This window comes from Sceloporus occidentalis, unplaced genomic scaffold, assembly GCF_023333645.1.
Source record: "Sceloporus occidentalis isolate IW3139 unplaced genomic scaffold, rSceOcc1.0.p SCAF_4, whole genome shotgun sequence".
Taxonomy (NCBI): Eukaryota; Metazoa; Chordata; class Lepidosauria; order Squamata; family Phrynosomatidae; genus Sceloporus; species Sceloporus occidentalis.
Genome location: NW_028316984.1, coordinates 89,033,754 through 89,155,649, shown reverse-complemented (window position 1 = coordinate 89,155,649; position 121,896 = coordinate 89,033,754). Strand labels below are relative to the sequence as shown.

The 121,896-nt window shown below is 41.6% G+C and overlaps 1 protein-coding gene across 4 annotated transcripts; it reads right to left on the bottom strand.

The window, feature by feature from the left end:
- Positions 1–779: 779 nt before the first annotated feature.
- LOC149314299 (synaptotagmin-12-like) lies at positions 780–107,144 on the bottom strand. Of its 4 annotated transcripts, none has more exons than XR_016280908.1 (9): positions 106,510–107,144; positions 82,006–82,067; positions 74,008–74,201; positions 59,394–59,783; positions 18,068–18,283; positions 17,215–17,335; positions 14,759–14,892; positions 6,718–9,908; positions 780–1,880 (listed from the first exon to the last, which is right to left on the bottom strand). XR_016280908.1 is itself a non-coding variant. In XM_089520821.1 (9 exons), the coding sequence occupies exons 3-9, from the start codon at positions 82,037–82,039 to the stop codon at positions 9,735–9,737; spliced, it is 1,263 nt and encodes a 420-aa protein (XP_089376947.1). In that variant the 5' UTR covers positions 82,040–82,067; positions 92,302–92,371; positions 106,510–107,144; the 3' UTR covers positions 5,795–9,734. The 4 variants fall into 4 exon arrangements, 2 of the variants coding, with proteins under 2 accessions (XP_089376947.1, XP_089376945.1); XR_016280909.1 differs by having other exon boundaries at positions 9,521–9,908; XM_089520821.1 differs by lacking the exon at positions 780–1,880 and adding an exon at positions 92,302–92,371 and having other exon boundaries at positions 5,795–9,908.
- Between the last annotated feature and the right edge of the window lie 14,752 nt (positions 107,145–121,896).

The window sequence follows — 121,896 nt, the reverse complement described above, 5'->3', positions numbered from 1 at the left end:
TGTTTTGACTGAAATAAACAATTTATTCAGTGGTCTGCACTAGCTGGGATTAACCAATAGGATTCAGGTCATAGTTTTGTAACTATTGTGCAGAATTTAAAAGTAATTAAAAATAAAAAGAGATTATTGGGCACAAATACATCAAATGTAGCATTTTCACCATTTATATGTTTTTGGGCAGGCTTTCATAAGGTGTTTGAATCAGCATGTCTGCCACTCCCAGCTAGCATATGAAGAGCCTATGCTGTGTGGATGGGGGCAGGAGTTGTAGGAGAACATATTTGGAAGGCTTCAGGTTGGGGAAGGCTGTCCTGGGGTGTCTGTTGAGAATATATGAGGCTGTGACAACTTAGGCAGGCACTGACTACAGTCTAAATTCTGTTGGTTACTTTCACCTAGAGTAGGGGTGCTGAATCAATGGAACTTACATATATACTTGACTATAAGTTAACCTCATGTATAAGTCAAGAGCAGGTTTTGGGACCAAAATTATGGATTTTGATATGACCCATGGATAAGTTGAGGATAAAACTTCAGGACATGTAACAAAGGATGATGCAAAGGAAAAGTGATGCCAAAGAACTTAGAAAATTCTGGCAGTCAAAGTTTGTGCTCATCCTAAAGACTGGATGAATGGGAGACTAGAAGGGATCCATGTTTCTTTTTGGTGCTCCCAGGATGGACTAAGCTCTTGCTTTTTACCACTCTATTCAGAGAAAGGGGATTGTTCCATACACACATATATATATATATATATAGAGAGAGAGAGAGAGAGAGAGAGGGAGAGAGAGAGAGTTAAACTACAGTACTTACATTGACCTGTGGATAAGTTGACCCTGTTTTTTGGGTCATTTTTGACTAAAATTTCTAGACTTATACATGAGTATATACAGTACTTAGGTGTTGACTCACCATCAATTGATTCAGTCTGTCTGCTCTAGTTTGAACTACCCAACAGAATACCAACCTAGGCCTATTTTTCACCAGTTGTTTACATACATGGATTTTCTAGACACTGTCCTCCTTGTTCTTTTCAGAGTCTGCACATCCTCAAACTATTCCCTCTCAGTACATCTGTGCTTTAAGAATAGGAAATAAAAATTCTCAATCCTGAATGCAAAGTAGAGACCAAGTTATACCTATTATAAACAAGTTGCAAATGAGCAAGACATCACAAAAAGTGGCCACATACAGTAGAAAAAATACAGTGCACCAAACCTTAAGAAAGATCAGGCTGCTGTTATGCCAAAACAAAACACAGAATAGAGAGAAAGTGTGGTAGTACATCCATTTTACATTACAAAGTCACTCTACCCCACCTTCTACAATTCTCCTGGAATACAACAATGAAAAGGTCAGAAGGTTGTTACATATTAGAATATGAAACATTTTAAATATAAATGTAATTACAGTAACGATATCCTTTTCTTCTGTCCTGCAGTATAAACAGCTTTTCAAGTGTAGTCAATTCATCCCAAAAGTTAATAAACAACAGGAGAGAATTTTTTACGGCCAGAATAATATTTAGTCTGCTGATGGTAGGTACACCATTATACTTTTATCTTAACACATCCTGGAAAGCGCTCACAAAGTTTTGCAGGGGACTGGATACGGCAGAGTCAAAGGCAGCAAAGACTGCAATTACCACAAGCAGCAAGTAATGCAAAGTGAACACGCGGATGATTAGGGACATCGATCCCTTGTAGGCCAGGTAATGCTCACAGATTTGGTGTGATCTTCTTCAGTTGCTTCACTTAGAAACCTAGATTGGGATTGGTGGTGGATTTGAGTGCTTTTGACTGCTTCACCATACAAGGTTGTAATCTTCTGTATATACGTCGCATTCATTTATTGGTGATCCTTGTTACAATCTTTGTCACCTTGAGGTTGGACAAGGAAAAGGTGAGATTCATTAAAGCCCCCTTTAATGACTACTCAGCACCTCTGGCTGAAATAGAATGAGCATTTCACTTCCTGATAATTGAGAGCAGCCAGGAGCACAACACTCCAACCCTCCAGCATCTGCATTTCACAGGCACAACTGTGTAAGCTGCCAAGAAATTTCTAAAATCGATAAACACACACATACATTTCAAAATGCTGGTTTTGACTTAAAAGACCTGACATGGTTTAGGGGTCTATGTGCCGCCTCCTTGAAAATCTCAGATTGGCATCCTGTCGGTGACTTGCACTCATATAATTGTGTTTTACACATGTCCCACTTTGGAGGGGGTGCAGATTATCTTGCCTTCATGCTCCAACCTAAATCTTCCCACCATGTGGCAGTTGTTAAGCCCTGGGAGGAGTTCCTACTGCTCCCTTACTGGACAGAAGGGGCAGGAGTGGGAAGCAATTGACACAATGAAGATCCAGCTGCTCTAGGTTCCTGAGAGAAAGAAAAGGTGGGTGTAGTCCTTTTGAAATTTCTCCATCTGTGACTGAGCTGAGACTAGCTTCTTCTCCATGGTCTGAGTCATTTCCCCCTCCCTCCCCTTTTCCTGATATGCAACATCAGTAGGGGCCTTGACAGCCACTGGGAATGTGCAGAAGATGTGGAACTGTATCTGTGGAGCTACATGCAAGTTGAAAATTGTTGGTTAGTAGTGCCCTGCCCTGAGTTGGAACTCAGTTTGAAATGAGCCAAATATAAACACCTCCCACCCACATGCACTGTAGTTGTTTCCTTCTTTTTGTTTCCTGCTGGTTCCTTCTTGTTCTCCATCCAATGCATTTTGGGTACCTTCTCCATCATAGTCTTTAATCCCATAAACAAATCCCATCCTAATCTTTAAGGCAAGGGTGGAGAATGGCATTCTGATCCCACAGTTGTGCAACTTCCTTTACTAGGAGACTCAGCCAAATCTAAGCCTTGGACAGTCACTGCAACAAAAATGTGTTTTGTATTGGGCTGTCTTTTAATGGTTATGGTTAACTGATTGAAAAGAAATTTTAATTACGATGTGTACATTGAATCTTTTTTATGGGTAATTTATTTGTTTTATTGAATTTTGATTTGAATGTTGATGCTAACTCTCCACACATCCCTGAGGTGTTGTGGCTTACAAATGTAATTAAATTAATTCTAGAACTCCCTTCCCAGGGAAGCCAGAATGGCCCCTTCCTTGTTGTCTGTTGGTTGGCAGGCTAAGACCGTGATGGTGAATCTATGGCACAGGTGGCATGTGATGCCATTTCACCTGGCATGGGCCAGGGAGAAGGAGGAACAGGTGCACATGTGCCCATTCCTTCTCCCTGCTGTTCCCAGGTCTGCAGCTCTGAGACAGCTGGAAGCTGAAAAATGGTGCTGGGTAGAAGGAGCCACGGGTGCATGCCTCTAGCTCTTCTCCAAGCCTTCAGCTGCCTCTGCCAGCCTTCAGCTGCCTCTCCAAGAGGGCGGGGTGAAGAGCGACCAGCACGCACCAGTTGCTCCTCCCCAGAAATCTTTCCTGGCCTCCAGCTACTCTGGATGGACAACTGGGGGCAGGGAAAGATCCATGAGGGGAGTAGGACTGGCATGTGCCCACTCCTCCTCCTCCCCATGGACCTTTCCTGACTTCCAGCTGCCTCCAGAGGGACAACTGGGGGTCAAGAAAGGTCCAGGAAGAGGAGGACCAGGCGCGTGCCCACTCCTCCTCCTCCTCCTCCTGGACCTTTCCTGACCTCCAGCTGTCTCCAGAGGGCCAACTGGAGGTCAGAAAAGGTCCAGGAAGAGGAGGACCACGTGCATGCCCACTCTTCCTCCTCCCCACGGACCTCTCAGAGACAACTGGAGGCCAGGGGAAGGGCAGGAGAAGGAGAAGCAACTGGTGCACGCCCATCGTCCCCCTCCCGGACCTTCTCCAGCTTCTAGCTGTCTCTCAGAGACAAGTGGAGGGCGGGGAAAGGGCAGGACGAGAAGTCCTGCCCCAGAAGCATCGCCTCTGGAGGGTAGAAACCCTGTCCCTGGCACACCACCCCAAAAAGGTTTACCATCACTGGGCTAAGACATTCTTATTCAGACAAACTTTTAAAACAGAAAGAACAGGCTGGCAATATTATGCTGTTTTAATTGTACTGTTTTTAAGTGCTTTTATCTTTTTAAAATGCATTTTATTCTTTTAATGAGCAATGTGTTTTAATACTGTAATAGTTTAATTCTATTAAAATGCTTGCTTTTGTATGTTTTCAAATGTATTCCCTTGAATTGTAAGCCACCATGAGCCCCAGTTTGGGGGGGGGGGGGAAGCAGGAAACTATTACTACTGCTACTACTACTAACAATAATATCATAATCGTCATTGTCATCATCATCATCATCCCATTGAGATCTATGAGGCTTTCTTCCAAAACAATGTGAGTAGGCCTGTAGCCTTAAATAGGGTCCCTGTCTATCAGTCACAGACTTGTAAGTGATGGTGAAGAATGGCTTAGTAATGCCAACTGGAATCCTGTATGGCAGATACAAATACACAACCTAGAGTTACACACTCATGACTGTGATGTATTCACAACCCCTATAAAGCCCCTAGTTTAGGGGCTACATAGGGACTGTGAAAGTCTCCCCATCCGGGCAGCAGCCTCTGTGATTGATGGGGGGGGGGGGGGAGTTCTGTTCCCCTGTTGCTCAGAAAAAGCTGGCTGCTTTTCCCACCTTCTTTGCTTGAGCGATCTCTGCCATGAAGGGGGAGTTGTGACAGGGACCCTGTTTCTGCCTGCTATAATGGGGACCTCTCATGGGAAAGGGTGAAAACAACATCCAGCTGCTTCCCAAGTGACAGGAGAACAGACCCCCATTGACTGCAGCGGCTGCTTCCCAGTATATGGGGATTGGAAGGTCAAGCTGGAGTTCACTGCATAGGATCGAAACTACAGTGCTTTTGCATATGCAAAGACCATATAGGATTCAGGCCACTGTCTTTTAAAAAAAGTTTTATTTTTACAGAAGAAAGAGCAGTTTACTTCAGGAGACACTAAGAAAGGAATGAAGGGAAGGGATCAATCAAGTCACGTTATACAAGTGTGTGAACATACACAAAACGGGGCTGTCTAAGCTGTAGCTTTAAATATGAGAGAAGAACTAAGGGACAATTAGGACATGTCAGTTAACTCAGAGAAAAAATCTCTGTAATTGGCTCCATGGACCTGAATCCTACTGAAAATCCAAACTAGAGTAGACTCATTGATTCAGCAAGATTTGTTAAAGTGTGTATTCAATAGCTGATTTAGTGGGAGTGATTTAGCTGAGACTACCAACAGGATTTAGACCTTAAGACTTGGTATTGGAAAAAGGCAGAATTTGAAAGTAATATCACAAATAAATTATTACATGTAACTTAAGACCGAATAAATTTTATTACCTATTACCTAACTATACATATAACAGCAGACATCCTATTGACTAGTCCCAACTAGAATAGACCCGTTAAATGAATTATTGAATGGCAATTCAAAACATAAATCCCATTTATTCTATAGGTTTACTTTAGCTAAGACTAGCAACGGAATCCAAGCCATTTTACTTATGCGTGTATATGTGCCTTCAAGTCATCTGCTGACTTATGGCCAGGAATAAACAGAAGTGGTTTTGCCAGTTCCATCCTCTGAAATATAGCCTACAGTGCTTGGTATTCATTGACAGTCCCTCATCCAAGTATTCACCACTTCTGACCTTGTTTAGCTTCAAAGATCAGATGGGATTTGTACGTTTATATGTTTCAATTCCCAATGTTTCCTTTCCGCATTTGTTTTTCTGTTTTGTATGTTGCTATATTAAAACAATATATATATATGAATGATCAGATGGCCCTATATAAATTATTAGTTCTTTATAATTTAATATAATCAATTATTTTTAAATGACTTGTGTTTGTAACTTAACACTCCTCTTAAAGTGGATAGTTTCACTCATTTTGTTATGCAATTAATGTTTGTCACATGTACTGCCACACCATGTTTTGCTGTGGATGTTGAGGCAACAGTGAGATTTTTGGAAATAATAATTGTGCAAGCTGTTCAAGTTCACTAGTGAGAATACACTAGTAATAGAGTAATACATAATGAGGATCCACATGTTCGCAGTTGCACATACTCTATTTTGATATGTCAACTTTAGGCAGACTATAAGAAAGCTCATGAAATTATGAGAATTAGTTTATGAGCATAAGGTTCAGACCTCTTTGGTCACGATGTGATATTTTCTCAACCCTTATTACCATTTCAGTAAAGCAGAAGGGGAAACTGCAAACAGGGCAAGGGCCATTTTTTCCCTTCATGCACATTTTAGTATTCCTAAAGTGGTGTGATGTCACTTCTGGCTGCCATTTTAGCCAATTTTCCATTGATTCTCCCTCCATTTTTGTCTGTTTTGGGGAGGTTTGGGGGGCTGGGACATTTAGTGGAGCAACCTGTTGCTTTTTTAGGCAGCTTTGGGAGATTCCAGGCAGTTTGGGGATAAAACACCCCAAAATCAACTCATTTTTTAAATGGGGGAGGTTATGAGGTCTTTGAACAGCTTCTGGGAGGCCCTGCAGGCCACACCTAGGGGTCCCAAGGGCTGCATGCAGCCCCTGGCCCACACTTTACTCATCCTTGAAGCAAGAATTGTGTTAAGGATATCAGCTGTTAAAAAGAAGGGAATTGAACAGCATAGCTTTTAAATTGTTACAAATATTTATTATTAATCCCATAAAATGCAACATGTCAATATTGATGACATAACTGAGATGTTGATCACATTACCTCATTTTAAAAACCCAGAGGTCCAATTTACTCATTTGGATAAGCCAAGACACTACCTCCCTCCAGTGCTGTGCTCATTCCTTGACTGGAAATAATTAGTTCCTTCTTTCCAAGGGAGGGAGCAGAGCTGTCCCATGATGAGTTGTGCAGGGTCTCTTCCTTATGGTGCTATGCCAGCAGCTTCTGTTGACTTTAATGGGCCAGGAGAGGTCCTCACTCTGGTGGCAGAGAGTGGGAAAGTACATTTGAGTTAGAAACTACTGAGTGAAAGTATATGTGATGGGAATAGAAGAGGGCCACAGTTATGTGCTAAGTTATGGTGATACTAATTCAACCAATTTCTGGGGAAATGAGACCTTTAAATTCAGGCACAACTGGCCTTACCTGCTAGTGAGAGAGCGGCTTCAGGTAGGCCGTAACAAGTAATCTATTTGAATATTGCAATAGTTTAATTTTGTTTTAATGGTCACTTTTGTATGTTCTTAATTGTATTGTTCTTTTAAATTGTAAGCTGCTCTGAGTCCCCATTTTGGGAAATATATTTGGATATAAATACTATTGTTGTTGTTTTTGCTGCTGCTGCTGCTACTACTACTAATAATAATAATAATATCCCCAATGTCAAATGGGTTTACATTCAATAGTTGCCATTTATAACAGCAAAATTTGAAGCTGATTGTGTCTGACACCTATAAAGGATGAAGTTTTCTTTTCTTTTCTTTTTTTAACAGTGGTCAGTAATGCTTTTCTGATTAGGGCTTGGTTTTGTGAAATTTTTAAACAGTGTATGGCCAGTTCTGCATTTGCACTAGGGCTGTAGACGTCAAGTCATCTTCTAGCTCCTATTCAGAAGTTGGAAAAATACTTGTGGAGATGGCAGCTCCCAGAACCCGCTAGCCAGCACACCAGTGGACATGCCAGGTAAAGGATTTTGGAAGTTGTAGCCTGCAGAAGTGAATTTTCTAAGTGAACTTCTATCAATCGCAGAACTGGTTGAGAACTTCATTAGCATTCCCCCATTGCACTCTATAGAAAACATTTATTCACATTATTTCTACCACCTCATTGACTAGTTAACAGAATGTATCACAATGCTTTTTTAATAAAAACCAACCAGTTTCCATTTTTTAAAAAGGTAGGTTCTCCCCTCTGAAAATTATACAGACAATAAACAACAAAAACTAAAAGACAAACTAATTATAAACAAACTCTATAAAGGTCCTATCTAGATGAGGAAGTCTCTTTGAGTTTTTTGTTTGCTTTTCAAGTTGCTGCTCATTCATTAAGTGTCCTATAGCTTACCACTCTGAGAATTTTTTCATGTGCTGACACCAACAGCCATACAGCCATGAAAGAGCTCCTCTGTCCAGCATAAGTGAAAGTCAAGTTCAAAATGCCCTCCCTCCATACAAGTTGGATCTCTATGAGAAATGTTTTATCTTATAAGAGGTCATGGCAAAGTAAGGGACTCTAGTGATGGAGTAATTTTGCACATGTTTGAGCGCCCAGATAAAACTAAAACAGGGATGTAGCCAAAGGCCACAAACCCATCCACAGGAGAAAAGTCCCACTGAATTCAAATTTATTTATTTATTTCATATACTGCCTTTCTCTCAGAGTGGGACCCAAGGTAGTTTACAGAAGAAACAAGAAAAGATAAAGAGATTTATCTCTAAGTAGACATGTATAGTATTGCAGTCTCAAGGACAGTGGAACATTAGATTTAAATGGGAATACACTGTAATCTAATTAGCTCTTGGATGGATGGATGGGTGGGTAGCTGGGTGTGTGTGTGGATGTGGAGTTTGAGATCATGCTGCACACTCTGTGGTTCACTGCTACTGTGGCATATAAATTAAGACAACAGATTAGATATAATTTTTGTTGTATGAGATTTTGAAGCAAGAGGCTGCTTCATCATGGCAAAAAGCAGACCCACTTTGTGACTAACACAGAAGAATCTTGCCTGTAAAAACTTTCATCCTAGAATATATTAGTACACAAGGTAGCCTCTTAGATGGGAATCCTGTTGCAATTTTATGCTGGTATTATGCAAGTTGTACTTTTTCAGAGGTTGCACAAGGGTGAGGTATCATATTCAGGGTTGCACAAGCCCTGTGATGTTGACATAAACTCTTGCACCTATGGTTGCACTATCTAAGGTTCTTCCAGTGTAGACCTTATAAGCAGGTAGGGAGTTGTACTAACAGATGCACAACAAGAACAGTGAAGGCCATGCCATCTGTTGATGTGATCAGTTACACAACAGTGCAATTCAGTTAGTCTAGTGCAGCTACACTGGTGCATTGTTACAATATAGTATGGTGCAAACAGTGTACAGATTCTTGGCCTTGCTCTTCACTGCAACAGGCTACCCTTCTGGATTCTGGCCCATAATGAAGATGCCTGTGACTCTGGTTACAGGCCACTGTGAAACAATTTTCCTTAATACCATGTTCCTCTGAAGTGACACTTGCTTCCATGACAAACATGACAAGGCCTAAGATACAGAATTATGATTCCAAGTACGCCTAATTCAAAGTAAGACAAATTCAGTGGATTAGACTTCAAAGTAGATGTGTTTAGGGGTGGGTGTAACCAAGCAGATGATAGACCACAAGTTTTCCCCTCCAACTCTGTTGGCTAGAATGAAAAAAAACATACACAGGAGTGCCAAACACACTTTCATGTTCGGAAAGGACTGGTTCTCCAAGCTGGTGATATCAGAATAATGGTGTCAAGAGAGGCCATTTGTCTCCAAGCTCCTACAGGGCACATTTGTATTAATATGGCTTCCACTCACATGTTTTTAGTTCTGAAGCTTTCCCAAGGCTTTATGGTCTCATTTGGCAACTGACTTTTGTTTGTTTGTGTCTTTTCTGTTGCTGCTACTCATTTTGTGAAGAATATTAGGGCAAACAGTTTTTGCTCTTAGGTTTCCTAAATTTCATCAGCCAATATTATCCACCTACAGGAAGAATTTAGGCACTGTGATGAATTATTAAATAACTGTGCCCTTAGCTTTGTCGAAGTGGGTGCCACATGGACACGGGCTTCCTCAAGGTGGCCAACATCTGGTTCCAATGTGTGATGCCCATGCCCCCCGCAGCTGGGCCTATGACGACATGGCCAATGTTTTCAGCTCTCCCATCTTCACAACATTCTGCAACCGTCACCCGAAGAGACAGTTCCTGTAAAGACATGAATAGATATCTGCAACACACTGCTGTATGCAACCTTGCTACTTTAAATTGTGAAAACCCTGGTTTTACAAAACTAAGTTAATATACAGTGGTGTGAGCTTGAAATGTCATTCAGGCTTATGTTTGGAAAGCAAGATGGATCCCAGTGTTTCTACTCTACTACACCTAACCTGTTTGAAATCACTGGAGACATCTAACTCATCAGGGTGTAGTTCTGTATGAGACATTCCTGCTTCTTTACTGAAGGAATGGGGAACTTCTGGTTCTCCAGATGTTCTAGGCTATAGTCCCACTTTATCTTTGGCATAGTGCACCAAAAAATGTGGAGGCCAAAGGTCCCCACTCTTTTGTAACTACATTTGCAATCAATCTCAAGCAAGTGTGACTATTTTCCACCTATCTCTGATCTAGGTTTATACTTGATGTTCCTCTGGGCATAGATATGCAATCATGTACTCTGTAAACATTTCAGGGAACTATATAAACATGGAATAAGAATGAAACACACTGGAACACTACAGAGCACAATACGATTCCACTCACAAAAAATTGAGGCACACAGGTCCAAAGAAGAGACAAGTCATGATTTTAGGAGAAATTCTTCCTAATTAACCAGAGGCATTCCGCGCACCCATGCAAACATGACAGGAGCTGTTTGCCTATTGGATTAAGTGGAAGAATCTCTACCTGCCAGACACAGAAATAATCTGCCCCTTCCTTTAGTTAATTACTAAAGTTAGCTATTACCTGCACCCGGATCCAAAGGTTGAGGATTATCTGATCATGCAATAATTAACGATCCTGTATTTTTCCCTACCTGCTTTTTTGCCTTTAAAAGTAAGAGATTTATATGGTTCAAGCAATCAATTGATTTGACCACACTGTGAGTTATATTGGCCACAATGTCAATAAACTGTCCATACCAGATGGCAGATGGCTCTGTCTAATTTCTCTACACATGATCAATGGTAAAGGACACATGGCCATTTTTATATTTCCACTGGGTAGATAAGATTGTGGACCATCAAGTTCAGACTTTCAGGTTATACTGCAACCTAGGATGAGATTTATGTCGCTATTGACAGAAGTTAGCATTTGCAAGCAATAACTCAAGTGTCAGCTCTGTTACATCCTAGAGATGGAAAGGCTGCAGTGAGCAATGTGTTGCAACTGTATATACAATGCGACTATTTCAGAACACTTACAGGGCTGGGTCCTGATTTCCATTTTGTTCTAAATTATTTTGAGAAGGAAGCAAGTTACAATGTGAATTGCAATGGCAATCACACAGTGTGTGTTCTTGCCTCACAGAACTTTTTCAAGAACAGAGCAAAAGAGCAATACTTGGCATGTTACCAGAATACTAAAACACAGCAGAGATAGGCCTGTCATGTCACAGAATTCTGGATGTGCCAGATGGAAGAGGCTACTTGCAAAAACTGAAGGGGTGTGTGTGTTAATCTAGGATCTCCTATTGACATGTTCTGTTATGCCTATAAATATATCCACTACTTAACACTCCTTCTAAAACTTTAGCTGACAACTGCTACTGATCCCAAAAATGGCCCAGCAGAGCTTGTGATGATTTTTTTTTTTTTAATGTGAAAAATGAATGCAGGAATCAGCTACAGCAAACTACTTTGTCTTGTCTTTTGAAAAGAGCCATGTTTCTTTTTTTAAAATGTAACTTTGTATGCTCTCATCAGGATCAAACAAACTGTGCCAGTTGCAGGACCCAATGTGGATTGTGCCAATTCAATGTACTGGTGAATTGCCCTGGTTGCACAGTGGTTAAATGCTTGTACTGCAGCCACTCACTCACAAACCACAAGACTGTGAGTTCAATACCAGCCCAGGGGTTCAGAGTCAACTCAGCCTGGCATCCTTCTAAGGTTGCTAAAATGAGTACCCAGCTTATTGGGGGCAATTAGCTTACACATTGTAAACCGCTTAGAGAGTGCTTAAGTGCACTGATAAGTGGAATAGAAACATACTTGCTATTGTGCTTCCTATTGATATGGCATTTTAATAAGAGGGACAATGCAATTCATCTCACCATCACCTACCATTAATTTGCTGTTCACATGATTGCTATACCCTGACCTTGACTAGATTTGCTATTACAGATAGGTCTGCCACCATCACACATATTTTGAAGAGATTCTAAGTGCCATTAACAGTCACTCTAAGGCAATAGTTCACAAACTTTGGTCCTCCAAATGTTCTGGACTTCAGCTTCCAGAATTCCTTACCATTAGCCAAACTGGCTGGGGCTTCTGGGAACAGAAGTCTAAAACACCCAGAGGACTAAAATTTGAGAAACAAAGCAGGTAAGATGGATCATATGCTATTGTAGTGTAAATGAAAATTCTCCTGGGGCTCTATGCCTCCAAGTTCTTGCTGATTTATGGTAACCCTAAGACACACCTATCATAGGATTTATTTAGAGGATGTGAAAAGCTTGTGGGATTTTCTGTTGGGTGTACAAGATAATTTGATTTGTTTGGATACTATGCATTTTGACCTTGGTGGATCAGGGGTGATGTTGCTGCTCCATCTGAAGGCAGCACTTCTGGTTCAAGCATTTACAATTGATGTACAAGAAAAACTGAGGTACCACATAAATTTTCCTCTTATTTCCTCATTTTCATGACTACAATGTCTGGGAATTCATTTCTCATCTCAAAGTGATAAGCCACAGCGGTTGGTCTCCACCAGGTCGTTATGGTAACCCATTCTTTTTCTTGTTTCCCTGCCCCTGCTGAACAAAACTTCTTCCTTATTATCTCTCTTTTGAAGATGATTCTTTTAGAAATGTTGTATTAGCTTCCAGCACAGAAGCTTTTGAATGGTGATGCAGTGATTCTGTTTACATCTTGCTTGCTGAGTTTCCTTTCCCAGGGTTTAATTTTAAAGTTTCTGCCTTGCATGCCAGAAACCTTGTAGGCAGAATCTATTGCCCATCAAGAAAAAAAAATGTGTGAACTCAGAAATAGTCACAAGAAGAAAGAAAGTGCTGTCAGCAGGAGCAAGAAGACAAGAATGGTGATATCTCCATGTCTATTCAGATGGATGCTGCTGGTTATTAATGCTTTTGTCTAGATGCATCTAAAGGTCACAGTCTCATAATTTCTGACACATGTTATACATGGCAGCTGAAGTTAACATGGGCTTGCTTGGGATGGGGAAATATTGGCCCTCCAGATGTCCACTCCCGGCCCAATATTTTTTATTACAATTCTTCACAACAATAAAAATTGAATAAAGCACACAAAGAAACACAAATTTAAATGCAATACATTAGAACACAGGAAAAAACAGAAAGAAAGAAAGAAAGAAAGAAAGAAAGAAAGAAAGAAAGAAAGGCCCTCCAGAAGTTTTGGACTACAACTCACACTATCTTCTAACACTGGATGGAATATCTGGGAACTGAAAACCAAGCATGTGGAGGACCAAAAATCGCTGTGTACAAAAATGGCCATGTGAACTGACTTTAATATAAAAGTGTCTTTGAACAAATTCCTAAAGACAGACCCCTAAAGTAAAATAGAGGGATAAAACCATGAAATTGTTGAAACAGAATCATATGAATCTCTCAGTGTTTCTGCAACATCTCTTAGGTAGGCAGTCTGATCTTATGAACTAGCTTCACTGTTGCAAAAAAACACAAAAACCCAATACAATTTGCACCATGAAAGCTTCAACTGTATCTTAACCCTGACCACTGGGGCAGAGATGTCCTGTTTCACATTTCTTTGCCCTTGAAAACCATAAAGCAACTTCAGGCTGTGCCACTGCTCCTACCGCTGCCAGTGAAAAGGGTACAGCACAAATTAAAAGCACTGGAAGAGGGGAAAGTACTTGCTTTTCATATACAATGGGCCCTTGGTATCCGCTGGGGGTGTGATTCCAAGACCCTCCATGGATACCAAGGTCTGTAGATGCTCAATTCCCATTCAGTACAATGGCATAGTGAAATTATAATATATATAATATAAAATATTAAAATCAAGGTTTGCTTTTGGGCATTTATATCTTTTTGTAATATTTTCAACCCATGGATGGTTGAATCCATGGATAAGGAATTTGTTGATATGGAGGTCTGACTGTACAAGGTCCCAGTGTTTGTTTGTTTTTTAAGGTGGGCACATAGGAGAGCATTTCAAAGAACAGTATACTGGTGAAGACCTCTGTCTGAGACTCCTGACCTGCTGCTCACCATAGCAGAAAGTATTAGTCTAGAACAGTGGTCCCCAAACTATGCCCTTTAAGAGATTTTGGACCTCAGCTCCCAGAATCCCAGACTACTGGCCAACATGGCTGAGGCTTCTGGGAGCTGAAGTCCAAAATCTCTTAAAGGGCACAGTTTGGGGACCACTTGGTCTAGAAGGTAGTTGTGAGTCAGTGTATGGTTGTTTATTCATTCAAATGAGAAAAAGTAATCTGTATTAACATTGTTGTTTTGATCAGGAATGGGAAATGGATGGCCATTCATATGTTGGGTGACAACTTCTACTACCTAACCAGCTCCAGTGTTGGCTGGGGCTGATGAGGCCTGGAGTCTAGAAATATCTAAAAGATCACAAGTTTACAGTCATTATGGTGGACAAGCTAGTGATGTTGTGGATAAGGGCAAGGATGCAACCAACAGAACCATATCTATGTCCTGGAAAAAAAACACCTCAAGTGGCAAATCTTGAAGAAGTATTCACAAGCAGTCTCAACACACTAACAGTGCTTAACCATGGATTGAATACCCACACTAACACTGCTGCCACATGTAGTACAACAGCTCAATGGATAACACTGTATTTTCACTTTGACCAGGGTGCTCTTACCTGTAAGACAATTGCTGGTACTGAGAAAATCATGGCCTCATTAAACACCGGGTTTGTGTCATCTCTTTTCACTGCAGTCTTTTTCTTGCTGATCTTCCTCCCATCCTGCAGCAAATACACTTTGACAAAAGGATCTGAATGGATGGTAAGAAGCAGATAATCTTACTTGGATACCAAAACAAACAAACACAACTCAAAACAAAACTGTTTTCTTTTTGCAGATTTTACTTGTGATATTCTGCAATATTTTATTTGGTATCTATTTTCACTAAAATGTTCCAATGCATTTTTAACAAGATGTGGACATTACCAGTTTAGACACTGTACACGTATAAACGTGTCTAACGTTAGTCTAGTGAAAAGCACCCTTTGACTATTTTTTTAGAAGTGAGGAAGAAGGTATTAAAGTGTTATAATCTGTACTCAGTCACCTTTGCTATGATTGGTATAATATGTTAATCAAAGTATCTAAATTATCTGTATTTTGATGCAGATTATTTGTCTGTGAGCTCACTTACATCAACCAAGAAAAATCCAGTTAATTAAAACTGAAAATTGCTAAAACACTACTGAGACCCTTCAAGGACAATCAACTCCTACAGATTTTCAATTTCTGTTGATGGTTATTTAAGTAGCCTCAGCATGAAGCCAAAGCAAGTGAGATTCCAAAATATTTTTATGACTGCTCTGCTGTGAGAATTCATTGGAAATGACCAAAAAAGCTTCAAAATAGGAGGTGAATCTCTCCCCACCCACACTTTCCTCAGTGCCTCTAAGGTGGATCTTTCATCAGAAGAAGAACCATTTACTCTATAATGTCACTAACACTGACAGCTAAGGTAATTAACATTTTTATTTTCAGATGTATTTCTCATTATTACACCTTTTAGTTAATCATCTTGTTCAAAAATTTAAGATGAATTCCCATTAAGAATTTGGAAGCTGGATCAAAGCAGCTCCCTAATGGCACATTTATGCTCAGGAGAGGCCCCTCACACTGTGACTGACAGAAGCAGGGACAGCCTCTTAATTGCTGTAAATAAGGAACAACAACAAACAACAACATGTGACAAGAAATACTGGATAGGAATAAAGGCCAATTTAGCCCAACATTCTATTTACAGTGTGGCCAGTCAGTTACCTGTATAAAGCCTACCAGGAGAACATGAAAGTGACTGCTTGTTATATGTTCTGTAGTACTAGAAGTAAAGAACAATGAGCTAAGGCCTAAGAGCTAGCTGTCTCAAGTGAACAATGCCTCTGGTTCAGAAGTCTTGTGTTCATGGATGCCATGATGGAATTTTACAACCATACACAGCAGTGAAGAGGGACAACCAGGGACAGATGGGTTTTCTTTGCCAGACAGTTTGTGCTTAATTTGCTATTCAGATCTGGCCTGTTTAAAACATTTGCTGCAACCATGTAAGAATCCTTAACTTTCTACAGGAGTGGTATACATGACTTTGTTTTTTAACTGGAAATTTAAAATGCTTCTGTTTGCTAAATAAACCATTGTGGATGTTGGATCTAGCTAGGATTTAATGTTTGAACTTTGTTCAAAAAAACTTTATACTCTAGTTACTATCTATCTTTGATTACTATTGCCTTGATTATTTTTTCACTGATTGTTTCATCACAGCATTTTGTGCTCGTTACATTGTAGCTGTATTTATTATGTTTGATGCTATCTTTAGTAGTTGTGTCTTAGCTACTGAACTTTTCTAGCCATGTTAAGTTGTTATGATGGAACTTTATCATTACTACTCCATATTTTATATTACTCACTGTTTTATAGTGATGTATTGCTTTTTATTATCTTGTCTGTCATTTCAATAAATTTTAAATTTGTTTTACTTATCAGTGTGCTGTTCATTCAGAAATGATTCTCCTTGCTCATTGGAGCTACATAACAAGAGAGGTATAAAAAAAGAAACCAGACTTTTCAATTGTCAGTTCTTTTCAAGATGGAGGGGGGGGAAAACAGAATCTTCTCATTTCAGTGATAATTAATTCATTATCAGTCAATTCAAAATCTCTTCCCCCAGTATTTATTTACATCACAATGGCAGTGCAAATTCTAAGAATATTCTAATGATTTATAGAGAAATAAATAATATTTACTCACAAGATATTACACAGTGCTCATAAGATATTACATGGCTTTTTGAATTCCAAATGATTCAATCATTCTAAAACCATTACTGGTACTAATGAGAGAAAAGACTGTGTATGTGTTTTTTAAATAAAAATGAACAGATCTATAGCTTGAAAACTAAAAGACAAGGATATTTTTTATAGATTTGCTGATCGCCAAGTAAAGGACTTATGTGTAACACTGTAAGTAGATTATACCACAGCCATTACTCATTTACCCACTGAGCTTTAAGAAAGAATATTCACAATCTGCCGGACTGTATGAGGAGGGGATATGCAATACGTCAAGACTCTTTACTGACCTGCGGTCATTTTGCCATTGGTCCATACAAGATTCTTGGCTTTAACCACAACTACAGTCAATCTCTCTGCTGTTGGCAAATAGCTAAGAGAAAGCAGGATTTCCCCCACTGAATCAGTAGCCTGCAAGGGGAAATGGTGAAGGCCATTAATGGCTCATTACTCTATTTCATTAGTTGTACAAAAGAAACAATGGCAGAAATTGCTTCTTGGTCTCTTGGCAGTGGAGAATGTAAGAAAGTAATTGAGATAGATTTCATAATCTCTGAAAAACAGCAACCAACATTTAGATGATCTAGAAAGCTGCCAAGATCCCTACCATGTCTTTCTGGTACCTCTGTCCCACCCCTTCTCAAGAACTGCAATCTCCACAGAACTGCCTAAAACAAAGCCACAGTCTTGCCTTGGGGCCAGTTCAGAGGACTTGGAGGTAGTTTAAAAAAACAAAACCAACAACCCCACAATGACACCCAACGGTTGACTAACAGCATCTTTCTCCATGACACTTCTGGCTCACAAACTCTTTCTCAGGGCAGGGTTGGCACTAGTCATACTGCTGCTTCAGGTAGGGCAGTAAATGGTGCTCCACTTACATCCCACTCAACAGCTAAGATATAGTATTCTTAGGGGAAACCAAGTTATTTTAGTACCTGAGGCAGAAAAGTCCACAAGTGCCTCTCTCTTTTCATGGCACTAAGAAGCCAAAATAAATTAAATAAGAATAATTTTAAAATAATAATTAGTGCACTAAATAAATAACTGGTTGGCCTTATATGACAGCCAAAATCAGGTGCCTCAGGCAATGATCTCACCTCATCTCATGGGGGAAAGGAAGCACTAAGACAGCTAGCCTACCTTGTTCATGTCTTGTAGATACAGCCACGCATTGAAAGGACGGATAGAGAGATCCAGATCTGACAGCTTCAGCTCAGCTACCCCAGTACTGATGTTTCTCTCATCCTCATCAATGCCAAAGACAGAAAACCTTAAACTGTTTTCCTCCAAGGCAGAAGGATCCAAGGGGATTGAAAATCTCTCATCGAAGAAGACAGAGTAGGCACTCCTCTGGATCTGCAGAGAAACAGCAAGGAGAAAGTGAGAAACCCACCCAAATCCTAGGACTCTGCTGTCAATGCTTCAGCTTTGGAGTGATGTCTATGTTGTCCTCAAACACATCAGGAAGCATTCATGTTACCAATGTAGCAAGTTGGCTGACCCAAAGAGAGAAAGCAGCCTCCCTTAATATGAAGTCCTTCTGATGTGTTTGGACTACAACTCCTATCATCCTCCACTCAAATGTCCAATGCCAAGGTGACCTCAGGAACAGTGAGAGTCTAGTTCAGGGGTAGGCAACCTTTTGGAGCCGGGGGCCGGGTTGCTGTCCCTCAGACAAGTTGGGGGGCCGAAGCCGAGGGGTGGAGCTTCCACCATCCGGGGGCGGGGCTGCATGCTGGGGGCGGAGCTTCCACCCTCCAGGGGTGGAGCCACCCTCCAGGGGCGGAGCCTCCACTGAAGCCCCGCAAGGAGGAGGAGGCGTGTGCCCGCCCTCTCCTCCTCGGTCCCTTTCTGGACAAACACCCCCAACCTGCATTCCAAAACACACACAACAGCACATTTGTGCATTTCACACTTTGGAAGGTGACACTCTCTCGGCTTCAGAAACAGTAGTTGCCTGCCTCTCAAGCTCACTCATCATCATCACCATCATCACACTATCATTGTCAAAGCAAGGGAGACTTGTTAGCATTAAAAGCACACAAAACACACTTTGGAAGGTGACACTTTCTCAGCTTCAGAAACAGTAGTTGCATGAATCTCAAGCTCACTCATCATCATCACCATCATCACACTATCATTGTCAAAGCAAGGGAGACTTGTTAGCATTAAAAGCACACAAAACACACTTTGGAAGGTGACACTTTCTCAGCTTCAGAAAGAGTAGTTGCATGGCTCTCAAGCTCACTCATCATCATCACCATCATCACACTATCATTGTCAAAGCAAGGGAGACTTGTTAGCATTAAAAGCACACAAAACACACTTTGGAAGGTGACACTTTCTCAGCTTCAGAAACAGTAGTTGCATGGCTCTCAAGCTCACTCATCATCATCACCATCATCACACTATCATTGTCAAAGCAAGGGAGACTTGTTAGCATTAAAAGCACACAAAACACGCTTTGGAAGGTGACACTTTCTCAGCTTCAGAAACAGTAGTTGCATGGCTCTCAAGCTCACTCATCATCATCACCATCACCACGACCACCACTATCACTGTTACAGCAGACCTTTTAGCATTAAATGCACTGAAACTACACAGAAATGCACTGCTCCTCCTTCCTTCCTCCCCTTTCTTCCTCCTTCCTCCTCTTCTTTCTCCCTCCTCTTCTTCTTCTTTCTCCCTCCTCCTCTTCTTCCTCCCTGCTTCTCTTCCTCCTACTTCTTTCCTTCCTCCTCCTCCCTCCTCTTCCTCTTTCCTTCCTTCCTCCCTCCTCCTCCTCCTCCCCCCCCCCCCCCGCGCCTTCCTTCCCTGCCTGGAGAGAGCCGGCCAGGGCCAAGGGAGACCTTGCTGCAGAGGGGCTCCTTGGCTCTCGCAGCCTTTCCGCCGGCGGGGAGAGCCGGCCAGAGCCAAGAAGGCCTCGCTACAGCGAAGCCTCCTTGGCTCTGGCAGCCCTTCCGCCGGCGGGGAGAGCCGGCCAGAGCCAAGGAGTCCTCGCTACAGCGAAGCCTCCTTGGCTCTGGAAGCCCTTCCGCCGGCGGGGAGAGCCGGCCAGGGCCAAGGAGGCCTCGCTACAGCGAAGCCTCCTTGGCTCTGGCAGCCCTTCTGCCGGCGGGGAGAGCCGGCCAGAGCCAAGGAGGCCTCGCTACAGTGAAGCCTCCTTGGCTCTGGCAGCCCGCCCGCCGGCGCCAGTGACGGCCCCAGCCTCACAGAGGCCCGCTGCCGCCGTCTGAGCCCAATTTGAGAGCTCCGGCGGCTGCAGCGGGCCTCCTGGAGGCCGAAGTCTCGCGCAACCTCTTCTGTGGTCACGCGAGACTTCGCCCCTGGGCGCCGCCATTTTTTCGTCCAAAATGGCGGCGAAGTCTCGCGCGACCTCAGAGAAGGTCACGCGAACTTCGCCGCCATTTTGGACGAAAAAATGGCGGCATCCAGAGCGGCAAAAAGCCGCGACTGCTGCCAGTGGCGGCGGCGGCAGCCGCAGTCGGGGGCCGCTCCAACGGCCTCCGCGGGCCGCATCCGGCCCACGGGCCGGAGGTTGCCGACCCCTGGTCTAGTTTAACAGCCTAGAAGATACATCACACTGACAAACAAATGCCAGAACCACACCTTAACATTCCTAAGGAATAGATCACCTCACTAAGCTTCCTCTTTAACTGGAGATTCCCCTAAACAAGTCCTTGATAAACAAGAGCCACAACCCTAGACAGAAATATATATATATGCAGGAGAGAAGCACATCTCCTCAGATTTTTCAGGGCCTTTGCTCTTTATCCCCAGACTTGGCATGCTTAACCTAACAATAATGTAACCATTAATATGAGATAATAAGCCCTTTGAAAAACAGTGTTATTCTCTTCTTTTGAAGTCCTTTGGACTTGCAGCAAAGGGTGGTGTGTTAGCAAACCCCTCTGCGTGACTCCTAAAGTCTTGTTCAAATGATGAGGTTCCACACTCACACCAGTATGTATCTGCTATACTAGAAAATTGGGAAGAGAGAAGGAGAAATCACAATTGTATTTCACAGGAATAACAGAACTTGCATTACTGCTGATGTTTCTCAAGGAATACTCTCTGGAGAGTTCTCAAAATGATGGAGAGGAGAGAAGGGCAGAAGATGCTAAGCAGCTGGCTCTCATGCAGTGAGGTAAAAAAGCCCGAAACAGCTCTGAATACAAGTTTGGTGCCAAGACTGCTGCAGTATGTTCACATCTATGAGTACTACAGGCAGCCTTTGTTGAAAGAACATATTCTTACGAAACATCTTGGGAAACCTTGGGACACATCAATAAGTAAGAGACCTCGGGGGAGGTGGGATTCACTGTTTCAAGGCCCACCAAATTGTGCTTACCATGCAAGAACCAACTGGATATTTGCTGCAGGATTAGGAATCCAATAGTATTCAATTTTCTTTACTTTAAAAATAAATAAAATAGGCTACAATGTTGCTATGAAATCTCAGAACTCAGGACATCCATTGCACAGATAGGTCACAGAATAAGATGTCTGCTACACAGATAGGAAAAGCACCAAAGTAAGCAAACTTGTATTATTATCCCACAGTTCCTTCAAAGGATATCACATCACTCTGTCCTCATCCCCTATTTTATCCCTACAGCAACTCTGTGATGAGGTAGGCTACAATAAGTGAAACCTGGTTGTATCACTCAGTGAGCTTCATTGCTGAGTTCAGATTTGAGCCCTGGTTTCCCTGAACTGCTCTAGTCAGCATCCCGCACTGGCTTTTTAATACACACACACACACACACACACACACACACTCACACACACACATGCTTTATTTGTTCAGGCTCTCAGTATTTGGATCTTCTCTGTAGAATCACTAAATTCTCTCTAGAATCACTATATTTGCTCCAGGGAATGTATCCTGAATGAAAATAAGCAAGGAGTGTCATTTTCTGGAAGCCACAGATCTGCTTGCCCCCTTCCACTATTCATCTCAGATGTCAAGGGCACTTCCTGCATTTCTCTCTCAAGACTTCCTATACACTGTCAATTGTGCTAATTACTTTCCAATTGCTTATTGATTCCCTCATTTCTGGTGCCAAACAGAAAGGTCTCGTTTTATACTTGCTGCCTGCCATTCTGTTTACTCAGCAACCATGCTTCTGATTCCACCCCCTCAGGCAGCAGAGCAAGAGGGATTTCCCAAGATCTAGCTTACTCTGGCCTGTGCAAAATCGATAATATGCTGGCTTCTTTCTGTGAATCATCTCTGACTAAAGCGCTCAGCATGCTTTGCTGATTAGAGCATTTTTTTCTTGTGCTTGCCCTACAAAGCAGTTGCATTGAGTGGTTCATGATTTCATTATTTGAGCAATAATAGCTTCTAAAATCAGGGGATGTTGTGCCTGTGACTGGCTGCCTGAGGCACAGCCAATCCTTTTCTTTAGGCAGTTAAGGATGGCCCATTGCATTTTACTGCCTGAGGCACAGAACAAGATGGTGCGCTTTTTTTTTCTTTCAATGTATAAATGCTGACCAGATTGGCTGCTGAATCTTGTTTCATAGCAATAGAATGGCTTATTCAACCTCATCACAGAGTGGCAGACTAGCTTGATCAGGGGTAGGCAACCTGCGGCCCGCGGGCCGGATGCAGCCCGGCAAGGCCTTGGGACCGGCCCCAGCCCAGTCCTGCCACCGATTGCCGCCGGAGCCTTTGGTGTCTTGCGTGAGGGTGTGGGGCCTTTGGCCTATCAGGAGGAGGCGGGCAAGGGGGTCAAGCGGCGGGCAAGGGGGGCAATTGTCTATAGAAGCCTCCGAAACATCCATTTATATTAACATTTTTTAAAAATCAGCAATTTTTTTAGCGTGTCCTCCATTAAAAAAAAAAAAAAAATGCCCTCCATTTGAAATTTTTGTCCTACATTTGTCCCGAGTTATTTATTTATTTAATCTTTTTTAAAAATTATTTAATTATTTATTTTTTGGCTTCGGCCCCCCAGTTGTCTGAGGGGCAGCAACCCGGCCCCCGGTTCAAAAAGGTTGCCTACCCCTGGGCTTGATGAAGTGGATTTGGTTGCCAGCAGCAGATGTTTGGGAAGGGAACTGTTTCCAATTAGGAAAAATCAAAAATCATAGAATCATAGAATCATGGAGTTGGAAGAGACCACACGGGCCATCCAGGACCCCCTGCCATGCAGGAAATCCAAATCAAAGCATTCCCAACAGATGGCCATCTAACCTCTGCTTAAAGACCTCCAAGGAAGGAGACTCCACTACACTCCGAGGGAGTGTGTTCCACTGTCAAACAGCCCTTACTGTCAGGAAGTTCTTCCTAATGTTGAGGTGGAATCTCTTTTCCTGTAGCTTGCATCCATTGTTCCAGATCCTGTTCTCTGGAGCAGCAGAGAACAAGCTTGCTCCCTCATCAATATGACATCCTTTCAAATATTTAAACAGGGCTATCATATCACCTCTTAACCTTCTCAATGAATGGGATGTGATTAAACAGCACTGACTGGTTTAGGAGCAATGAAGAGGATATAGTTGACATGCAACCTGATGCCCAGTCTGCAAAAAAGGACCATTCCCCTGCCCCCAGTTCTGACATTGGCCCCATTCCCACTGGCTTATAATGTGGATCAGGATGCAAATCATGGGTGCATCATTCCCATTTGAGTGTGCATTCGATCCGCATTGCTCCGATATCATTCCCACTGGAATTCGAATCTGACTCCCATGTGATCGAATTATCCTGAAAAAACCCAAATCAGTGGTTGATAAACCGGTTTAACAGTGCATTTTCAGCGAGTTTTCCTGTGCCTCCCGAGTCTGATTTGCGGCATATGAATGGAAATGACAAGGGTGTCCAATTCGGGAACTTGGGGATGGGAGGTGCAGTGCTCAAGGAGCTGGCTTAGGGGTGTCACCTGCTTGTTCTCTTTCCTGCATTACCGGCGCCATTTTCTCCTGTTTGCATAGCCTTTCCCCGGGTGGCATGGGAAGCAGGATAAGGCGATCGTGCTACATTGACCTCCAAATGCAGTAAACACATTACGCCCCCTGCAACCTCCCCCCTGATCCACATTCATAGACTGATGTGTAAGGAGACCCATTGAACACCATTTTTAAACTATTCTTTTTTCCTTTTTTTGTCTCTGCCTGAGCAGCAGATCGGCTTTGCATAATATGCCTGCTTGATCGCCCTCCAGACAGTCCAGGGAGCAATGGGGGAAGAGATTTGGGGTAAATAGAGGCTCCTTCTCTCTTTCCCAGAGGGACTATGGGAAGACACAGAAGAGCCTCGGATGCAAAGGGCTTGGGGTGAATAGAGGCTCCTTCTCTCTTCCAGAGGAACTATGGGCAGACACAGAAGAGCCTGGGATGCAAAGAGATTTGGGGGGAATAGAGGCTCCTTCTCTCTTCCAGAGGAACTATGGGAAGACAAAGAAGTGCCTGGGACGGAAAGGGATTTGGGGGGAATGGAGGCTCCTTCTCTCTTTCCCAGAGAAACTGTGGGAAGACACAGAAGAGCCTGGGATGCAAAGGGATTTGGGGGGAATAGAGGCTCCTTCTCTCTTCTAGAGGAACTATGGGAAGACACAGAAGAGCCTGGGATGCAAAGAGATTTGGGGCGAATAGAGGCTCCTTCTCTCTTCCAGAGGAACTATGGGAAGACAAAGAAGAGCCTGGGACGCAAAGGGATTTTGGGGGAATGGAGGCTCCTTCTCTCTTCCAGAGAATAGATTTGAGGGGAATAGAGGCTTCCTTTTCCCTTTCCCAGAGGGGAAAAGTGCATAAGCGACTGATTGGCTGTGACATCAAGTGCTTAGGCGCTTGATTGACAGCTGCTTTTTAAAAAAACAGGTCCCGGAAGGGCAATGGGAACAGGGAGCAAAATAACCCGCTTCAAATTACCACAGGGAAAATATCAATGGGAACGAAAACGGGTAAAAAAAAAAGGGGTCTGTTTGCACCCATTTTTAATGGGAATGATGGGTCACATTCGATTACGACTCGGGGAAAAAAATCCGAGTCAGAATCACAGTGATATACGTCGCGTTATGCCCAGTGGGAATGGCCCCATTGTTTGATCCCAAACCCTGGTTTCAATACCAGCCAAAGGCTCTGGGCTGACTCAGCCTGGCATCTTTCCATAGGTCATTAAAATGAGTACCCAGCTTGTTGGGGACAATTAGCTTACATTTTGTAAACTGCTTAGAATATCAGTAAATGGTATAGAAATGTACTTGCTATTGCTATTGTTCTGATGCAAGCAGAACCTGTGGCACATTCCACACCAGAACTGTGGTATAGCAGTCTTAAAATGGATTAAAATAACACACCTCTTGCTCTGAATCTTCTGAATCTTCAGCCCTCCGTTCCTGCATTGTGGCTGCTGTCTACACTGGCATTCTGCTCAGCCTCCCCATGTGTCTGTCACCATCACAGGTTACTCATTCTGAGGTTAGAACAAGGAGTCCAGCCACGTGATCGAAGCTAGGTATCTTGTTCTGACCTCAGAAGCAAGTGACTTATGGTGCCGGGTAGCTCAGTGGGACACCTGTGCAGCCAGCTGCCTTAAAAAGCACTACAAAATTCATGGGGCCACCATAAATCAACAGGCAACATGAAGAAACATATACAGGGACCTATTATGTGGTGCCAATAATGCCTTGCCTAGGCTGCACCCCATATTACTCTTAAGAGGTATTAAAGAAACATGAAATGAAGTGTGAAAAGGTCATCCAGGTGGGGTGGAGAAGACATGCAAGCTCTGACTTCTGCTACAAATAACTCTTAACAACTTCCTGTGAAAATTTTCATATGCTGTAACACCATAGCTTGGAAAAATTATCTTTCTGCACTGGCTCCACTGAGCATGCTGGCTGGGGTCTTTGAAGAAATGTAATCCAAAAGGTAACTTTTCTAAACTCTGTGCAGGTCAGGAAAAGATACTTGAAGTCTTCTGGAAAAAATGCTAAGAAACAATTCTTTCTGTGTCCAAGTTGGCCAAAATATATTAAACAGATAATTGCCATTTGTTTTCCACTAACATCAACATAAAACAGGTTTTAATTTTTGAGGGAAAAAAGGGAAAGAAGCATTGTGGCACAAAGCCATCTGGGAGTCAGTTCCTTGTCATTTGGAATATCTCCTCCCTCTTCTCATGTCTGGCTACTCTGGTAAGGGCACCCATCTTTATCACTTTGTCTGTTCAAGCACTGAAACCTTGGCCCTTAGGCAGTATGCATAGTGGTTACTGTCAGATAAAGATTAGCAACCCAGGAGTTTATCAGACAAGGGGAATTGGAAATATAATCCGATGGCAATCTGAATGCAATCATGGGGTTTAACGTTATTGCATGATAACCCACTACACATAAATTCAGGTAATGGGAAGTCAGTCCGAACGCAATCATGGGGTTTCACCTTATTGCGTGATAGACTGCCACATGCAAATTCAGGCAATGGCATGCTATTTTCAGGCAATGGGGAGCCAGTTCGAATGCAATGCGTATTCACATAATTGTGCGAAACTAGCAACTTTAAGTGAATGCGTTCTGGCCCCACTTTCTTTTCATTCGAATTTAAGAGAAATTCCTCCCGTTTGATAAACTCCCCAGGTTTAAATCCCTGTTTATATAGGCAGTGCTCTATGTGAGAGACGGCCCTTTCTTACCTCTGTCTTTTATAATGCAGCATGAAAGTCATCTTTTTCATTAGAATCAGGATCAAACATTGAACCTTCTATAAACAAATTACACTAACACCTCACTCCTTTCAGGCTTGCAAGGTGATCACAAGCAGGAAAATAAGAATATTATTCTTTATCTCTCTCTACAGACATGGCAATAAAAATAAGGACTGTATTACACTGAGTGAAGAATTTAAATACAAATTAGATGTTTTTTCTTGGTCTTCCTCTGAGAATGTAAGTGTATATCATGTACCATCTCGGTTCTGCTCCACTCAGCTAATTCCCTCTCCCTCTCTGTCTCCCATTCCCAGGGCGCGTGGGAGGTTTGCTAAATAAATGATCAAGCCTGCAGTGCAAAGTCAAAGAGACTCTGTCACTCTGGCATCTGAAAGGAAATACTGTAAACAATGTCCACTAACAATACAAATTCTCTCCTTTATCCTGCTCCCCCATAGCCTGCTCCTTATTCTCCCTTTCTCACTGAAGGTTTCTAGTCATATTAGATTCTACTTCAGTGAAATTAAAAAAAAAAAAAAACCCAGAAGAAACAATGGTTATTCATGGTGTAGTGGTTTGAGCATTGGACTTGGGACTTTGGGAGACCCAGGGTGTGAACTTCCACCCAGCCATGGAAATCCACTGAGTGACCTTGGGCAAGTTACACTCTCTCAGCTTCAGAGGAAGGCAATGGTAACACCCATCACCACATGAATCCTGCCAAGAAAATCCTATGATAAAGTCACAGTAAGTAAGAGCTGATTTGAAGGCACCTAATAATAATAGTCGCTATGCTATAGCAAGGACATGAAGGTGTGTTAAAAACAGGGCTACCTTGGAACTGTGAGTTTTGTACTACCCTACTCCCAGCCTCGTGAGTGGGAGAAATCTAAGACAAAATCCTCTTTTAATCTACACTGTCAAGCTACCATTATCACTCCAAATCAACCTATGTGCTTCTAGAAGATGAAAGGCTCACAGAACTACTCATCAGAAGGCATTCTGCTGCCATTCTGCATTTCTCTCCTTAATGGATTTTCTGTAGTAAGAAAAAAAGTGGAAGAAGAGATGGAAAATCACAGGAAGGTTGCAGATGGAAAACACTTAGATGATGTCTGAACTCAGCAGCAATCCCATCCTCCTCTCTGGAAATCTGGAATAGGGAAGTGAAAAGAGAATGGCTCAAATTTAAAAGTTAGTGGCTCAGGAGAAGGGAGAGTAAGTCTGCTGGGCTAGCAAAGGAGGAGGAAATGGGGGTGCTCAGGTGCAAAGAGTTCCACAGACAAAGAGGGGAGGAGGTAGAAAATAGAAGGAAACCAATCTTTAGACAAGCATCAGCACAAAGGAAATAACAAGAACACCAAAAAGACAAGAGAAAGAGACCAAACATTTAGGCATGGGTAGCCCATGGGTAGGGATGCCATAACCCAGCTGCAGGCAGGGCAATCCCGCTTTTGGTGGTGCTGGCACGGTTCCGGTCCGGTTTCCTGCCAAAAGCAGGACTGCCCCACCTGCGGCCACCTCTGCCCCCGCACGTGCCTTTTTTATGGCCGCGGCTGCTCATGCAGCCGGCTGGCCACCCACTTCCGTGTCTGCCTCCTCCTCCTCTGCCTCCTCCTTCTCCTCCGCCCCCTGCGCGCTCCCTCTGGCCGGCCAGCCACCCACCTCCGCCTCCTTCTCCCCCCGCGCGTCCCCCTGGTCTTTCAGGGCCACGCATGGCTGGCTGGCCACTCACCTCCTCCTCTGCCTCCTCCTCCACGACCCTGGCCCTGGCCGTGCGCTGGCCTAAAATGGGAGCTGGCCCCTTAAGGAGGCAGAGCCTCAGAAGAGGAGGAGGAGGAGGAGGAGGAGGTGGAGCGGAGGAGGACTCTGGACCAGAGGGAGGGCAAAGGGCTCTTGTTGCCAATCTGGTGATTTTCACACCAAAATGGGTGCTTTTCAGAGCCTTTGGTGTGATTTTGGTGGTTGGTTTTAATGGTAATTTTGAGAGTTGAAATAAGTTCCAATTATTTTTATTCAATTAGGGCTACGTTTTATTGCCATATTAACATTACAGGGACTTTTCAGGGATTTTGACTGAATATTTGGTGAGATATGGGGGGATTTGGTGAGTTTTGGCCAAACGTTTGGGGAATTATCTTTGAGGCTTGTTGGCAACACTCTTTGTCTTTGGCGCGAATTACAAAGCTTCCTCTTTGTAATTCGCAGGAGCAGCAGGAGAAGGGGAGGGTGAGTGGCCATTTCAGGTCTCCCTTAGTTTTCATTTCTTTTTTCAGGGCAGGCCTATTTAAGAGAGTCAGTGTGGTGGAGTGGTTTGAATGTATTTTTATTATTATTATTATTGGTTAATTTTTATTATTTAAAATATCCAAGTCTCCCTTCTTTTTATTTTATTTTTTGTTATTTTTAGCCTTAATAATATCCAAGTTTCCTTTATTTTTTATTTTATTTTTTGTTATTTTTAGCCTTAATTATATCCAAGTTTCCTTTATTTTTTATTTTATTTTTTGTTATTTTTAGTCTTAATAATAGCCAAGATTCCCTTATTTTTTGTTTTGTTTTTAACAATGTTTTAACAATGATAGTGATGATGATGAGGATGGTGATATTGATATCAATCAGCTTCTGAGGCATGCACTCACTCTTTCTGAAGCTGAGATGGTGTGACTTTCCAAAGTGCATTTGGGTGCTTTGAAGGCTAACAAGCCTGGCTTGCTTGGGCAATGATAGTGATGATGATGAGGATGGTGATATTGATATCAATCAGCTTCTGAAGCATGTGCATGCTCTTTCTGAAGGTGAGACAGTGTCACCTTCCATAGTGTGTTTTTGATGTATTTTTTGGGCTTTCCCTTGACCAAGTACACACTTCTGAGAAGTACACTTGGCACAAGAAACCTGAAACAGCAAATCCACTTCTTGTGAAACCACCTTGACATGTTCAGTATGCATAGCCATGTTAAACCATGCTAAGTGTTAAACCCAAGGGGTTTGGTTATGGAATAAGCCTCTGAAGTATGCAAGTGGCCATGTTAAGTAAACCATGTTCAATGCTCAAATGTGCTGTTGTGCGTGTTTTGGAATGGGAGGAGGGGTGTTTGGCCAGAAAGGGAAGTACATTTCTGCCATCTGTCTAGGAATAATGCCAAAATATCCTCCATTTTGATCATGCCTAAGAAACATGCATTTATATTAACATTTTTAAAAAATCATCAAATTTTTTCCCGTGTCCTCCATTTTAAAAAAATGTGTCTTACTGAAAATGAACTGGAAGATAATAGATGACTTCTTGAAAAAATATTGGCATTTAAACGATTAAGCAATAATATGACGACAACATTACATAAGTGAAAAAATATTACTTGAAGAGTGATAACGTAAACAAATAAGATAAAAAGTTTTGGTGGATTAAGTAAATAATAGGTAAGTATGCAAGGATGAGTTTTTCTGTTGATTTATGTATGATTGTAATTGTTTGGAACACAGATAATAAGATGTAAAAGAACACAACAGATTTGTTGGAATTACAATGTATGTTGTTTCTTTTAACCAATTAAAAAAATGTGTCTTACATTTGAAAATGTTGTCCTACATTTGTCCTGGTTTGGAGGTCCTGACTTATGGCAACCCTAGCAATGGGCCAACTGGAGTCCTCCTTCATTATTTCAGGGTGAGCCATCCCCCACCACTTCCATAGTCCACTAGATTCAGGAATAAAAGGCAATAAAGGACCCAGGAATTGGGGAAATTAATGTAAAAAGCAGGAACAAAACAAAGAACACAGAAACCACTTACCACTATTAGAAGCACTGAGGATACAACAGATAGAGTAAAAAGGAGAGAGGCTGACTCGAAAGAATCACACCAATCAAACTCTGAATAATAATAACAGTTATTATTATTATTATTATTATTATTATTATTTCTTGCCTGTCTTTCCCCATGGATTGAGGTGGCAAACAACAGCAAATGAACATACAACACACAACATCAGTTAAAAGCACACATCAGTTTAAAAGAACAAATAAAACCAGTACACATTAGAACAATCAATCCATATTTAAAACCCACAATTTAAAATTCACAATTTAAGAATCATTGGCATAGGCCTGCTGGAAAAGACTAATCTTTAATGCTATTTTAAATTCAGACAGTATATTCAGCCGCTTAATCTCTTCTGACAGGTTATTCCACTGTCTAGGGGCAGCTGAAGAAAAAATCGTTTGGATGACAGCTGCCAACTTAGTCATGGCTGACTGGCATAAATGTTCACCAGAGGACTTGAGTATACAGGATGGGCTATATGGGAGGAGGCAATCCCATACTTAATCTGGACCCAACCATGCAAGGCTTTAAAGGTAATAACCAATACTTTGTATCTTGCCCAAAAATATTTAGCAGTCAGTGGAGTAATTTTAATATTGGCATGATATGATTATTTCTGGATGTTTCAGTAACCAATCTGGCTGCTGTGCTTTGCACTTCTTTGCACTAACTGAAGTTTCTGAACTTGATACAGAGGTAGCTCAATGTACAATGCATTGCAAATGTCCAGTCTTGAGGTTATCAGCACATGCACTACCCTCTTTAGATCCCCCAGCAATACGTAGATACACAGCTGGCTAGTAAGCACTCTTGGCTGTCACATCTATCTGAGCTGTCATTTGTAGCAATAGATCCAGAAGCACTCCCAGGCTGTGAAGACAGTCTTTGAGGGGGAGTGTAACTCCAGCTCCCCACTTGGGTTGCACTGACACCACAGTTACATTAGATCCCATACACCACCTGTCAACTTTTGTTGGCAATTAGAAAAATAGGACTCATTTGACTTTTTGGCCATCCATGATATCCTCAGCACTCTTCTCCAGCACCACATCTCAAAAGAGGTGATTTTCTATCTATCAACTTTCATCTTCAGCTCCAGAAAATACAGTAGCTTGGATGATCCTAACTTTAGTGTTCAGTGTTATATCTTTGCACTTTAGGAACCTATCTGGTTCCTTCATAGCTGCCTTTCCCATTCCTAGTGATTTTATGATTTTGTGACTGCAGTCTCCATTCTAATCAATGTTTGATCCAAGGTAGGGTATTTTTTTAAAAACTATTTCTAGTTTCCAATCATCTAGGATGAATTCATGTAGATCCTCCATGTTTTTTGTTCTCTTAATTTGTTCTCTTAATTTTCAACATTAAGCCTACCTTAGCACTTTCTTCTTTAACTGTCTTTAGCAATTATTCCAAGTCTTTGTTGTTTTCTGCCAGTAGAAGGTTGTCTGTATATATTAAACAAAACAAACAAACAAACAAACAAACAAACAAAAACTAGAGGAAGCACTAAGTCTCCTGCTCTGGTGTGCTTTCTCTTTTCCCTCTTTGTTTTCTCTTCCTCCTCCACTTTTTTCTTTCTCATTGGTCTATCTTTACATCCATTCTGTCCCTTCCTTCCTTTATCTGGCAACAACATCCCCACCATCACAACTCTTTAAAGAGTCTGGGAGCCCTGCAGAGGGAAGCAGCAAACAGAGCTGCCTATAAGCCTTCCAGAGAAATGAATATCCCATATCTGCCTGCAGCTTCATCTCTACATAAGGTCAGCATTCCTCCTCCTCCACCACCTCCTCCTCTCTCTCTCTTCTTAGTAACTCATGATAGTACTGCAGGAAACAGACAGATTTTAATTAATTGTATAAACCATTATAAAAATGCAAAATAAACCCAGGCGTACACTTCTAGTATTCTAGTATATTTGTATCAACACCAAATTTCACATGCCCTAGTTTCACTGTTCTTGAACTATGACAGTGTAAGATACAAGGACAAGTATTCCTTTATTATTGCTATAGAAAGCAAACAATTAATATTACATGTAGGCAGAAAGGCTAGTAATGTTTTTACTTGCTAATCCTTTGAGCTATGCATTTATTCTCACAATTCTATCCATTTCCTAGATGTGGAAGCAAATCGTGGCCTCTGTCACTCTGGCAACAACCCCTGCCCTTTTTGGTATTCTCTCTGTGTGTGTCCCCCTCACTTATATTTTGCGTTGACACTCTGTGATGGAGAAACAACCTTCCTGTTAGGTTTCCAGGCCCAATTTCTCAAGTAGAACACCTCTCTAATGAAGGCTCCAGGGCTCAAACTGTCATTTGATGAGCCAATGAGTATTTTCCATTCTCCTTCCTCTAGCATCTCTAAGTGCCTGACATAAACCCCTCTGGAGCTTGGAAAAGACAGAATTAGCCCAGAGAACTAGCAAGTGCTAGCAATGAAGTGAGCATTAAACTTTCATCATTTCTCAACAGCAGGACATATTGCAGAGGGAGAATGTTAGCTGTGTGTGCTGGCCTCAGCTGTCACAAAGCAACAGTGCAGGCTGATCAAACCCATCTCCAGCTCCCTGCAAGATGATCTGGAAGATTTTCAAAGAGAACAAAATATCTAACACACCCTGATCTTGTAACTGTAAGGACTGAAGAGGACAGGATGGAACCTACTCCACCTGCTGCACTGATAAACTATAGTAGAGATATCTAGAATTCCTAATGAATTAGCCCCTCTTGTAAATACTATAATTAGTAACTCCCTCAATAGACTCCTTAGATGGGGAATCTTGTTTTATGGATTTAAAATGACAGGCACCAAATTGAACCAATGTGTTTGAAGAGAACTGCAATAGTGCCTCTTTAGGTTGACATTCAATAGTCACAGCTAACATCAGGTGTGGTATGGTGGTGTGTGTGTGTGCACGCTTTTTCAAAGATATGTGTGTTTGGGGGGTTTTCAACATGGTGCCTCCCCTGCTCTGAGCAACTTGGCAGGGGCGAGGAAGATGAGAAAATTAATCCTAAATAGAAAAACAAGGTATGAAGAAGTGTGAAATCCTGCGGCAGAGTTGCTTGGTTTGCTTCCACATCCACTCATTCCATTTTTTTTGCAGTGCTGTTTGTCACAATTTCTTGGATGTGCACTAGGGCTTTTCCAAATGTTTTTCTAAATGGTAGTGTGGTTTACTAATGTGGTCCTATGGTTTGAAGAGCAACTTTTTTCCTTTCTGAATTACAAAAAAGCCTTAGAGTTAAAATCCTATAGTGCAAAAGTGCTACTTCACTGCTGCGTTGCTGTATGAAAACTCAAAAAATTAAAAGAAGGAAAGAATGAGAAGAAAATGATAATTTTCTTCTGAACTGTCTCAGAATTAAAATGAAATGTACTCCAGAGTGGGAAAAATGTTTCTGAAATTGCGAGACAATAGTCTGGAAACACAGAAATGTCATCTGCATATTTTGCTTTAAAACAACAACCAAGAGCTACAGCAACAAATGCTGCACTCTTCCAATAAATTTGTCTTGTTTGGAGGACCCCCATATTCATCAAGAAACTCCTCACAAGTAAATATTTTCTGGATTAAGACAAGAGAAAATCGACCAACCATGCTCAAATAAGTTGCTCAGGAATCCTTGAATTCAAACGGAAAACATGTCCATTAAGCCTCTTCAAAGTCCACCATGTCCCCAAATTCTTAGAATGTACACCCCATCAGATACTCCATTTCTTCAGAAAGAAAGAAAGAAAAATCCCCCAAACTCTCAAAAGCTCTTCCATTGGCTCATGAAGCTAGATGGTACTGATGAACAGTAGAATGTTTGGTAAAATACAAATCTATAACCACTCTTGTACAGAACTATAAAGATTCTTTATAGTTAGGTTGGGAAAAGGGCAACCCCCCAGATGTTGTTGGACTAGCGTTCCCAACATTCTTCATCATTATCTATGTTGCCTAGAGCTGCTGGGATTTACACTCCTAAGATGTAGGACAGGATGCACTAGGCCCACCCTTGTTACAAACGCTCTGTAACATGTCTAGATTCTCAGTAGTGGGGCCTCTGGTTTCACCTTTGATTGATTTTTAGATTGTACTCTGGCCTGACTATATATCATCTATTATAGCAGTATTTCTTAAACTGTGAGCGAGGACCTCATGCAAGGAGGGTGCGAGGCTTGGAGGCCTTGATCCCTCCTACTACTTCCCAAACTTTTTTTCTCGTGAAGAGGAAGAGAATGGTGCTTGGAGCATCTCCCTGAGGGAGGAGGAAAAGGAGGACAAGAAGAGATATTTTCTTATAAAATGTTATAATATGAATATACACAAATGTGGGAATGAAAATACACTAAACAAATAAAATATTTTTATTCATATATCGAGCTGGGGAGGCCTGTGACATCTGCATGTAGATGCAAAGAGGGTTACAAGGGTAAAAAGTTTGAGAACCACTTCATTATAGTAAATGCACTTCTCTTCTCTTATCTTCTTTTCTAGGATTGGAAAGTAAAATTCATCCCTACCTTGATCTTTTCTATAGTCATCACATCAGGGAAAAAATTGTTTAGATATGGGGTAGGCAAAGCATAGCCCTCCAGATGTTGTTAGACTGTAAGCCCCATCAGCCATAGCCAGCCAAGGTGAGGAATGCTGTAAGTTGCAGTCCAGCAACATCTGGAGGGCCAAATTTTGCCCACATTTGGTTTTGATATTCTCCAGCCACAATTTTGATGTTCAGTGCTAACATTCTTATTCTGTTCTAATTTTGCTGGAAGCAATACTTTGTTCTCATCTTCACCCCACTTTCTCCCATTCCTAATAAACGAAACCTGCTTCTCTTCCACAGCATTGTTTAATTTCCTCCATTATGACACTTCACACTCAAGGAACTCTCTCAGCAGCATCTTAATGCTGGAGCTTTTAGGCAGAATTTCTTGCAGCCCAGGGCGGTTAATTACCTGAATAATGTAAAATAGCTTCTATAACAAGAATATCCTCAAGCAGGAAAATGGTAACTAGAATGTAGCTAATACAACTTCATGTTTTCCGAACTTTTGTTAAGTTACACATCCCCCTTCCAAACTGGAGACACACTCCTTTTATACCCCTCCATCAGGTTCAAGACACTTTTTTTCTCAGTCAGCTCCTACCATAATGATGGGACAATTTACCTGTAACTATGGGATTAAACAGTTAACAGTGTCTGTTGGTTACTCTCTCTTTTGCCCAGTCAAAAGGAAGGACTGAGACTTTGTTTTCTGGTGAACAGTGACACATCTAAGATTTTCCTTGTGCCAGGTAACTGGTTCTATCAAGGAATGCCATGCTGCCTTTACTATTTGATTCAGGAAGGCAGTGACACCAATGTATTAGAAGAGGAGAGAAACTGCTGTGGTACAGAACCTTCAGCTCTATCAGAAATGCCACTTAGGGATCCATCTGTCACAGTAGCTTAACTTTTTTTTAATATAATTTTTATTGGGGTTTCAATACTTAAAAACAAATAAAGAAAACTATTTACATCCAATGCTTATAACATTTAACAGGTCACATCAAACAAACCTTATCGTCTAGTACTTCCTAACCATCAGTCCATTTCTGCTTACTTAAACATAAAACCATCCTTGCTTAATATTATTTCAAATGCAACTCAAAGTTATTATTGTGTACATGTTTATCACCCTCTAATATCCTGCCCAGCCATAATCTTTGGCTGCATCACAGAAGGAAGCTCCGCCATAAAGGTAAGTTATGATGGCCTTAGGTCTTGCATGTCAATTTGTCCCTTAATTTCACTTTCTGAATCATCAAATTAGTATCAACGAAAATAGTAGGGAAAGGGCATATATTCATCTACAAGCTTAACTTTTCAAGGCACCCTTCAAGTAAGCCAGTCCAGATTTGTTAGTACCATTGAGGAATCACTGGTCCAACCTTGCTAGCTGCTTGATTGGTATGATTCCTCATTCGAGTATCTTCACTTTGACTTTTGGAAGAAGAGCTTCCAATCCAATTACTAAAATATCTCTCTGGCTTTGCTTCGTGAACGAAGATTCAGGAAGGACTCATCCCGCGCTTTGTACAAGCGCGTTGGTGACTAAAATGGCCAATTTGGGATAAGCAGGTCCGGTTGCAGAAAGCACAGCAGAAAGTCTCCTTGGGTGATGTTTCCAGGTTGCGGTTCTTTCTGCGTTGTCGTTTCTCTTTGAGGATCGTTCAGCATGAGCTTTCGAAGGAGGCTGCAGCGTCATGGATAGTGCGTCTCCATGCCTCCCAATGCGAGGCCAGGGAGGACCATTGTTGGTGATCTATCTGGCCAAGCCTGAGATGTTGTTTTAGGGAGTCCTTATATCTCTTCTTTGGGGCGCCCCTCTTACGCTGACCCATGGCGAGTTCACCGTAGAATACTATTTTGGGGAGGCGATGGTCCTTCATCCTAGAAACATGTCCTGCCCAGCGCAGCTGCGTCCTCAATAGCATGGCCTCAACGCTGGTGATCCCTGCTTGCTCGAGGACAGCAACATTTGTCACATAGTCAGTCCAGTGTATATTTAGAATTGTGCGTAAACAGTGCTGATGAAAGCGTTCAAGGAGTCGTAGGTGTTGGCAATAGGTGACCCATGTTTCAGACCCATAGAGGAGAATAGACAGTACAATGGCTCTATACATACTGATTTTTGTGCTTCGCCTCAAGTGTTTGTTACTCCAGACTCTTTTGTGAAGCCTTCTGAATGCGCTATACTTTATACTAAAATATAAGTACATAACAAAATCAGTAGCATCCACCAACATCAGGACTCAAAAGTTGCCTGTGCACTGTCTCCTTCTCATCTTTTTATAATTAAATTAGATGCTATGACAAACAACCCTGGTCTTTGCCCGTGTTCCCTCAATCTTTGGGATTACTTCTATCGTCATAAATTACCACTGGTGAAAGAACCATCACATGCAGCAGGAATGGGGAAAGTATGGCACTTCAGATATTGCTGGAGCACAATTCCCATCACCTCTCATCACTGAGATTGGAGTTATGGCTGATGGGAGTTGCAGTCATTGCAGTGATTCAGTCCCCAGCCCTAATATATACCCTGAAGTACATGATGGCTTTAATTGATAAGCTACTCCTTTTGAAAGTGATACCATTATGATGGCCCCCTTATTATTTAATAATGATGGAAATATTGATAATTTTTCCATTGAAACTAAGCAAAAGACTTCAAAAGCCTGGTCAGGAAAGAAGCCATCAATAACAGAGGAACTACTAACTGTACATTGCTAAATGGATTCTAATACTAATGGTGAGATAAAGCGAACAGTAGAAAATGACTAATGCTTGACCTCAGAAGCTTAGCCCTGAAATATTTATTGTTTTCCTAAAGCCATCAACCCTTGAAATCATGCTATACATATATACTATGTTATTTTTTCAATGTGGGTGGTATTTCTGTTACTTAGCTTTTTTATGAACATTCAGGACTGAAACCTGGTTTAAACCAACAAACAAAACTACAATCCTTTCTTTGAAAATGTACATCAGAATTATCACAAGAAAGCAAAGGGAGCAATTAGGAGTGCCAGGACTGAGCTGTGCAATCTATGCTTGCTGAAAGGAGAGACTTTTACTAGTTGCCATTTTGCTCTAAACCTTGTAGCAGTGGTGGGAAAAGATGCCCTTGTCAGAATGCTTTTTTTGTGTGTGCAGTGTACTTAACAATCCCCTATAGCATGAAACCCTCCCAATGTTCAATTTCTTATGATCATTTCCTTATTAACATCTCCTAATTAACATTGACTTCACAAACGGTCATGATTGGATATGCAAAGATTAACTAGAATATCTGCAATGAAGGCATATAAGAAACACCAGAGATTTAAAAGCCAGGAATACTGATTTTACAGTTTTGTATTAATATTTAAAAAAAAACAGGGGGAGGGAATGTGTGGATTCAGAAGAAACAGTTTCCACCTTTATGGAGTATCTTTTAGATGGGCTCATGTACTTTGAAAAGGTTTCTAATGTATATTCTAGGAATTATTTTTGACTATCTAAAGCATATGAAACTGTCTTATACTGAGCTTATACTAAGTACATTATTTTTAATATTACCTTAATATATATGCAGTGATGCAGGTTTCACTAGAAGATAGATACACACTAAACAATTGCTCTGAACCGGTTTGAGATTAATTTTCAGTTAATAAAGAAATGGAATCCCTTACATTTCCATCTAGATGCTTCCTCCTTTTTCAGAAGCTTCAGCTTCCCAAATCTCTGTTTATTGACCTTCTCTATCTTTTTACTCAGGAAGAGGCAGGCAAGACAGAGAGAGAAGGAGAAACTGTGCACATCAGATTTGCCACTTGCAGAATATGACTGAACAAACTATTTCCTATCTCTATAAACTGCTGTTAACATATTTACTGAATATAATTAGAAACTGTACAATTAGTATTAATAATGATGGCTAGCAATCTACATTGCAGTTACAGAATTGTAACTTAGACGTATGGGTCTGTAACTGTTTCTTATTCAGTACAAGTATGTATTGTTACTGTAGACCACATAAATGCCAACCCCCCCCCCCAGCCCTCCTTAACAGCCAGTAGCTGGGTATGTTTAGCTTGGAGAAAAGAAGGTTAAGAGGTGACATGATAGCCATGTTTAAATATTTGAAAAGATGCCATACTGAATATTGAGTAAGCTTGTTTTCTGTTGCTCCAGAGACTAGGACACGGAGCCATGAACTCAAGCTACAGGAAAAGAGATTCCACCTAAATATTAGGAAGAACCTCTTGATGCTAAGAGCTGTTCTACAGTGGAACACACTCCCTCAAAGTGTAGTGGAGTTTCCTTCTTTTGAGTTTTTTAAACAGGCTGCATGGCCATCTGTTGGGGGTGCTTTGATGGTGTGTTCCTGCATGGCAGGGGGCTGGACTGGATGGCCCTTGTGGTCTCTTCCAACTCTACGATTCTATTTTTCTAAGCCAATATTTGAGCTGTTTTAGTGTGTGTGTGTGTAGGCTTGCCATATCCTGCCTGGGGGCGGGACTTTCCCAGTTTGGGGCGGGGCCACACGGTCCCACCCCAGTTTGGCCCCTCCCCCAGGACCTCCCCCCCCAGCAAGGCCCTGGAGGCAGCTCCAGCCCTCCCCATGGCTGTGGGCCACTCCCCACCTCCCTGCCTAGCCTAGCCTAGAGAGCAGGTCTTAAAGACATCTGCCACTCAGAGCTATTGCCAGCCCACTTGGTATATATACCCTGCAAGAGGCATTACTTTCAGGTTACAGTGAGCAAAGAAAAAAAGGCCATCAATCGTTCTTGTTTCACTGGGAGTCTAATAGCCTCATCTTTTAAATGTCTACCACTCAGTATTGTTGTAATTATCACAGGGTCGTTTTTGAGGCCCTAAACACCTTTCCTTGTAATATGCAAATTTCTCCCAAAGCTGACCAATGGGAAAGAAGCAATCAGCCCTCCACTTGTGTTGGTTTTCAATGGCTTGGAAGGAAGAGATTTTGCCTTGCAAGTTGCTGGTAAATAATAGAAGGCTTTGGGGTTGCAAAAGGCTGCAGAAATAGTTTGACCCCCCCCTAAACATCCATGGCTCAGTGCTATGGGATTCTGGGAATTGTAGTTTCTTGTGGCACCAGAGCTCTTTTGACAAAAGGAGACTGAATGGAGGCGTTGCCTCGCTGGGGGCAGAGCCTCTTGCCAGCAGTGAGAAGGCTGCGATGATGAGGAAAAGCAGGGGCTCCTCTGGTGGTCCTGGCCACTTCCCTTGGCTCCCTCCCTCCTCCTCCTCCTCCTCCTCCTCCTCCTCCTCCTCCTCCTCCTCCTCTCAGAGCTCATTCACACTCCCTGGCTTTTCTCCCCCCCCCCCCCCCGCACTTTGAGACCACTTTAACTGCCAAAGCTCAATGCTCTGGAATTCTGGGGTCTGTGAGGCATTTGGCCTTCTCTGTTAGAGAGCTCTGGTGCCACAATAAACTACAATTCCCAGGATTCCATAGCACTGAGCCCTGGCAGTCCAAGCAGTGTGTTTTGGACACAGAGATCCTCCAAATGAATCCAGTCCCCAGCTTTTATATCTCTCACACACACTGCAGGAATAATAACCCACTTTGAGACTGCTTTAACTCAGTGCTAGGGAATCCTGGGAATGCTAGTGTTTGGGAGACATTGAGACTTCTCTGTCAGTGATGGCTCTGAGGCCACAATAGACTACAATTCCCAGGATTCCCCAGCACTGAGCAGTCTCAAACTGGACCATTTCCTCAGCTTGGATGCACCTGGGGAGGAATTCTGGGCACTGCAGTTCAACTATGTTTGGAGGGTTATGGGACTCCCTGTCAGAGATAGCTCTGGGGCCACAGTGTACTACATTTCCCAGCATTCCCCAGCACTAACCCAGGACAGTTAAGTCACTCTCAAACTGGATTATTTCCTCAGTGTGGATGCAGCTTTGGTGAGGAACTCTGGGCATTTCAGTCCAGCATTGTTTTATTTCTGCAGTGTATTTTGGACCAGAGACAAGGTGACCAGGCATCCTCCTCCTTTTCCAGGACATGTCCTCTTCTGTCAAATTTCAAAATGTCCTCCATTTGGATCATGGCTAAGAAGCATGGATTTATAAGTACATGGGTGTTTTTAGCTTTTATTTTTGGCCATGTCCTACATTTTTTTGCTTGGGTGCCCTACATTTTGGGGTGAGGGCATTGGTCACCTTGGTCAGAGAGCTTTCCAGGGGTTAACTGCCATTCTGCTGTGGTGCTGGAACAAACCACCATTCCCAGAATTCCATAGCATTCAGCCAAGACAGTTAAAGTGGTCTCAAACCAGATTATTTCTCCAGTGTAGATGCAGCCCAAGCCTTTTGCCTCTCTTATGCCTGAGATTTCAAAGCCCAGCCTTGGCACCACAACAAACTACAAATCCCAGGATTCCATAGGATGGAGTGATGAGAGTGAAAGCAGTGTGGCAGCAGCCTAAGTGTGCTTAATGCAGTTCTTAACATGGTGCACCTCTTGCCTACAGAGTCTCACAAGAGTTTTTTGTTTGACAACTTGTACCCATTAAGTCCATTTCATGTCTCCTTTATTTAGTGGGGAGGAATACAGACAAAACAAGTCAAAATGAAGAAAAGCCAAAGTCCCTTGACCAAAGGGTTTGGTTGTGGAATAAGCCTCTGAAATATGCAAGAGGCAATGTTAAAATAAAGCCATGTTCAATGCTCAAATGTGCTGTTTGGAATGGGGAGAGGGGGGTGGCCAGAAAGGGAAGTACATTTCCGTGATCTGTCTACGAATAATGTCAAAATGTCCTCCATTTTGATCATGCCTAAGAAACATGCATTTATATGAACATTTCTAAAAAAGCCTCAATTTTTTTTGCGTGTCCTCCATTTTTAAAAAATGTGTCCTACATTTGAAAATGTTGTCCTGCATTTGTCCCGGTTTGGAGGTCCTCACTTATGGCAACCCTATGTGTGTGTGTGTAAAAGAAATAAGAAGACCAGAATATCCACCGACTGGAAATTACAAGACTGGGCAGGAGAATGAATGGAAAAACTGAGATAGGAGAACTTCAGTCTTTTGCAAAATAGAAATAAATAAATTAGTCCCATGCACAAAGGTACACATAAATCATATTAAAGGGCCTTCCTGGAAGAGGTCAGAACCAACTGGTAAACATGGTACAGTACATGTTGACGAGGTCCAAAGATCTTTATTATAGTCACAGACCAGTGTGAGTGTTTACAGATATTAATGACTAAACATGACCCACCTTTTCATTCTGGCCATGCTGCAATGGAAGGCTTTCCAAGGTAATAGAGATTGGGAAGCTGGAAAATGACATCTGAGGTGCTCTCCTGGTCATAAGGGCACACTGAGACAAGCAGTTGCAACAGGAGTCCAAGGGGTTTCTCCAGCGGCCTGTTTCTGACACTCCCTGTAATCAGGAGAGCACTGCAGATGTCATATCCCAGCACCTCGGTCTGCAGTGCCTCAGAAACCCTTTGGTTAGGACACTCCCTGTCTGAAAAGGTATTTTTGGGGTGGAGGTGCCATCATTACACATAACAGCAATGATGGAACTCTATCACTGGAATTACATCTCAGCCAGGGTTCTATGCCTGATATTGATATCCCTACCTTTCTGTAGCAATCTTGCATATATAGATAAGTGAAAAAAACGGGACTAAGAATGAAACTAATGAAGAGGTGCCAAGAAAAATGACAAAGGATGAGCATACAGTAGCAAAGAGACAGCTTTAACACAGACTACTTATGTGTTCAATTCATAGCCAGCTCAGCAGCAGTGTTTATAGTTGGCCTGCCAAGTTTGTTCTCTGGGGATATAACTCATTTTCACTCATTTTTAAAGGCCATTTGAGATGAATGTTTGCAAACATCCGAAACACAGTGAGAAATCATTCTATACTACTATAGTATAGAATCTCCTTGCATTTTAAAATTATAGGGACAATTAGTATTTTTACTGATATAGCACAGGAGATGCTTATACACTAGGTCAGATCTGTTAGGAAACTATGGGGGTAGAAGTTTATGTGGATATTTTTCAAGCTAGGTCTTGATAGTCCTATCCTGGGAATATGCTGACCTTACTGACCTGTATAGTTGCTGCAGAAATGCATTAATGCTTTGTGGGACAAAACCCTACAACAAACACTCTCAAACCAACAGAATTTGGCAACATTACTTGTTTGGGCTACAACTTCCAGAATCTCCCAGCCAGCATGGCCACTAGCCATGTTGGCTAGAGTCCAGGTACTACAATTTCCAATCTCTGCAAAATATTACTTTCTCATCAAAAACACCCTTTTCAAATACATCTGCTCTTTAAAAAAATAAAAAAAAAAAATTAGAGGTCAGCTGTGAAAAAAGGAATAGAACACTAATTTTAATGGGGGAGTTAATATAGTAACAGCTATATGACCTTCCTCATAATGGAAATCTACACTGTGGGTATGTATAAAAGCTACCACAAGATAGCAACCATAAAGAAGAAACTTCATTATTATATTAAATTTTTTGGGTCTTTTGAATGAATGAATGAATGAATGAATGAAGGTTTATTTATATACCGCCGTTCCAATGATCACGGCGGTTAACAATAATAACAAAAACAATAACAATAAATTATATAACATAGGAACCCCCCAAGATAAAACCATACAACATCATAAAAGCCATCATTCATTCCTAACTTAAAACCAATAAAAACATCAATAAAACCCCCTAGCTAAAACACGATCAGACATTATTACAGGAGCAGATAACAATTCAAGACATAGTAGGGAAAGCTTGCCGAAACAAATGGGTCTTCAAATTTTTCTTAAAGGACTCAAGGGAGAGGGCTGAGCGGAGCTCGATAGGGAGAGAGTTCCAGGACTGCGGGGCAGCGACTGAAAAAGCCCTCTGCGCAGTTATTACAAATCTCGTCACAGGAACTCGCAGAAGTTGTCTCCCTCCTGACCTGAGAATGCGGGGCGGATTATATGGGGAGAGGCGGTCCTCCAAGTACTCTGGGCCCAAGCCATTTTGTCATGGTGGTATATGTATAACCCATTTTCATATAGCATTAGCTAGCAATCCTTAAACTTTCATATTTATAGCCTTCAGGAACTTCAAACTTCTGGTTTCCCCAGTGATCATGATATCTGCAAAGACTCAATTTTGGCCAGGGAGTAGCCTCCACTTTACACAATATATCTCATCAGGGTGTGAGGGGACTGTTTCCTCTGCAGATTAATGTTAGCATTTCTCAGGGGTGGTGATAAACGAATGTGCTGTAGATCACACAGCTTCTGTCCCCTCTGAAATCCTTGACAGACTTCCCAAAATCTCAAGTATTTTGGATGCTGCCAAGTAAACAGGCTGCACTACAGCAGGGGACTTGGATGTGCTACCAGAACCATGCAAGATGACAGAAACAATGTGGCATGGCTACAAGCCAGTAAAACATCATGGTGCACAGGCAAACATGACCAAGAGTATTAGATTAGGTTCCACTCTACTTTGTCATGCAGGTAATTCTTCACACAGACAGACTGCATTCTTGGTATCAGATGGAAGCCAACAGTAAACAATTTACCCAAGCCCATAATATGCTCTCCATGTCCTAAAACATGGTTTTATCATAATGCAGACACAACACCCAATGCAAGAAACTGACAGCAATGGAACAGAAGTCAGAAGCACTGAGTAACAGAGTAACCATGTTCACTTAAAATCCAAGCACAAACTGATAGGAGCTGTTCAGCAAAAGCCTCCAAAGAAAGTGGAACTCTGACTCTTTGCCCTCTAAAGCTATTTGTCAGGCATGCAAATATGTCCAAAGTGAAGGAAGAAATTGGCATGAGGTCTACTGTTGGTACAAAGGCATAAACAGCTTTCTAAACCAAAGGATCATAGAATCACAGTGTTGGAATGGAACACAAGGGCCATCTAGTTCAACCCCTGCTGGGCAGGAATACGCAACTATGAGTACAGCACTCCTCAAAGATTTTAGCCTCTGTTTAAAGACCTCCAAAAAATCCACCACTCTCCAAGGCAGTTTATTCCACTATCAAACACTCCTAAGGAAGTTCTTCCTAATGTTTAGATGGAATCTCCTTTCTTGTAATATAAACCCATTGGTTTATGTTCTAGTCTCTGAAGCAGCAGAAAACAAGCTTGCTCCATCTTCTACATGACATCCCTTCAGATATTTAAAGATAGCTATCGTGTCACTTCTCAGTCTTCAGTTCTTCAAGCTAAACATACCCCCTTCCAAAAGGCAGTCCCATAAGGCCTAGCTTCTAGGGATAATGTTTGGTTGCCAGATGAAACCAGTGTTACTCTTCAGTGCAACTAAAAAAAGAAGGAATGTTAAATATTTTCAAGTAAAAGATTGCAGCCCCAAACCAGAACTACCTTATGTGACAATGACAAGGTACTGAGGGGGTTACTGTTTGGGAGAGACATCAACCCCCCCCCCCCCAAAGTTTTGAATTTAACAAAGATAGAACTGAAAAGATCAGGGACTATGTAAAGCTTATTCAAATTAATCACAAAATGCTGAGGGGAAAATAGTCAAAAGATGTTGGGAAGGCAATAAGGCATGCAGACTGATTTTATGAATACTTACTCAGAAGTAAATCTAAATGATTTCAAGCAATTATGTATTGGACACAAATGATACAGAATTAAGGTGTGACTGAGTAAGGCAAATCATATGCTAGTATTTTATAGTTGGTAACAGGCAAAAGTCATTGTGATTATTTGAGGTTAGATTCGAATGCACACTCAGGCACGATGCTCACTTGAAAGACCATAATCTCTCAACCTAATCATACTGCAAAGATAAAATGAGGGGAAAAACACGACATGACTCCTAGCTAGAGTAGACCCATTGAATCAATTGCTGAGCCCTAAGTTTCAAGACCATAAATTTCATTGATTTGGTGGGTGTATTTTATTTGGATCTAAGAAGAAAATTCAGGTAGGATTCAGAGGCATACGGTTCAGGCTTATGTTCCTGTTCTGAGTTCCACAGAGGAGAGGTGGGATAAAAATTTGTCAGAGTGCAGAATGTTTTAATATGGCCCAATACAGAATGGGAGTAGACAGGCTGTGAATTCCTTTCCTTCTTCCCTTTGTCAGAGTTAAGTCATAGTGTTGCGCAGCATATCTCTGCACCAAATCTAACCGTAATTAATGCTACTATGTACTATTTCACACTACAGCTAATTTTATACCTTAAATTTAAAGCTAACATTGGGTAGCACCACTGGAGACATATCATTTCACCATGGTTGATTACTCCTGAGATAGAAAAACTGAAGCAACTCATGAAAGAGAAGGGCACCTGCAGCCAATCACTTAATTATGGCTACAATATCAGTGAATGAAAAAGGAGGAAGGAAATGCAGTTTATGACAGAACACAAAAGCAACCAGGTACAAAAACCAGGTACAGACAGATATCTTTTTCTCAACAAGTGCAAACAACGGGATGTTATTCCTAAGGACCTACGTGTGGGGAGCCCTTTGCAAACTACGTATAATGTAGAGCTCATGCGTTCTACTCATGCTGACTGGGTCTGCAGTAGCCTACACTCCTTTTCAGTTTCCTTCAGCTAAACCTCTGCACTCCTGTCTGTCTCTAGCTTCCACTCCACCATAAGCATCTGAAGAAAGACTGAAGTCTATGAAAGCTCATGCAACAAACTTTTTTCTTTTTTCCAGTTAGTTTCAAAGGTGCTACAAAATCTCTATATGTAAAAAACCCTAGTTATTTATAATTCCTTCTTTCCAATAATGAATGTATAACTCCAGTGCATCTCAACTATAGCTTAATGAAGAATAACCTCATTCTTTTTGCAAAGCAACTGGCATTTTGGGGTCAAGTTCAGATTAAAAACAAAAGTGGATGGAAACCATCAGCCACCACTATCTGTTATAGGTGCTAAAGTAGCAATAAAGTGAATAGAATGGGAGGGTTTTGTTCCACAGGATAGTGGACTGTACCATTAAAGCTTCTGAAAATAATTAAAAAGTATTTAAATTCTTGTGAGAAACTGGAAAGGCTTGTGCCCCCCCCCCCCCAAAAAAAAAAGGTAACTGACAATAGCTAGCTACTTTAGGGCACCAAAACAGTAATTGTAACTTACTACCTTTAAAAGTAACTTGCCCATGACTGTCCTACATGTTCCAGCTTGAATCAATGCACAGAAGGATATGATGTCATTGGGATCAATCATTTTTCTTGTAGCTTTTATCCATAGGAGGAAAGGCAGATCTGTTGTTGTTGTTGTTGTTGTTGTATGCCTTCAAGTCATTCCTGACTTATGGCTATCCTAAGGTGAACCTATCACAGAGTTTTATTAGCAAGTTTCTTCAGAGGGGATTTGCCATTACCATCCTCTGAGGCTGAGAATGTGTCACCTCCCCAAGGTCACCCCAGTGGGTTTTGATGGCCGAGGCAGGATTCGAACCCTGGTCTCCAGAGTTGTAGTCCAACACAAAAACCTGCATGGTCTTTAATTGAAAGATAATCTACAAACGTTACTTGTTTTCTTAAAAGACAAGAGAGCATTAAAGAGGAAAAAAATCTAATGTGTCTTATTAGCTGTCACAGGAAACTGAGGAAACTATAAATAGCCACAGTGAATTATAAACAGAGGTGGTAAATTATAAATAACAGTACATCATGATATAGAAAATGGTTTTTATTTATGAAAGATTCTCTTTCAGCTAAAACACTGCTAGGATATTTGTCAGACAATATTTTATATTTTATAAATTGGGTATTCCTTGGGCTTGCTTGGAAATCCAAATCCTTTTGTGCAGCAGGGAGAAGGAACTGGTCTGCTTATTTCTCTGTAAAACACAAGCACACTTATGGAAAGTCTGCTGAACAGACAAGTTCCAGGAGGAGCTCTATGTATCTGTCTAAGTAAGGGGTGGAGAATTCTTGTTTGAGGTTGTTGTTGTCCGTGACCTACGGGAGAGGTTTGTAGTATAAGGGGTTGTTCCCACTGGCTTATACACCAGTTTACAAATCGAATCCAAGGTGTAGCATTCCTACTAAAACCCAAATTAACTCTAGAACAGTTCTAGATTAACCCGATATCGTTTCTACTACGATTCAAATCTGATTCGATTTATAACATTTAATTCGGGTCAGAGGCCTATAAACCAGCGTAAAAAAATAGAAGGGTCAACCCTAGTATTTTTCCTTGATTCGGGATAGGATTCGGAGTATTTAAATAGGAACGTTTCGGTCTTTGAATTGGGTCAACTGGATGGGAGGAGCGGAGCGCGATGGACTGGCCTGGGGGTGTCACCCTCTTTGGTCTCTTTCTGCATCGCCAGCACCATTTTCTTCCATTCGCATAGACTTTCCCCTGGTGGATTGCAACCTCCCCTCTGTGTGAGGAGAGCCATTGAACACAAAGAGGCTGGATGCACAGCGATCTGGGGGGAAATAGAGCCTTTCCTTCTCTCTTTCCCAAATGGAATCTGGGGAGACATAGGAAACCCTGGATGTGTGTGTGTGTGTGTGTGTGTGTGTGTGTGTGTGTGTGTGTATTCCAACCCTCAGCTTTGGATGCAGAGTCTCTACCCACTTAAACCCACTGCCTTCTCCTCCTTGATCCGATTTGGCAAACACACACACACACACAAACACACACACACACACTATAGATAGATAGATAGATAGATAGATAGATAGATAGATAGATAGACACACACACACACGTTTATATATGAATACTCACACACACACACACACACACATGCATATATATATATAAACACATACATACACAAACATATAGGTATATACACACATACATATTTGTGTGTGTGTGTTTGCACGCATGTATATATACGCATATGAATGTATATTTGTTTGGGGAACTGAAGCTCTTTCCAGAGGAACTATGGGATGGATTTTGCAGGAAATCCCTGCTTCATGGCTCCCAAGACAGCCCAGGGAGCAATCCCCAAAGATTCTTTCCCCATGGGGCGGCCAAAGCGAATTTGGGGAACCGAAGCTCTTTCCAGAGGAACTATAGGATGGGTTTTGCAGGAAATCCCTGCTTCATGGCTCCAAAGACAGCCCAGGGAGCAATCCCCAAAGATTCTCTCCCCATGGGGCAGCCAAAGCGAATCTTTCCAGAGGAACTATGGGATGGTTGTGTTTGTGAGACATTTATCCTCCTCTGCCAGAGAGTGCTGGTGCCATAATAAACTACCATTCCCAGGATTCCCTAGCACTGAGTTATGGCAGTTAATATGGGGAGACACAGAAGAGGACGAATAAGCGCCTCCTAATTGGCTCTTTTTAAAAAACCACAAAATTTATAACTAATTAAAAACGGCCAGGTAGTAGAAACCAGGTACAGGCTACATCGGTGTATGTTACTCCGAATTAATGTGATGTCATGATGACGTCGCATTGATTGACAGCCGAAAAAGGCGAGTGCGAACGAAATAACGCTAAAACTGGGTTATATATACACCGATTCATTCTTGAATAGGAACAAAAGTGGATCATTTACAGCTATTCAGTTGGTACATGAGAACGAAGAAAAAAAAGCGATTTGGAAAGCGGGATAACACCCGTGTTATTTTGAATCGGTTTTACCGAAACCGGTGTATTTTAAATCATTGTAAATTGTAAGTGCGAACAACCCCTAAAATTTCTGCAAGCATCTTCTGTGGACATGCGCAGGGCAACATTACTGTGGGGAAACGATGACTGGTCTAGATTTTGTAACATTTCAAAATCTCAAATGAATACTACAATCATTTTAAGATTACACAATTTAAAAACAAAGTATTTAATCCTGGACAAAATGCCCCAAATGCTTTTGCTCAGCTTGACCTGAAATCTGACATTTGGGGGTCAAGGAAACTGAAGTGATAACAGGGTGGAGGATAATAAACATAACAGAATGTTCCCTTGTTTTTTGGTGCAATTTTTTAAAGGTCATTATTGGGCATTTCTGAAATCTAGGTACATTTTAATGAAAGAATAGATGTAGATGAACAATAGCCATCTATATTTTTCCTAGGAGGCACCAGTTGCCTGCCTTCTTGATTTTTTTAAAAACAGAAGTGGGATGACAGGGTCATGTCTAGGTTCTGCTGAAGCAGTGATCTTCAAATGAATTATGTCTCGTTCTACCTGAGCACTTTCATTACCTTCAGTGGTGTTCTGGACAAGGCTCAGAATTCTGTTGGGGACATCCACGTTTTTATGTTTCCCTTATACATGTGATGTTCTTTTTTGAATGCTGTGAAAGTTGGTATTCCCCCACTCCCTCAACTCCTCCTGCAGCTGCCCTACATGGCCATTCCCTGAGCAAGCAGGCACAGAGAAATGCCTGTCTGTGTCCCCGGAGCCAGACACAAAGAGGGTGTACAGACCAGCACTTTGTGCTTGCCTGGACCCAAACTAGGGTTCAGTGAGGGCTGAGCATTTACATGCTCGAAGCCCTTGTGCCGGCACCTAGGCGCCATCTTGGCAGGCACCCGACCAGACGGTGGGCATCATGATGACGTTGCTCATGCACAGCACCCAAACAGTGCTGTGCACAAGGGGCATCATAAGGCCACACTGTCACACTTATGGTGCCTCTGTAGCAGCGCAGATAGGAAGCCATGTTTCACAGCTCCTTTTTGTACCAGGTTGGGGACGTGGCATGTGGTTGCCATGTCCCCAACCCAGCACTTCGAGAGGCAGCATAGAGCCACCCCTTAAGGGCTGTTTGTACAGCCCCAAATGATGATATCATTATTGAGATCCACTGGAGTTCTTCGGGGATCGTGCACCTGTTATCACTGTGTCTCTGGCTATGATGATGTAGCCAGCAGCTTTTCCATTATGGCCTACTTGCTATAATGCATGGAATCACTGTATTGAGAAGCTTCAGGGGTTTTTCAGTAAGCTGGGGAAGGGGAGGGGATATAGCTCAGTGAAGCATAAGTCTGCAAGCAGATGCTTACATTATACTCAGGGATGAAGGATTGAAACCAAGACCTGCCCATTTAATCTTATGCAAACCCAAGCATTCTTAAGGTCACTAAAACAAATTCTAATCTATGCTTAACTCTGCATAAGATCACACTGCAGTTGCACTGCTATCCCATCAAGGAATCAAAGCCCACCAACGCATTTGTAGGAAGATGCAGAGTTATTCCAAATGCTACTTGTAATACTCTTTAATTGCAACTTAGAAAAGGAAAATACTAACTGGAGGATTCCAGTAGATGTAGGCAAAAAAGTGTTTCGTCCAAGCTTTGTCTTCAAATGGGAACTTCCACTTGAGAGAACAAATATATGAAAAAGTTGCTTCATGTGACTTGGAGCAAAAAGGTAAGCCTAATTGAATAGAAAAATCCAGAAAGATTAGCATGTTAAAGGGAAAAGCAGTGCAGGATAGGGAATCTGAAATGCTTTTTTTCTCTACACAAAACTTTTTCTTGGGCCTGGCAAACAGGGCATGACAGCAACGGACCTACCAAGCTGTATATCTCTAGCTACTGGAATTCAGAGGCATGTTGCTAACAAACTTCCCCCTCAGGTGACATACTTGAATAACCCTTAATCATCTTTATCATCAGCAAATATGTCCAATCTTCTTTTAAAGCCACCTTAGCTAGTGGCTGTACATTCCATATATTAATTCTGAATTATAAAAAAATCAGAATCAGAGAATGAAGGACCTGAGAATGAAACAACCAAGCAGCTCATGGCTGGAGATGGACAAGAGAAGGGACTGAAAAGTGGCTCAACAAAGTTCTGTGTTTTATTCATTGGCTTCTTTTTCTTCCTGCCCATTTCTTGTGGCCATCAAACTGGTTTTGCCAGGTTCTGAGAGCCTCCACAGAATCCTGCAAAATCTGTTCTCCTGGTGACATCAGCAGAATATGCAGTGTGTGGTGGGTACAGGAGAATCAGTGACAGCCCTAATGCACCATTTTTGCTTGTGGAGAAAAAGCTCCGGTGTGTCTCCTCCAGCCAATAAATATGGTCAAAGCAAAAGAGCTGACATGTGTTCTCTCTAGCAGCTTCTCAGCAATAATGACTGAAATGAGTCAGGAATCTCTTCCACCATTACCCCCCCCCCACACACACACACACACTTTTTAAGGAATTTTGTGTAATCTTGTTGCACTGAAAGTGAAGAGCTCTATGTGTGGGATTCGGGGAACAAACTATGCTTTGAGAATGAGAAGTTCTTAAAGCCAAGAGAAGAAGAGCTTTGTTCAGTTGCAAAAGCAGGCATTTGCAGATGGCATCCAGAAAGGATAGACTACTCACTATTGATCTGGGGAGAGTTACTTTTTAGGACTACAACACCCATAGATCCTCCAGCCAGGGGTGTTCTGGGAACTATAATCCAAAAAGTAACTATAGTAACAAAAAGCTTCTTGGATTCAACAGCATGAACAATACACATTTACTTGAAGGTTGCAGCCATTTTAATCTAATTTGCAAAAGTTGTTTTCCATTGCTCACTCATTAATCTGGAAGTAAGGCAGTTTGTTGACATGGCCAACTAAAGAACAAGACATCAAGGCTCATTGCCTGTGCATAAGAGCTAATGAGAAATATGATTTTGCAATATGTCTTTCAACTGCACAGATGAGAAAGATGTTTCCTCTGGACCCAGTAGGATTAGAAGCAGAGAAAATGGCCCTTTTTAAAACAATAAAAACCACACATTTTTCAAGCATGATAATCGTCCTTATGTCTTCCCCATCCAGGCTCCCAAATGCTCCCTTCTACCAAGCTCATATCAGTTTGGCCAGAAATGCTATTCATACAAATTGCTCTTCCTGCAATGCTCTAGTTCAATTTAAGGGAACTGCCATTTTCAATAAAAGAACAGGGCAGCAATAAAGACACCAATCAACCAGAGGGATAAAGATGCTGAAAGTGAGTACTGCACTTGGCAGCACCAATTCAAGGCAAAGATCATGGATACTGCAAATCACCTCTAATGCTACCAGTAAGCAATGGTTCACAAGGCAATGGGAAACTTTTCTGATTTGCCAGGAACCATGTAACCATGGATAAAAAAACTTGGTTGTTGTGTGCCTTCAAGTTGCTTCCAACTTATGGTGATCCTAAGGCAAACCTATAATGGGTTTTTCTTGACAAGTTTTATTCTGAGGTGGTTTGCCATTGCCTTCTCCTGAGGCTGAGAGCATGTGGCTTGCCCAAGATCAACAAGTGGGCTTCATGACTGAGCAGGGAATCAAATTCTGGTCTCCAGAATCACAGTGCAACACTCAAACCACTATGCCACACTGGCTCTCCTAAAGAAACTTTAAAGGTAAATCTAGTCGTAACCTGTAGGGGACTTTAGGGGGTGGTGCTTATCTCCATTACTAAGCCGAAGAGCCAGCGTTGTCCAAAGATGACTCTGGTGGTCATGTGGCCAGCATGACTACATGGATCACTCTTACCTTCCCACCAAAGTGGTACCTATTTTTCTACTTGGACTTTTACATGCTTTTGAACTGTTAGGTTGGCAGTACCTGGGACTTGTGATGGGACCTCACTCCATCACGTAACACGTGGGCCTTGAACTGCCAACCTTCCATCCTTATGATCATCAGAACTGGCATCTTAACTAAGTCACTGCATCTTTACTAACCCAAATAAACAAAAGCTTTGCATGTTACTACAAAACCTTTAAGGCTGCAGTGAACTGTCTGTCGAACACTCCAGTCCCGAATTTTGCTGGAGGAAAGTCTAGAGAAGGGCATGGAGGTGGTGGGCCAAAGTTGGCAAGTGGCTTCCCTCTCTAACCAGCCCTCTTTCCCCTCTGTAACTGATGGGGAGGATTCCCCAAGCTGGATCCCTCTCATTTGGACTTGGGGCCCCAGCTCCTTATCCCCTACATTTAGCTATTTGACTTGCATCTGAACAGGACAACTTTGCCCTGCCCTTTATACAAAAGACAAAGCCACAAGTGGTCCTGAATGTTTGATGAGGGTACTAAACTCTTAGCAGTAACAAAGTTGCAGAGAGAGACCAACATTCAACTAACACAGTGGTGGGACCAGTAGTTGGTGTATGCCTTCAAATTATTTCCAACTTACAGCAACCCTAAGGTGAACCTATCATAAGGTTTTCTTGGCAAGATTCTTCAGAGGGGTTTTGTCGTTGCCATCCTCTGAGGCTGAAAGAGAGTGACTTGTCCAAGATCACCCCATGGGTTTCCATGGCCAAGCTTTGATTTGAACCCTGGTTTCCCATGTCCTAGTTCAACTCCCAGTGTCCTAGTTCAACCAGCTACCATTGTGCAACAGGCTTCTGCATGTTGTGGCAGTCCCTAATGAATAATACATTGTGAAACTACTTAATTCTATTAGTCCCATTTTGAATTTCAGTCACCACATTTTTCCCACCATGCCCCTACACATGCAATTAGTTATGCTGTTACCATCTCATGGACATCCAGCAGTTCCTAATAGTATACAGCATGTCTAGAACTTCCACAAAAGCAAGGCAGGAGGGAGCTGGGGAGATGAAAATGCCCAGATGTCTAATGCAAAGGAGTTGGGTCATATTTAAATTGATCTGATTATTTGCCTGAACAGGAGAGAGGTCCTAGAGGATTTGGCTCAATCAATAAACACAGATGTGTTTCTGCTTAGAGGATGTGCATCTTAATTACTGCAGGAGCCTTTTTTGAAGGATCAAAATTTGTAACAGAAAGGGAATAAGCATAATAAGAAAAATAATCTTTTTCTTTTAGCAATGGTTTGGGATACCATTTGTCAATTTATAAACTTTAATGAGTGCAATTATATCCTTTCAGTAAAATGAAAAAGTCACCAAGAATGGAGATTTCAATAAAACTTTGTTGTTTTATATTACAGACATGTGTGTGTTTCAACTGAGAGTTAGATAAACCTAATTAATGGAAAACTAAATGGACCTGGTAAGTTTGTAAACTCTGAATTCCCTAGCCCATGGGGAAAAAACTGACAGGAAAAGGTAATTGTTATTGTTTTTTTGCGGGGAGAGGATTTTTAAAAACGACCCCCACACTTGCTAGGGGTAAGGAGGTTTAATCTCCCCAGACTCCCCCCCCCCCCATCCATTTTAGGTCTAGGAGAGGTTTCTATCTAACCAGAAGCTGACTTTAAAAAGACATTATCTTGGACTTAAATGGCCTGTTGATAAGGTAAACACGGTGGCAAGATAGGAAGGGGGGGCAGATTTTGAACTTTTTTTTTTAGTTCAAGGGGAAGGTGTATAGAGGAGGTACAGCCCTCTAAGATTTTATGAGGGAGACAATCCAGCCACCCCAGACCTGACAGTTGCTCAGTGCCACTTTAAGGCATTGAGCTTAAATAACAACAAGTTGGATAGAAATCTCAGCACCCACCAGAGAATTGTAGTCTACCTCTTTTAATGCCCTTTAAGTAATGTGCATTGTGCTTAAAACAAACAAGTTTTTTTAAGTTACTATTTTGGGGGAAACTGTGTAATGGAGCAGCTGTGTAAATACTGTGACTTTATGACTAAATGAAGACAATTTAAATAAGCAAGGAAACAATTTTAGGTAAATAATTTACTACAACTGCATTTCAAGTACTTACTTCTTTGACAAAAGTCTACATCAACTGTTTGACATAACTAATTAGCAGGGATGAGATATTCTACATTTCTTTTTGTGTGTTTGTGAAACTGATTTTAATAAGCTTGTTCCATCCTAGTTCATGAATTATTCTCTCTCTCTCTCTCTCACACACACACACACACAGAGCAATAAAGTTCATATGTATTTTTTGCACATTTTTAACTGTATGCAACTGTATGCATTCTTTAACACATATACCTGTGCCACCCACTACATACCACTGACTACTGTGTGCTTGTGCACATTCTGAACTGTATATTGGTGCATTTTTAAACAGTGCATTTTTATAATACATGAATGTTTGAATTTCTGGCCACAAATTGTGTTCAGATCTACATTCAGTTCTGTGAGGTGCAGAAGAGGCAAATTCACTAATAAAAACCATCTCAGTATGAGTTCCTCATATATCTGTACTTAAAACCTTTCCTTCATACAATTTCTTTAATAAATATACAAACATGGCCTAAATGGGGCATGAGGGTACCATGTGACTCTCCAGGTTCTAGCCACCTTAGCTTTATAAAGCTGGTCTCTGCCCAAGGGCTGTTATGTAATGCTAGTAGAGCTTTACACACCACCAGGGTTAAACAGAATCTTAGCCTGTGTTCTAAGAAGAGGGAATTATCTGTCACGTAGTTCAGAAGAAGAAACTACCTAACGTTTTGCTAAAGAGGAGGCATATAATTTTCCTTACCTCAAGTTGTACAGTAAGTCTTCTTTCTACCTTTCTAGGCAAAAGTTATGAGAATATTCAATTAAACTGACATCAGCAAAATGTCACAGAAAAGCTGTGGGCATAATTTTCTTTTTGGCAATAATTGCTTTCTGCCTCAAGCCAATCAGGCAGTTCTAGAGCTACAACTGTGTATGGCCTCACAAGTTTGTGACATCACCATGACTAAGCCAATTCTGAATTAAATTCAAAGAGTAACAAACACTAATTCTAATACTGGAATGGCAGAACAGCTATTCAGCTCATTGTATTCACTTTAACAATGCATTTGTTTTGATTTACTGTAGTTAGGGATGCCATAACCCGGCGGCCCCCATGACAATCACGCTTTTGGGGGTCCCTCACGGTCACGGCCCGGTTTGGGGGCCCCCCACGCCTTGTTCCCGGTTTGGGGTCCGCTCCTCCGCGCACGGCTGTGCGCCACTCTCCCCACCTGGCGCACTGGCGTAGCCTAGAGAGCAGCTCTTTAAAACATCTGCCACTCAGAGCTATTATATACCGAGTGAGCCCACTTGGTATATATACCCTCAGCCTTACTTTCCAGGTTACAGTGAGAAAAGAAAAAAAGGCCATAAATCGTTCATGTTGTCTGGGAGTTTAATTGCCTCATCTTTTAAATGTAAACCGCGTCAGTATTCTTGTAATTCTTTATCACAGTATCGTTTTTGAGGCCCTAAACACCTTTAATTGTAATATGCAAATTTATCCCGAAGCTGACCAATGGGAAAGAAGCAATCAGCCCTCCGCTTGGGTTGGTTTTCAATGGCTTGGTAAAGGAAGAGCTTTTGTCTTGTAAATAGGAAGGGCTTTGGGGTAGCAAAGGCTGCAGAAATAGTTTGACTCCCCCCTTAAACATCCATGGCTCAGTGCTATAGGATTCTGGGAAGTGTAGTTTCTTGTGGCACCAGAGCTCTTTTGACAAAAGGAGCCTGAATAATCCACAGAGGAGGCGTTGCCTGGGGGCTGCGGTGGAAGAGAGGAGGCTGCTCCGGATGGTCCTGGCACTTCCCTTGGCTCCCTCCCTCCCTCCTCCTCCTCCTCTCAGAGTAGCCACAGCCAAGATGAGCTGCTTATTCACTCTCCCTGGCTTTTCTCTCCCCCCCCCCCCCCCCTGCACTTTGAGACCCCTTTAACTGCCAAAGCTCAATGCTCTGGAATTCTGGTGTCTGAGGCATTTGGCCTTCTCTGTCAGAGAGCTCTGGTGCCACAATAGACTACAATTCCCAGGATTCCCCAGCACTGAGCAGTCTCAAACTGGACCATTTCCTCAGTGTGGATGCACCTGGGGAGGAATTCTGGGCACTGCAGTTCAACTACATTTGGAGAGTTATGGGACTCCCTGTCAGAGATAGCTCTGGGGCCACAGTGTACTACAATTCCCAGCATTCCCCAGCACTAACCCAGGACAGTTAAGTCACTCTCAAACTGGATTATTTCCTCAGTGTGGATGCAGCTTTGGTGAGGAACTCTGGGCATTTCAGCCCAGCATTGTTTTATTTCTGCAGTGTATTTTGGACCAGAGACAAGGTGACCAGGCATCCTCCTCCTTTTCCAGGACATGTTCTCCATTTGGATCATGGCTAAGAAGCATGGATTTATAATTACATGGGTGTTTTTAGCTTTTATTTTTGGCCATGTCCTACATTTTTTTGCTTGGGTGCCCTACATTTTGGGGTGAGGGCATTAGTCACCTTGGTCAGATAGCTTTGCAGGGGTTTAACTGCCATTCTGCTGTGGTGCTGGAACAGACCACCATTCCCAGAATTCCATAGCATTCAGCTGAGGCAGTTAAAGTGGTCTCAAACCAGATGATTTCTCCAGTGTAGATGCAGCCCAAGCCTTTTGCCTCTCTTATGTCTGAGATTTCAAAGCCCAGCCCTGGCACCACAACAAACTACAAATCCCAGGATTCCATAGGATGGAGTGATGAGAGTGAAAGCAGTGTGCAGCAGCCTAAGTTTGCTTAATGCAGTTCTTAACATGGTGCACCTCTTGCCTACAGAGTCTCCCAGGCCCCAGCGGGGCCCTAGAGTCCTCGAGGGGCTTGGGAGAGGCTGTCTCCCAGGCCCAGCGAGGCCTTGGAGAAGGTTTAAAAATGTAGGACCTTTTTTTTGGTTAATTTCCTGGCCAGGAAATTTTTTAAAAAATGTCCTACATTTTAAGCTTTGTCCTACATCTTTTCCCAGTTTTGAGGTCCCCCGGGATGGCAACCCTAACTGTAGTGATCATTTCTATATTTAAAGAATGTCCAAAGCAATATATTATTTGTTTTAAAGTCAAGGAGATGTTCTATTAAAACCAGTTAACATGTAACTCTAGCAAAATCCAATTAAAAACAAGCTCAAGCTCTCTATGCTTGCCAAGAATAAGAGCACAATGAAGACTGGCAGTAACTTCAAAGACCATTTACCTTAAAAATGTTCCAAGCCTAAAACATTGCAAGGTACAGTGTAAAATGTCAAATTCAGCAACAAAGCCTAAATCCTGTTATAAGAAAATTCAGTGTCAGTATGCAATCATATATTAAGCAATTATAACTGTCGATTTTGTAAATGTTGACCTCTGCAGAACTGGTGCAGCATACTTTTGCACCAGTTCTGCAGAGGTCAACATTTACGAAATCTACTAAAGGCAATCAAGGAATGTAGACACAACTGAAATAGAGGAAGAGCAAGATGGGTATTAGAGAGGTTTTGATACTAACAACCTGTTATATTACTGGGCTTTCAACCACCACATACATTAGATAATCCCTAGAATGCAGGAATGCACACAAAAGGAATACAGTCTCTTCTGTAAATAACTACAGACCAATTCAGTATTAGAGATCTGTTCAGACTCCATATCAGCTCTAGCAAAAGACCAAAAAACAAAAGAAATCAGCCTAGATCCTACATAGAAGGGCTTGTACAACTAAGCTATCAACAGCATGACACATCTTGACCATGCTTCTATGGTTGGAAAACTTGATGAAATCTGCCAGACCTTGTGTAATGGGCAATTGCCAGTGATATTGGCTAGCCCTTATGTGATGCCCATGTTGAACCAAAGTGAAGACAGTGGAGAAACTTACCCTAGAAATGCCAACAATTTGTTCATCAGGGAGCAAACTTATGCGCACAAAGCAGGACTCAAAGTTGACATCTTCCTTCTCCATGAGATCTTTTCCCTGTAGCAGTGTGACATGCAAAGTGTTGGAATTCACATTGTATTCCATGTTGACTTCCACTTGTCCAACCGTGAATTCGTGGCCAAAGTTATTCCCAATGGAGGAGATGGAACTGAGAGAGTCAGTGGAAATAGACTTTTTCAGGGGGCCATAGGGGGCCAACTCAAGGTCTTTGTTCATCAGCTCCAGAGTGCCTAGCTCATTAATGTTTTCAAAAGTGTCATCCATTTTCAGGCTTGGCTTGCGAACAGGAGATGTCTTGTCTCCAGCCTTTCGGAAGTTGTTTGCAGCTCTCTATGAACAACACAAGACAAAAGAAATCCAATCAGTGCTCATGATTAACCTCAACTTCAAAGTATTTACTTGTGTGTATAAAATGTTTAATTTTGGAAGCCTAGAAAATCTAATAACAAATTCACAGACACAAAAATGTTTATTGTTCTTTCTTTCTGTTTCTTCAAAAAACACTAACTGGAGGGGTGTGTGTGTGGAATCCAAGTGGAAGGGGAAATGGAAGGAAATTTTGCAAAAAATAATTCCTGAATTTAAGGTATACACAGCAATGCAGGAGGAAAACATGAAGAGGAAAGTTGCTTCAGAATAACCTTTCCCAACATGAACAGCCTAAGTGCAATGAAACTGTACAGAGCCAATGTGATTAAGTATGTATTCCTATGAAGCACCTTTACATAGATTTCTCCAATACATCTAGTCTAACCATGGAAAAAGTGAGACTCATGCCCTGCATGTGGCCCTGAACCCATTTTCTGCCCTCATACCATGCATAAAGTCCTCAAATGCCTCCACCCCATTTCCTTAATCCCAAAATACATCTTTTCCTTATAGTCCTTCTCAAAATGGCAACAGAAAGTGGTATAATATCCCTTCTGGTTGCCATAGAATCATAGAATCGTAGAGTAGGAAGAGACCACTAGGGCCATCCAGTCCAATCCCCTGCCATGCAGGAAATCCAAATCAAAGCATCCCTGACAGATGGCCATCCAGCCTCTGTTTAAAGACCTCCAAGGAAGGAGACTCTATCACCTTCCGAGGAAGTGCATTCCACTGTCGAACAGCCCTTACTGTCAGGAAGTTCCTCCTAATGTTCAGGTGGAATCTCTTTTCCTGTAGCTTGCATCCATTGTTCCGGGTCCTGTTCTCTGGAGCAGCAGAAAACAAGCTTGCTCCCTCCTCAATATGACATCCTTTCAAATATTTAAACAGGGCTATCATATCACCTCTTAACCTTCTTTTCTCCAGGCTAAACATCCCCAGCTCCCTAAGTCGTTCCTCATAGGGCATGGTTTCCAGACCCTTCACCATTTTTGTCGCCCTCCTTTGGACACGCTCCAGTTTGTCAATGTCCTTTCTGAATTGTGGCGCCCAGAACTGGACACAATATTCTAGGTGGGGCCTGACCAAAGCAGAATACAGTGGCACTATTACTTCTCTTGATCTAGACACTATACTTCTATTGATGCAGCCTAAAATAGCATTGGCCTTTTTAGCTGCCGCATCACACTGTTCACTCATGTTCAACTTGTGGTCTACTTGGACTCCTAGATCCCTTTCACACGTAGTTTCATTCAGCCAGGTGTCACCCATCCTATATCTGTGCATTTTATTTTTCCGCCCTAAGTGCAATACCTTACATTTCTCCGTGTTGAATTTCATTTTGTTAGCTTTGGCCCAGCTTTCTAGTCTATTCAGGTCGTTTTGAATCTTGATCCTGTCCTCTGGGGTATTAGCTATTCCCCCTAATTTGGTGTCATCTGCAAATTTGATAAGTATGCTCCCAATTCTGTCATCCAGGTCATTGATAAAGATGTTGAATAGCACTGGGCCCAGGACAGAGCCCTGTGGGACCCCACTGATCACTTCTCTCCAGGATGAAAAGGAGCCATTGTTGAGCACCCTTTGGGTTTGGCCGGTCAACCAATTACAGATCCATTTAACAGTTCCTTTGTCTAGCCCACATTTTACAAGCTTGTTTGCAAGAATGTCATGGGAAACATTGTCAAAGGCCTTACTGAAATCAAGATATACTATATCCACAGCATTCCCTTCATCTACCAAGCTGGTAATTTTATCAAAGAAAGAGATTAGATTTGTCTGGCATGACTTCTTTCTCTGAAACCCATGTTGACTTTTTGTGATTATGGCATTGCCTTCTAGATGTTCACAGACTCTCTGTTTAATGATCTGCTCCAGAATCTTTCCTAGAACTGATGTCAGACTAACTGGACGATAATTGTTGGGATCCTCTTTTTTCCCCTTTTTGAAGATGGGGACAACGTTTGCCCTTTGCCAGTCTGCTGGGACTTCTCCTGTTCTCCAGGAGTTATCAAATATGATTGCCAATGGCTCCGATATTACTTTTGCCAGTTCTTTTAATACCCTTGGATGGAGTTCATCTGGTCCCGGAGACTTAAATCCATTTAGATTAACAAGGTGTTCCTCTACTATCTCTTTACTTATTCTGTGCTGAAATTCCCCTATTCTGTCCTCTGCTCCATTATCCTCAGGTTGAGCACCCTTCGCCTTTTCTGAGAAGACTGAGGCAAAGAAGGTGTTGAGTAATTCTGTCTTTTCTCTATCTCCTGTTAGCATTTTGCCATCTTCTCCACACAGTGGCCCTACCGTTTCCTTCTTCTTCCTCTTGCTGCGGACATATCCAAAAAAGCCCTTTTTATTGTTCTTAACCTCTCTAGCAAGCCTGAGTTCATTCTGCGCTTTAGCTTTTCTGACTTTACCCCTACACATGCCTGCTATTTCTTTGAATTCCTTTTTCGTGATTTCCCCCTTTTTCCATTTCTTATACATGTTCCGTTTCAAACTTAGCTCAGTTGAAAGTTCCTTAGTCATCCATCCTGGTTTCTTGAGACACCTCCCGTTTTTCTTTCTCACTGGAACTGTTTGAAATTGTGCCTTCAGTATCTCCCTTTTGAGAAAGTCCCATCCGTCCTGAACTCCTTTATCTTTTAGTATTTCTGACCATGGAATCGCCCTCACCATGGAATCGCCCTCATTTTCCTCTGCCCTTCATACTGATCTAGTCAAATACTGTCAATACTGAATGGCACTGGTTTTCTATAGAGTTTCTGACAAGATTGTATTTCCCAGTAGTTCCTAGAAACCTTCTGCAGGCAAAGCATGGGCCTTTTTGTCAACAAGCTACAGACTTGTTGACTGTTAACTGAGGCCCAGTACAGACTGGTGCAAAGCGCTGGCCTGGGGCCGATATTAGGGCTTGGGAGAGCGGAACGTCTGCACACTCCCAAGCCCTACCGCGCTGTCTGTGTGCCATCATGGCTTTCCCCCATCCACACAAGGCCTGCCATGATGACGTACACATGGTGCAGCATTCAAATGGCACTGTGCTGCATGTACATCATCAGTGCGCACAAGAGTGGTAATGGCGCACAGAGGAAAAAAAACCTGCTGGGAGTGGTTCTGTTTAAGCCTCATGGAAACCACAGCATTTGTTTGCTGCGGCCTCCATCCGGGGGAGAAAGGGGCGGCCAGAGGCTCAATCTGTACTGGGCCAGAGATGCTTGATTTAATGGGCACTGATGACATCAAAAAGTCTTCAAGGAAGATTAAATAATTATTTTTTCTTCCCCCCAAAATCAAACATGCTAACAAAAATGAATGAGAATCACCCGCCCACTCCACAGGTAATCTAGACTGTTTCTACCAAAGTGATTAGAACTGTAGCTTCAAGCCATTAAGCCCTCATCTTCTGCGGGAAAATAAGAACTCTGACTGAGGTTCAATAACCCAGTTTATGCAGCCTTGAGCTTTCCTGTGTTTGTCAGTGATAATAAGCCTAGTTGACGGGTTTAGAACTGTATCCAATGCCTGCTCCCTCTGCTCCCAACCCCTCTTCTGTCAACATTCTGTCTGCTTGAAAGTAGAGAGGCTATTTAGATCAAAACATGCTTGTTATTCCATTTATGAAGTGAATGCCCAGACAATGAGGAGACAAAAGAGAAAAAACCCAAAAGCTGTGTTAAGAAAGTACAAGGGTTAGCCTGCATTGTTCTCAAAATTCTATTTCTAGAGGACTCAGACAATTACTAACATGGGACAAATTACCCTCCATTGATTCAAATAAATGAAAGGATTATCACAGTATCCAGAGAACTCTCTCTTAAGAGAGCTTTCCTGTTCTTATTATCTGTATTGCATTTTACAGATGTCGATACCCTACAGTACCAACATTTGGCAACAGTTCACAGAGGTTGAAATTGTGTGGATTACAGGCCAGACAGAGCTCTGAAAGGTGTCCATAGCAGACCCTCACAGTCTCAATGACTGCCCCAGTGTCTCTCCCAATTTCGCATTTTTCAGCCCCAAACGCCACAGAAAATTGCTTCAGGAAACTTTAAATTTTTCTTCACAGGGTTCCCTGTCTTTACACAGAAAGACTCCACCTCCAAATAACCCAAAAGGTGACCCAGGCCATACAAAATGGCTACTGTGACTATTTGGAGATGGTGTTGTGCCCCCCCCCCAAAGAGTAAAAAATCAGGTGGTATGGCCTGCCATACTCCACTAGATGCCTAAACCTGTCCTTATGTCTAGATAAGCAATCAAAATTGGAGCAACCAGAGTCAAAGCTCAGGTTACCTGTCATGCCTAAGTCTGATTCTTCTCCATACCTTCCAGCTTTCCAGACTCAGTGACTGACTATATGTGATATATCTCCAAATCTACATTTGAGAAGAAACTTTCAATACTGTTATTTCTGACATTCATATCTTTTCCATAAGGGTTGATAACATATTTATGAAGACACACCATTTCATAGAGTTTAAGTCCACGTACAGCCTGGGCAACTCATGTTTTTTATGCAAATTGCTTATATGAGTATCAGCATCATCCATGGTGGAATGTGTTTGGGGATCTGGCCAGAAGAAGGTTATTGGATCTAATTAAAATTAGTCAAACTACTGGGCAAAATTACTTTCCTAATATTAGGTCATTATTTAGTGGCTAAATCGCCATTAGGTGGTCTCTAAATAGCTATAAAACAAGAGGATCCTGGGTTTGTTCTATACAATACAGGGCATGACTTTGTAAATTGGAGCAAAACAAAAGATCTAGGAGGCATGCAAAGAGTTTGAGTCTAATTTTTTTTTAATTTTTATTATTAAAATACACTCTATACAAAAAAACAACACTAATAACTTTACATGTCCACAGATCAAAAATAACAATTAATTAAAACAAACTTGACAAAAACAAAAAACAAAACAGACAACAAAACAAACTAAACTACAAACATCTCCTAACAGCTAAACAATAACATAAAATCTTCCTTCCCTTCCTTTGAGCTAAATATTTATACTACATTATTTATTTGACTTTCCTTTAACTCCTCTTACGACTCTTTAATCATGTTTATGGAATATCTTTCCCTTCTCCCTTTATACATATATAAATATATATTTATCTATCTATTCACTTTCTATTATACTTCACATAATATCCTATTACTTTTAATTAATATCTATTTGTACATATATTCCAATAAATTTCTTTTTTTTTTTTTTAACAATTATCAGTATTTCATCAAACATCTTATCTCTTAAAACTATAACTAATACAAAGGTCATACTATGCATTCTGATATCGAGTTAGTCTCTTCCTTTTCGTGCCATCAAATAATCCAGTACTGGTCTCCATTGTTTATCTACCTCATTAACATTTTCATTTCTGAGTAAATATGTTAATTTATCTGATATTATCATGTCATATATCTTGTTATACCATTCCTCCTTTACCGGTGTTTCTTTACATTTCCATTTTCTTGCAAAGACCATTCTTGCTGCAGTCACCAGGTAAAATATCACTTTACCATATTCCTTTTCTATCTTTGTATCTGTTATTATCCCTAATAGGAATAAAATCATATCTTTCTTTATTTTGATATTTAGGATTTTTTCTATTTCAATGTGGATCTCTTTCCAAAATTCTTTCGCTTTTTTACATTCCCACCACATGTGTTTAAAAGTTCCAGTTTTTCCTTTACAATTCCAGCAATCTGGTTTACCATTTTTATTAATCTTGCATAGCTTTTCTGGTGTCAGGTACCATCTATATTGAGTTTTATAATAATTTTCTTTTATATCAGCACAGAGGGTGTATCTTATTCTTTTATTCCAATTTTTTTCCCAATCATCCAACATTATTGGTCTCCCTATATCATGTGCCCAGGTTATCATAAAATGTTTAATTGTTTCATTTTCCATCTCTAGATTTAATAAAAATTTATATAATTTAGATATTCTGTGTTCCTCCTCATTAATTACAATTTTTGCCAACTGTGTCCCTTCTTTTTCAATCTGATGTGTTTTAGAGTCTAATTTATATCTTTCCACCATCTGCATGTAGAGGAACCAGTTACAGTTTAGCCCTTCTCCTATCAGTTCTTCCATTGTTTTTACTCTATGTTTTCCTACTTCCTGCTTAAGTAAATCATCATATGTTATCCAATCCATTTCCTTCATTTTTTCTCTTCTAAAAAATGCCTCATTAATGGATGTCCATCTGGGAATTTTTTGCATAATATGTGGCTTGTATTTCGTCCATATTCTGAAAAGGGATTTTCTTACCATGTGGTTGTTGAAATTTTTGTTCACTTTAATTTTGTCATAGATAAGGTACGCATGCCACCCATAAATATTGTCAAACCCTTCTAGTTCTAGTAATTTGTGATTTTTTATTTGTATCCACTCCCTTACCCAGTCTAAACAACATGCATTATAATACATCCTAAAATTTGGTAGGCCTAATCCTCCTTTTTCTTTCTTATCTTGTAGTACTTTCATTTTGACCCTTGGTTTCTTGTTATTCCAGATGAAATTAGCTATATCCCTTTCCCAGATCTTAAATGGTTTATCATTAATGATTATTGGTATCGTTTGAAATAAAAAAAGTAATTTAGGGGTTACATTCATTTGCACCGTCGAAATCCTGCCTAGCCAGGAGATATTTAAGTTATTCCATTGTTGTAGATCTTTCTTTATCTCTTTCCAAACTTGTTCATAATTGTTCTTAAACAAATCTGAGTTTTTTTTAGTTATTTGGATCCCTAAATATCTAATTTTTTCTTTTATTTCACAACCGGATATACTCTGGATTTTTCTTTTTCGCTTTTATTCATGTTTAATACCAAAATATTCGTTTTACTTTTATTAATTTTCAATCCTGCTAATTCGCCAAATTCTTTAATCGTTTCAAATACTAAAGGTATAGTCTCCACAGGATTAGCCAGTGCCAATACCAAGTCATCCGCATATGCTTTCAATTTAAATTCCGAATTTTTAATCTTTATGCCTGTAATTTTCTTTTCATTTCTAATCTTATTATTTAATACCTCTAACGCAGTTATAAATAATAATGGTGATAGTGGACATCCTTGCCTAGTTCCTTTTTCAATTTGTATAGATTTGGTTTTTTGTCCATTAATTAATAATTTAGCATTTTGTTGACTATAAATTGATTGGACCCAATTTACAAAATTTTCATCTAATTTCATCTCTTTTAACACACCCATCATGTACTCCCAATTTAGATTGTCAAATGCCTTTTCGGCGTCAATAAATATTAATGCCGCTTGTCTATCGTGTCTTTTTTCGTAGTATTCAATTATATCTATAATAATCCTTATATTATCTTTTATTTGTCTTTTAGGTAGGAAACCCGATTGATCTTGATGTATCCAGTTACTTAAATTTTTTTTCAATCTTTCTGCTAATATCCCTGTGAAAATTTTATAATCCAGATTCAAAAGTGATATTGGTCTATAATTTTTAAGATTTTCTAAATCTTTTTCCTGTTTTGGAATTAAAGTTATATGATTCTTTCCAAAATTTAGGTATTTTATTTTGCAGTATCTCATTCATTACCATTTGTAAAGGTCCTATCAATTTTTCTTCTAATTTCTGATAATATATCGCAGTTAACCCATCAGGGCCTGGAGTTTTCCCTTTTTTCATTTTTCCAATCATATTTTTAATTTCCTTCGTTGTTATCTTTTTATTTAATTCCAGTTTTTCTTCTTCACTAATCTGCTTGATCTTTTCCTTCTTTAAATAATGATCTATATTTTCTTTCTTTGTTGATTTCTTTGAGAATAGTTCTTCATAATATTGCTGAAATGCTTTTTTTATTTGACTTTGTTCTACATGGGTTTTCCCGCCCTCTTTTATTTTCCAGATTGTATTTTGTTCTTTTTTCTTTTTTAATTTCCAAGCTAACCATTTTCCGGGTTTATTTCCTAATTCAAAATATTTTTGTTTCGCAAATCTTATTTTCGTTTCCATTTCCTCTGCCATTATTAATGAAATTTGTTTTTGAAGGGTATTTATATCTTCTACTAAGTTTTTGTTACTTGGTTCTTTTTTGAGTTCTTTTTCTTTCTTTCTTATTTCCCGTATAATGTTTTCCATTTTGAGTCCTTTCTTTTTCCTTCTTTCACTATTCTTTTGTATGAAGAAGCCTCTCATAACCGCCTTTGATGTATCCCATACTACACTTGTCTCTACTTCGTTATTCAAATTCTCTTTAAAAAACCATTCTAAGTTTTCTTTTGCTTGCTTTATTATATTCTTATCCTTTAGAAAATTTTCATCTAACCTCCAATTAAAATCTCTATGTCCTCCTTTTATTTCCATACTTATAGGGCTGTGATCCGAGATTAACCTTGGGAGAGTGTCTATTTTACTGATTTTTGGTGCCATTGCAGATGTAATCAGGAACATATCAATCCTGGACCACGATTTATGACGGTCTGAATAGAATGTATAATCCTTTTGTGTTCCAAATTTTTTCCTCCATATATCCATTAATGCTAAAATACTTTTCATTTCAAAAAATGCTTTAGGTAGTTTGCCCTGGTTCTTTTTTATTTGCTTATCTGATTTTCTATCTTGTTGAGAGTCTATTACCCCGTTCCAATCCCCTAACATTATTACATTTTCATAATCAAATTGCATTACCTTCTTTTTTAAATTTTGAAAAAACTTTTTCCTTATTTTCTGTTGGCGCATATACATCTACAATTAATATTTTTCCTTGTTGATAGTCTAATTCTAATCCTATAAATTGTCCTTTCGGGTCTTTAAAGAGCTCTTTAACTTTTATTTTTTCATTGACATAGATTACTACTCCTTTTTTCCTTTTATCCCCACTCGCTACAAATTCTTTTCCTAATTTACTACAAATTAAGTATTTTTCATCTTTCTTTTTAATTTTTGTTTCTTGTAAACATATTATATCACATCTTAGTTTCCTCAAATAATGATATACTTTCTTTCTCTTCTGAGGACTATTAAGTCCTTTTACGTTCCAGGAAATTAGTTTAATATTGCTATTCATCTTCTATTCCGTTTTCTCCTGAACTTAAAATGTCTGATTCTGGTTCTTTTATATCTTCTTCTACTGGCAAGTTTGACAGGATTGGATTGTTTTTCTCTTTTTTCCTCTCTTCTGCTTCTTCTTGTTCCAAATCTTTCAGAAATTCTTCCAGAAATTCTTTTGCTTCTTTTACTGTGGTAACTCTCACTCTTTTTTGTCTGTATCTAAATGAGATTCCCTCTGGTGCCTCCCATCTATAACGAATCTCATTTTCTCTTAGGATTTTTGTTAAGAATACATAATCTTTCCGTTTCCTTAAGATCGTACCTGGGACATCTTTTAATAATTGTAATTCCACGTCGTCTACCACCAGTTTTGCTTCAAAGTGCCTTTGTAGTATTGTTTCTTTCATCTGTGTCCGTACGAAATAAATGGCAATGTCTCTGGGAAGCTTCTTCTGCTTCGCCACCCACGAATTCACACGAAAAACCTTGTCCAGTTCCTGTTCCATAGTTCCTCTATCCTTGCCTATAAATTCTGCCAATATTTCTGTCATATTTTCGAAGATTTTTTCACCTTCTAATTCAGGTAGACCTCTTATCTTCAGACATCTTTCACGCATTTTCTGATCCCACATAATTCTTTCTTCTTGTAATTCTTTCCTTTTTTCTATTTCCTCTTTCAATTTATCTTCCAATTCTTGATTTCTTTTTTCCATAACTTTCATTTTTGTTTTAACCTGTCTTACATCTGAAACAATTGTTTTGATTGCTTGATTAATCTCACCAATTTCTGTTTTTATCCCTTGATTGATTTCTGTTTTCATTCTCTCCATATCCTGTTTTAAATCTTCCTTATCTCTTTTCATGTCCATTCTCAAATCCTCCTTGTCCCTTTTCAAATCTTGCCTCATCTGTCTTATTTCCTCAAGCAGTAGTGAGTTCATGTCTTGGAGTTTGGGTTGTTCTAAAGATGGTCTTCTTTGTATCTGAAGTTGTTGTTGTTGTTGTTGTATCTTCTGCTGTTGTCTTGTTCCTGATGACATCTTCTTTTTTATTATTATTATTATTATTATTATTATTATTTTAAATTCTCCCTGTATTCCCTAAGGGGTTTAACTGGCTAGGCACTTCTAAGGTACTCTCTGTTTTATTTTTTATTTTTTTTTTAATTTATTATTGTTTTTTAACTGTTTACAATGTCTCTATACAGACTGGGCATAAGATGGTATTAAAACAAATTTCTTTAATAGCTTTCCGAAACCACCAGGGGTCGCTGTGTTAAGCGTTTGTCTTTCTTCCTGCCTTCACTCTACCTTCTTTAATCAGTGGCCAAACCTTTCTTTGACTTTATGTTTAGAGAGCCTTAAAGTGCTCTTTACTTTAGGGTATCTCTAATGTACTCCTGCAGGGAGATTCAGTTCTTTTATATCTTTTATACCTCCCCTTTTTCTGGTCTTTGCAAGAAAGGAAATGGGATCTAAAACACAACTTCAGCCGGTGAGTGAAAATAACAACAGCACCCACTTCCTTCCGTCCCCTCCCACTCTTTCTACAAATACTTTAGATAAGTCTTTCTTTAGCCCTTTCTTACAATATCTTTCCCCCCTCTATCTCCACTCTCCTTTCCTTCCCAGAGAGTCAACCACCGCTCACTTTGCACTCTTTCCTCTCTATTTCTCTATTCCAGACGCCCTCCAAACCTCTCTTTTGCCTGCCCAGTCTACTCTCTCCTCCTGGTTTTAACCCCTTCTTTGTACTCTATTTTCTATCAAGCCCCTTTCTGCATCTCCGCTTGTCCTCCAAACTTTCTCATTCAGATCTTAACTACCTACTTTGCGTCCTCTGCACTGGGTCTAGCCAGTTTTCTCTTCCCTTCCCCAATTGTTCTCCCCACTTCACCACTCTGATTTTATAGTTTGATTCTGTTTTTCCTTTTCTCCACTTTCCCCCCTCCAATCTCCGTTGTATTTATTTATTTTACTTCTCCGGCTGTCCTCCACACTCCTCCGATCCAGTCTCGGTGTTGGCTTCGGTATCTCCTCTCCCCAGACCCTTGGCTTCACTCTCCGTTTCCTCTTCTCCGCGTCTCCAGATGTCCTCTCCCCTTCCCGGTGTAGTCTTTGCAATGGGCCTCAGTCTCTCTATTTTCTGCTCCTTTGTCCACTCCTTTATGGGTTCCCCGTCCGATTTTTCCTCCACCAGTCAAGTTGCCCTCCACTCTAGATCCAAATTAATCTCTTTATCCAATTGGTCTCAGTCTTTTCTTCAATGTCCTCCCTTATTCCATTTATTCACTTTAAGTCCCAAGGCGTTTCTCTTCCTTATTTTCTTTACCAATTTCCAAAATCCGGACACTTTAATATAGTCAATTGTTAGTCCTCTTTTTTTTTCCCCTTTCCCACCTCTCTGTCTGATATCTCCAATTAGTTCAGTTTTCCTTTATTAGAGTTCCAGTATGTAAATCCAAATCACAAGGTGCACTTATGGTAACCTGCTACTTTTAAACCAAGATGAGTCACCAAGAAATAATAATGTCTCTGTTGAGGATCCCTTCCCTGATAATTAATCACGTCAAAAGTAAATGTTTTAGCTCAAAGGTTTTCAAGATTACCGTGGATTGCTGTTTATTTATAGTTGGCTGCGCCTGTGAGCTCTTCTGGCAGCATCAGCATGGTCGCAGTTTGTCCCTCGGTTCCCTCCACTCTTTTTGGCAAATTGGTTGTTTATCTTGCCTTAAGGGTGGGCATTGGACCCCTGTAGGACCCGTCCGCGTTTTCCCTTTACAGGGATGCAATAATTAGCTGCCTCCGATGTCTCTTGACAGCTCAAAGCCACGCTGTGCAAGCAACTCTCAGCCAAGCACTGAAAGTTTGCTCTAAAGCGGCGCCATCACCAACCGGAAGACAGTTTGAATCTAATTTTGAGCATTGGGAGGTATCTTCTGCTGGTAACTTTTTTGGAGATCAGATACAAAGCAATGGATTTGCTTATGAAATGCAAATAACCACCCCAGATTACAGTGGGCCCTTGGTATCCTCTGAGGTTTGATTCCATGACCCCCTGTGGATACTAAAATCCATGGATCTTCAAATCCCATTAAATACAGTGGCATAGTAAAATGGTGTCCCTAATGTAAAGTAGCAAAGATAGTGTTTGACTACAGTTCATATCAGCCTCATACCCTAGGCTATTTAGGTTAGGACTGATGGGAACTGAAGTCCAACATTATCTGGACGATCACTTCTTTACACATATCCCTGGTACAGAACTATTCAGAATATCTGCCTCATAATCCATTAGTTACCACTTGGATTGTTGGGAAAGAAGAAACCTTATAAGCTTGATTTGCAACAGTTTAAAAAATAAACATATTTTCCACACAGAAAACACATGGTCTTCTAATATATACTGCATGTCTCTATGTTTTACTCTCGACTTATCCAAAGGTCATATCAAAATCCACAATTTTACCCCCAAACCTTCTCTCAACTTATACATGAGGTTGACTTATAGTCAAGTATATACAGGAGCCCTGGTGGTGCAGTGGTTAAATGCCTGTACTGCAGCCATTCACTCAAAACCACAAGGTTGCGAGTTCAAGACCAGCAAAAGGGCCCAAGCTCGACTCAGGCTTGCATCCTTCCGAGGTCGCTAGAATGAGTACCCAGACTGTTGGGGGCAAATTAGCTTACTTGCTAATTAGCTTACTTGCTGTTCACCGCTATGATCTTTGGAATAGCGGTATATAAATAAAACAAATTATTAATTATTATTATATAAAAATATACATTTTCAAAACACATTTCTCTATTGACTTAGTGCTAGTGAATTGTGGCTAGTTCACAGTTGAAAATAGTATCTTTATAATTTTGACAAATTATAAACTATAATTATAGTTTATATTATAAACTATAATATAATAAAATTATAAACACCAAAGGGGGAAGAGATATGAAGGGAACAGGAAAATGAACTGATTTAGATCCCGTGGTCATTGCCTGGAAGACAAGAGGCCAAATTACAGTTGACTCCAGCCCCAAGTTAATGGAAGGGCCTTGTGATATTATATCTCCTTGTTAAGCAGCCAGCTACCATGTTCTCCCACTGTCTTCTGCTGCCATCTTCTCTTCTCTGTTCTCTCACTGTCTTACCCTGGTCCCATCACCCCCCACATTTACCTATCTCATAACCATAAGTCTTTTCCTACGTGCTCTCAGATCCCATGCAGACTCTCATTCTTATCCTTCAAACAGCTCCAGTCTGGAAACCATGCACTATGAGGAGCGACTTAGGGAGCTCTGAATGTTTAGCCTAGAGAAGAGAAGGTTAAGAGGTCATATGATAGCCCTGTTTAAATATCTGAAAGGCTATCATACTGAAGATAGAGCAAGTTTGTTTTCTGCAGCTCTGGAGAACAGGACCTGGAGCGATGGATACAAACTACAGGAAAAGATATCCCCCCCTCAATGTCAGGAAAAACTTCCTGAAAGTAAGAGCTGTTTGGCAGCTGAATATGTTGAGTGAAATCTTCATCTTTGGAGGTTCTTAAACAGAAGCTGGATGGCCATCTGTCGGGGGTCCGTGACTGTGAATTCTTGCATGGGAGTGGTTGGACTGGGTGGCCTTTGATGTTTCTTCCAACTCTATGATTCTATGATTCCATAGTCTTGCCTCCCTGAATACCTGATGCATCCTTGTTTGTGACCTTTGTTGGCCCAGATCCACTATTCTCACCTTTCAGAAGGATTCTAACTGCCCTAAACAACTCTATCTTTTCCCCCTTGCCTTCTCTTATGGCTGGCACAAGTCCTAATCCCCATACCTCACTGAAAATAATCATGCATCAGAGAAACAATTGTGTAGTCTTTTCTTGCTTGTTTCTCCTGTTCTTCCTCTACTGTATTCCTTGACACAGATGGCATTAGAGTAAACATGAACAACAATGACAAGTAGTAGTGATAGCAGCACTCATCATTTTATTGGTAGTAGAATATTTCTCTACTGGCCCTCAGTGCCTTAACTTGGAATATAGAGCATAAACTCAAGAAGGCGCTCTCCATCAAGGTTTGGTACTGGGAAGGCAACAGTGAGGATGAATGGGTATGATAATGAAGGATGCTCAACAATATCACAAATCAAGTGTTCTTTACCTTTTGCTTGATCTGGGAATAGGTGGTTCCATACTTTTGTTCTAAATATCTGTAGTCATAGTTTGGAAATGGAGATGGTGCAGGATAGCTGCCAGATCTCCAAAGCTTCCATAGGTTTACTCCAGCTATTCCCAGCAGAGTAAGTGCACCAGTAATATAGACACCTATTTCCCATCCAGGTGGATTTTTAATGACTGAAAAGAAAACAAGAATTCTTATTAGAGAAGCCAGCACCCATCACATTGTATTTAAACCTTATTTCAACCAGAGAATTTTTGTTATTGTGCAGACTGAAAATACAGCAAATGAATAACTCATATAGGAATGTTGTATGACTATGAAATAAATTCTATATGTTATTTCCCCTGATATGTTACTGATTCTGAAATGAGGGGGAAAATGAGAATCATAGTGTGTGTGTGTGTGTATGTGTGTGTATGACAGGTCTTGATTCCATTCTTCATCTCCCATTATAAACAGCATTTTTCCCACTTGAAATTGCAGTGAAAGAGTCTGAATATATCTTTTGAAGCTGAACTGTAGCATTTTTGTACAGTCTAATATGAAAGAGTAAAATGTGGTTGTTTAACATAACATAACTGAATGTTTCTTTAGGCATTATACCTTTCAAATGCAAATAAATGATGATATTTTGTTTATATAATCTTTGCATCCCTTCTTTAAATACAAAAACTCTTTTGTTGACTAATCTTGCACTATTTAGTTCCTGATCAATATTGGCACTGATCTGTGAATACTACTACTGACTGTTTCTAAAGCCTTATTTTCTCCTTTGTTTTTAGCTTAGATATGCACAGCTTTTTAAACGTAAGTATTTTCCCTTTAATTGATTACTATTACAATTGGGAGGGTATGTCTTCAAAATTTTGAAAAATAATCTTTCACATTCTGATTGCAGTCAGCCCTCCACATTCACAGGGGTTAAATGTGCAAGCCCCCTCCCCAAAGTGGGAGAGGATAGTAATGTGACTTGGGCTAAGGCCCTCCCAGCTGGGTATGCCCATTAAGGAACAGGTGAGGGAAAGTGGGCAAGGGGGGAGGAGTAGCCTTAATCCATATATCTAACTTCACCCTGACCAGGAGACCTATCTGGAAAACAGATCACATTGAGTGTATCTACCTGACCCTGAAGGCTAGGGACAGTCTAGGGATTCTGTTGGTCTACCATCCACTCCGTTGCTTAACAGACTCCCTGACTGAGCTGACACAGCTGGTCTCGGAGCTGGTGCTGGAGTCTCCCAGGCTTCTTGTCCTGGGTGACCTCAACATCCCCTTCTTGGCCGGCTTACTAGATCTGACAGGTGCAGCTCGGGAGTTCATGACTTCCATGACAGCCATGGGCCTGTCCCAGTTAGTCTCGGGTCCAACACATTGTGCTGGTAATACACTTGATGTTGTCTTCAGTACGGATCAGGAACATCTGTGGGCAGAGGTAAATTACACCTCTGCTCTGTCATGGACGGGTCATTTTCTGATCAAGGTGGGACTTAAGGTTACTACCCAGACCTCCCTCAGGGTTGGAGGATCTATTAGAATGGTCCACCCGCGAAGGCTGATGGAACCCAAAAGGTTCCAGGAAGCCCTAGAGGGATATACGGTTGGGAACGACGGCGATTCTGTTGATGCCTTGGTTGATACCTGGAATAACGATCTTACCAGGGCTATAGACAGCATCGCTCCTGAGTGTCCTTTCCAGCCCGCTTCTAATAAAAAACCTGAAGATACACTGAAGGTACACTGAAGATCTTCGTAAAATGAAGTGGACTGCACAATGAATAGAGCGCCGCTGGCGGAAACATCGACGTTTATCTGACAAGACATGCCATAAAGATCATTTAGATCTCTATGGAGTGGCAATAGATGCAGCAAATGATTTTTTCTATGCGGCACGTATTGCGTCCGCTGAGTTTCATCCAGCAGAGGTGTTTAGGTTGGTCAAAGAGCTAACCCAACTGTCTCCCACCCTAAACGTATTATTTGAACCAACTAAAGCCTGCTGTGATGCTTTTAATAACTTTTTCACTGATAAAATCTCTCTGATAAGGGCCGATCTGGACACCAGCATTGTAGCAGAGATGGGAAGAGAGGTATCCAGTGACTCTGTGGACCTTGTTAGACTGGATCATTTTGTAAATATCAATGAAGTGGACAAGATTCTTAGATGTATCAGGAAGACGACGTGCCCCCTTGATCCTTGCCCATCATGGTTGACCATCCAGGGAGGGGATGCAACAAAAACATTACTACAATCTATAATCAACACATCCCTCAGGGAGGGAAGATTTCCATCACAATTAAAGCAAGCAGTCATTAGATCGCTTTTGAAAAAACCCTCCCTGGATCCCCTGTTGAGAAATAATTATAGACCGGTCTCTCTTTTATCATTTTTGGGTAAGATGATTGAGAGGGCAGTCGCCTTCCAGCTCCAAGCTGTCTTGGATAAAGCTGATTATCTAGATCCATTACAAACTGGTTTCAAGGTGGGATACGGAGTTGAGACCACCATGGTCGCCTTAGTCGATGATCTCCATCTGGGCATCGACAGGGGAAGTGGACATCTCAGTGGCATTCGATACCATCGACCATGGTATTCTTCTGGAATGCCTGAGGGAGTTAGGTATTGGGGGCACTGCTCTAAAGTGGTTCCAATCCTACCTCTCAGGCAGATTCCAGATGGTGATGCTGGGGGACAGCTGCTCTTCCAAAAGAGAGCTAACATCTGACGTCCCTCAGGGTGCCATTCTGTCCGCCATGCTTTTAAACATTTACAAGAAGCCGCTGGGAGAGATTATCCAAAGACATGGGGTGCGGTGTCATCAGTACACTGATGACACCCAAATTTATTTCTCCATGTCCCCGACTATTGCAGTGACTAGGGACGGCATCTCTCCTCTGGATGCCCGTCTTGGATTAGTAATGGGCTGATGAGGGGAAACAAATTCAGACTGTCCAGAGAAAGCGGAGGTACTCATGATAGGTACCCCAAGTCCAGGGATGGAGTTTTGTCAGCCAGTCCTGGACAGGGTCACACTTCCCCTAAAGATGAGGTTTGCAGTTTGGGAGTACTCCTGAATCTGTCCTTACAATTGACATCCCAAATAGATGCGATGGCCAGGAGTGCTTGGTATCTGCTTTGGTTGATACACCAACTGCATCCCTACCTAGACCAAAAGGACCTTGAAGCAGTGGTACTTGCACTGGTAATCTCTCGGTTAGATTTCTGCAATGCGCTCTACTTGGGGCTACCCTTGTACCAAATTCAGAAGCTTCCATTGGTTCAAAATGCAGCAACCAGACTGGTCACCGGAACATCTAGGTTTGACCATATAACACCAATACTGAAATCTCTTCACTGGCTGCCAATTAGCTTCCGGGTGCAATACAAGGTGTTGGTTATTACCTTTAAAGCCCTACATGGCTCAGGCTCGAGTTACTTGTGGGAGCGCTTCTCCCTACATAATCCGCCCCACAATCTTAGAACATCTGGGAAGTTTTTACTAGAATATAGGTTAATGACAACTTCACATAAGGCATTTACTGCTACAGCCCCAAGATTATGGAATGACTTACCGGAAGAGATCCGTCTCATTACTACCTTAGAGGCCTTTAAGGTGGCACTCAAAACAGATCTCTTCTGGCGGGCTTATCCACTGAATTCAATATAAAAAAAGTTATGACGACTGCTCTTCCTTGACTATGATTGTTGGCTAATGGATGAATTGTAATTTTTAGAGAACTAATAGGAATTCTTGGTAAATTCAGTCTTAGTATTTTATTGTTTTATTGACTGTAAATTGTACTATGTGTCTTTTTAAGATTGTAATCCCTCCTCGTGGGATTATTAACTTCAACTAGAGGAGAGGTTTCTGGGCACAGGAGTTAAGGAAGTGTTATTCTAGGTCAGTAATGAGGATAATGCATATTGTGGTGCCATGTGTGTGCCCATGGCAGTACCATTAACTTGAAAGTATGTTATTGGCAAAAGCGAAATGGTTGTATTTGAAAAGAAAGTGGCAGACCTTGGTGGCTAAGAATGTTGTTCGTATATCCAGAAGACCAACTGTGACTGTTCCAGTGCTAGACACAATGAGCTATCCAGGATTTCCCTGTTTCCATATTTGGATAATAGACAGAATGTGCCTGGTTTAGACTCCTGGGATGTGTCTATTTGGATTTAGTTCTGCATCCCCATAGGAAATTCCCTGAGCAGTCTGTGTAATTCCTTATGGTGTTTTCCTGTGGGATATTTAGACAGACTTCTGTAAAATGTAGCATTGGACAGTTGCCTTTCAGCCTCTTCTATAGAAGCAGATTTGTCCATGGTGACTGCAGCTCCTCATTTGTCACCCTCTTTGATGACAATAATAGGATTGGCCTTAAAACAGCCTATAGCATCTTGTTCCTTTTAGCTGAGATTGTGTGATAAATTACATCTCTTATTGATTATTTCTGTCTGGGCATGACAGCAGAAGCATTCTAAGTAGAAATCTAGTTCTGTGCATAAACCATTGGGAGGAGTCCATGTTGAGTTCTTCTTTTTACCTCTGAGAGGTACTGTGTTGTATATTGGTGTAATGTCTACTGTTCTATTGTGGGGACATGGGGAGTCCCTGTGAGTTGTTGTCCTGACTGGTGCCACTGTCCTTGAAGTACTTTTGAAGCATAGGTGCAGAAAGACATCTCTGGATCACCACAGAAACGTATCAAGTGTGTGGGTTTAGAGGGGCAGAAGGATAAGCCCTGTGACAGAACAGGCTCCTCTTATTGAGTAATGGTGTGGCTTGGTAGAGTTACAATATTGCTGTTGTAGATTTAAAGCTACAAAAGCTTATGCTACCAACTTCTTTCTTTCAGTTAGTCTCAAAGGTGCTACAAGAACCTTTGCATACTGATCCAGGGTAACACAGTTATGTATTTGTTAATTGTTGTTAATCTTACCTAGAGTAGACCCACTGAATTAACCTACATGTTGACTCACCATTCAACAATTGATCAAGTGGATCTACTCTAGTTGGGACTACCCAAGGAGGATGCCAGCCAGTATCTTCATATAGCCAGGATTCTTTTTATATTCAGTTACTGTACTTCTAGAATGGGTTTCTAAGGTACTTTCTAGAAAATGTGGAGAAAACAGTATGCCCCCCTCCCCTTGTTTGAAAAGCCTGTAGATATCAGCAGGGAGATGGTCCAATGAGTTAATTTGAAACAGGGCATCCTTATATGTTCAGTCATTCTCCTCTTTCATTTCCTTACCATAAACTTAACTATGTGGCTCATTTGCTGTGCTCCTAGTATAGTTGGTCCTCCATACCTATGGATTCTTCATCCATGGATTCAACCATCCATAGCTTGAAAATATTTTTAAAGTATAAATTCCAAAGAGCAAACCTTTATTTGCCATTTTATATAAGGGACACCATTTTACTATACCATTGTATTTAAAGAGACTTGAGCATCCACAGATTTTGGTATCCATGGTGGGTCCTGGAACCAAACCCCAGTGGATACCAAGGGCCCACTATATATGCTACTGAGGTATTCACATAACTTTGTTATCTTATCTAATTTCAGAGTCTTGCAAGATTTTCCTTTTTGGATTACAACTTCCAGAATCCCTTAGCTAACACAGGCACAAAGCTGGGGGATTTGATGGGCTATAGTCCAAAAAAGTAACTTTTCCAAGTTCTGTTTTGGCCTTAGGACTTAAAATTAATTGCTGGCAAGAAATGCACGTGACGGATGTGAGGGGCCTGATCAGATGACATTTTTGGATAAAACCATCAGTATCTCTTTGTATGTGCCTGTTTGTGCCCTGAGATCATCATTAGAGGCTCTTTCCTCAGTTCACAAGCAGGGTTGGTAGGGATATGAGAGAGGGCTTTCTTGGTGGCTTCCCCTGGATTTTGGAACTTCCTTCTTAGGGATGCCAGAATAGCCCACTCTTTGCTATTCTTCTACTGGAAGGCAAAACCCTTTTTATTCCAACAGGTTTTTAATAAAGAAATTTTCAAAAGAGCAGGCTAGGGGATACTGTATTCATTTAAACTGTACTTTTTAAACAGATTTTTAATCTTTTAAATTCCATTTTATTCTTTTAGAATCATAGAAGAATAGAGTTGGAAGAGACCTCAAGGGCCATCCAGTCCAACCCCCTGCCATACAGGAAATCTAAATCAAAGCATCCCCGACAGATGGCCATCCAGCCTCTGTTTAAAGACTTCTAAGGAAGGAGACTCCACTACACTCTTGGGGAGTTTGTTCTACTGTTGAACAGCCCTTACTGTCAGGAAGTTCCTCCTAATGTTTTCGGGCTATGGCCACATAGCCCAAAAAACCCACAAAAAACTATGGATGCCGGTCATGAAAGCCTTCGACTTCACACTGAGGTGGAATCTCTTTTCCTGTAGCTTGCATCCATTGGTCTGGGTCCTAGTCTTTGGAGCAGCAGAAAACAAGCTAGCTCCCTCCTCAATATGACATCCCTTCAAGTATTTAAACAGGGCTATCATATCACCTCTTAACCTTCTGTTCTTCAGACTAAACATCCCCAGCTCCCTAAGGCGTTCCTCATAGGGCATGGTTTCGAGACCCTTCACCATTTTAGTTGCCCTCCTTTGGACATGCTCCAGTTTCTCAACATCCTTTTTAAATTGTGGTGCCCAGAATTGGACACAGTATTCCAGGTGGGGCCTGACCAAGGCAGAATAGAGTGGCACTATTACTTCCCTTGATCTAGACACTATACTTTTATTGATGCAGCCTAAAATTGCATTGGCCTTGTTAGCTGCCACATCGCACTGTTGACTCATGTTCAATTTGTGGTCTACATGGACTCTCAGATCCCTTTCACACTTATTTTCATTCAGCTAGGCGTCCACCATCCTATATCTATTCATTTCATTTTTCCGCCCTAAGTGCAGTACCTTACATTTCTCCGTGTTGAAATTCATTTTGTTAGCTTTGGTCCAGCTTTCTACTCTATTAAAGTCATTCTGAAGTTTGATCCTTTCCTCAGGGGTATTAGCTATTCCTCCTAATTTGGTGTCATCTGCAAATTTGATAAGTATACTCCCAATTCTTTCATCCAAGTCATTGATAATGATGTTGAATAGCACTGGGCCCAGGACAGAGCCCTGTGGGACCCCACTGGTCACTTCTGTCCAGGATGAAAAGGAGCCATTATTGAGCACCCTTTGGCTTCGGCCAGTCAACCAATTACAAATCCATGTAACAGTTACCTAGCCCACATTTCACTAGCTTGTTTGCAAGAATGTCATGGGGAACCCTGTCAAAAGCCTACTGAAATCAAGATATACTATATCCACAGCATTCTCTTCATCTAACAAGCTGCTAATTTTATATAAAAAAAAGATATTAGATTTGTTTGGCATGATTTCTTTCTCTGAAACCCATGTTGACTTTTTGTGATTATGACATTGCTTTCTAGATGTTCACAGACTCTCTGTTTTATGATCTGCTCTAGAATCTTTCCTGGTATTGATGTCAGACTAACTGGACGATAATTGTTGGGATCCTCTTTTCCCCCTTTTTGAAGATGGGGGACAATGTTTGCCCTCCTCAGTTTGCTGGGACTTCTCCTGTTCTCCAGAAGTTCTCAAAGATTATTGCCAATGGCTTCAATATTTTAATTAGAGATTTGAAGCATTTTAATATTGTAAAACTAGTTTAGTTCTATTTTAATGTTCACTTTTTGTATGTTTTCAACTGTATTGTTCTTTTAAGCTGTGAGCCATGTTGAGTCCCAATTCCAGGAAGAAGGTGGGATACAAACAAAACAAAACAAACAAATTCATTTATACACTCCTGTCTCTTGAACTACACGAGCTTTGGGCCTCGAAAATGCCTGTCAAAATAGTAGGCACATCATATTCTATTCTTTCTGGCAAGAAGAAATTCCCCTGTCATTATCCCCAAACAATATCCTATCACAGTTTGTTCAGCACGCATGACACTCACCACTGAATTGATGTTCAACAATATTACTGTCCATGATGGCTGTCCTGGGCTACAGCAATCACCTAGAAGAAAAGACAAACAAAACTGAGGAAACAAGTAAGATAGTATTAGCACAACGCAGTATCATGCAGAGACTACCCATAAGAAACACAAGAGAATCACCACTCCTAAAGTCACTCAAAACCACTCTCTTTTACTCTGATATTAGCTAATCAAAGTATAATTCCCTACTTCTGTTCTTACACCCATGAAACTTTACTCCATGGTGTAAAATCCCCTTGCATACCCCCACTGTACACACACTGGAAGCCTGATGCTCCAATGCTGTCTTAGTGCAAGCCCTCTTGCTCTTACAACTTTTCAGATCCCTGTCAAGTAATGAATTTGCATTGGCCCTGCCTGAGGCCTGTTACCAATTATGCTCTGCTATATGCTCTTGCCAGCACATTGTCCAAGAGCTGCAATACCATTGTCTAAGGGGCTAACCAGTAGGTCCACTTCCATTTTTGAATATGACTTGCAGTCCTGGGAATCAAGACTACTGTACAAAAGAACAGTGATAGTAACTCTCAGACCAGCATAGAGCCTGAACGGTTTTGCTGCTCTAGTGCCAGAGCTTTGAAAAGCTATTTTCTGAACCACAGTTTCCAGACTCCCCAGCCAGAATGGCCACAAGCTTTGCCTAGTCCAAGGATCCTGGCCCCAGATCTTAAGCTTCACCACCATTCAACAGTACTGGAGCTATAAGAGAAAAACAAGAGAAGATGTTTTATTCTTTATTCATGTCTTCAGTTTATATGTCCTGTATTAACTGTTGTATTTTATTCTGCTTCATTTATGAATCACTGGGAGTACAATCTACACCACAGAAATAACACAGCTGGAAACCAATTTAAGTGCTGTAGCTCCATCCTATGTAATCCTGGGGTTTGTAGTTTTACAAGGTATTTAACCTTCTCTACCAAACAGTGCTGGTGCCTCACAAAACTACAAATCCCAGGATTCTGTAGGATGGAGTCATGACAGTTAAAGTGGCATCAAACTACATTATTTCTACAGTATTGATGTACCCTTGGATGGTCATAGTTATACTTTAGTTTCAGGTCAATCCTACTGAACACAATATAACTTAAGTTTGACATAGGTAACTTCTCCTACTGTTGGACTAGGACACTGGGATGTTTATCACACTATACTCTTATAGTGCTACTATTCCACTTTGACTGCTCTAGCTGCCTCCTGTTGCATTCTGGTATTGGCAGTTTTAAGGAGGGGTATTTAGAATTCTCAGGCAGAGAAGTTCTTTCCTGAGAATTCTAAATACCCCTCCTTAAAACTGCAAATCCCAGAATGCAACAGGAGGCAGCTAGAGCAGTCAAAGTGGAATAGTAGCACTATACGAGTATAGTGTGATAAACACCTGGGAGACCATAGTTTGAATCCCCACTCAGCCATGGAAGCCTATTGGGTGACCATGGGTGTCACATTCTCTCTCAACCTCAGAGGAAACAAAGAGCAAATCTTCCTGAACAAATTCTACCAAGGAAACCCAGTGATAGGATGACCTTAGGGTCACCATAACTCAGAAATGACTTTAAGGCACACAACATGTGCAGTACTATATACTTTGTAGGACTACAGCCTTACCAAATCCACACCATGATGATTATGGAAATGTGACAATTCACTGGGCTGCCACCTTGTTTCCCAACAGAAGCATTGTGTCTTCAGTAGGTGTGTCATGGGCAGAAACTCAACAAGTGCCAATTTCACCATGAGAGAGTTAAAAGAAAACTGAACTATTGCCTGACATGCAGCTGTTACAAGCCTCTGCCACGGGAGATGGAAATCCCCTGGTTGATATTACTTTTGGTGCTTTAATCTGCATCTTAAGAGCTTCATTTTAGGCCTGCTTGGATATGTTATCACTGTGGCACAGTTACTGCTGAGAGCTCAGACTTCAGCGCTCCCACTCAGCAGTTAGTCTCATGTTAAATAATTCCATGCAGTTCAGGACGATTCCAGCCAAGCACTGATAACCATTGCTGGAGGAGGCAGGTGTTCACTATTAAGGTGAAAAATCAGATGTGCAATATGGAGATAAACACTACCTCTACCAGTTAGGAAGAGCATGGGCCAAAATTAAAAACAAATGATTAACAAGAGAAAAGCCCCAGTGTACTTTTTCGGTTTTCTTATGTTTAATGCTACTATGATGTTGCTTTAGTTGCCTGAGAAGGAAGCTAAACTTTTATCATCCTGTTGTTGTCTTCTTCTTCTTCTTCTTCCTGTTATTACTGCTACAGTAAAAGTGTGGTAGCTACAGCCACAAATGGTTGCAACTATATGGATGCATTCCCAGTGGCAAGCATGCCACTCACATATAAAGTAAGTGTTGGGGTTTGCACTATAAAAATATCCCCAATAGCAAGAAATATACTGATGAGCTGGTAGACTGAACAAATTTAAAATCTCAGCCAGTAGGCTGGAAATTGATGTGTGATACAATCCTTTCCCCAGTCGTTTGAACTGCATGAGTCATTGGTATATTTTGTCTTGTATAAAAATCCTTTATTAAAACCTGCTCTGCAACTAGGTCATCCAAGATTAGAGGTCATCTACTGATGGAAAAGCACTGCATTATAACCTACCAATGTGGGAGGGTCTGATTTATCTTTTATTCTTGAAGGCTCTTTCTTTGTTTGCAGGGGAAGAATAATTACATTGTTCCACGTCGTGTCCAAATGATGAACAGCTCTGTAAGGATTGGTCCAAGACTTCCTTGCCTTTATCATTTTGAGTATTTAACGATCCCAATGTTTTGCACCAAGAATCCCTGCCAGTTTTTTTTCCCATCATAAACTTTAGCGGGGTGAATTGCATCACTCACTATGCCTGATTTCCCAAGGACTCCTGTATCTCCTGTATATCATCTTAAGGTCCTTAGATTCTGTTTATGGTGAAATGCAGAAGAGGTGAATTCACACTGAAGTCTGGCATAAAAATACTATTGGAAATCTTGTTACCGATAAGTTTTTTTTATTCAAGTTCTAAAACTAAGAGCAGCAACTGATGATTTATTTAAAATGTGACCATGTCTGTGGTTAAAAACATACACACATACAAAATAATCGCAGATTTCATGACATTTATTTAAAAATGAAAGAACTTTCAATTCTGTTGATTTTTCTGGTTCTCATAAATATATATACATGTACATCATCACTTATCCCAGCAGGAATATCAGGTGCCTTAGGCAGGCCCAGAAATAGAAGGAATCATGATGCCTTAAGACAATAATGCCTATGGAAAGTAGGCTGTTTCTAATTTCCAAGGTATAAACATAAAATACCTTTCATGAAAATGTTTTAAATACAATGGCACAATCCAACTAAAGCTAAGCTTCTTGAGTTCCCAGGACACATGTGCCTAACCCTCTCCTGCTGAAATAAACAAGACTTAAAGGTTGCTAAATTCTATCGTTTGTTCCAACTAAAGTAAATTTAACGGATATGATAATACACACACACACACACACACACACACACAGAGTATATATATACTTCTGAGCTATGGTCAGAAGCCAGGTACATAATCAAGAAACAATGCAAAAAGACTCAGTGACCAAAAAGGAAGACAAGACGCAATGGATAACAGAGGAAAGTCTTAAGAAGTAAAGAAAAGAACTACAACAAAAGGGAGACAGGAACAAAATCAGAACCATGAATGCAACTGTTCAGTGACTAGTACACAAGGATAAAAAGCACTACTAATCAATGCAAAGAAATACAGTGGTACCTCAGTATCTGTGGGGGATCCATTCCAGAGCCCCCCATTGGATGCCAAAATCCATGGGTGCTTAAGACCCGTGGTCACCAATGGTGGCATATGCACACAGCCATGCCACCATTAGAGACAACAGGACTTCAGATAAGCCACCCCCATTGTCCCCAAACAATGGGGGCTTACCTGAAGTTCCCTGCCTCCAGGGCATCTTCTGGGCAGGCAGGGGCACTGAAGCAATCTGTCTCCCCTCCTCTCCCACAGAGATCCTGCTGGGCTAGCCCCACACCTTCCCTCATGGGTTGCTCTTGCCTCCGGAGCACTGAGTGGCAAGCCAAGAAAGGGGGTGGGGTGAAGACATGTTAGCATCAGTGCCCTCCTGGGCAAAGCTGAGCCTAGAGTCTGATGCCAGCTGTACCAGTCCCACTGCCGCCACCCCTCTCTGCCCCCAACCTGCCTCCTGGGCTGTCAGCAGGCAGAGGGCACCACAGGAATTGGACGGCCCCTCCCAACCTCCATGGCCCCCATGGACAGCAAGATTGCCAGGGCTGTTCCTAATGGCGGCACAGCCGCATGTATGCACCACCACTGGGGAAAACCAGGGGCTTGTCATCCGCAGATGCTGGAATCCATGGATAGCAAGTCGGATAAGGAGGGCCCACTGTAGAAGACAATAACCCAAAAAAAAGGGGGGGGGGAATGAGATATCTCTTTGGCAAGATAAGACAACTCAAAGAAAAGTTCAAACCAAAGGCAGGGATGATCTGCGATAAGAAGAGGAACATAGTACAAGACCAAGAAGAGATGAGAGAAATAAAAAGGCATTGGATGCAATACACAGAAGAGCTACATAAATGAGATGAAAAAATGAACGACACATGGAATGTAGAAGCATACGAAGATGAACCTCAGATGATGGCAAACATTTTAGAGATTGACTGCCCAAACTGCAACCCAAAACCCACTTATTTACCACAAAGTGCCATGTCCCTCTGACTTTCTAGTAGAGTGCGCCCTTTTTTTACACGGGGATCCATTCTGCCCCCCCCCCGGTGTAAAAAACAACGTGTATGTCGAGCCCCATTGAAAATAATGAAGTTCATGCATGGTGCAGTGGCACATGTGTGCCACAGGCACAAGCCCCATTATTCTTAATAGGACATGCTGTCCCTTGCGCCCCATGCACTCCCGCAGGCTCTCTAACAGCTTTCAGCTTATGCTGAAAGCCATGTATGGTGCATCTGCATATGATGTGGGCACACTGTAACAAACTCTGGCAAACTCTGTGCTGAGGTGATGATGTGTGTGCCCATAGAGAGAGCTCTGAGTGCCACTTCTGGCACTCGTGCCATATGTTCACCACCACTGTGAACCTGAGGTGGAAGCTGTAGTAAGAGAAATTGGGATGTATAAATCACCAGGAACAGATGATATTCCAACTGAACTGACATAATCCACATAGATACTATCAACTCCAGTGTAAACTAAAATATACTAAGACATATGGAAAACAAAATGGTGGCCAATGGACTGGAAATGTTCAATATTCATCCCCATTGACAAAAATGGAGACACAAAAGACTGTAGCAACTATATGACCATAGCATTAATTTCCTATTCAAGCAAAATTATGCTTAAAATTCTGCAACATAGACTCATACATGGAGAGAGAAATCCCAGAGGTGCAAGAGGGGTTCACAAAAGGCAGAGGCAATAGGAAACACATAGTGAACATGATGGAGAGCATCAAGGAATTCCAAAAGAAAATCAGAATGTACTATACTTTATAGACTATCGCAAAATTTTTGACTGCATAGATCACAAAAAGTGAGGAATGCTCTTAAAGACATGGGAGTGCCAATAGTGCCAATACATCTGATAGTCCTGATTTAGGACTATATTTATATAGTCCTATATATCTATATTTAGGACAAGAGGCAACTGTTAGAACAGAATCTGAAGGAACAGAATGGTTTCCAGTTGGTGAGGGGGTCAGGCAAGGCTGCATATTAGAATCCATTTGTTCAACTTTTATGCAGAATATATCACATGAAGATCAGATTTAGACTTGGAAGAAGGAGGAAAGATAGGAAGAAAGAACATCAACAATCTAAGATATGCAGATCCACCATATTACTAGTAGAAAACATGGACTTGAAATAATTACTAAGGAAGGTCAAAGAAGAAAGTGCAAAGGCAGGCTTGTTGATGAATATAATGAAAAATAACAATAATTATCATGGAGGATCTCTATAAATTCAGCCTAAACAATAAAGAAATTGAAATAGTTAAAGATTTCTCATATCTTAAATCAAACATTGATCAGAATGGAGACTGCAGTCAAGAAATCAGAAGAAGACCAGGAATGGTAAGGACAGCCATGAAAGAATTAGACAAGATCCTGTAGACTAGAGTAAAGATATACAACAGAGCACTGAAGTTACAATCATCCAATTCATTGTATTCCCCATCACCATGTATGGATGTGAGAGATGAACAGTGAAGAAAGTGGATAAAAAGAAAATAAATTCATTTGAGATGCAGTGCTGGAAAAGAATGCCGAGAATACCATGGACAGCCAAAAAGATAAACAAATGGGTCCTAGACCAGATCATGTCTGAACAGTCCCCTGGAAGTCAAGATGATTAAATTGAGGTTGTCATGCTTTAGCTACATCATGAGAAGGCATGAATCCTAGAAAAGACAATAATACATAGAAAGGCAGGGGGTAGCAGAAAGAGAGGAAGACTGCATGCCAAATGGATAGACTCATTCAGGGAGGTCACAGGCCTAAATCTACAAGACCTAAGCAGTGGAGGATAGAAGGGCTTGGAGATGTCTCATTCATAGGGTCAACATGAGTTGAGGTTAACTTGAGGGCGGCTAACAACAACAAAATACTTCAGAGCCAGTTATCAGAAAGAGAGAAAGCACTATATTGGCCAACCAGACTACAAGCAAATGTCAAAATGAGACAGTTTCAGTCCATATCAAGAACCTTCATAAACAGTAAGTCTACAGTACAGATGCAGCAGAAAGGTATGCTGTTTTTATTGTTCTATACAAAGTTGTGTAGATTAATAACTTTCATTATATTTATTGATACTATTGTTACAACTGTTCTATTTTTTTTTTTACTGTTAATATTTTATTGTTGTTCATTTGATATGTTGTTAGCCACTTTGGACATATTCTTGTGGGAAAGGAACATATAGAGAAATAGAAGATAGTAACAAGTTATTCTGAGTGTTTACGCTGCAAGACCTCTCAGACACAGATTGAATTTGGTTGGAGGAAAGGATACACCTCTGGAAAATGAGTTGGGGGTGGAGAAAAAAGAATGCTCCCAATCCACTCAGGGCCCATCATGCAGTTCTGGTAAAAATGAGTGACCAAAAGATCTAATCATAGATCATTAAAGCATTTGGAGTTTAGCAACGTGGCTCAACTTCTTTTGGCTTTCTTGATGCTTTGGCTGTGCTGACCATCTTCTTACTAGAGAACCTGGTTCACTCTCTGGGAAAACAAGATCTTGCACTGACTGGAGAAAATCTTGATGTCTTCTAAGATCTGACATGGTTAGAATTTTTTATGCTTCTAATTTTAATAAGCTATAATCTAAACATTTGAAAGGAAATATGCAAAACAATACTGTACAAATAGGTGTGCGTTCTTATTATTTTGAAGCTAGCCTTCCACAGTCCTCTGGCAGTTCAACCCTCTCTGCTCTTCTAATGTCCCATCAAAATACCCGATTATGCTTTTGACACTGCTCTCCCTTCCAATTCTTTCAAATTCTACAACTATCTGATTCCTATTCTTGCTTTTTAGCCCATTCTCATTACTTCCCCGTCACTTGCCTCATTTTCTCTATACAAATGATTCTGTGCTGGATAATATACAGCCAAGTCATTTCATATGGAATTGGCCTTATTCAGAGGTCACTGCAAAATAGATTATGCCAGAGATAGTAAATTGTTTCTTCCAACAAAAACGATTTATTATATCCCAATGTCCTGGAGGGATAGTCTCCCACAGCAGTGCATAGGTAATGCTCTAGATTCTGTTATATTTAGCTCAAAATCTGTTTCTGTGCAATATATAATAAGAAACTGGGGGATCTCTGTGCAATTTGTGGTGGGGAAGATGACATGAGAAGAGAATCCCTCTACAGCTACATAGAGGCCTCTTGAAGAGGAAAAGAGAGAGGCCAGCCCAAAGGAAAGGCATTCAGGAACAGAAATTGTATTTAAAAGGTACCTTCATAGAACATATTTACCCTTCCTCCATTATAGTAATTTTAGGGAGAACAAGGGGAAATATTGTAACTTTGGCCAATTTTTCCTCTCTCTCTCTCTCTCTCTCTCTCACGCACACACACACCACTTTGAAGGGAAAAGGATGGTTGGGCCTTTCTTTATGAAAACCGTCTTTGCGAGAGGGTGGTTCGCAGACTCTTCTGTTGACCAAATATTCCTTTCCTTGAATCAGTAACTGAAGGCCTTCCCAAGGTTGCTTTCTGTGCACAATGTCTCTTTACTATCTTTAGGATGGTTTACAACAGGGGTGGGCAAATGCCAGAGATCCAGGATCCATTTCCACAGCCACAGGACCTTACAAGGGTTGCACCAGCCCTTCCACATGAACTCAGAGGTGACCAAGATAACTTCTGGTTTGAAAGAAAAACACATCCTTGGTTTTTTAAAACAGATTTTCTACTAGGAGAAAGTGTGGAGGGCACATCTTGCTCTAAAGAACTGCTGCTCCTTGAGGCTTCGAGGAGAAAAATTTTTTAAGCAAAACCAAAAAAAGAGGTGAAAGTGGAGTCCAAGAGGCCTCTATGTAGCTGCATTTTTTCCCCCAATTTTAAAAAAATGGATGGACAAATTAGAGAATGTAGGTACAGGAGTCAAATTACCATCTCCAGAACCCATTAGCTGTGCCTCTCTGCTGTCACCACTCTTCTAAACTAATCTTGTTTTGGGCTATTTTTATGCAAAAGCAGAAACACTGGACACCCACCAATTCTCTTTTATGGAGTCTGAAGGGGCCTGAAAGTACTCTGACATGTCTCCTGGGTTGCAAACAAGGCACACAGGTTCTCCATGTGCCATACTTCATTTAAATTTAATTGGTGCTTCTGGGAGACATCTGAGAATGTTTTTAGGATTCTTCAGATTTTGGTCTAGCAAAACTACGCATGCACAGCACAGTTGCCTGCAGCTAAAAGAAAGAAGTAATATAAGATTTTGCAGCCAATATGGCAAATTTCACAAATTTGGTCATTGATTAAGATCCTAAACACACTGGAGAAATACTCAGTTTGAGACCACTGTAACAGCCCTAGCTCAATGTCAGGAAATTGTAGAAACTGTAGTTTTGTGAGACATTGAGCCTTCTCTGTCAGAGAGCTCTGGTGCCACAATAAACTACAATTTCCTGGATTCCCGAGCACTGAGCCAGGGGAATTAAAGCAATCAAACTGGATTATTTCTGCAGTGTGTTTTGGACCTAAGCCAGGATCAAGTGTGATGTGACAAGAAACTTTGGGGCTGTGCATACCATCCCTAAGGGGCAGCCTGCAGCCGCCTCCATCTTCACCTGATCGGGGCCACGGCAACCACATGCTGCAGCCCCAATCTTGCCATTCCAGGATGCAAAAAGGAGCAGCAAAAACTGTGGCTGCCACGCCATGGCTTTACTGCACTCCTTTGGCTCTGTGTCATCTAAACACAGCACCAGAGGAGCACCATGATGCTGCACACCATGTGGTGTGGCACATGGCATCATGCCACCATGGGGACGGAGTCAGGGTGTGTGCATGTGGACACCACACCACAACTCTGGCCCCAAGCCAGCCTTAATGGCTGGTCTGCACAGGCCCTTTGTTTCTTTTCCATGGATGCATCTGCACTGCAGAAAAAATTCAGAGTGACACCACTTTAACTGTCTTGGCTCATTGCTATGGAATTCTGGGAATTATAGTTTTGTGAGACAGTTAGCCTTCTCTGTAAGAAAGCTCTGGTACCAGAACAAACTATAGTTCCCAGGAATTCCAAAGCATTGAGCCACGCCAGTTGAAGTGGTTTCAAAATGGCTTATGTTTGCACTTCACATGCAGTCCACATCACATCTTTTTGGTGTTACCCATCATCTGCTTTTTTTTAAAAGCCAGATTTGGGATATCTTCCAAACAATAACAAAAAAGCTAACACATTACTTGTATCTTTTATCACTCACTATTTGTGATTCGTGAGCATTCCTTGTAAATTTTAAAGAGAAACCAGTTTGACACTTTAATAACATCTCCAAGCTCTGATTTAAGCATCCTGGGACTTCTGTTTGCAATTCTGGTAGACCTATGCATAAACAATCAAATCATGTGACACCATAAACATCTCTAAAACATGCTAGGGACATCCAATTTTTAGTGCAGTAGTGAGGCCGAAATATAAGCCACTGTGTTGTGCAGATCAAATATGAATGCAATGTACATACAAACTGCAACAGTACCTGAGATAGTAAATGATTACTGTAGCTATCCTTGGTGCTGAAGTATGTGATCACACTGGCCCTGAATCATCTAAAATGGAACAGGAAAGATACAAAACAATTAATTTCTAATTCACTAGTGCATCCTTCCCCAAATAAAGTCCTCTAGATGCACTGGCAGGCATATATTATATCATTTGCAGCCAACATGGCCACTGGCCATGTATCCTAATAAATCTGCAGTATGAAACCTCTAGCCTAACCCCTAGTCTAAATAAGCCTGCAGTCCTATGCACCCTTTCTTGGGAATAAGCCAGACCAAACATAGTAGAACTTACTACTGAATAAATACTGAAAGCCTGGGGTGTGTGCAACAACCATTTGTTCTTATGCCTCCCACTGCTCTTCTCTACTCCCCTCCCCTAGTGCTATATGTTCCTTGACAGAAGAATCTGCATTTGGCTTGTGGTATTCTGGGAAGGATATGTTCAGTGGACTAATAATTTCAAGAATGATCACAAACTGAATTTTAAAATGTAAATACACAAACCATTCCCACTCTCCAAACTGCATATTTTGAGACATTAATCCCAAAAGACCCATCAGTTCTGCGTTATTTACATGATGAGTCTCAGACACATTGCAGTCAGCAATAGAAACACAGCCAGTGAGTAAACATTGACTAAACAATGACCCAAACACTTTCACATCGTTTGTAATGTAACAATGGCATCTGGCAGCTACACCTCGGTATTAGACAAAAGCTCATTTTTTAAAATGTTGCATTTTATTAGATTTATAAACTAGCCAGGTTCTAAAGCTCAATACTTTTCTTTTCTCGTTCACTCATCAAACGGAGTAGCTCACAATTTTATTTCTATAACACAGATGGGAAATGCTGGTAAGAAATATCTCTAAATCCAGTCTAGATTGAGCAGGAATACAGATTTTCCAAGTCCAAATCCAGCAGCCCTATAAAATGACCACTATAAGCTTGGTTCCCCCAGCTTCCATTACAGGACTACTCAAGGATCACCATACCTTGAAGATAGCTGAGAATGGCCTTGTAAGGACAATTCCGGTTTATTTCTTTAGTTTTGTCCATGTTTATTGCTTCACTGTTTTTATGTAAACCATTTAGAGAGGTCCCCTTTAAAAAGTACTTTAACTAATGGGTAGGGTAAGCATAACTCAACAATGTGCCAGAGTTGTAGGGATTGTGATTAGACAGAACCCACTTCTGCTGCGAGAACTCACCTGCCAGTTGATCACAAAAATCTACCTACCAATCTGACAGAAGAACTAGTCTGTGGGCTAAGATCTGCTGCAAAGAGCCAAAAAGGGGGTGGATAAGGTTATGCTAAATGCAGATTTGCCCTAGTCCAGGAATACAGCCACAACACTGAAACAGTTAGGATAGGGTGAGAGTAGGCCTAAGTAATTCCAACACCCTTAGGTAGGGAAGGGACTCAGCACAACTTCACTTGGACTAACAGTATTGGTTCCACTGGTCTTTGGCCATCTTGGCCCAATAAGAATGAATTCTAATTAACTTTAAAAAAACAAACACCAACAACAGCAGGGCTTATCTGCTCCTGGCTGAAAGGTTTTTGAACTGATTAGACCAACTGCAGTGCTGCCAAACAAGGAAATGGGATTATGTGGAACTGTAGCTCTTGTAAATGGGCTGCGAAAAGCCAGTCCTCTGGCCACAAAGCACTGCTGGAAACACCATGTAGCTGCAGGAGCCCATGCATGGCTGTGGTGGCACTGTGCTCCAGGTATGTCACTTAGCAGGTGGGCTCAGTAAAAAGTTGGTGAAAATGTCTTTCACCAACTGGTTTCCCAGCTGTGGCTGTTTCTTGCCAGTGATGGTCTGGCCACCTGTTTTGATAATCTCCTGGCTGGTTTCCTCTTACACGTGGGCCTCCCGCAGAAGCCAATTTATAGATTTGAATTAGTGCAGAATTCAGCCACTAGAACATTAAGTGGTATGACCAGAACTATGCATGTCATAATAATTTTTTTAAAGGAAATGAAGAAAAGGATCTCACTGACTTTCTTGTCCAATTCAAGATACTGGTACAGTATTAAGTAGCTTGAGATCCAAAAATGAGGGATTGTCTCTTTCCATATTAATCTGCTGGTGAAATGTCAGGAATAAACTCTTCCAGAACATGGCTGCACAGCCCAAAAACCCACAAAAAACTATGTATATTGGCTGTGAAAGCCTTTGACTTCACTCTACTGAGATACTTTAGCAGAGACAGCTGCTTAACAACAAAAGAAAAGGCTTTCTCAGCAGTAGTAAGCTGGTTTTGGGATGCTCTTCCTTACACAGCAAAGCAGCTATGCTGCAGTCTTCACTTCTTAGCAACAAACAAGAATGCATTTTTTAATCTAGGCATTTTAATTTGCCTGAAATTTTGTTTTAATTTTCTCTTTCAGTATGGTATTAACCCACCATCATTCCAACATTGGCCTGAAAGTCTAAAAAGAATGAAGAGAGGTATATAAAGGCTTTCATTAAACAAATGTTTATACAGATATGAAAAATCTCTACCATTTCTCTCTATCAATAGCTTGTTACAAAGATAAAAGCTTTCAAGTAGACCAGGATGAAAACAAAACAAAAAAGATCAGCCATGAAGAAGACAAAAGAAAGACCTGTAGGGAATTTCAGTATTTTGTGTTTTCTTTTCAGTCAAAACAGTCTGATTGCATTCCAAAAGTTTCCTTCATAACGGTATTCTTTGATACAGATTTGGGAGTGAAGAGAGATAGATGTTGTTTTCAAATGCCAGAAAAAAAAATTTCTCTCCTGCACATAAAAAAAGTGGAGAGACCGGTGAGAAAGCCATTGTAACTGCATTTACTCCTTTGGTACTTAATCCACATTTAGGGCTCATTTCCACCAGAGAATGAATTGATTTCCTGATCAATTTATATGTGTGTGGTTCAAACTGCAAACCATTTCAGACGTGACTGTGTTCAGTTTGATTTGTGATAAAACAAATCCAAAAAACTTGCTTTTTTCAGACACTAGTATTTTGGCAGTTCTTTTGGGGAAAAATCGATTCAGCAGAGTGTTTTTTGTAAAAAAAAATCGATTCAGGGGAGTGGGAATGATGGTTCTGATTCACATTTGCAAACCCTCACCTTCCAGAGCAGGGTTCTGCTTTTAGGGACCGGTTTTGGGGCTGCTGCCTGGAGGGAGAGAGCTGGGTGTGGGACCTCTCTAGCCTGACAGCCACCTCGAAGAAATCAGGGCCGCTCAGCTGGCTTAGTCTCGCCCACTCCTCCGGAGGTCTCTCTGGACAGGTATTCTCTTCCTGGCTCCTCTCCTCCCTCCCTGCTGCCTTTCTCCTCCTCCTCTTCCTTTCTGGATGTGATTTCTGGGGCCGAAGCAGGGCCAGGGCCAGGAAGCCCCAGGCCAGCTTGCAAAAGAGCCGGCAGGGGAAGGAGGAGCAGAAGGAGACGGAGTGCTGTTGCCGCCGTCACTGCCATGGACATAGAAGGTCCCACAGAGGGTTCCAGCAAGCAGCAGCAAGGCGAGGGGCACACCAGAGGGCAGCCCATCTGGAGGAAGTGGAGGAGGATCCTCTGGGGCCCAAGCCTTCCCACCATGCCACCACCCCTCCTCTATTGTTGTTGTGTTCCGTCAAGTTTGTTGTGGGGTTTTCTGCAGGTTTGTTCAGAAGGTTGCCTTTTCTTTCCTTCTCCTCCTCTTCCTCTCTCCATGGCAGCTGTTTTTCCTCTCATGAAAAAGGGGAGAAAAGGGGGAGTAAATGGCCCCAGAGAGATTTGATCACAAAATAATCCAGTTTCCACACCGGGTTATTTTGTTGTGGGAATAAGCCCTCAATGTTTTCTACATGAAGGTTCAGTTCAATAGCAGAGTTCAGGTTTTGTAGTCTCAGTTCCAACCCCTAGCTTCTCAAATTAACAGGATTTCCTTTGTTCACAGCTCTTTGCTTTTTGAACTCAGAGTTTTAGTCAGAAGAGGCCAGCTTTGGCTAGATAGACCAATGATCAAGCTCATTATAAGGCAGTTGCAGAAGATCATGTATCACAGCAGAATGCAATTCCTCTCTTAAAGGGAATGATTCTCCATTTACTATCTCAGGAAAAGTGAACTCATTCAATACATCAGAATGCCCCTCTTTGCTTTCCAATGGAGACTGTGTGACTCCTACTGAAGGTCTGTATTCATATCCTGCAGAAACATTATTTAACAGTGACAATTTGTGTCACTCATAGTTTCACTAAAGCACCAGTGGAGCCTGTGCTAGCTGATGAAAATCTAATGAAGACAAAGGTGATTGGAGACAGATTCTCATTAGTTTGCTTTATGAGCTGCTCTAGATTGGAGAGTCGTGACAAGCAGGGCTAAATGATGCCAGGGAAATCACATTCCATTTGAAAAGAAATAATAAACAATCTCAAATGGCTGTTGAGGGGGAAAAGAACCAACACCAATAGAAAGAACAAAAATTTCTTAGAATAAAGGAACAGCTAAGTATCACCAAACAGCAGGAGGCCCTACCATATTTGAAACTTATGTGCTTTAAACAGCAAATCAATCAACTTCTAGATTAAAGCCAATTTCAGTCAATGGATGCTAATCTCAATTTGTTGGGGATGAGACAGAAGGACATGCTAATTTATATTTTGAAGAGATCCTGGCTACGGCATGTTTGTAACAGGAAATTAAAAGAAACTGGACAGCTTTATCTTAGAACATTTCAGAAACACTTTATTAAGCTTTTATATTATCTCACATATATTTCATTATCCCACATTAAAGAACTTGCACTGGTTTCTGATATATGAAAGCTTATTTACATCTAAAATTGTCGTTAGCTTGGGACCAGGATATTCAAAGAACTGCCTTCTTTTATTTCTCTTGCCAATATGTAATGGGTTAAGTGCTGATTTGGGGTCGTATTTTGCAAAATTTAAGCCCCAAATAAAGAAATACAAGTGTCGGATTAAAGTATAAAGTCAGAACATCTCAATGTTAGACAGTATGATGTGAAGAGCATAGTGCACTCGCATGAAGCCAAGCTAACTCAAAACAATCTGATGAGATATGGCCTGAAAGAGAATATAAACAAATGCTTGCTCCATAATGAACCCTGGGAAGATGTACTTCATTAGTATGAGGGGGGTTACTAATATCTAATAGATAATGCAATCTGATGGAAGGCTGCCAGGAAACACTGACCTCCAAATGATGAGCTATTGATTAAAAAAAAACCAGTTAGATCTAATTTCTGACAGGATGAGACTAATACAGTGGATCCTTGTTATACGCTGGGGTTTGGTTCCAAGATCCCCCGTGTATAACAAAATCCGTGTATGCTCAAGTCCCATTAAGTATAATGACATAGCAAAATGGTGTCCCTAATAAAAAATGGAACATCAAGGTAAATTTATACTTTTTTGGAACATTTTCAAACCGTGTATGCTTAAATCCGTGTATAAAAAATCCGTGTATAAGGAGGGCCGACTGTACTTTATATTAATGGGTAAAAACTAGTAAGGACTAGCATCTGTTGGGCATACTGAGGCTGGAGATACTATAAAACCAGTTCTGGAGAGAAAAAAGCCAGGCTGACCAAGAGTCAGTCTCTGCCAAGTCTCATGCCAAGATAGCTATTGATAACAGCTTTGCTTTTCCTGGCTGATAGCTGTCCCAACCACACTGGTAAGATAGAACTTCTACTCTCAAATAGGCTAGAATAACAATACTGTTCTTATCTAAACAGATATATGCCCATTGTGAATATAACTGATGCCCTGGATGGATGGATGGGTAAATGGATGCTGCTAAGTATAGCAATGTCCAGGGATATTATCTCACATAAATGCCTGTATGTTCATCCACATATGTTTAAGTTCTTCTATATGTTATGTAGAGATGGCTTCTAGGTGGAAAGCACTGACTATAAAAGTTCATTTCTTTATAAGTGTGAGGCCAATGTATAAGGTCTCTTAGTGAATGTTTGGTAAGATAAATATGAAAGAAACTGATGAAACACCCCCTATAAAAACAAGTATATATAGATTATGTGATAGCTTTGCATGAGATGCTAACATGATATAAGATGTAAAAATCTCATGCCTTACATGCAGTGTAAAGCCAGCTGACAAATAATATGCCTAGGTCCTGAAGAGTCTATGTCTCTCTTTGAGGTGAGTGTATATTTGCGTAATACAAGTTTAACAAAATAAACTAAAAGAATAAGAATAAGAGAGAGCCTGCTCATTCACCAGTATTAAATGTGCCGAGGTTCTAATATTTTAGAATATTAATTCTGCCTGTTTGCTAACTTTGCCAGTTTCATGCACGGAGCCCAGCAATCAGAAGGAGACAAGAGGGGCCTCCAAACAGATAAAGATTAGCTGACAAATGGCAAAGGACTCTTAATCCCCCAGTCTAAAATGACAGAAATGATTGGGAAGCCACATACATATATTTCACTCAACATTGGAGAACATGCTCCATAGCCTATTGCTGTTTAAGATTCAATTGATGAGTATGGGAGTCAAGGCTTAGAGAAAAAATACTGTATTTTATGTCTTTGCTTTTTGTCTCTATCCAGATCTCATTCATATATATATATATATATATATATGTTTTTACTTTCTGATTCAAATTGCTGCATCTATAACTGTACATTGACAGCTTTAATCACAAATTCTTAATCTCTGAAGAACATCTGTAGGCCTGAAGAGTTAGCTTTGTATAAAAGGTAAAGGTTTGTGATGATACCATAAATTAAGAGACTGAAAGCTTGGGTTGTCTTTTGTGGATTTTGGAAGTCACATTGGTATGTGTGTGCTATTTGGCAATGCAAATATGTGGCTGAAGATCCTGATCTCCACACATACAATTCTTGTTTCTAAATTACTATGCCAAGGGCTTCAGGGCTTCTTTTAATACCAAGCAAGAGACTGATTTGTTTAAATCTGATAAAGTAGATTTAGCTATACTGCAGACAACACATCTTAATCTTGTCCAGTTTGAATGTATTAATTCTTAATTGAATTAGGTAGAATTAAAAAGAAACAGTCTTAACCCTAATAATTCTTGTCCACATGGAGATTTAAAGTGTTTCAACCAATCCATTTAAATTCACAAATCCATTTAATCTATCCATTTGTAGCTGCTTCTAAATTTTCTTCGTTGAATCTCACATTCCTCCCAGTGGGCTTGTGATAGATAATGCCTGACTACAATAATCACTTTTTGAATGTTCTGTTGCATTTGGGAACAAGGCCAGCTTTGCCACCAATAACTTTATCATGCCTTACTCCACCATCTTGCTTGATTTGAACTAACAGCTAGATAACAATTTCTGATAAGGACAACAGCAAGTAGGGACTTTATCACATGGGGGTTCAAAAGGCATTATCCAGGGAAAGTCGCATGATCACAGCTAAGATTATCACATGACGCCACAATTAGAGAGGATTTATCTGGGGAATAACCAGGGAATAACCAACAACACATCATTCCTGGGAAAATCCTGTGGATGATTTGTTGCTGGTTATTTCCTGGTTATTCCCAGGATAAGCCCTCTCCAATCACGATGTGTGTGATAACCTTAGCTGCAGTCGCGCAACTTTCCCTGGATAATGCCTTTTAAATTTCCCAATTTCTCCCATGTGATAAAGCCCTAGGAACACTGTGCAGGTGCAAAAAATGATATCACAGATTTGGTGCTGTCTGTAGATGGCTGTCTGGTGTATGAATCATCTCAGGTGCCTTGTTCAGAGTGTGGGTTACATTAAAAGATCTTCATCATTCTAGTCCAAGGAGTTTCTAAGTTCTGAATGCCAAAATTCAGTTTTGAAAGAGGAAAACACAAAGAACTCAGGAAGCACATGCCAAGTAGGCATTTCTCACCATGGCATAAATATGTCAGCCCACAGACCAGCACTAGGTGTGCCTTTTCTCCTAAACCCTAAAATTTGTAGAAGCTTTCCCAAGCCCTCCACATGTGCTAGTCTACAGTTGCCATTACTCCCAAGCTAGCCACCCCAATACTGGTATGGAGAACAGATCAAACCAGCTAAATAACAGAGAGTGTGTGATAATGAGACCTTTCCTACCTATTTCCCCTTTCCATCTAAATCTTGAAGATGTTTTAATTTTCAACTAGTGTCTGGTGTCAGTAATGGACCAGACCAGACCAAACCAGATCAGACGGAAGGAAGGAAGGAAAGAAAGAAAGAAAGAAAGAAAGAGTGTTGTAGACAGAGTGGGTACAAAAGCTGTAGACATTCAACAGCCATTTAAAACAAGTCCATTTCTCTATACAAGTAAAAAAAAACTTTCCTAAAAGAATCTCAGATTTTAAAGCACAAATAACCAACAAGTAAGTGGCCTAATGTAAAGCAACTTAGGGCCCAAATAAACAGGTCAAAATAAAGCTGCTTCAGGTCACTTTGGAGGTATGCTGTTTAAATTATGCATGCGTCCTAAGAGTCCGGAAGCCGTGCCAAAGCCACGCTCCACTCTTTTGGGCCTCTTAAGATGCATGTGTCATTTAAAGAGCATACCTCTAAAGTGACCTGAAGCAGCTTTATTTTGGCCTGTCTGTTCAGGCCCTTAGTTTCTCTGATTAAAAGTTTTCATTTTTAATAGAACTGTGTCCCTGGTTTCTATCATTTGATGAAGACAGCAAATCTACAACCTTTGTGTCAGCGTAGGAAAAATCCAACTGTACTCCCCATATTTCCATTTAAAATGTACTTTTATGCTGTGTCTTCCATTGGCAGATTTATGCGCCTGATGCTGCAGGAGAGATACAAATGGAGGTTTTCCCAGAAATTCCTCAGCACAGAAGCTCATATAAACCAATCAAATCAAAAGCTGAATGCACTTGAAGAATGTCCTGAGAGTCAAGACATTTCCTGAGTTGATTTCCCAAGCAGAAGGAGGCCTTTGAAAATACTTCCTCAAATACATAGACTAGCACAAAATTTTAAACTGAAAAAACAGGAGCAAAAAATGACACCTCGTAGCTGTAACCATCATTGATTTTTACAATGTGACAATGCCGCTCCATTAAGAAATATGGTGAGATATGTTGGGGAAGGGAGACATTTGATTTGCGGGAGACACATGGGGGTTATGGTACCTTTCTCTATTGCACTTGTTTTCTGTTTCTGGCAGAGTGGTGGTCCAGAAAGTACAGAATCAATCTGGTTGGATGGGAACCTAAGTCCATTCTTGGGGTCATCCCAAATTTGCCATTGCACTATGCTAATCAAAACTCTTAGTGTAAGCCTGTATAATCCGAGGCAGTCAGCCCAGTGAAATAACCGATACAGAAAAGGGATGGCTACAGAAACTGGTTAGCAATTTAAACTGCAGCCTCATTAAGAGGGAAGCACGGGTGCAATATAGATTCCCCAGGAGGCTTGGCAGAGAAGGGATGGGGAAGCAATTTACTAGAGATTCTAGGACCACAGGCTATTCAAACATCTTTCCAAACAAAATGCAGACAGCCACTAAAAGCATGTCCTCTGTTTTTCATCTCATATGCTATTACTTTTACAGTTGTATAGTGGGCCCTTGGTATTCGATGGGATTTGGTTTGAGGACACACACACAAAAACACACATCTGTGGATACCAAAATCTGTGGATGCTCAAATCCTATCAAATACACTTGCATAGTCAAACGGTGTACCTTATATAAAACGGCAAAATCAAGGCTTGCTTTTTGGAATTTATATATATTTTTGAATATTTTAAGCCATGATGTTTGAAACCATGGATAAAGAATCTGTAGACAGAGGGCTGACTTTATTTATAATCTATATATTAGGCTTATAAATTATCACTTGCATGCTATGGCAGATTTTTTTATTGTGACATTTCTAACTTATGGTGATCCTAAGGCTCATGGGGTTTTATTGGCAAGATTTGTTCAGAGGTGGGTTTGCTTTTGCCTCCCTCTGAGGCTGAGAGGCTTCAGACAACCACAAGGAGACTTTAGATATATTGGGGGGGGGGGGGCGCTTCCCCTTTTTTCCCCTTTCAGGTTGGGGAAAAAAACTTAGTGCAAGGACATAGAGGCTAGAAGCAAATTTTGTGGGATATATGCAAGGATGCTATAGCATCTGTAGGGTTCTAGGCACTGCTTCACTTTCTTTAAAAATTAAGCATTTCATAAGGGATTTTCTCACACTGGTAATTTCACACAACTCTATGCATGTTTACTCAGAGTGAGGTCCCACCACAGTGTTTACCCCCATGTAACTGGGATTACCATTTTATAGCTGGTCCAGTATCAAAATTGTGTCTCTCTACCATTCCAGTGTGTTACAGTGTGGAAAGGCTTCCTTTAGCTTTTGGGATATCTTGGGAAGAGAGAACAAGAGCCGGAGAAAGGTTAGCATGAAGCCACGTTGATGTTTAATGTTGTTTTGAACTGTGTTTTGTCTTATTCAGTAATAGTGCACATACTATAATAACTGAGTATAGCACAGAGTTTCTCACTTTGGCCAGGAAGGCGCATTCAAAAGATCCCTATCCAGGAATGAAGTTCATTAATGACCTTGGATCAGTAACCACCTCTCGCTCTTGCAGGGCTCTTGTGACTATGAAATTGAAAAACTGTGTGTAGTTTGCCTGCCTGGAGAATGACGCAGGAAGGCTGGGATAAAATAAAATAAATAATGCATTCTTGTGGATAAAATGTAAGCCACACAAAGTATTTCTCAAAAGAGAGAAAAATGAATTTTAATGTTAGTAATCCCCACTCAGGCATGAAAACCCACTGGGTGACCTTAGGCAAAGTCACACTCTCTCAGCCTCAGAGGGTGGCCATGGCAAATCTCCTTGGAAGAAACCTGCCAAGAACACTCTGTGATAGGGTTGCCTTAGGTCAGGAATGACTTGAAGGCAGAAACACATACAATTGCAACAAATCCTTTTGTAATTTAGCATTTCAATGGGTTTTACAGATGGGAATGCTCCCTTCTGCCATCCCATTCTTCTTTTCCTTTTCCTTTTTTTAAACAAAAGACTATTGCACATTCTTTGTAACAGATTTTATAAAACTGCCACTACAGCACAAGTCCTTGATTTATACATGAGCCATATATTCCTTCTCTACAAGGCAATTCATTATTCATGCCACATTGCCCATCCTAACTTCTAAAAAGGCAGGCAATTTTCTTGGGAAGGAACAAAACAGCAACAAGCAAAACCCCCAACTAAAGCACTCCCTCTGTCCCCAGGGGGAAAAGCAAGAGTGGGCAGTGGGGGGGGGGGGGGAAGGGAAGAAAACAGCTGTATGCAAAGGACTGTAGGAACCTCAGCCTTCCCAACCTTCTTAACCTTCTTAAGGAGGAGTAGGCAATCTGGTGAGAGCCAGCCTGGCACAGTGGTTTGAGTCTTGGACTGTGACTTTGGAGACCAGGGTTCAATTTCCAGCTGTGCCATGGAGACCCACTGGGCGACCTTGAGCAAGTCACACTCTCTCAGCCTCAGGGGAAGGCAATGGCAGACCTCCTCTGAACAAATCTTGCCAAGAAAACCCCATGGTAGACTCCTTTTAGGGTTGCCATAAGTTGAAACGACTTGAAGGCACACGGCAAACAGACAAAGGCAAGCTTGTGGGCAGCTGTTTTAAAGACCAAAGAGGATATAGCCCTTGAACAGGGTGATCAGACATCCACCTTTTTCAGGACATGCCCTACATTTCAACCTTTCTGTCCAGGGGGAATTCCAAAACGTCCTCCATTTTGAGCAGGACCAAGAAGGCTGAATTCATATTTGTTTTGAGCTTTTATTTGGTCATGCCCTCCATTCTTCTCGAATGTGTCCAACACTTTGCAATGCCTTGTCCTCCTTTGCGATGAGGTCACATCTGCTCCAGTTGAGAAACTGGCGCGTGTCCAAAGGAGGGCGACTAAAATGGTGAAGGGTCTGGAAACCATGAAGCCCTATGAGGAACGACTTAGGGAGTTGAGGATGTTTAGCCTGGAGAAGAGAAGGTTAAGGGGTGATATGCTAGCCCTGTTTAAATACTTGAAGGGATGTCATATTGAGGAGGAAGCAAGCTTGTTTTCTGCTGCTCCAGAGAACAGGACCCGGAACAAAGAATGCAAGCTCCAGAAAAGAGAGTCCACCTCAACATTAGAAGGAACTTCCTGACAGTAAGGGCTGTTCGAACACACTCCTTCCTCGGAGTGTAGCGGAGTCTCCTTCCTTGGAGGTCTTTGAACAGAGGCTGGAGGGCCATCTGTCAATGGGGAGGCTTTGACTGAGAGTTCCTGCATGGCAGATTGGGTTGAACTGGATGGCCCTTGCGGTCTCTTCCAACTCTAGGAGTCTATGATTCTATGCTCACCCTGTTCTCAAGACCAGCAATGCTTTCTCTTCTCCACTTTTCCTGCCATTACACACACACGGGGGGGGGGGGGGCTTTGGGCAGCCAGGTGGGCGTCTTTCTCCCTTGCCAGCCATCCCTCCAAATTTCTCCCCCCTCCTGCCCTTCTTTGTGCTGCTTTCCCCTTCGGTCGCACAGGGAAAAGGGGGGGATAGGGAAGCCCCTTCCCAGCCACCTGCAATGGGTCTTCCTAACCCAGATCCCGCAGCTTCAACGCCCGGAGGAGGGCACTTGCAGGAAACCGCGTCTTTCCCCCCAAAGCCTGCTCCAGGGAAGGGAACGTTTTGGGCCCCATAGAAATCGAGAAAGAGGCCGCTGAAAGCATCTGCGGAAACCCTCCACAGCAAAAGGCTGACCAAGCAAGCTATGGAGGGGATACAAGGGCTCCCAAGCGCCCTCGCAGAACAGTTGTGTGCTCTTGAGCATTGCGCTGCCACTCTGGAGACCAGGGTTCAAATCCCTGCCTGAGTGTTTTCAAAAAGTCCCACTCTCTCAGAGGCCTCTGGGTAAATGCCTTCAGAGGGGCTCTGCCACTGCCATCCTCGGAGGCGGAGAGAGTCACTCCATGGCTTTAAAAGAAAAACCTGAGCGGGGGTTTGAACCCTGGTCCTCCTTCCCCAGAAGGAGAACCCAGGAAGGCTGGCAAGGGAGGGCAGCCCCAGGAGAGCCAGGCGCCAATTTGGCCCAAGGCCACCCTCAGCCAACTCTCTGGGGCTGCTAAGCCGGGGCCAGGGGCTTCCAGCCGGGAAAGAAAGAAGAGCAAGGCTCGGACGGAGGACACTCGCCCTGCGGGGAAGCGCCTAAGGAAAGGTCACAGAGGAAACCAACTAGGGCCCAAAGGACCTCTTTGCCCCGCAAATAAGAAATCTCCCCCCCCCTCCATAAAAATGTCCTTCGCTCCCCAAATGTCTAGCATCGCAGAGTGGGATGCCCTTCGGATTCAAAGTAGGGTAAAGGAGAGTCCACCTCGACATTCGGAAGAACTTTATGAGTATCCGAGTCTCCTTCTTTGGAGGTCTTTAAACAGAGGCTGGAGGGCCATCTGTCAGGGGTGCTTTGAGTGTGAGTTCCTGCATGGCAGAATAGGGTTAGACTGGATGGCCCCCGGGGGTCCCTTGTAGGATTCATAACCGCGGATACCCCAAAACCCTTCTGTTTGCTGTGTTCGCATTCCCTCGGTTATTCCGCCTGTCTTTTTTGGGGGGGGGGGGGGCGGGGATGTTGAACGGTTATCTACACACTCCCCCCCACCCCCCAAATGCCCTTCTCGATTCGGGGTGTTACTTTACTTTGCCCCAGGGCTAACGGAACTGTTCCCTGTCTCAATGCGGGGCTGAAGTTTCAGGATCCTACAATGCTGGAAAGGTGGGCGGTTGAAGGACATTTTCATGGAGGGGGGGGCAAAGTTATTATGAAGGGAGAAGTGGTTGGAGCGTTGGGCTCCAACTCTGGAGACCCGGGTTCGAATCCTGGCTCGGCCACGGAAGCCTGCTGGGGTGACCTTGGGGGCAAAAGTCCCACTCTCTCAGCCTCGGAGGAGCCTCTCTGGAGGAACTCGCCAAGAGAGGCCCAGGTCGGGAAGGACTTGAAGGCACACGATCCGGAGAGCCCCCACAGGCCCCCAGCTTCGCCCCACAGGACAGCAGGAGGCCACGACGCCATACAGGCCGGCAAAGAGGGTGGCAGCCAGCAGAAGCAGGAGGACGCGGAGGCGCCCCTTTCCCCAGAGGACCGACTGGGCTGAGCTCGTCCCGCTCCCCCCAGAGGCAACCCCCCCCCAAAAAAAAAGCAATGTGAAGAGGCGCCAGACTTACCTGGCGGACGTTTGGTGCAGCCCTAATGGCAGCCACCGCCAACTCTGCAGAGGAGAGCGAGGGGGACCGGCTTCCCTCCGCCGCCCAGCCCCGCCGGCATGCTCCGCTTCCCCGCTTCCTTTGGTCTTGCCTGGCTGCCTCTTCCTCTCGGCAGAAGGGCGCTTGGGGGGAGCAGCAGCCGAAGACTACAGAGCCCAGCACTACAGAGCCCCAACACACCCACCGCCACCAGCCAGAGACACCCCTCCCTCCCAGGCTCCCTCCAGCTCCTCCTCCGTCGCCAGTCAGGGGCAGCTCTTTTCCAAGGGGAAAGGGGGACCCAGTGGAGCCCTCCTTCCAGGAACTGGAGGCTGGGGGGCACCCCCTCACGACCCCAGGGGGGCGGCCTTCCTTGCTTCCTTCCTTCCTTCCCCTCCTTCTTTCTTTCAGCCCTGCTCTTCTTCTTCCTCTTCCCCTGCAATGCCTGGACACAGCCTTTGGCGCGCACTCGCCCTCTCCTTCTCCCTCTTTTTCTCTTTCTCTCTCTCTTCCAGCAGGAGAGGAATCTCCTCAGGCCACAAGCAGGAGGGTGTCTATGGAATGGATGGGTGTGTGTGTGTGAAGAAGAGGAGGAGGGCGAGGAAGGAGCCCGGACCTCGTCCTTCACCGCCGCCTTTCCCGCCTAAATCCCTGGCCTTGCTGCCTCTCTCTCTCTCTCTCTCTCTCTCTCTGCACCAAAGAGGGACTGGCTGCCTTCCTTGTTTATTCAAGCAGGACCTTCCAGAGGACATGATGGAGGACAGACCCAAAAGAAAAGCTTTCAAAAAAGACTCAGGGAAATGCCAGTTGAGGCTTCTCGGGCAAAGTGGCCAGAGGGCCAAGGAGGACCAGGCACCCCACAATGGAGGACCTGCCAGGAAAAAGCAAGCAAGCAAACAAACACAGAGGGCATCACACAAAATAAAAGCTTTTTTAAAAAATTCGTAGAAATTATTATTATTATTATTATTATTATTATTATTATTATTATTATTACATTTTATTGATAAAGTGCTGTAGGTTTACACAGCGCAGTACATAAAACAGCATAAAATAAAGCAGTGTACATTCTAGAAAATGGAACACAATACAAAATTAATGCACAATATTCATCAACAATGATAAACTCAGGTTTCTGAGTCAGGCTGAGGGTGACCAGAGACGTCCTCCTTCCGCCCGCCCCGTCCTCCATTTCAGCCTTCTGCCCAGGAGGAATTTCAGTACATACTCCATTTGGAGCAGGACTAAGAAGCATTCGTTTGTTATTTAATTATATTTGTATTTATATTTATATGAAAATATCTATTATTATATATTTATCTTTATGTTATTTATATGTTCCAGTGTTCTGAGCTTTTCCTTAGTTCCATACTCCATTTTTTTCTGGAAGGGCCTGCTGTTTGCAGTGCCTGGTCCTCCTTGGTGGTGGTGAGGACAGCTGGTCACCCTAAAATCATAGACTCATAGAGTTGGAAGAGACCTCAAGGGCCATCCAGTTCAACCCCATTTTGCCATGCAGGAACTCACACTCAAATCACCCCTGACAGATGGCCATCCAGCCTTTGTTTAAAGACCTCCAAAGAAGGAGACTCGAGGCAACCTATTTCACTTTTGGATTCTCATAAAGTTCTTCCTAATGTTGAGGTGGACTCTCCTTTACCAGGGAGTCTGTTCCACTGTCTAACAGCCCTTACTGTCAAGAAGTTCCTCCTAATGTTGAGGTGGAATCTCTTTTCCAATAGCTTGCATCTATTGTTCCAGGTCCTATTCTCTGTAGCAGCAGAAAACAAGCCCTGTATGAAGGCACTCCCCTCTTTGCTCCCCTCTTCATGAGGGGAAAGGTCACACCCTGGTCATGCTCCAAATGGAGGACCTTTTGGAATTCCTCCTAGACATTAGGTGGAAAAGGAGGACACATCTAGTCACCCTGCCTTCATAGCACTGAGGGCCATGGTGAGCGAAGGGGGCTGCTTTAGTGGGAGCTGCCCTGCCCACATGCCACACATGTGCCTTTGACCCCAATGTGGAGGCTGCCAAGAAGGGAGGGAGCTGAAGAGGGGGAGAAGGAGGCATGGCAGAGCCTACCCCAGTTTTGAGTTTCCAGCTGGGAAAGTCTGGCTGAGCCTGGGGCAGCCCATGGGCAAGAAAGAGGGGCTGCCTCACTAAGCAGTGAGGACAGGGTGGCAATGGCATCACTAGGGGGTGCGGGCTGCACCAGGTGACACCCTAAGAGGGGGTGACACGACTGCTCCACAAACATCTGCCTTTGGGCACAAAAGGGCTGTGGCATTCACCTGTGTCCCTTTAAAATGCTGAAGAAATGGGGGGAGTGGGTGAGACTCAGTGGGAGGAGAAAGGACAGGCCCTAGTTTTTTAAAAAATAATTAAATTCCATTTTTTTAAAAAAAATAAAATTTATTTTTTAAAATTTTCTTTAAAAACATCACATGTTACCAATTTTTTCACTTTAACCACATGAAACACTTTTATTCTGTGCATATGATATTATAATTTAAAGGTATAAATGTAATTTTGTTGTTTATGTCAGAACTATTACCATTACATTCAGTGATATATGGGAGTTATGATTTATAAGTAAATTAATACAAAAAACATTACTAAGGATTCTGTATAGTGTGGTATGGGAGGACGTCAATGGGGATGTGTGTGTGTGTGTGTGTGTGAGACACCCATGAGTTACCACACCAGGTGATACCAACCCTAGGGATGCCACTATGTAAAATGTAGGACATTTGAGGGAAAACATAGGCCATGACAACATAAAAGCTCAAAACATTCATGTACATGTAAATGCCTTCTATGTAGTCATGCTCAACACAGAGGACATTCTGGAATTCCTCCTGGACAAAAGGCAGAAATGTTGGGGGAAGGAGGATGCTGGTCATCCTGAGGGACAGTGGTAAAAAAAGCAGGGGGTGCCCACTAGGCCGCCAAAGTTTCTTCTTTCCACAGAATGAGACAGGGAAGGCCAGCGATGCACTCCTTGCTTATGTGCTAGTGGTGGAGTCACCTTGCCAGAAATAGTTGGTTCAAGATGCCTTGGTGCTTTAGGTGGAAAATTCAATTCACATTCCTAGAGAGAGAGAGATTCCAAACCTACATTCAAATGTGCTGGCTCTAAAAGTTAACCTCCCTTCCCCCCCCCCCCCCCAAAAAAAAACCCCAGAGACATGTCATACTAAGTGTCCAGTGACTGGTAAATAAGAATAGAAGGGGGTGAAGTACTAGGAACGAGGATGGTGGCTTTTGCCGGAAGCCTGAACTCTTGAGTTTCCATCCCAGACATTTTTGGCCAATTGTGGAAGGAACAGAATGCTTCTGCATGATGGAGAAATCTAAGCAGCCTCACAAAGCTACTGATTTTTTCACACAGGGACCTATGTGCTTCCATCCCAAAAATGCTTAGAGTGTTGGCATCCTGGAAAAGCAAGCAAATTTGCTAATGCTTATCACACACAGAGCACAACAAGGGGTTTAAATCACATTATCTAGGCAAGAAAGTGAGTCAAAAGTGAATTTGGGTTTCAGACAGATGAGGACAAATCCTGTTGATAGCTTGGAAATAACGTTTTTGCGCATGTTCCAAACTGTCATTTCAACAAGTGCATACACACACATGCTCCAGAGAGGGAACGGAAACTGGGGAGGAAAATCCTCTTTGCCCCAGAAGCTGTTTCAGAGGAAGGCAGGGGCTTCCCTTTTCAGACTCCCATAAAACCACACACACATGCACACAAGAGAAAAAGGACAGGGCTGGTACATAAAGGGCTGGATGAGGTACTAGCTACCTGTCTTGAAGAAAAGGGCCCATGGAAATCCAGAAGTATGAAGACTCAAGCTGCAATTTCCCCTTTGCAGGTAGGTAGCATTGCTACCTAGACAAGATCTGGAGTCCCCAGGAGGGGGAAGGAAGCAGTGCTTGGGAATACACAAGTGATGAAAAGGAGACTCCGCTCTTGTTTGATCTCGCAGAACTCATCTTTTGGCCTTCAGTTTCCATCTGAAATGCAGTGGCGAGGGTGCGTGGGTGGCAGCTCTTTCAGCAAGCTCCTCCATCCCTACACTGTTCTACATGGCTGGGTCTATGTGTCATTCACACTACCTATTTCAGTGCTACGTATGCCACTGCAGCCGCTGCTGCTCATGCTGGTGTCTAATTAAACTTTAGCTGGATTGATAAATATATTAGGGATGTTTGGATGCTTACAAAGCTGAATTAATTCTGAAGTGCATATGCAGCCTGAGAGTATAAGGTGTATATGAAACATAAATGTATTTTGTATTAAGACTTGAGTCCCATCTCCAAGACATCTCATTATCTATGAATATGCAAATACAGGTATTCCAAAATAAATAAAAATAAAAATGACAAACTGCAGATAATCTCTGGGCCCAAGCATTTTGGATAAAGGAGACAACCTGGTACGGTATTCAGTTTGCCATAGGAACTGGGGGATTGTGGGACCTGGGAGCACCAAATATCAGTTTTACCAAGCTTTGATATGGGTATAATAATATGTTGAAGGTGTCAGGGATGATGGGAGTTGTAGCTCTTCACCTCTGGCTCTAACTCACCACCTTGTTATGCAGCGGAGCTGACCAGCTTTGGCCAGTGGTTAATGCTTTTCTTCAAAGCAGCAGAGTTTCAGAGAATAGGCTGAAGACCCTGACAAACTCTCCAAGCCTTCTCACTCTTCTTCCACAGAAGTCTTCACACTTCTCCAGGATCCTGCTGGCTCTTGTATCTTCACTCAAGACACCAGACAACTCAGTAGTCTTATATAAAAGATCTACTTTATTCTACTATATACAAATACTATATGCCCTACAAATCACAATCTCTACAATCTCCAATATCTCCAAACTACTCCAACTACCCAACAAAAAGCATTGGCAAACATTGCAATTATTATAGCCATTGTTAATCACCACCCACTAGTCAGTTTCCACCCAGTGGGTGTGTACACTCATTTTGATTGGTTCACATAGTTCAACCCACACTTAAGACCAACCCAAGTATTTCATCATTTTACCTTGTACACTTAATGAATCTCAGGTGTTTCCAACTGTACATTCTATAATTCTGTCCTTGACTTTCAAGACTTCTAAATTACATTAGCTTTTTCACCTGTGTAGCTTCTTAATTGCTCTTGCTTAGTCATTGTGACTTTCACATACATATTTTATTTCTATTACTGTATTTCCCATGTTGCATTTTCCTTAACAGAAGGTTGCTGTGAGAATGACAAAGATAATGAAGCACACTAAAACCCCCTGTAAATATTATTACTGCAGTAATATGGCTGAATCCATATGACAACTTCTCACGTAACTGAAAAACTCACTCACACATGCAGACACGAAAGAACTGCAGTCTACGTCCAAAGGCATTCCACTTACAGACTCACCCTCTTACAACTGCAGAACTAGATTCTCTTGGCACACAGGGATTTAATGAATTTCAGGAAAGGATTTGTTGGCTTCTCTTGCTAGCTGTGGCTGGACAAGGGGGAGGCGAGAACTAGCAATCAGGAGAAACCAGACCCAGCCTGTTCAAGGATGAACTAGCCCCATGGCTGCTGCTGCTGTTATTAATTTGACACACTGTATGTCCCATCTTCCCCCCACCCACCCAAATTGAGACTCAAGTTGGCATACAAATTAAAATAAATGCAGCTGTAGCTAAACAGACAAAAAGCCAACTGTCCATAGTAGTTAAAATGTGCAAATATTTCCATAATGCTTAAAGTAATTAAACTGGCCATAATATTTAAAACAATTTACGACATGCAGTTGAAAATAATAAAAAGCTGTTTAAAAACAATGCAATTAAAACCAATACAGCATCCTGGCAAAGCCTCTTTTTTCTTTTTCTTTTAAAACATTTACAGTTTATTGTTACACACCACAGAGCAACATAATATCACTTTCCTAAAATTAATTTCCTGGCTACATCCCTATAAGCAAACAGTATTCTAGTTCCTATTCCACCTCTGACAACAGAACAGCCCATTTCCAAGCTCTCATGTATATCAAATAATGCCCTCCCCATTGTATAGAATGCCACAGTTGTAAAGAAAACAAGGATCCAAAACATGTTTGGACCAAAGGTAGTTGTGTTGGTTGAAATATCAGTTCAAGGATGCAGAAGTGCAGTTACATGGGTTCTGCTATGGGCAGATACAATGCACATGCACTGCACACATGTGAATGTGTGTTTGGTTGCACATTCAAATGTACATTCAGTTGCACATTGTTACTGAAGACAAGGGTTGTGTAGGATAATCAACACATAGGTCCACATGCAGAAAGTTTACACTATGTAAACATGATATAGTATCTCAACTTACATTTTCAAAAATAGTTATATGTAACATCACCTGAAAGCCAATATGGCATAGTGGTATGAGTGTTGGACTCTGGAGGCCAGGGTTCAATTCCCTACTCAATCATGGAAATCCACTGGGTGACTTGGCAAGTCACACGCTCTCAGGCTCAAAGAAACAGGCCAAGAAAACTCTAAGTTCCCCTTAGAGTCACCATAAGTCAAAAATGTCTTGGAGGCACACAACACCCAAAAATGTAACATCACAACAAGAGGACAGACCTGTGCTTCAAAGTGTATATAATCTAAAATCCAATATATGGAGACAACAGAGAAAGAGGAGGGCGGATGAGGAGCAAACAGGGAAGCAACATGCTGAAACTTCAGTTACAGCTTATGGCATAGAGGCACATGAGAACTAAAAGGAAAAGAAAATACTACTGAAAAAGTGGATATTCAGAAGCCTATTTGAATTCTGACTGGCTCAGCTAAATGGTTTTGAAAACCTGGAGGAAGGGGAGATAAAAGAAAAAAGAACTAACATCCACCACCTAATGCATAAAAATTCTGCTGCTGAGCAGACCATTGTCACCTGGCTTTTAAAAAATCCTACAGTTTTTCCCCACAGCTCTTCCCTTGCTCTTTGCTTTCAGAACAAAGAAAATGTGAACTTAACTGTTGAGATTTCCACCTGTCACTTTCAAATATTACCAAGCAAGGTAAAATGAGGGGAAGCATTGGGGTTGGACGAGAGAGAGGCCTTCCCAGTTCTACCTATGTGATTGGGACTGAAACCCAATCTTTATGATTTAACAGTTGTATTTTTGTAACAACTCCCATCACTTGTTGGAGCTGGAGTAGGAACTAGAATACTGTTTGCTTATAGGGATGTAGCCAGGTTTTCCAAACTGGATCTGCCTAAATTGTTCTCAGTGTCTCACTTGATTTGCATTCCAGTGAGTGAGGAGTAAGAGCCAGAGAGAGTCCAACATCATCTGGTGGTTCAGAGGTTCCCCACCCCTGGTTTTAAAATTAAGCATTTCAAAGTCACATGTACATGCAGAACACGGCCTTCAAACAGAATGGATCTCAAATGACAAAATGGTATTCTTTGCCAGTATGAAAAAGAAGGATAGTCATACACAACAGTATAGTTTTAAGATCACATTTTTATTTCTATGAACACCTCCTACCAGTATGTGGAGTGAGTCTGAGCAAAATGTCAGCAAATGATATGAATCATTCCTGTTGGCATTTGATATGAATGGAAACCTACATTCAATGAAGTGTTCATTCTCTGTGCTACACCATAAAATTAATTAAATTGCTGCAAAAGTTTGTTTATAAGTGCAAACCTCAATATCAGTTTATACCAATGTTAGCCATTTCGGACAGATTTCAATGTACACACACTTACACATATTATTGCCCCCTCTTTCTTTGTATTGGCATTAACCTACCACACACTTGGGAGCTCAGGTTTGGAGGAGAAATACTGGTGGGATACAAACCGCCATATAGTACGTATAGGATACGTACTAGGGTTAGGAAGGGGCGGTGCTTCTGCACCCCCCTAACCCTAGTACGTATCCTATATGTACAAGATGGCGGCGCCCCTTCCACATGGGCGCCGCCATCTTTACGTACTGGACGCATAGCGTCCAGACGTGTCGCGTCCTTTGTGACGTAGCGAGTGCGCCCCTGGCGCCTCGCTACGTCGCAAACGCGACTGCAAAAGAAGCTCCATTTTGGAGCTTCTTTTTTGCTCCGCGCGGGAGCCGCGCGGTTTGGCTGCTGCAGCTCCCGCACGGAGCAAACGGCGGCGGCAGGGAAGCACTGCAAAGCGGCGGTTTGTATCCCGCCACTGTATTTCTGTCTCCAAAGTGTTGGTGAAGAGAAAGACAAAATTGAATAAAATGTAAGCACTGAATTTTATATGTGCAATTTGAAATTGTCAATAATCAGGCTGTATTCCTGTGCTCATGTACTTGGTCATAAACTCCTCTGAATCAACTTCACATACAAATAAACAATATTGCAAATTTCATCTGAAGAACTTTATGCTGGCTGGCATTCATAATTTTCTGAAATCAAAGTTTCTTTGTCAAGCAGTCTCCAAGATTTTCATGGTACTTAGAAGGATGTTTAGGAGAGGAGGTCTGCATGGCTATATATACCCGCCAACTGTCCGGATTTGGCAGGGTTAATCCCGATTAATCCTCTGACCTCCTGCTTTTCCAGCTCTTTTTAAAATGTTCCTGTTTCTAACTCTTCATCCCATTTTCATCTTTTATCTTCAGCTTATTTAAATTGCTGCAAATTGAGTTCAAAGTGCAAATGTAGTTTACATTCAACTCAGCAAGGGGAGAGAAGAGAAAAGAAAAGAGGAAATCGATTTTTGCCCTTCCCAATAGGCTCAGGCAAAAGCAAACAGGCACAGCCTCTCATAACTTGTGTGCTCTTCATCAGTAATAACTTTTGGCGCTATACAGTTGGCCAATTTTAGGGTTCGGGAATGCAGAGAGTCCGCAAACTCCCGAGCCCTACCGCACACTCCCAGTGCTATCATGACTCACCTCCATCTACACGGGGGCTGTCATGATGACGTATGCATGGTGCAGCCTCCAAATGGTGATGTGCCATGTGTACATCATTGGTGCATGCGAGGGCGGCAATGGCACCCTGGGCATGTCCTAGAAAGAACCCACTGAAAGCCTCCTGGAGGCCATGCCATTTGGTTGGTGCGACGTCCGTGTGGGGCAAAAACAGGCAGCTGCAGACCGCCCTGAAAGGATCTTATTCTGTACAGCCCCTTTGTCATCTTCACTACACTCTGGTGTTGTTTGACCACTCATGTCCTGGTTTTCATCAGTGGGATGAAGGTGGGATGACAAGGGATTAACTGTTCCTGTCAGATCAGTACAGTTGGAAGCTAAGAACATACCAGAATATTAATCTTTGGGCCAGTACAGATAGGCCAAAGTAAAGCTGCTTCGAGTCACTTTGGAGGTATGCTGTTTAAATGGCATACACATCTTAAGGGGCCAGAAGCTGCGCCAAACCTGCGCTCCAGTCCTTAGGAATGGATTGTGGCTTTGGAGTGTCTTCTGGCCTCTTAGGATGCACGCATCATTTAAACAGTATACCTCCAAAGTGAGCTGAAGTAGGTTTATTTTGGCCTGTCTGTATGGGCTCTTTCTTTTCTATTATCCACAACTGCTATTTAAAGAACAAAAATAATGCACTTCTCTGGTGAAAAGGGGCCCTGGGATGTGGCAAAAATCTACTCAGACTTGCCTCCTCTTCCCAGTGCAGTTTCACGCAGTAGTGGTGTCACCAAGCCCTTCTGTGGATATTTAAACCTTCTCAGGTTCCATAGAGTGCAAGGGCTCAACTCATGCCCTGTGCAGACTGGTACTTTGCGCCAGCCTGGGGGAAGAGTCAGGGAGTAGCATCTACATGGCGCACTCCTGGCTCCACTCCCAGGGTGTCATGATGTCATGCACCACAACATATGGTGCGTGGCAACATGGTGCTCCTCCGGTATTGCATTCATATGATGCAGCACTGAAGGAGCGTCGTATAGCTCTGGCACTGCAGCTATTGCGCCCTTTCCAGGGTGCAAAAAGAAGCCTCAGATCAGGGCCATTGTGTGCAGTTGCCGCAGCCCCAATCTGGCTGAAAAAGGGACAGCTAGAGGACAGTTCTTCAGGGCTGTTTGCACAACCCCTAGTCTTCCTCTCTCTTATGCCTATTGAGAACCCAGAATCATACTTTTTGAGTTTAAATAATTCTGGTCATGGAGGCATCTGACCAGAGTTTCCCCTTCATGCTTCCTTAAGAAACCAAACAGGCCTTTAAAAAGCAAATTCTTTAAAAACTAAATGTAGGAAAGTTACATGGTAAAAGGTAACTGTAGCTGAAACAAGAAATTTCCATTGGTTTAAAACATACGTTTTCAAATTACCTTTCCGCCTGGTTGCCAACAAGGAAAAAAAACAAAACAACTACACACAGGTTTCACAGGTTTATATATTTAAAAACAACATTTCCAACTGCTTTCCAACTTCACTTGTTGCCAGCAGTGTTGTCCAATCCCTTTACCAAAGAACTAAGAACTTAACTCATCTACTTAGACCAGACCTGCATAACCTGGCAGTAGATAGGGGCCAAAATTAAAATAGGCTAAACTTCTTTGAGCTGCAAATAGGTTTTTAGCAGCTAATTTCCCAAGTAAAGGTATAATTAATGATTAAACTATTTTGCAAATCAACCATATTATAAAAAGGGAAATTTAAATTAATATCAATTAATTACATTTTTGACTTAAAATTTTTATTTATCACAAAATCTCATTAATATTTTTAAAAATTACTTTACTAAGCCATACAAGTTTTAATACATTTTCCAGGTTTTCAAGTCATTCTCTAGAACTGAATGATTTCTTTCTTGAGAGCAACAAAATGTTGCAACACTCTTCCACAGCTCAACCAATGAACTTCTGTGTGATAGTATACATCGTTGTAGGTGGCACCTTCAAGAAATGCTTGAAATGACCTGTGTTTTATTCCCCTTGAACAAGTATAGTTTATAATCAAAAGTACCACAAAATTAAAAACTTTGCTGTATCACATTTGCCAATGTGCAATGTAATGATACTGAGGGCCCATTCAGACTACCTTTTAACCCGGAGGAGAAATCGATTCTTTCATGTGAAGTTCATATTGGGCCCGATTCTGTCACAATCCATTTCAAGGCATGCACATGTAAATGCCCCTTAGCACAGGCTATCCAGATTTGGAGTAAAATCAGTCTTTTCTGAAAAAACCCGGGTTCCGCGAAATATGAACTTGCCCTCGATCATGATCGGGGCAAATTCAGGCAGAGCATTCCCTCCCCTCTTCGGCGGAGGAGGAGGAGGAAAGAGCCTGGATGCCAAAAGGGGAATCTGACAGGAGGCAAAGGGTGAGAAGAGGCTAAAAGGGGAAATCAGGGTGACTGACGGGGGCTGCAAAGGGCTGTCAGAGGGAGGGTGGTGGGGGGGACTGGAGAAAGTGACAGAGGAGGAGGAGGATGAAGGAGCCAGGGCAGGTCAGAGGGAGGGGAGGGTCGGAAGGAGAGAGGAGGAGGAGGATTGTCAAGGGAAATTGGGCTGCGGGGCCAATCTGGAGGAGGGCTGTAGGGAAATCAGGCTGCAGAAGGAGCCTCTTTTATTTTTGACAATCTATGCACATGATTTTTGGGTGACACGTCTGTGTGCTTGCTTGTGCTATTTTCATTTCCTCTTGCTCCTGAAGTATTATTATTATTATTATTATTATTATTATTGTTATATGCGTATGCTACAGTCAGAATGCCTGCGCTGCATTTCCCTTTTATTCCCAATTGATTGCATGGGTCTACTTTAGTTGGAACTGACAGGTCACCCTCTCTCAGCCTCAGTCGAAGGCAATGGCAAACCTCCTCTGAAGAGAATGTCAGCAGGAGGAAAGGGGTCAGTTCAGGTCAGGTCAAAGGCAGGGCATGAACGGAGCTCCCATCAGGCACCTCCCCCCCTTTTTATTTTTTAAAATTATTTTTGACATGTTTTTTGCTCGAGGCAGATATATAGATGGATAGAACGTGGCTAGCAGCTTGTTCCCTTTCCCTTTCATTTGCTCGCTTCCAGCAAAGGGGAAATGTTGCAAAGGGCAAGACTTGCGAATGAATGCTATAATTCAAATGTTACAAAGTTGCTCTTGTCAATTTGGCAAATTGGCAAATTGATACATGCTTTTGCTACTGTCTCTAAGGAATTCAGGGGTAGCCCTGAATTGCTTTTGAAAGCAAAAAAGAATGCATGGCAATCACATCCTTTTCTGGCATTTCCAAGGTGAGGAATTTATTATTATTATTATTATTATTATTATTATTATTGCATGTGATAGAGGCATTCTGGGGTGGCAAGGAGTGGCGGATACAGGATGCATTAGCTTGCATTTTGGGGTTGAAAATGGGGCCAAGGGCAGATCATAACCTGCACTGACCCAAATGCCCACAACACACACACACACACACACACACACACACACGAGGTTTTTAAATCTGACAAAATGTGTGCATTTTGTGCCTGGCTCTTTAAAAGAAAGGAGGGGGGAAAGCATACTTCTGATGTCCTAATGAGTGTTGCAAACGTCACCTATGACTATTGCTTGATTGACAGCAGGCGCCTTCATGTTAAACCTGGATTTCTCCAAGAGGGCATTCGGGTTAAAATGCCCCTGATTTGTAGTGAGCACTTGCTTATGGAGAGATTCAGGAGCCCCCCCCCCCCCCCCGAATCTGCCCAGTTTCTTCCAGTGCAACACTGCCAGTGGGAATGGGGCCTGAGTTATTTCCCCCCCCCCCCCAGCAAACTTCAACAAGAGTTTCAGGACCAAGGTTTTTCCCATACATAGATAGTGGAGAAATCAGTGTCAGTAGCCACCAAGGTTTCAAACATTATGCTTAACACTTCAGTTACACACTTGTTCACTTGATTTGTGATTTCTTTTCCAGTAGTTTGACATGTGTGGAGTACAAACTGTTTATAATAATAATAATAATAATAATAATAATAATTGTATTACTGCTATGCTTGTATTGAACTTGTTATTTGCTTTGTTCTGTTGTATATCCATATGTCTGCTGTAAACCGCTTTGATCGTAGGAAAAGCGGTATACAAATAAAACATATTATTATTATTATTATTATTATTATTATTATTATTAAACTATTTATACTACAGGCCTCTCCCTCCTTCTAAACCCCCAAAAGCCTCCCTTTGCTAACAGAACCCAAGTGAGAGTCAGGCCCAATCAGGACTCTCCATCTTTTCACCTTCCATTGGCCAGCTAACAGAACCCTATGGATGGACTTTTTCATATGGGCAAAAGAGATGGGAGCATAGCATGATGCTTCTGTCAGTGTTGCACGATTTGGTAAAGATTTTCAGGTGATGTCACAATGTCGCCTCAAAGTCTTCACCAAATTGTACAACACTCATGGGAGCATTGTGCTATGTTCCTGTCTCTTTTGCCTGTATGAAAAAGTCCGACGTCAGCGCCAATCAGGTTACTTCCACACCTCCCATTGGCCAGTATGAACCATCTCCCCTGAGCTAACTTTTCCTATAACTGAAACCCTGAAGCCTTGCAGGGATAGTACAACATCAAGTACTTTTATGGCTTTAATGCTGTGTGTAGCTTGGCCCTCAAATATTGTAATTCTGAGGTTTTTGCCATCTGTTTGGCTCCCAGTCATGGTGAAGATACACAGAGAGACAAATAATAATAATAATAATAATAATAATAATAATAATAATAGGTTTTATTTATATACCGCCCAATCACTGGGAATCCGAGCGGTTTACAATAGAGGGGATAACAGACAGTTATATATATACACACACGTGGTGTAATGGTTTGAGGGCTAGACTACACCACACTGGGTCAACTGACTCTGATACTGGAGGGAAATCTGTGTGTGTGTGTGTGTGTGTGTCCACACCTTGACTGGTAGCCATACAGATGACAAAACCTCAGAAACACTCTCACTTCACCCCATGATCCTTTAAAATGACTCCTTGGATTTGGGTCCTGAGCTTCTAGATGACATCAGTGTGGACAGGTTTGTGTTAAAAGTTGTTTCTTTAATAGTAAGCATGAAAACCCTTTGATTCAAGGAGGATGAAGCTGGTCAGAGTTGGGCTTAGACCAACAGAAGGTTTTTTTAAAGACCAGGCTGGATGTTGTATTCTTTTAAATGTATTTTGAACACTTCTTCTTTTTAACTATATTTTATTCTTTTATATGCAATCTGTTTCATTATTGTAATAATTTAATTCTGTTTTAATGTAACATTTTTCTATGTTTTTAATTGTACTGTTTTAATCTTGTAAGCCGCTTTGAGTCCCAGTTTTGGGGAAAGGGTGGGATATAAATAAATAAATAAATAATAAATACCAAAGCAATTCAACTTTATTTATTATACCAAACAGCATAGTTGGTGTTTGATAGTATTCAATGTTTAGTTCCAAAACAGCTAGCACAATTCAACAAAAAGTGTTATCAGACCTCATTCTTTCATTCACATTGCTCTCTCAACCATCCCAAAAGACCTTTTAACAATTCTTTCCTCAGAGGCCCACTTTCCTCTGTGCTGGGACTGGCTGCCTTCTGTTATTCCCACGTGTATCTTGACACTCACTCACACAAGCTCTGCTCAATAGCAAAACCTGCACAGGTTTCTTTTTCTTTTTCCTGTAACAGTTTCACACCAGGGTCTGAATCTCCATTCGGCCATGGAAACCCACTGAGAGACCTTGGGCAAGTCACACTCTCTCAGTCTAAGAAGGCCGTAGCAGACACTCTCTGAACAAATCTTGCCAAGGCATGGCAGAATCACAGAAAATGGGAAACAGCCTAAAGGCACAACACACACACACACACACACACACACACACACACACACACATCATTTTAGTGTCCTTCTTGTGGGCTTCCCAGAAGCAACTGGTTCACCAGTATAAACCGAAAGTTGGACTAGATAGACCTCTGGTCTGATCTAATCTGATTTAACAGGTTTCTTATGTTTCATCTGCCTTTTCAGGCCTATTTAGACAAATGGTATCATGGGGACCAAGATCAGAGTTTTTGGAAAGTTTGCCTTTGGACTACAGCACCCAGCATTCTCCGGTCAGTAGAGTGGTCATGCTGGATGGGAAATTTGTGAGTTTTCAAAACAAACAAACAAAACATTTTCAAATTTGGTCAGAAACTACAATTAAGGAAGCTGCAAAAACGTATTCTTCTCCCTAACCGTCTTGCATCTCCTGTTGCTCTTGTAGCCCAAGCATTCTCCTTCACTGTGAGGAACATTATCCCATACTTGAAAAAAATCCTGCCTATACTCTAGGAATAAGAGGAAGCTTAAGTAAAAGAACTTTGGGGAGATCCAGTGAGGGATGGCAGGAAAGTGAGAAGAAAGTAGCAACTCACACCAC

What these genes read in the sequence shown, in the direction of transcription:
- LOC149314299 (XM_089520821.1), bottom strand. Translation starts at nt 82,039, where the DNA reads ATGGACAGTAATATTGTTGAACATCAATTCAGTG. An exon ending in TGTTGAACATCAATTCAGTG is followed by an intron (nt 74,202 to 82,005) that starts GTGAGTGTCATG and finishes TTTTCTTTTCAG; the next exon opens with TCATTAAAAATCCACCTGGA. An exon ending in TACCAGCAATTGTCTTACAG is followed by an intron (nt 9,909 to 14,758) that starts GTAAGAGCACCC and finishes ATGTCTTTACAG; the next exon opens with GAACTGTCTCTTCGGGTGAC.